The sequence below is a fragment of the Numenius arquata genome, chromosome 17 (genome assembly GCF_964106895.1).
Source record: "Numenius arquata chromosome 17, bNumArq3.hap1.1, whole genome shotgun sequence".
NCBI classification, from domain to species: domain Eukaryota; kingdom Metazoa; phylum Chordata; class Aves; order Charadriiformes; family Scolopacidae; genus Numenius; species Numenius arquata.
Genome location: NC_133592.1, coordinates 5,309,955 through 5,434,219, shown reverse-complemented (window position 1 = coordinate 5,434,219; position 124,265 = coordinate 5,309,955). Strand labels below are relative to the sequence as shown.

The 124,265-nt window shown below is 43.8% G+C and overlaps 3 protein-coding genes across 5 annotated transcripts; 1 reads left to right on the top strand and 2 right to left on the bottom strand.

Annotated features, from left to right (window-relative positions):
* Positions 1-11,477: 11,477 nt before the first annotated feature.
* Positions 11,478-49,353, top strand: HLF (HLF transcription factor, PAR bZIP family member). Of its 3 annotated transcripts, none has more exons than XM_074160035.1 (4): positions 11,478-11,810; positions 13,207-13,542; positions 41,788-42,008; positions 45,057-49,353. In XM_074160035.1, exons 1-4 carry the CDS (start codon positions 11,705-11,707, stop codon positions 45,270-45,272), a joined length of 879 nt encoding a protein of 292 aa, XP_074016136.1. In that variant the 5' UTR covers positions 11,478-11,704; the 3' UTR covers positions 45,273-49,353. The 3 variants fall into 3 exon arrangements, with proteins under 3 accessions (XP_074016136.1, XP_074016135.1, XP_074016137.1); XM_074160034.1 differs by having other exon boundaries at positions 45,054-49,353; XM_074160036.1 differs by lacking the exon at positions 11,478-11,810 and adding an exon at positions 26,536-26,542 and having other exon boundaries at positions 13,227-13,532; positions 41,803-42,008.
* A 10,710-nt stretch (positions 49,354-60,063) lies between these two features.
* MMD (monocyte to macrophage differentiation associated) lies at positions 60,064-76,403 on the bottom strand. Its single transcript, XM_074160083.1, has 7 exons — positions 76,135-76,403; positions 70,485-70,566; positions 65,909-66,069; positions 65,014-65,088; positions 64,504-64,605; positions 63,582-63,651; positions 60,064-62,331 (listed from the first exon to the last, which is right to left on the bottom strand). The coding sequence occupies exons 1-7, from the start codon at positions 76,161-76,163 to the stop codon at positions 62,131-62,133; spliced, it is 720 nt and encodes a 239-aa protein (XP_074016184.1). The 5' UTR covers positions 76,164-76,403; the 3' UTR covers positions 60,064-62,130.
* Positions 76,404-102,264: 25,861 nt separating this feature from the next.
* SMIM36 (small integral membrane protein 36) lies at positions 102,265-102,594 on the bottom strand. Its single transcript, XM_074160376.1, has one exon. The coding sequence runs from the start codon at positions 102,592-102,594 to the stop codon at positions 102,265-102,267; it is 330 nt and encodes a 109-aa protein (XP_074016477.1).
* Between the last annotated feature and the right edge of the window lie 21,671 nt (positions 102,595-124,265).

The window sequence follows — 124,265 nt, the reverse complement described above, 5'->3', positions numbered from 1 at the left end:
CGTCCCGAGGAGCAAAACCATCACTCAGTTGTACAAGTGCAAGTGCAAAATATTGTGAAACGAACACTGATTGTACCTACTGGAGATGAAATGCTGTATCCATGGTATCTAAGAAGGTGACTCATGTCACTGCTATAAATACTAACTTGCTTGCAAAGAATATCTTCTAGTAAAATCTGCATTTAAGCTGCATTTGCACAACAAGCTCGTGCTGAGGTTCCACATCTTCCAGTGTTAATAATGCATCTCTCAGGATGAGATACTGGTGTAAAATAGCTGTGGCCAAAGGGAACCCGTGCTCTACACGCTCTGCCTCTGCTTTCCGCAGCCGAGGGCACCGTGGCCAGCCCACCACGAGTGCCGAGCCGGGCATCGTTCTGCTGGCAACTGACAAGCGCTCCCCGGGCTGAGCGAGTGATTGTGAAAGCATCAAATCGGTGAGGAAACATCTCTGTGCACATCTTCACACCTTAATGCAGTAACTGTACTTCAAAATGTTTGCTTCACACGGGAACAAGTCACTGGCTCCTCCCTGACAGTGTCAGGGCTTTCAGCCATTAGGAATATATTGATGCCACCTGGAACGAAAGGGAGCTGCAAATGGGATAGCCATTAAATAGCTGCATGCCAGCTCCTTTGGATCTTTCCTGGGAAGCAAGAGCACTGCCCTGGAGCGTCTGAAAGTTCCTAGAAGAAACAACAGATCTCATAAGGTAAAGACATCAGGCAGAGCTCCACTGGCAATCTGGAATTTGCATCAGCAAATGACTTTGGATGTTTGCGCTTGGAGAGGAGACTGTAACTTGCCTCCCTAGGAAAAAAGGTTTAAAAAAAAAAAAAAAAAAAAGGAAAAAAGACAGTCTCTCCAAATTGACAGAACTGCTGTTCACTTCTCAGCTCAGGACCTCAGTGTCCCTGAAGTGAATGCGAAGATGTCTATGGATTTCAGAACATGCTGCTCCCCCAGCTAATCTGATGAGCGTGGAGACGCACTCCTGCTCCTTCGCTGGCTAAAGTTGAGGGACGCGAGTAAAGCAGTGGGGAAGAGAGAACTGTATTCGTGGTTGCTCTGTAGTCAGAGGTCTTTGTAATACAAACACGACTTTTTAGAATAATATACTGAAGTCTTAATGATTTTTAGAAGACACAGATAACTTTCTCATTACAAGAGCCTTCTTCGTTCCCCTTATTTATATTTCCCTAGCTCAGTGAAGGTGGAAAAAAGCCAGAAAGCTGAATTGGTTCAACACTACACGGCTTTGAAAAAAATTAGTGATAGACAAAGACAAGACTCCTCCTCCACCCAGGGTCACAAACCAGATGAAATCTAGCCGCTTTCGTAGTTTTTTTGCATGCACTATTGTATGTCTTGAGATTCTGATAAACTGGAAAGATAAGCATATTGGAATCTCATTACTAGGTACTTTCGTAAGATCAGTAATTTCACAGTATATTAATTTTTTCCTAGATTAGTTTAAGTGTGTAACAGCATTTGATTTAACAGAGAAGCATGGGTAGACAGTATTCTAACATTGCTGTGAACATCTGTTCTGAGTTACCAAAATTCCAGCTGAAAAACAAATATTTCCACTATAAATCAACCAAACCATTATCCAGCGTGTTGTAACAGATGCAAAATGACTCTGGCTCCCTTTGCCTTGTGGTTTGGCTCTTTCCTTAAAATTGCTGTGAAAATATTTATTTACACACTTCAAGAAATACACATTTGAAATGGCTATTGGAGCTTACTTAGAATATGACTGATGTCAGTTCAAAGCTAATGGGCAGTTGATAGACTACCTAATTAAATACAGATGTTGCCAATTAGCATAAACTCTAGTTACAGCTCTCCAGATAAACCCGGTCTAGAGCAACGCCTAAAGTCCCGCTCAAGTGTTGTGATCGCTTCAGCCTGATGCAACTAGACATGATGAGCTGGGGTTTGTGCAAGGGGGAGTACTTGGTTTGGGGTTTATATTCAGGCTGTTCTGGTGTGCTTTGGTACGGTTTTTTACCCCCATTGTGCCTGCTGCTATTCATCTTTAGCTTTATGAGCTAAACGAATCAGAAGAGATATTGATTTAGCTGGGATAAAGAAATGAGATTTGCTTACTAAACATGAAATTTGGAAAAAGACTTCCTGGTTAATGGTCTCAGTGTGTGAATAAAATGGTTTGCTGAGGCAGAAGCTGCAATTCCATACTTTGAGGTGTTTAATTGCATTAAGCTGCACCTGAGCAACTCTGATTGAAGATGCTTTCCTTTTGTGAAATATTTCATATGTAACAGGTAACTGATCTGATAACTGATCAGATTACCATAAATAACAACAAAATCTTGCAATGGGGAAAGAGAAGAGTCCTTTTGGTTTATCCCTCTTTGCACAAAATATACTTTGGGGGAAGAAACAACGCTGTGTTCTGAGGATGACGTCTCGTAGTTGTTAATCATTCTCTGTCTTAAATGCTTGGAGAAAAACAGTGTGTGTAGCCTAAATATAACCGTGCCTTTTGTGCTGGTTGGGCAATGGGAGCTGCAGGCCACTTATCCAGCCCACAAACAATAGGAACACATGGTCCATCCGAAGACGTGATGATGGCAAACGGAGCACTTTGGGGAAGTAAAAGGGTCCGGCTTCCACTGTCACTGCCACGGCGGCGTGTCCCCGACTGGGGCTTTCAGGAGCCTGTGCCAAAGCGAATGGAAATGAGATGGGGTGTTCTGCCGTAAGCACCTGCGTTATTCCCCTTCAGAGATGTTAAAGTTGTTACAAAAGTCTAGGAGCACATTTTCTAAAGGCAATTTGTTAATTAACACACAACAGTAAAAAAAAAAAAAAACCAACTCTGTATATTTAAAACAGCATAAGAATGTGTGTTTTGTTCAATATTTCTATTTGTGAAGAAATTGAAACACATTCTATATGCAGTTGGCTGCATCATTTTTATGGCATTATACATTCGCTTTATATATTGTTAATTAGACCTAATTTAGGCCTCAAAAAGAAAAATCTCATTAAAATTCTGATTAGTGATGTTGGCAAGCAGCCATCTAAAAAGCCTCTATTTCTTCCTTTGATAAGTTTGAAACCGCTGTAACAAACAGTCAAAATAAGATCACAGCCGCCTTTCTCATGCCAGTCAACGTAATATATTCTCCAGGTCAAAGCCATTTAAGGGAAAATACAGGAGAAGGACATCTTTATTTCCTTGCATACATGCTGTCAGATGGCTATAGAAAACTGTAAGTATGTTTATGCCCTTTGGCGGTTTAAAAAAAAAAAAAAAAACAACAAAAAAAAACCAAAAAAACCAAACCAAAAAACCCCAAGCCCAAAAAACTGCCTATGAAAATGCTGGTTGTGAGCCTTCAAAAACAACTTACTCTGTAAGGCAATTAATTAGAGATTTTTTTTTTAAAAATGAACGGGAATAAAAATAATACAAAGCTGGTTTAATATTAAACTATTTATGTCTGATATTTTCAGTATAACTTTCTGCCTGATACTTTCAATACAGCTTATAGTCTAAATGCCGGGCCACAAAAACATACGGACAAGAGTATCTTTAGTCCAGATAGAGTCAGTTCTGCACCCACGTTACTGCAGATCAGAGCAGATCACTTTAAAAGAAAACATGACATTAAAAAAAAAAAGTCAAAGGCAGAATAAAACAACAAACAGCAGCAAGGCTTTTACACTTCCTTTTGTCCGCACGTCTATCCAAGGGTCATTAAGACACAGCTGCCAGCTGTCATTGTATTCGTCTCAATTAATTTAAAGCATTTCACTTTAATGCATAAAAACTTTAAAAAGCTGAACACTGTTTGAAATGGCAAATATTATGCATCGCTTTCAATGCACATCTTTTCTGCACACATCCGTTAGCGCTCAGTCTACTCTTTCAGAAAGCAAAACGGAGAGCAGGACCTCTGCAGAGCTGCTGACTCCAGCAGAAAGGAGAGGGAGGAGGACTCGTGGCTTGAAGACCCCGAATCCGTTCCTTTCCCTCGGAGCACAATCCCCACTGTGCAGCTGCTCCGTCCTGCGTCACAGCGTGCGGCAGCCCTGGACGCTGGTAAGACAAAGCCAACATATGATTATGGGAAAATACCTCCTTTTCATTTTTATAAACACAGAGCCATACGACTGAAATCCAGCTTTTGGATGCTCTGGATCAGTAAAGCTGATTCTATGTTTGAATATACATTAAAAAAATCCAAGTTAGTAATACTCTGTTTTTTGCGAGCCCTTTTAAACGGTAATCTTTAGAGATCTAATCAGGCTTTCCATATCAAGTAAAACAGGGGGATACACGCCCAGAATCCAGCGTGCATTTGCCTCTTAAGACAGCGCTCGTTGTTACTGTCTCTATGTTGCATTATGGTATTTGCATAAGTAGGTTTCCAAAAACCTGGGAAGCCTGGTATGCTGATATTTAACATATTCAGCGTGCATATTCTGATAGCAACTAGTTTCCAACTGATGTTTCTGATGAGAGATTTAAACAGAATAAAATGGGCTGTAAGAGACACAATAGTTCAGCAGAATCCCCTAGCTGGACTAAGGAAAGGTGCTGCAGGATGACATTAGTATCGGGAACCTCTTCTGCTGCCCCATATAACTGAAAGTGGGAGTACATTAAAAAAAAGAGGGGAAAAAAAACCCCAAACCAATCTCATCTGCAAGACAATGAATCTAAACCTACAGGTTTAGATAAACAGAACACGAATTAATAATGTGTGTTTCTGCACTACCTGCTGTCCTTTTAAAATATGTGCAGTTACAATGATTCTTTCATAAAGAGACATAGCACAACTTTAATGCCTTTATGTTTAGAAGCCTGATTTTTGTCTGCAGGAATTTCCCGTTTTCTGCTGAGGGTCAGGATTTCTTGCCAAAGATAAGAGAGGTTTACCATGTTTCTGGGTTCTTAATAATCTAAACCCATGAGATTAAAAACTAGTTTGGGTTTTCTGCATTTTTTTTTTTTTTTCTAAGAGGGAAATCTGGGAGCAAGGTGGATGTCACAGAACTGATCACAGAAGTACAGGACAGACAGAAATCCCAAGATGAGGGCAGCCTTGCTGCCTTGAAGCCCAGGGAACGAGTCACTGCAGTGACTTTCACAGACCTCATTGAAGAACATGGGTTTTCCGTATCAAGTTTTACAGATCCAGATCTGATAAACCTATGCAAGCAGAATACTTCAGGCTAAATTCTGCCTGACCTTCCCCAGCACCGTGCCTCCGGCAAGCTCTCTGAAAACAGCCATTTGAAGTCAGAGAAATCTGGGTCATTGACTTCAATAGAAACTCTGAATAAGGAGGAGATGCTCAGCTCCTGCACCTTTCACTCCTCCCTTCTGTTACAGCTCTGCCTGGGGATGGGCTGTTTTATTCTCTGCTCGTGGGTGCTCTTCTATCTCCAGTAAAACCAATGCCAACTTCCAAAATCAAACAGCCTGAGCATGTAAGAACAGCTATTTCTAACTGTCTTTCTGCAGCACACACACCAAAAGTGAGAAAGGAAGAGGAATGGAGCGCAGAGGAATAAATGGAAGGATCGAGTTGTTTCTCCCATTGGCACCAGCTGGGAGTTGTCCTTATTCGGGGGAAGGTCTGACTGCACAACCGGCCAGCTACTCCCTTGTCGCTTGTCTCAGCCCGGTTCTGTCATCTGGCTGGTTGCACCGACCGGGTCTAAATAATTTGCTGAGGCACCAAGGGCACAAGGTGTTTGAAATGGGCTCGAGAGGCCGGTTAATGCTTTACAAGGTTAAGGTTGCTTTGAAAAAGCAGAGCTGAGGATTTGTTCCAAAAATGCAGTCATCGTTGAGAGTAACACTTGCTGAGTTCAAACCAGGTCAGCTGCCCAGGCAAGTTCATGTATTTGATTTACTGTCATGGTAGAACCTGACTGTAAACTTTGGCAGAGAAAATTATTAATCTTTCAACCCATAGCATATAAGCAATGACTAGTAATATCTATTTTTCTGAGAACTGGAATGCCTTTTGGAACCACCCCAGATTACTTAAGAGAAGTTCCTCTGCCATCACCCGAAAGCAGTTCCAAACCTGTCTCTCCCACATTCAATTAAACCTTAAAGAAAAAAAAAAAAAAAAGAAAAAAAAAAAAGGCGGGGGCAGATCATGGTTCATTCAACAAACATTTTTCCTCTTGCAAGGAGCTACAGCAGCTCGCTCAGCTGCAAACCACGTGGACAATAAACATCAATTTTTAAGTAATTCAGCGCTGTTGGTAGCTGCCCTCACTTGGGAAGCCAAGCCAAGCTCCTTCCAGAACCTCTATGGTGGTGGAGGAGGTGGGGGACAGGCTTCGCTCCTTTGCTCCCCAGCGCTTCTCAACCTTGTCTTCAAAAGCTGCTGGATTTTAGCTCCAGGCAGGGTGTGGGTATCCGAACGTACACGTGGCTTTTTATGTCCCCCTGAGTTATGCGTCACACAGTATGGCTGGAAACGCACCACTTTCTACAACCAGTCTGGGAACATGTCACAAACTGGAACTAAAACAAAGGCTGAATCTTAAGTCTCTTCCAATTCTCTCCTCTGGTTTTTTTTTTGTGCATCTTGCTCGATTCTTTCTTCCATTATTTTGGCTCCTGAAGGGCCGAGGTGGGGATCACCATCAATGAACCAGCAGGTATTTAGTGTACTCAAAGCCATTTGCTTTTCCAACCTGTCCTGTGCCTTGACCCAAAAGCCTGCTCTCCTGCATTATTTATCCTCTCTCTCCACCTTGCAGCTTATTATCCTCCCCCCCCCCACTTTTGCAACTCTTTTCTCCAAAGAGAACATATTTAAAAGAAAGTGACCCAACAGAGGAATTAAGTGCCACTGGCAGCCCGGCTGTGGCCATACACATTCCCGGTCAGAGGGAGTTTTCCTCAAATTCAAGAGATTTCTGGAACTGCACATAAAGTACTGGCTCCTGTTGAACCCTGACAGAAGGAGCTGGTCAGAGGAAAGGACTGGATTCTTCAGTCCAATCTATATTTAAATATATTTGGAGCTCTGGATTACAAGTCGGCTGTGAAGGTTCCATGGTTCTAGCTCTCTTCCAGTACAGGAGTAACGTTATCCTCCCATTTATGCTGAGCCAGGATTATTGCACGGTCCCCCCGGCCCACACTTTATCGGTGTTTATGGAGAAAATGCAAGAAGAGAAAAATACAAGTAGGTCCCCATGGAAGATATCTAAAGAAAACTTTCACTCGAAGCTTCTATATGGGGGAAGAAAAGCTGCAATTTTTGTTTCCAGACGATGTTTCAGGACAGAATTCGCAATTACCGTTAGGAGTGCAATAGGTGAGGATATAACTGGTAGGACGAGGGGTAACGTTTTTAAGCTGAAAGAGGGGAGATTTAGATCAGATCTCAGGAGGATGTTCTCCACCGTGAGGGTGGTGAGACCCTGGCCCAGGTTGCCCAGAGAAGCTGTGGCTGCCCCATCCCTGGAGGGGTTCAAGGCCAGGTTGGACGGGGCTTTGGGCAACCCGGTCTAGTGGGAGGTGTCCCTGCCCGTGGAACTAGACGGTCTTCGAGGTTCTTTCCAACCCAAACCGTTCTACGATCTTCGGTTTGACTCTCCGAGGGGCGGCGGGTCCCCCCGCCCTCCCCGTGGGGGCAACCCGCCAGCGCCCCAGACGGTCCGTACGGACCGTCTGGGGCGCTGGCGGGTTGCCCCCACGGGGAGGGCGGCAACCGGAGACCCCCGGGCGGGGGGGGGGCAACCCCGTTTCGAGGCGGGTTCACGGGAGGTGAAACCCCGGAGTCGGAGGGAGGGGGCGGGGGGGGGGGGGGGGAGGGGGAGGCAGCGGCGGCTTTTGGTGGCGGAGCCGGGAGCGCGCGGGGGGCTGCACGGGGGAGCGCGCGGGCCGGCGACGCCCCGCCATTGGCCCAAAGTAGGTCAGCCCGCGCGCTCACGTGACGGCCCTCGCGCGATTTTGCTCCCCCCCCCCCCCCCCCCCCCCCCACGCCGGGGCCCCGAGCTCCGCGTGATGGCGGCGGAGGGGGCGGAGGGGGTCGCCGTGGCCGTGGCCGTGGCCGTGGTCGTGGTCGTGGTCACCCACTTAAAAAGCGTAAAGGCTTTTTGAGGTTGAAGTTGTCTTTTCAAGTTGTCTTTGCTAAAGAAAAGGAAGATGAAAAAAAGATGAACCTGGAAAATCACGGAACGGTCAGAGTTGGAAGGGACCTTAAAGATCATCGAGTTCCAACCCCCCTGCCATGGGCAGGGACACCTCCCACCAGACCAGGTTGCTCCAAGCCCCATCCAGCCTGGCCTTGAACCCCTCCAGGGATGGGGCAGCCACAGCTTCTCTGGGCAACCTGGCCCAGGGTCTCACCACCCTCACGGTGGAGAATATCCTCCTGAGATCTGATCTAAATCTCCCCTCTTTCAGTTTAAAACCGTTCCCCCTCATCCTATGGCTCCCCTCCCTGATCAAGAGTCCCTCCTCATCTCTCCTGCAGCCCCTTTAGGGACTGGAAGGGGCTCTGAGGTCTCTCCGGACCCTTCTCCAGGCTGAACCCTGCTAACTCTCTCAGCCTGTCCTCACAGCCCTCGGAGCATCTTCGTGGCATTCTCTGGACTCGCTCCAACAGGTCCACGTCCTTTTTATGTCGGGGGCCCCAGAGCTGGATACAGCACTGCAGGGAGGGTCCCACGAGAAATGGTGTATTATCTCATGTCTACTTGGTTTGAAAAAAATAGGATTGTTGGCCCATGTAACTGATCAAATTTCTCTGATGAAAACACCAGGGGCAGAAACACAAACATTGGCCGAGATATTTTTTTTTTAATGAGGGACCAATCAAGATGATTTCTACAAAAAAAAAAAAACCCTAAGTAGCTGGCATAGTCCTTTATGATCCATAAACTAAACATTTTCTGGGTGAATGCTAAGCTAAGAATGCATGTCAACAAATGGTTTTTGGCTGGAAAATGCAGAAATCCAGTTAGTGTATCATCAGCTCTGGTTGGGCTGTGCCAGCCTTACCTGGCGTGCGGGGTGTGGGGTGAGACAGTGGTTGACACAGCACGAAGGAACTGGGGACCGGCTTTGGGAAAGCAGAGCCAGTAAAAATCAGTAACTCATAGGTGCACACACCATTCCTGTCCAGAACCAACGCAGTGTCCTGACAGCCGGGCAATTTCGGCTACCAGGTATGAAACCTGCCTGTGTGGCAAGGCTGGAGTTAAATTATGGCTCCTCTTGTAGTGTGAGACCAAAACCAACAGCTCGAGCACCACACTCAGGTACTCTTCTCAGCTTTTCTGGCTGGTCCCTGTGTCAGGAAGAGTTGTTTTGGCTTTCTCAGCCAGGAAATTCCCAGCTCCTGCGTGTTGGGAATGCAGGGTCTGTAATTGTATGTAAGTCCTCAATGTCTGTTCCTTCATCCTGTTCCACACTTGCACAGATCTAAACACAACTATTTTATTAATGACAAGTAGCAGAACAGTGCCGTTTTCTGCCATTCTGTTGCACGGAAAATGCTGTTTCTTCCAGTCGAATATATTTTGTCTGCAATGGTCAATAACCATAAAAACTTAAGTAGTTCTGCTCAAGTTGAGTTTTCATTACATCCCTAAGGAATCTTGTTTGTTACTAGTGTTTCCCATTAGTTTTAGATCCTCTCTTCTGTTTACTCTTCTTTCTTGCTTGCCAAATCTCAGGTTTTTTCCCCCTTTCCTTTATACTGCATAGAAAAAAACATTCTGTACCACATCTGCATGAAGGCTGCCAATTATTGCCCTAATCTTTATGTCACCCACTCTGTACCTCTGTAATTGAAGGTTTCCAGTAACTAGCAATTTGGCCATCTGAGGCAACGTTGGTGTTGTACAATAATTTAATAATCTAGTGGTGGGATTTTTTTTGGTGGTTGTTTTTGGGGGTTTTTTTGGGGGTTTGGTTTTGTTTTGTTTTGTTTTGTTTTTTTCTGGTTAGGTGACTTGAAAACTACTGTGCTGCTACGATCCCCTTCCTGCTGGGAGCCCCTCCGGTTGGAAGGCTCCCCGGTAGCCCCTGCCCGGCGGGGGGACGGGGTGAACGTTCCGCTGTCTCTGGTTCTGAAGGGCCCGACCAACCCCCGGCACCCCTCGGGCGTGGGTCCTGCCAGGGCGATTTCATTGATTTTTTTAATGCACTTTGGACTTTGATTAGTTGCTTGGTTTAGTGGTATCGTTTGACCAGACGGCAGTCAGCGCGTAAAACCATAGACAGGTACATAAAGGGAGAACATGGCTGTTCAAAGCAGCCTTCTGTTCCCCAAGGGGCTTTTATTTCTAAATACGGGGCACTCCAACTAAAAGTTTATGCACATAATTTACCTTTATTTACTTACAGTGCGTATTTATGATTACATATAGTTGTTAATGAGAAAAGAACTGACTGTTGAAGAAAGAGTAACAACTAAATACAAATGGTAAAGCTTTCAAAAAAAAAGAAAAAAAAAGATGAGAAGCAGGGAGATACAAACGCCTACAGGCACCTGAAGGGTGGCAGTTACTACAGCAAGACCACAGCAGGGGTAAGGGCTCGGTTGCTGAGAGGGCGGCTGAAGGCCTAAGCAGGTAGAAAGTCATCCATGCTTGCAACGAGGATCTCTGCAAGTAGAGAGGAAAGCCCCTTCAGACAGAAAATTGGGACAAGACAGCGGGAACCCTGCTAGTGGTGACAGCGCTCTCACCCTGGTTTATCTTGGTAACTGGTGAGAGAAGCAATCTGCTTACAGAAATGAGATGTACGAAAGATCTGTGTGGCTCTGAAACTAAACGCTCGTAAGCCCAATAACCATTTACCTCAGAAATGGATAAAAATACCATCTGCCTCGCCTCCTTCGTGGCACCAGGGCAGTTCCCTGGTGGGCTCCCCCGCCGTGTCCCCCTCAGCCTGCAGTGCTCCCCACTGGGCTGGGTGCGACCCGCCACCCCTCACACAGCGGCAGGGCCCAGCTCCCTCAGGCCGCGGCACTGGGGGGTCCCCACTTCTCTCAGGGGTGCCCGCTCCCCCCGCTCCCCTCAGAGGTGCCTGCTCCCCTCAGGGGATCCCGCTGGCCTCGCTCCCCTCAGGGGTCCCCGCTCCCCCCGGGGGTGCCGGCCCCGCTCCCCGCTGCCCTCACGCTCGGATGCACCACCGAGCGAGGTCAAACATTCAAACTCATTAACATTCCTCCCGGTTACCGGGGAGACGGCTCCCGGCCGCGGCCTCGCCAGGCGCGGCTCCCCACGGGCGGGGGTTGCTGCGCGGCCGCGCTCCCCGCCGGGTCCCCGCGCACCGGCCAGCCCGACCCCCCCTCCCCGCCGCGGCCGGGTAACGGCTGCCGTGCGTGCCGGTGGGGAGGGGGGCGCGGGGCGGGGCGAGGGGTGGGCGGGGCCGCCTTCAGCGCCCCCAGCGCCAATGGCGGTGCCGCGCCGCGCCTGACGTCAGCGCCGGCAGCGCCTGCACATGGGCGCGCGGCCGGGGCGCGCGGCGCAGAGCGGGCGGCGGGAGCGGCGGTGGTGGAGCTGCGCGGCCGAGCGGCCTCTCCCGCGCCCCTGCTCCGGCGGCCTCCAGGCGCCCCTCGCCAGCGGGGCTCGGCTCCTGCGCCCGACTCACCGCGCTTCGTACCGGCGCCGCCGCCGCCGCGAGAGGAAGGGGGAAGGAACCGCTTGCCGCGCAGCTGCCCCGAGGCAAAGCCCACCATGTCGCGGCCGCTCCCGCTGAACCCCACCTTCCTACCTCCCACCTACGGGGTGCTGAAGTCCCTGCTGGAAAACCCGCTGAAGCTGCCGCTCGCTCACGAAGACGGTGAGGCTTCCCCTGGGCAAGCCCGCGCTTCCCCGGACCCCCGGGGCTAGCTCTGTCCCCCGCGGGTCCCCTCACAGCCCGGCCCGCTTGAGGGCAAGCGCCCCGAAATGGCGGCCCCCGTCCTGCTGTCACCTCAGGGACCGCTGCCTCGCTTTCCCTTTTTCTCCCTCCTTCCGACCCCCCCTCCTCCCCGAGGCGATTAAGTAACGGGGTGATTTCGGTGAGGGTATTAGGCGGGCGACGGGCGCAGTCGGCCTGACCTAACGGAAGGCGCTCGGTTTTTCCACCGCCGCCACGGGGACGGCTCCGGCCGCCTGGAAAAATTAAAATAAAGGGCGCCATGTGCCTGGGGCGAAGTGTTGGGGAAAGGGGGGCGGCGGGGACATCCCCCCCCCCCCCCCCCCCAGCTTGAGCCGGTGTCCCGCCGCAGCCGCCCCTTACGAACCGCCCCCCCCCCCCCCCCCCGAAACCTGCCCCGGTCACTGAACGGCGCTTTAACAGTAGAAAAGTTTCAGCTTCTCTGGGAAGCTGAGGCAGCGCGGGCATAATCGCACTGTGTATTTCTAATCAATCAAATACACGTTTGAAAAAACAAAACCCTGTAGAAGGTGTTGCAGAGCCGAGGCTTTTTTGGGTTCTCAGCTTTCCGAGTTTTATTGCGAAGTGACTCGCAGGATTTCACCGGGGCTGTTGCGTGTGGTTAAAAAGAAAATGTTAAGAAGGCATGGTAATTGCCAGGAGGCTTTATTGGTTCAGATTCTTGCAAATCTTATAGAGAAATCAGGTGTTTCCCTTGGAAATCACCAGATATGTTAGGAGTGAGGAGGAAGCATCACTTCAACTTTTTTTTTGCTTTACTTCTACCTTTGAATTTTTCATTTTTTGCTCTTCTGCAAATCAGAATACTTCTTCTGCCAGACTTACCTGTTTTTGTAAGTTACTAGCTTACAACAATGTTAAGAAGGACTGAAATTGAGAACTGCTTTCCTTGTGAAAGGACTAGCAAGACTGGGACTTTATGAGAGGATAATAAATTACAGGGAAGTTAGGGTAAGATTGCTCTCAACAGAATATATAACAACATCTTCTAGTTTGCTTCCATTTAAATACTCGCTTTTAAGTCTGCTGAGTACTTGTTGAAGCTGACATCCAAAGCCATGAATTCTGTGGAATTGTTAACTACAAATACAGGAAAATCTAAAAAACTTGGCTGGATGCAGGAAAGGTGCTCATTTGGCACGATCCTTCAGTTCTTTACCAAATGGACTGTATTGAAGGGTTATTTTTATGAAAGGAGTATTCGTTTCTTACAACTGAGAGTGCAGGAGAAATAAGTAGTAGTATCTCTTATTTTAATTGCTCAGCTCTTATATCTTTATTATGTGTTTTGTTTAAGCATTCGGTAAAGAAAAAGATAAAGAGAAGAAGTTAGACGATGACAGCACCAGTACCACAGTCCCTCAATCAGCTTTCTTGGGTCCAACATTATGGGACAAGACACTGCCATACGATGGAGACACTTTCCAGTTGGAATACATGGACCTGGAAGAATTCCTCTCAGAAAATGGCATTCCACCCAGCCCAAACCAGCACGAGCATAGCCCACACCAGTCAGGTCTCCAGCAAGCTACCTCAGCGTCACCTTCTGTCATGGACCTCAGCAGCAGGGCTTCTACTTCAGTCCATCCAGGCATGGTGTCGCAGAACTGCATGCAGAGCCCGGTCAGACCAGGTAAATGAGCCCTAAGAATTTCCTATGGATTTTGGCATGAGCCCTCCTCCCCAGTGTAAATCACTGCTTCCCCCGGTATGGTTGACAGGCAGCTTAGAGAGGGACGATAGGATTCAAGTCACTCACACTCCAAAAAATAAAAATAATAGCTCTAGGTGTTTCTGAGTTGCTCCACAGAGATTTGTGTTTAAATTATGTAAGGAAACTGTGGGGATTCTGAGGAAACTTACCCGTCATCTTTTCTTTGTTGACAGACTAGCTATTAGCAAGTAAAAAGACCTCAAATAGAATAGTAATGCATAGATGCCGCGGTGTTAAATGAACAGGGACTGTGAAAGAGAATATTCCTTTGGCCAGTATTTGATGTGAGAGCACAGGAGAGGACAATTATTTTGAAGTTAAAACTTAGATAGTTATTTCCTGTTTGAAATTTTGGCCATAATCCTATTCTTTATTAGGCAAAGTAAAATTTGCCACAGTACACAGGCAGGAACTAAATTTTGGAGCTGCACCGTAATCTTGCTTCAATTAGCATAGACTCAGTGTAACTGACCTGAGTTGATAAATTACATCTATAGTCACCTTAAGCTGTAGGCAAAGAGAACATCATGGAGTCCAAGTTCTGATTGTAATGCATGATTCCAACCCGTTTGATGTCAGTGGAAGTCTTCTATTAGTTTATTAGCACTTGAAACCGTCCCTTTAGAGACACTAGTATGAATCAAAAATAACTGCTCTGGCTTGACACCAGCATGGCTGAGATCATGGTCAGTGGAATAGTGTCAACATTGAAGTTTGGAAAACATGGAACTCTGCCTTTTTTTCTTAAAAATAATAAAAAGACCAAGGGTGACTTATTTATTGTGCTCTTCTGTGCATACAAGGTTTGCTAGAGCAAAGCGTGCTCTTGGGAGCAGGAAACCACTCCTCTCCCTTCTGCTTGATCGTTTGCCATGCTCAGCGTGCGAAGTCATTGTCAGAATCATCTGATAAGGAGGCAAAATAAATAAATAGAAAGACAAAAGTTGTGGAGCAGGATGAAATAGAAAAGTTTTACAAGTCTGCAACATTCCTTTCTCATTAAAAAGAAATAAAACACCCCCCAAAACACCCCAAACCTGTCGACAGACTCCTTGGCCCCAAGTCAGAAGCGTGTGTTTAGTCGTGGATTTGATTTACTTACTTTTACTTTATGTGCGTTTGACTTTGTTTTGTATTTCAGTTTCAAGGCATTTCATAGTGAACTAATAACTTATAAGGGCTTCCAAAATTAAAATATATTTGGAGTTGGCAAGAGCAGAATATAAAAAAACCCTTTCTTTTTCTGAGCCAGTTTTTAAAAATAGCGCGTATATGCTACACCATTTTCTGTCGCGTATGCACACATAAAATTAAAAGCAGATAATCTGTCCTCATTCTTTTTTTCAGAGGAGCCTGGTTATGAGCCAGGCTTTTAATGATCACCTGTCAGAACTCATCTGTAATCAGCTGTCCGCATGACTTTTCAACTCATTGATTTTTTTCTGAGTTTTTCCCGAGCTGCTTGCAGCACAGGATTACAAACTTTTCTCACTAGGAATTCTGTACGCTTTTTTTACGGTTTTAAAAGAAGTCACGTGTCTTGGGGTAGGATAAAATATCTAAATTTGCAGGTATTTTTTCCCCACGCCATCTTGCTTTAAGAATAATATGTTTACTTTTTTTTTGTTAAATGTGGTTTTTTTAAAAGGGAGCTCATTCCATTTCCTAAAATAATATTTCTTCCCCCCCATTACAATTAACTGTAATCTGGTTTATCATCAGGTTGTTGAAATGTTTATGTGCTGTCATGTAAAAATCTTAGTTTGGCAGTCTGTTTTGAAGAGATCATCTTGAGCTTTAGCATTTGAACAAGTTTTAAGATAAGACAGTATATATCTTAAACAATTTTTTCAGTAAAACTGAGCATTTATGGTTGTCATAAAAGTGCCAAGGCAAATGTGCTGCTTTGAAATATGAAAGTTAGTTAGGAGGTAAATGTTAAAATCATTATAATGGAGCCTTTTGGTTAATGTATCTTAAGACTTTTAAAATACATTTTTTAAACTGTCACATGAAGAAAGGTTGGTTTTTTTTTTTTTTTTTAATTGGTGTGATCTACCGTTCCAGTGTGTGTGGCTGTTGTGATTTGTATTGTTGTAATAAACCCAAGAACAAATAGTATAAAGTATACAATTTCAATAAAAATTAATTCCACGTGATCTTACTATCTTTAGGAAAACTGAATTTCTTTAGGTGATAGTAATTCTTCTAAAAATATTTTGGTGTTGCGTCCCCTGAATTTTGTCTTGCCGTGGAAGCCTGTTTGAGCGTGTGGCTGAAGGAAGGGTAAAATCCTGCGCTGCTTATGTCCCTACTTTAAACGGCTCCACAGCACTTAGCACCAGCGTTATCACGTGCGGTTGGGTGAAACTCCGCTACCTGTGGGTTCTGTGTATGGGGGAGGATGAGCCCACGCACGTGGAACACCAAATGTGACTCGTGTGCGTACATGGTGTATCTCGGCCATAGAGGCTCTGTAGAAGAGTGGCATGAGAAGATTTAATTTTTGTGCGTGTGTTGAGATACAAGCCTTATCTATCTTTAGAAGTTAATGGTATTGCCCAAATATGTATTTTATACCATCTCTGGAAGAGATCTGGAAATCTGCACTGGCATTCACTGAGAAGTGTCATCAGGCTCAGCAAAGCTGAACATGACATTACAAAATCCTCACTGACTTTTTTTTCCCTTAAAGGTAAAAGAAAACCAAAACAACCCACAACACCAAGAAAACAGCAAAAAAGGTTCCTTATAAATTTAACTTAATTCTGTATTTCCAGCTCAGGTGTTCTGGCTGATGGAAAAATGCTTAGGCTCACCAGTTTCCCTGGGCTGTAGCAAAGAATAAAGCGAGCACGTACTTCCCTATAAATTCCTGTTCAGGGAATGTACGTATAGCAAATACTGGTTCGAAGAGGAGGGACGCAGGGTAATGGCTGTTGCAAGATTGGAATCTGATGTATTTCTTTTTCACAGTACCAATTTTGTTAATAAAAAATAGTCTTTTCATTTATTTTAGCATTGCAGACCACCATTCATTGTAATGTGTAGATGCATTTGAAACTTTTTTCTCCTTGTGTGTATTGGATGCTGGTTAGTTGTTTGAAATCTGTAGTCTCCCTTAGAAAAATAGGTTTTATAAAGCTAGCTTTAGAAAGTAACCTGTTACTGCAAACACACTTTCTTGGTTCTTAATCTGTTGCAGACCTTGTGATGTCTTTTGCCATTTTTTTGGATGAAGGTAAATCTCTATTTAACTGCGGAGTACTTTAAGGAAATTGGGAGTATTTTTAGCTGTTTGTATGTAGAGGGAGGTTCATATTTTGCAGGTAACTAGTTAGTGGTTACTTTTAGCTGGCTTTTTTCCTTTTGTAGGCCTACTTTGGATGAATGGGGCAGACACTGTAAAAGCTTTGAACGGTATGAATTAGAGCTCAGAAGCATCAGCTGAATATGGTGGAAGACCCTAATTAGAAGGTTTTTGGGATTTTGTGGTTTAGACCCAAGTGTTCTGTTTGCCATTGAAGCCCTGGATGTCAGGCTGTGTCACGGGGATGCTGCTGACACCGTGATAACCCATGTGCTCTTACTGCCCTGCTCCTTATGGAAGGTAGAGCTGTCGGAGGCTTTGAAAAAACTCCCTCATTCTTTGCGTTCCTATGACAGTGGTTTTCAGTCTGTGTTGCCTGGATGGCTGGGTGCTTAGACTACTTGAAAAGATCTGCCAAAGATTATTTAAGGAAAGAAAAAAGAAAACCAAGCTTTGTAATCTGCTGCAGAAATGCACCTAGGAGCAGTATCTGCAAGTCTTCACTTTCAGCTTAAAAAAAATAAGATTTAGGGGTACGTTAATCAAAAAGCTGAAAACTGTTTTCCTTTGAAGTGCACTTATACCTCCCACCCCCCCCCAAGAACACAAAGTTTTTATCAAATGCCATGTTTTATTTATTCAGCTCAGATATTTCATCTGGAGTGCAGTATCCATTACCTTTTACTTCTTACATAGATACTGAACTGTAATGATTGACACCAGGCGTGATTGGGTGGTTTTTGGCATTTTCTTTTTAACTCTTGTTTGTGATAGGCACAGCAGCCAACTGGGAGAGGTTTGTTCTTGCTCCATCCAGCCTCTCAGCTGCATACTGGGGATGACTCGGTGAAGGGGGCAGCCCACAAAAGGGTGTGTGTGCAACACTCCCTTTATTGCAGTCTTCCTTCCCCTGTGTTTCTTAACGTGACCTCCTCTTCCAGCACAGCCTTTGTAGTGTGAAGAGCAGTGTTCCCAGCAGCCAGCCTGTACGTGGAATCCTCTCCTAAGCTTTAATCATTGTTTACAAGCAGTTACTAGGTGTTGCATGAGCTACAGCGTGAGCCCCCTCTCTTGGAGTCCACCTCCGGCCACCAAGAGGAGCTGGGAATTTCCTGACCTTTGTTCTCCCACGTGACGACATGGGAATGACCAGCTAAACCATCAGGCAGGCTGGTACCCAGAGCTGCTCTTCACATTGACTCTCACGTGAGGCTCTGGATGGCTGTTGCCTGCATGACCATGTGCTTTAGGCACGTGGCAGTCCCCTGTGCCGCCTGCTCAGCGTGGCTTTTGCTGGAGCAGCAGGCAGGCACGCACGGCTCTGTGCTCCTGCCGTTACCAGCCCATGCCAAAATTGCAGTGAAATGGAAAAAAGCTTCGCTCCGGACTGCCTCGGCAAGGGAAATGCAATAAGCAGACAAGCCTCAGAAAACTGCTTTCTGGATCAAAGGAAGATGCAAAATATATTCAGGCAAATATTAAAAATAGCCTGTCACATGATAACAGGGGAAAAAAGTGCTGAACGCGCAAGCCTTGTTAATGCTGGAAGCAAGAACACTGTGTCTCCTTCAAGAGATCTAATTTTAATATTCACTGTTAAATGTTGATTATTGGTTAAATAATTGCTTGACTGCATGAAAGAACTTGAAGTTAATTCAGAGTTCAAACAATCAACAGCATGAAACATCTTGGGGTTCATGCTATACTTTTAAAATGTACCTGGCCTGACTCTTCAGTTCTCATCAGGAACAGTGTTTTCCACGCTGACAGGGCTACTTAGGCCAGTAAGGGCTATCCAGTGTTAGGAAGAGGATACACAGAGGAAACAAGTAGGGGTTTTGTCCCCTTGGAAAGACATTTGGAGGATGTCTGAGTGTCAAACTTGTTGCAATTACCTAGAAAAAGTACAATGTTTTTCTCAGAGCCCTGCTTCCCCTCTCAAAGTGTATTGGAGAGTGTTTGATTGAATGATTCTCTAGGGCAGTGATTTGATTTTTAAGAAGCTAGTACACCCTGAAGTCTTTCATAAAACAATACGTTATAGTTAAGAGAGAAGACATCATCAGGAGATGTATATGAAGAAGACATAGATGTTATCTGATTAGATGAAGGTACTAGGAAACACATTAAGTTGTTCAATCTGTACATATTTATATGACAGCAGATTGGCAATTGTGGGAGCTAGCCGTGGCCAGATTCTGCCCAATTAATCTCAGCAACGAGTACTTTACTCCTCATGCGGTCTGGCTGATTTCAGTATTGCTCAGCAGGCAAGCGGCTTGTTGACTGCTCTCCATCAGCTCCTAGGTGGAGCAGCAAAATGTCACCATTTACTCTCTTGTCATTCATCTTTCTGGATTTTTTTATTATTTCTTTTTTTAAGGTGTGTGTGTGGGGGTGACAGCTCTGGTGCGCCAGTGGAGTTTTCTCAGGATGAAAGGACATAGTTATCATTGGTAAGGAGGGCTTTAGAACATTATGAAATCAGAAGGTTGGTTGGCTGGCAGTACACTATGGAGCTATTTAGTATTTATATCACACAAATATGATCAGAAGTTTGCTTTTTTTGAAGTCTTACTTTCATAACAAATGAAATGTATTTTCAGTATTTTGTCTGAATTCCACAGAAGACTGTGTTGATCAGAAAAGACTATTTCAATTAGGTTTTATTCAAGAAAAACTGTGGTTTGATCCTTCTACCTTAAGTAGCTAATGAAAGTTTCGAAAAAAAATCTACTTAAACCTCAAATCTACTCCATTTAATGAGTTAGTAACGAAAATAAATGTAAAATGCACAACTGTTTCAAAATTAATGCATGACATAGATTTTGTAGCTTGTATCGCCCTTTTTTTTTTTTTTTTTTAAATGAACAAATGCTATTAAAGAAGCTGACTATCTATCACAAAGCTGAATTTTTGGTCCTGAGAGCTTCAGGGCTGATGTGGGGAGAGCTGACACAGGTAGGTAAGGCAGCATGTGTTGCAACTTTGGTTTTTTCCCCTTCTCTTTTCTGCTAGGGCTCTTCATAGCACTTCAACTTGGCATAACTGAGGTACTATCCGTCAAATTTTAAATGAATACGAGTTATTGTTCAACCTCTCACACTTCGGAGACGCTTGAAGCTGTTGTATAGTTATGCTTCCCTGTCCCATTCTCTGAACTAAATCTTGCCAGGGCTAAATTTGGCCCAGATTTTCATTGTACACCATCCAACACCATTGCTTAGCTTCTCTGATGTGGCATGCTCTTGCTTCAGGGTTCTCTGCTCAACTTTGAGAGAAACAGCTTTAGCTCTTCATCTTACTGGTAGTATTCTCTTCTTCATATATTATTTGCCTTTTAGTGAAAACAGGCATTGAGGATCGTGAAGCTCTTTGCTCCTGTATGGCCATTTGTGGGAGGAAATAAAAAAAACCCAAATTGCATTAGAGTCCTAGAAAACTAGGATCCTTATTAACTGGAACACAAATTTAGATTATTACTGAAACAAAACTTGACAGGAACCCACAGGTGGATGTATTAGCATGCATTTACTCTACAAGCAGATGCTAGAGTGAACTACGGTGATAACTCACCTGTAACAAAATGTCATTCTTAGAGATGTAGGTGTATAAGCGGAGAGGCAAAAATACATAGTTTATAAATGACTTGTTGAGGATGGAGAATGGCTTAAAAAAAAAAAAAGAGTTCTTTTCCAATTAGCCTTAGGGAGCTCAGCTTGCTATAAATTCTTTGTTCTGGAACATGGCTGTGGACAATAGGTCAAAGATTAAGTAATTCATTACAGAACTGGTTGGTACTCCTGAATTTAATAAACAAATGAATGAACAGGGTTCTCCATCCATAGCAAGATCCATTACTTTGTGTGGCAATGATTGGGTCTTAAATTTTTTTTTTTTAAATGTTTGCAAGGCTCCCAACTTAATTCTTCTACATGGACATTGCTATACTTGAGGTCACCTAGTAACTTAACAATCACAATACAGGTGAAAGCACTCAAAACAGAAATTAGATGTGGTCCTGCTAGTAACCTTATAACTTGAGATTCTAAGGAGGCAAGAAAGGAAATTGTAGATTGCATTTTGAAAAACTGAAGGAACAATAATGTGAAACTTCTAAACGCAGAATACTCCTGCAGAATTCCATTTGACAGTGCAATCAATATTTTTAGCACAGCGAGATTACTGAAATAACAGCACTAAACCTTCCTGTAGATGAGTGCGTTACTCGAGGCTGCAGAACATAAAACACGGGCTCAAAGCAAGAGGGCTGCATTGAAACAGAGGAGGTGACTTAAAACAATTTAGTCATTTTTACAAACTCGCTATTTCAACATTTGGAAACGAGTCCTACTCCAGCAAGAATTCTGCTTAAAAACCCAGCTGGGTGCTTAGCTTCTAATGCTTAGTAAGTAGGAATTAAGCACTGAAAACCAAATCGTGTTCTTCAGCAAAACAGAGAGGGTTAAACTGACTTAGTTTGAAGAACCCTGCAGCAATCTGACATATCACTCTTCCTTCTCCCTTTGTGCTGCATAGTGGAAATACAGATGTTACTGACGTCTGTAATCCCTGCAGCTGCGGCCCCTTGGTGCAGCGTGGGGCATTTGGCTGCTTCGTGTATGTAACTCTTGCAGCTCTGTTGCTGGCTGTGATAGATGAGCGTTGGGGTATTTTTTTTGCCTGGTTTGCTATGAAAAGAAACCACGTGCAGTCATGCTATAGGTATGTGTGGCCTCTTGCGTGTTCCTGCTTCATGATTTTTGAGTATATTGGCTGATTTTAACCAAACGTGGCATGAAAGTTGTGATCAGAAAGAATAATTCCATTCCCAAAATTTCATGAAAATAGATGAGTTGATAGGGTGGGAATATGTTACTGAGCAGGAAGAGCTGTAATGTAAATGTGCATTTTCCACATCAGAGAATTTACATGAGACCTTTAAAATGCCTGATCTGTGTGAAATGCTTCTGGAAAAGCTGACACCTTTTTAGACACCATGAGATGTCAATTCACTTTAAGAAATGAATCTGCAATAAACCAGGTTTAATTGGTTTAGTGTGTGTTGAAGGGGAGTGTCACAAACTTTTTTCCACTATTGTTCTTCCTTTAAAATCCTCAGCTTCTGGAATCGTGTGATTATATGAGACTCTAAGGTTTCATTTGAAAAGAGAAGTTAGAAAACCAACTATAAGTTTTGTAGGCAAGATCTTGAAAGCACTGAACCCAGGCAGTGGAATAATCTTCATCCTTTCCAAAGTCGAGCAGAATTAGTTTACCTAAAAATCATCTGAACTTTTATGGAACCTTACTATATCCTGTTCCTCTTGTGCAGCAGAAGCGCTCCAGCTCCGCTGCCCTGTTTGAAACTACCTTGCAGTCAGCCAACTTCAAATTTGAGGCCTGTTATCTTATCACAATTATTGCAGTATCACATGCGGGCAGGTGTCCAAGTGACCTTGTGTATGGTTCTTGCCATTCATTCTTCTCCGCGCGCCTCGGCCGGGGCACCGCGCACAAAGCTGCCTTTTACGGCTTGCTCTCGTCGGCGTGAACTTTCCGCTCTGCCACCGGGGCCTGGGGCGGAGGGAGGTTAGAAGTGAATGAGAAACAGGGGAGAGTGAGAGTGGGCTAAAAATGTTGAGCGATCAAAGAGGAAAAGTAGGTCGTGGCAGGGTATGTGTGTTGGGAGGAGGACTAGGGGGAGCACAAGCCAGGGGAAGATTTGTTTTCCTATTGGCTTTTCAAAGTTGTGCAATTTAAGAATTGGATTAACCTGATATGACTTTGCTTTTCTGCCAGATTAGATATGTTGAGTTTCTTGGCGTTGTGAGTTGTACAGTACATTGTGTGCTGTAAATATGGGTGTGTCGGGATAAAGCTGTAATGACACAACGCGCTCGCAGCACAATGCAGCGCTGCTGGGTGGACTCCTCCGCTCCCTCAGTGTCCCATTCCCTCTACCCCTGAACGCACATGCTTTTTATGGCCTTTAGAGATTTGTTAGAACCTCTCTACGTTCCTACATTCTGTTTCCAGCACAGCAATGAGACGTTTCGATGCCCTTTGTGGTAAGGTAACACTTATCTGAGGCCTGAAAGTCCATTTGGTCTGGCAGTGGCTTATGCCATATGAAGTGTCTTAAAAAAAAAAAAGTTGTATGAAAAGACAGTCAAGAGTTTCTTCCTGCTTTCTCAGGACTCGGAGAAAGTTTACTGGGAAATGTTGAGATTTTTTTTTGCTTTGCCTTTTTTCTTGTTGTTTTTTAAACTGCATCTAAGACATCGCCTTGAGCTTAACTTTGGAAGACTGAAAAATCAGATAGAGGTCTGAAATAACTGCAAGTGCTGAGCTCGCTCCTGTTTGAAGTACACCATGGCGGCATATGGATGTTGAAGTAAAGTTTTCACAGCAATATGTATTTGCTCCATGAGGTCTTTTTGGTGTTACATACATCCTGACATAATTTAATTTGGTGTTTCCATTTTATATGCTGGGCTAACCCCATGGAGTAGCCCAATTCTCCTTATCAATAATGACTGACTTCCAGCTGAGGCAGTGCAACCGGGCAGCTAAAGAAAGGTGGCCGGAATCAGAGCCCCGTTGAGCTGGGTGGTCACTGCTCTGACGACTAGCAAAGAGTGAGCAGACTTCGGGGAGTGAAACTACAAATACCTTAGGACACCGTTGTTTAATTCTCACTCTCAATTTCCAGACTTCTGTGGGGACCGCAGCTACCCTAGCAGGTTAGTTACAAGGGACTGACGATAGTATGGCCTTTGTCACCAGCTGCCAAGGTGCCTGCCCTCTGTATCAGTACATGTACATTGAAAAATGAGGAATTAATTCCCCCGCCCATAGTGAAGATTATTTCTCTTGGAAGAGAAGAGCGTAACAGATAAGGTTAATAAGTAAGATATCAAGACTGTGTCATATTCCTTAGCCATATGTTGTTCCAGTGCCTTCCTCTAAGTCACATAGGCAAAAAAGAGGCAGTTTGCTCATTAGATGAGGTGGTAGTAATCTGGTGGTTGAGCCATTTTTTGAGAACAACACAAACTGAGTAAAATGGAGCAGGAGGTTGACCTTGTGAACACCTGCATCACTCAGCTGTATATGTAAATGAGAGGATTAGGAAAGAGTGCAGCATATTTAAAGTTAACCTGCATATCAACCTTTTGAGGATGTTAAACCACAAGCCTTCAGTTACAGATGTTGGACAGCTGTGGTTTGGGTGTCTACTTGAAACACCTTAGTCATTGCTGTCTCGGCACTTAAAAAATCAGGGCATGGATTGTCCAGACTCTGAGACCTGGTTCATGCATCCATGCATCCATAATCACGTGGCTGCTCTCAGGAAGGCTGAGCTTTCTGTTGGACTGGAGTCATCACTGGGTTTAAGAAACACTTTTCCAAACTCTCTTATCTGTTCAATTTTCTCGGTGCGACATGGTTGAAGTCATTGTTGAAAATTGTGGTAGTCTGTCTGGAAGCTGTTCTGAACACGTGAAAAGAAATCATTAGCCAAATAGAAGGAAAGAACTGGAGGTGTAATTGTCAACTCATGTGTCTCTGATTTCATCAGCTGCTGCACGTGTCTAGGTTATCAATTTCTTTCTGTTAGAAAGTAAACAAATCTCACTTTTCTTATGTACTCTTACGACTATTTCATCCTCTTATCTGTAGCAGGGATGTACTTCTGAGGTCTTGCATTTGGAGGCTTCTCTTTCTGCTTCCACATGTAACATGCTCTCACGAGTCACGTGCACCTCTGATGCTGGCCAGGGATGCTGTTTGTCTCTTCTGAAGTCAGTTATTTAAAAACATCATTATCACTACTATCAAAATGTAATAACTTATCATCAGGGCAGCTTTTATCCCATTAGACCCTACATGTTTTTCGGCTTGAATCCTTTGGCCAAATTCTGTCTCCCTTCATGAATGTTTCTCTGTGTTCAGCAGTGCTACTTGGTGGCTATTTAAGTAGCGTCAGCAAAATGTGAACCATAGGAGATGTCTACCACCAGTAGGTTCATAGTCTTCCTGTCCTGTGACACAACCTGAGAGGCCTGGGTACCTCTGATTCTCCCAAGTATGGAATTTGAAGTCACTCAGCGTTTTGTATTTTTGAGCCGCTTTTGGGAAGCTCTCATAATCCTCTACGATGAAGAATTTACACTGCCTTTTCCCAATCGGGTCCTTTCAGGGTCTGCATCCTTGAAGGAGCTTATGGTGTGTAACTCCTGTCAAAATCCAGGTGATTTCCCGGTGCTCAGCACCCTTTGCCGAATATGCTCAGTCCTACGAGCCCAGTTAACACCTCATTGAAATACAGAAATGGCAACACTAGCATTTAGGGAAACCCCTTAAGTAATTTTTTTGCTGCCCTTCAGTTTATAGCCTGTGGCTTGTTGTTTCCCACTTTCTCACGTTTTCCCAAAGCCGCTGGTGTGTACAGTCTGAAGATCACATTTAACCAACACAAGGAAATCAGCTTGGCCCGACGGGCTTCTTTATCACGTGGCTGAGAATGTGTTCACTCTGTTCTGCCAGACTATGGCTAGCTGAGCAAAATACAGTGAAGCTCTGGGCTTCTGGCCAAGCTTTTATTTCAGTTTGGAGCTTACAGCCACATATTTGCTATTTGGCAGGACATCCACTGGGGTATATTTGGATAGTAATCTAGCATTGTTTTGCTGCTTTTTTCTTCTTTTTTTTTTTTTTTTTTTTTTTTTTTAATGCATACAGATAGCATAATCCCAACACTTACTTTGGCTGGTCTATACAAGGTTTCTCAGCGTGCACCGTTATGTATGTGCACTCAGAACTTGTAGCCGTGACCTTTGATAACTATAAGTCAAAGCAATTAACTTTCTTTTATTGAAAAACTCTGGATGTCCTACTCTTTGCCCCCTATGTGCCGATAACAGAGCTATGTTGTTACTCTTTCCAAGATCAAAAGCTTCACTAGGGTTTGATTGAAGTCCAATTATGGAAGGAAGTAGCTGTGCTGGAGCTCTGAAAATAGCAATAATTGTTAAAATAATAAAGTGTGTCCTTGTGTGTCTTTATAATCTTTAAAAATTCTTTTTGGGGGAAGGGGGTGGCTTTCCTCTAGTTTTAAAATGAAAATATTAGCAAATGTCTTGGGAAAATAGGAGTATGCTGTTAGAAGAACAAGTATCCCTCTCTGGATTTCGTACTTAGTTCTGTTCTCCACCCCAAGCTTGCCTTCCTCTGAAGCTGTTTGCATGCAGCCTGACTCATACAGGAAAATAAAGCTGGGTTTGATTTTTAACTGTATGGGAGGCTTTGGGTTTGGGGGGATAAAGCCTTTATGATGCAAACTCATTTATTTCTCTGAAACAAAAATGGGCTTTTCAAAATGCAGCATGTTTTGGAAAGTTGGCTCTGGGTTTGAAACCCCAACATCTCTGAGGGCACCCTTGTATGAAAAAATAGTACAAAAAGACATAATGCTTGGGGAGGGGGTACAAAACATGATTACAGCAGTGGTGTTTGAGGAGCAGTTCCCCTTATTTTATGAAGGGACACCTCTCTTGAAATGGTGGGGTGGGTGGTTTTCTATGGACAGTGCTGAGCCCAGAAGTCTGTTTTTACAGTAACTTTAATCAGACACTTTGAGCTGCGTCTGAGCAGATGAATATTGGCAAAAGCTGCAATACTTTTCCCCAAATCCGTATGTTATTCTTTAGGATATAAATTTACAGTTGCCTTCACTTAGTCTCTCTTGCATCCTTAGAGAAGAGAACCTGGGAGAAAGAGCCCTGAGGTGAGACTCCCAGCTGGTGTCGACTGAGAGCTTCAGGAAGGGAGAGCTGGGTTCTTGATGTTAAAACTCAGCGTGTACAAATGTCCATTTATCAGTTGCAGCGTTTAATTGGTTGAAGGTGAATAATTAGAAATGATGATGATAATAGGGACAGTTCTAAGTAAATATTTTCCAGTATTTTGCAGTGATTTCTGTAGGTGCTGCCTTGGTGTTTATACAGTTGTGACTGGTTTGAATTTATAGCAAGATTTTACCAGGGTTTGTCTTTTTTTTTTTTTTTTTAAACTCACGTGCTTGCACACACATCTGATAAAGGACAAGGTAATCCCTGTGTGAAAATCAATCATCATGTACTTTTTAGCCAACTGGACTCAAAATCACTCATTACTAGAGTAAAATCTTAGCATTATAGATAAATGGTATCAAGTAATAAGCCCAGAGGATTGTACAGATCCAGTGAAGCCCTTTGACTTGTCACATGAACCTTCAGAACTAGAATTTTCTTAGCCCCTTAAATTACTAGGATAGAACCTGTTATTTATTCATTTGAATCTTACTGTTATGCTCTCTCCATTGCAGTGAGAATTATTTAGTCTTTCTTCATTCACTTAAACATATTTTAAATCATCTATTTATTCTGACCATAAGGCAGTTTTATGTATATAACATCTATAAAATATTCCATCTAAAATAGTTTAGTTCCCCGCTTTTACTGGGTTTGGGTGGATTTTTGGTATACAAACTGCTTCACTGCCTTCTGGAAATTTTAGTTAGCAAAAAACCAACCTTAGCGAGGGGTGCCCCGTTGGTCGGCATAAAGGTGTTTATACAGTCAGCAGCTTTAACTGCTCTCAGAAGCAGCCTTGCCTGATCTCTGGGGGCTGCTGAAACTCATCAAGCAGGTTCCTGCTAAACAATTATCCAGTTAAGCAGAAGGAGGAAAGGTGTTTCTCTTGCTTGTTTTTAATTTGTGAAGTTTAACCCATTTTTCCCCAGGCTGCAGCATTTGTGAAGGTTCGTAACACTGAAATAACAGCAGTGAGGAAGAAGAGGGTCAGAAGGGACCTCTGATCTGTGTCAGTGTGTATCCCTCAAGCAGGCAGAGACATGCAGTTTCCAGAGTAAGTCTAGAGCACTCTGATTCTTAGCTATGAGTCCTACTCAGCATCCCTCACCTAGCTTATTGTCTTTTAACAAAATCTTTACCAAAAAAAAAAATTTCCCTCCTTCAACCAAATCCCTGCCCACCCCAAACTCCATAATTAATTGCTGTCAGGGCAAATTTGTTGAATCCCAACTCTCCTGCTGTGTCTTGGTTGGAAGGCTTACATTACTTGCATAATAAGTGCTGCGGATAATATAAAAAAAGATTTTTCTAGTAGAGCTCTGGTTTTCACTGCATATTGAAAGAATAAATAAATGCTCAGATGATACCAGACAGCTGGGTTGTCCACATCTGCCTGTCTTTTACACTGATTTTTAAGACCGGACATGTGCATGACTGTTTTAATGGCTATTAGTACCAGATGTGTCTGTGTGGAGTTCAGAGAGATTGTCAAGTGACACTGCAGTTGTCAAACAAATAATTTTGCTCATGATTACTAGAAATAGTAAATGAGTGGATGGGATAAGGTGAAAAGACATTCTCAATTCCAGTAGAGAACAAGAGGATTAAGTGACTTCACTGACTGCCATAATAAATAATAACTTGGTGAATACTTTTCTTTTTCCTTTCCTGCTGCCTGCCTAAGGAGTCCGTTCCATGAGCAGCAACATCTCTGTGGGTTCTCTGGTGTGTAAAGAGGCTCCTGCAGCCTTCCTTCAGCTGGCAGTGAAGAGCTTCGTTCATTTACTTATTTTCACAAAGCTCGTTAGTAATAGATGTCTATACCTCTGCCAGATTTGTTTGAAATTGGCCAACAGTTTCAAAAGTTGTTGGGTGGAGGCTAGACAGACATGTGCACTGCACCATTGCCCAAAACTCATGTCTCTAGGAAATTAAGCTAAGGACTGTCAGGTACTGGGGCACTGAAATGAAGCTTGCAAAGTCATTGAAAGAACTGAAAGGCCGCTTGCTATCTTAATTGTGTGCACAGCCTTTAACCAGGTACGTGAGATACAGCTCTTGCCCATAGCTTAGGTCCGTGTAGGCAGATTTCCATCTGCCCAGGACCTGTCTTTATAGAAGTGAAGTGTAATTTGGTGACTGCATTGATTGTTTTGAAAGTGGCTGGAAATGCTTACGGAGAAGCAGATATAAATACTTCCTAGCTTAGGCTGTGGCAGAGCTTGATCTGGTGGTCTGAGCTGTGCCAGCAGCTGAGTGGTCTGTGCAATAACCTTTGACTATAGATAGAGGTTTCTCTAGTTTCCTGAGTAGCCTGAGGGTGTAACTGAATATTTACTACTGTTCCACTTTGGTTTTTTGTTTTTTTAAAGGAAGATCTGTGATTGCACAAGTTGGAATGCATGTTAATAACAAAAATTTAATACAGCCTTTCCGTCATCAGGATTTTATTGAGTTTTGCTTGTGCATTGAGTCCTCAAAGACCTTATCCAGACAGCAAAATGGAGGCAGAGGAGGTAGCACCAAGTTCTTGGGTCACTGAGCAAGGGAGCTGCAAAGCCCGGTGGCCACCTCATCCCTAGCAGCTAAGGCAAACCTTCTGAAACGGGTGAAGATGTGTCAAGACTTCTGCTTCAGCAGATGCTTCTTCCAGGCTCGGGTTGAGTGGGTGAGGTACGCAAGTTGCACAGCTTATTGTGTGCGGTGGATGGGCAGCAGCATCTAAGCTGGGTGTGAATTTTATGGAATGTAGGTGAATAAATGGCCTGGGCATGATGAAGCAAGATGTTTTCACCTGTGAATAGATGCGTTACTTCTGGTGAAGTGCACCAGAACACAGGGTTTGCTTCCATAGGAAGAACACATTAAAAGGTGGCATGAAGCATCTTTATGATGAGACCAGCTCTTAATTTATTTCTGAACCTCTGGAGCACCATAAATCTGGTCAGTGCCGCTTCTGCATTTGTAAAAGGAGAACAAATAAAAATGTTCTGTAAGCTTTGGTACGTTTTTAGAAAATATCATTTATATGGCACAGCTCCATTTTGTGTAATTTTTTATATCCAAAATATAGAGGGCTTTAGAATAGAAGAAGAAAAGCTGCATATCTGAGTTTAAGATAAAATAAGATGATCTCTGTGACAGAGACAGCTGAAATGATGTGATATGACAGTTGCTGTAGCAACACCACCTACTTCATGAAAATCAGAGTTAACAGGAGTGTAAAAGGTAAAGCCCACATAATTTTCCAAGCCTATGAATTGTTGCTGCCCTCAGCTTGCAGTGCTTTCCAACTCTCCAGTGCTTCTCCTTTCGTTTGGGCACAGATAGACCTTTTTCTGCATGGCCAACTCCAGCAGACCCCATCCTTTATTCAGAAGGGACTCACGGTGGGAGTTGTGCAGGGGCAGTGAAGCTTGCAGGGTCTTTGCCTACAGGTGACCTGGTGAATAAGAGAAAGATAACACAAAGGATTATGTTGTGTCCTGTCCTCCCCCAAAATCCTTGAAGAGTAAAATACTATATGGCATATAATGTCTGACAGGTATCCTATACAGAGAATGGGATGACCACCATTGCAAAAGGGAAGCCAGACCAGTCAATTTATTTCTGTGGGAATCTACTTTTAGTAAAGCACTGTTATATTTAATAGAAATTTCAAGTATTGTAAAGATTGAAGGTGTCAGAGATAAGTACTTTGCACTTTACCCCCTGCTGAATAAACCCAGAATAGTGGTGTTACACACTAGTGATACCTTGCCTATGAAAGTAAGAAAAGGCATTCTTTTAATCAGAAGGGTGTTGAGCTGGTTGTCTGGCTGCTGTGTACAGCGCAGCACACAGAGGGCTTTGCTCCCAGGCAGGCAGAGACTTCTACGAAATTTACTGTATTAGAAGAGGGTAGAAGGGTCTCTGTTAAAGAACTGGTTCAGTGCCAAGACATTGTTTGAAAGTTATTTGGTATGTCTGGATTGGCAACTAATTTTGAAATTTGCAGCTACGGTTACTGGAAGAAAAATACTGTATTAAAAATACAGTTACTGTAAATAAGGCTGCTATTGCTTACTCTTTCCTTAATGATAATTTTCAGTGGACAGGGTCCTCTATGTGTATTTGTAAAATGCAGACACGTATGTTGAAAAGCTCCCATACGCAGTGAATTGGTAAGTGATTCGCCAGTTCATGTTGGCCTCAAGGTTAGACTTAAATATATTTTTATTTTTAATATATTGACTTAATTTATTGATTATTATATTTTTATCATTGATGGCAATGGAGAGCCACACTGTGCGTGACGGCAAAAGTAAAATCTCTCTTACTTGTGAATTGAGGGAAAAGAGTTTGAAAGAAATGTCAGTCTCAAATGGCAGTCAAGTTAAGTTTCACTGATCCATTTTGTTGAGATGCCTCCGGAAGGCATCACCATAAAGGCACTACTCAGTAGATGGAAGAAGGTTTGACTTTTGTGTCTTGGGGCGTTTTCATTTCATTTTTGACATAGTTCAAGATCTTCACAGGTTCTGCATATCTGTTGTGTTCAGAACACACATATGTAATGTGTTCAGACTCTCGGTTCAGGGCTATGGAGAGTTTGCAGAGGAAATCACAAGAAGGAAAACGAGCATTAGGATTCCGGGATTTCTGAAAGAAATATTCCATTGCCAGCTGTTTTCACTGCTGCTATATTTAAAAGAAAAAAACACACAGATTTTGGTATGTGTTGCTTTTTCTTGTCACTTTTCCCTGAGATCTTTTGCTCACTTTACCTTCATCTTTCTATAAAAATGTGCCTAGTGTTTTGGTATAGAATGGTGCATAAATCTCTGCAGGCATTAGTTCAGTTTTTGAGATTCCTCGGCATAGTGGTTTTTTGCCGTTTTCTGGTGCTAGATGACTCTCTCACTTTTACAAGTGATTTATATGACAATGTCTTGCCCAGTGTTCAATGTCATCAATTCTTTTAATCAGACTTGCTTTTTGAAGTTCCCTGGTTTTGTCAGTGTCTGATGTGCCAAGAAAACCTGTATTATGCAGCAGCTGTAAAGAAGTAGTTACGGATACACGAGTAATGTCCGTATGCAACAGCCTGTTCTCCTGGAATTTTCCCTAAGCCGCAGTTACGTGTTCCCTTCGTCCTCTGACCCATTTTTCAGACTACCCAAGACTGATGCATTTGTATACTTTGTAAATGAAGATAAGTATATCGGTAGAGAAAAAGATAGAGCCACACAGTCTTCTGCTTTCTTTGTGTGTGCTCATTGAGAACAAAAGTAGCATGTAAAAGCAAATTAGACCTCTGCAGTTACTGGACTGTAACAAACCAAATACAAGTTTTGGGATTCTGCTGTTTTGGTTTTTTTTTCCAAAACATGTTAGAGGGTCCTAATTTGAGGCAGGGAGAAAAGAACATGTACTAGGTCTTACTTAGAAGGTTATGGGAACAGCGTGTCCTCATTCTGGCACCTCTGCTTCTTAAAATGTGATTATTTCCTACAAATCACCGTCTCTAAAGCATCGATTTAGTTTTGTCACATAAGGAGTGTACTTTGTTTTAGTGAACAAAAAATGTAAAAAAAAGTAAAAATAAAAAGCTACTGCAACAGAGAGTTCAGATTTGTGTGTACAGACCAGATCAAGAGAGAAGGTGAGATTTGCAAGTTCCTGTAACTCTGCCCAGTGACCCCTTTTTCTTAGGGGATGTATTCAGGGAGCTGCTGATAGCATTTGTTGTCTGTCTCCTGGCCTTGCCATTAGCTACTGATTGGGAGTCAGAGGAAATGTACCTGTTTCACGTGGCTTTTCCATGCCGGTTGAAATCTCACTCAGCTGTGTTTTGATAACACACCCAAGCGAGATGGGCTTGGGTACCAGAACTGGGTAATAGATACTTGAGTCATGGGTGGCATATGCTTTCAGGATTACATGATGGCTTTTTGCAAGACCTGTTTACTGACTGAGAGCGTGCTGTCCTTGGATGTTCATTAGCCAAATAAAGAGAACAACGTGAGAGGAACTTGCTTGGTCTGGAGTCTTGTAGAGCACATTGGCAGTGGCATGAACGTATCTGAGGGAAAGTGTTGTCTTTGTTTTGAGTGGTGTTCTACGTGAAGGCATATTTATAGATATCTATATCTTATCTATATGTTATCTAAAGCTGTGGCTCTATGTAAAATCTACGGTTTGAGATTGGTTTATTAAAGCTGGGTATGTAGTTGTCCAGGGAAAGAAAAATGGATCTTTTTGTCTCCTTGAGAACGGGTTAACAATTCTGATGCTTCTCTGGAACTTTCCCTTTAAGAAAAGAAAGAATTGTACTTTTTGAGGAACCTTACTATGTGTGACTTGCTAATTAACAAAAATATACACAGATATGCCAAAGGATGTCACGAAGCTTCAATGCACCAGAGAATATCAGCATCTTGAAGTGAGAAGTGCTTCTAAGCCAAGTGTAAATCAAAATGAAATATCTATCTGAACATTCTTCCCTGCAGCTTCTCTTCAAGCCCTGTCCCCACTGAATGCCATCTTGGCCTCTCTTTGGAAGGAAAGAAGCACCCTACAAAAAAAAAATCAGATAAGCATTTAAGGGGGCTGTGGATTTCATGCTTTTCAAGAATTTGAAAATCCCTGATCCCTGTGCAGTGTCCCAGGGGCAGGTTAAACCGATCGCTTTCTGCGTGTAGCATGTCTGCGAGGGAAATGTTCAGAACAGAAACAACTACCTTCTCACCTCTTCCAGTTTGGTTTTCAGGGGCTGGTTTAGGAGGGAATAAAAGTTTGATTTCCTGGTAGCTTTCAGAAACGGGGCCTCATTGAGCTAAGTGCTGCCTTCACCCAGGCTAAAGATGGATTAAGGTTTTCAGAGTATGTATCTTACAGAAGATTGGAGTTTTAAGTCCAGTAGACATAGTGGAAAATTTTACCTGGTGATGCCTCATATTTGTTTGTTTATTGCTTTTGAAGGGCAGAGTGTTACTGGCACAGCAGGAATAGCATATTACAAGCACGTTATGCTAACCACATGCAGGACTTGCAAAGTCAAGCCCTCTGAAGCCTGCACACACTCGACCAACGGCCACGTGTGCAGCTTCAGATAGCACACTCCCTCCCTTGTCTGCTTGGAGATGCAGGCTTTAATTACATTATATCCTCTTTTTTCCCTTTTCCCTTTTTGAATGCAGAGGTCAGGCCAGCTCTGGGTTGAATCAGGGCTGTATCAGGAAGGAAGCAGTTGTCTGTCGGATCTTGGATCTTGACCTCATTTACTGCAGATGTGAGAGGATGCAGGGAACGGCAGGAGCAGGAGGAGAAGGGAAAATCTGGCAGGAAGGACAGAAGGATTTTGTCTAGAGAGACTGGATTTTGCCACAACGTTTCAGCAGAATTCTGAGCAAGCCACTTGATTATGTGGGCTTGTCACACTGTGTGTTTGCATCCCTTTTTGTGAGGAGCCCAGTTTGATGCCTTGCGTGGCTCTCACTTGTTGGTGTGCAGCCCCCAACCTGCACCAGAAATGGGTGGGAGTTGATTTGAAATACAGACAGTGCCTATAACATTAGCTAACCTGAGAGGCTGACTGTGTACTTTTGATTTTAAATGTCGGTACTTGTGTCCTTCACTTGCACAGAGAAGTGCTGCCCCTTCTTTCCTGGGGGTCTTGTGGGGAAAAAGATGGTTTCTGTGAAGCATGCAGATGCAGAAGTTGTCAATGCTGGAGGGTACTCCTGAAAAATTTCTAATTGTGTCTCTATCAGAGGTTGGAATAATTTGTGGCAAATAACGTATGGATCCATTTGGATAAATCAAAATGGATGAGACAAGTGACTCCTGAATGAGGAAAGAATCTGGAAAAAATAGTATGTGATTGAAACTTTAAAGATTGTTGCAACCGTGACTGTTCTTCTTAAAACAACTCTTGCATTTAATGTTAAAAATAAATGGAAAAGACAACCTGAATTTTCTCATGTGCCACCCCTACAACAGGCACATTGGAAATGAGCAGGAATGGACCTGACAGCACCAACAGCATCCTGCCGCTTGGCCTGAGTAGAGGATGACAACTTACTCTCACTGTAAGGAGCTGAAGGGGGACAGGGCACTTTGCCAGTGCACTTCACCATTCACTGATAGCAGAGGATCCGTGGGACTCGGGAATCTGGAGCTGTGTTTGTTCCATCAGCACAGGCGCTCTCCTGTCCTGTTCCCTTTAATGATGCTCTTCTACTGAACGTTGTCATCCCAGCCTTTGCTGAAGCAGCCTTCCTCTTCCAGGTTCTCCGCCTCTTTGGCTACCAGTCTCCCTCATCCTCACCTTCTTCACCTCCTTGCTTTGAGTCCTAACTACCTATTGAAATTGCTCCTTTCTCACCCAGCCTTGCCATGCATGCAGTAGATTTTAAGAAGGCAAACAAAAGGAAATAACACTGATCCAGGAGCTGCTCTCTCTTCCAGCGCACAGGCCACTGGTACAGTTCAGTGAAAAGTTTGCCAGAAATTTTTAACAGGTTCAAAACAAAGTATTTTTGCTGAACCTTTTTCGGGAAACTGTAGAACCATTTTTGGCAGAAACATAATTGGCACACACAAATCCAAACAGAATGGTTGAAATCTGGCAAAGGTCTAAGGAACTGAAGACAGCATCCTCTAATGGGAAGTGTCAGACAATCTTAATAAGACTACCAGTCCTGCCTGTAATAATACTGGAGAGGCCCAGAGCGGGAGGCACACAATGCTGAGAGGGGAAATGACAATTCTTTTATAATTAAATGCACAAGGTTTGTAAACAATGCTGATATCTTCAAAAAGTACATGTTTTCAAAACACTTTTATGTGCCAGTCTTTTAGTGTGCATTAAAAGCAGTGAATATGTTGTGGTTGCATTGGATTAAGATCCTTCTTTCCACAGGAAGTGTTTGCAGTCACCCCATGTTCGGCAGAATCAAGTTTGTCTACGATAAGGAATAGAGGAATGTCTGTGCCAGGTTGGAGCACTGGTCCAAATACACTAATCTCCTGTTGCTTCGGAAGAAAATAAAGCTCTTCTAATAACTGCTTACATAAATACACCCAGGGGTGAAGTGTCTTCTTCACCCCCAGGCAGAGAGTGGTTGGTTTTGTCCTGCCCTGTGAGGGCTGGAAGATCATAGTGTGGCTTGTCATTCCCTTTAGGCTAGTATAGATTATGGTCTTACTGTCCATGTAAATGTTTCGGTTTCTGGAAGACACTAAAATCCTAATAGTAGGGAAATTATACGATGCTTATAATATTGTAAGTGGAGAATTACACCCTGACAAGATACTGAACTTAGATAAATCTTGGCCTCCAGAATAGTCCTGTTACTTTACTGCCTGTGGGGATTTTTGCCTGTCTGGATGCACAAGGCACGGTGCCTTGTGTTCTGCACTGAGATGACTTTTCCTAGAGGCTGAAGGAGTTAATGCAGAAATACATGACAGATTAGTCTGGGACAGGCTGTGATTTGGAGTAAGAGAACTATCCCAAATAGCTGGCCAGCCGCCAAGCGGATAGACCAGTTGGAAAACATATCGGCAGAGCAGTGGGGTTCTCTGGAGCAGCAGTGAGGATTATCTGTCAATTTAACTGCCGTACTGTATAGCCTGACTGGCATACCCAAAGAGCCTTTAGTTTATATAAGGAAAAAATTATTAGCAAACACATGTTTTATCCCTGGGCTGCTAATAAATTGAATGAGAAACTTCTCTTTTCTTTCCCTCCAACATATGTGTAAAAAATAGGCGAAAATATTTTGATTAGAACACTTCCACTCCCTTTTCTTTTCTTTTTCTCATCGCTGTTCTCCAGCCAGCTGTTGAGCTGATGAAAAGTGTGGAAGGGCTGCAAGAAGGGAGGTTTTTCTGAAAATCGGGCACATTTCTATGGGAGTTGAATGATTCAAAATTGAATTCCACATAATTCACTGGGGATCTCTTGCAATACAAATAAGAAGTCTGTCAAGCAGTGGTGCAGTTGAAGAGGTTATTTCCATCTTAACTCTCCTGGGCACGACAGGTAGGTGGGATGTTTAAGAAGGGGAAAATTAAGAGTCAGGATACGGTGACTGAGCTCCCCACGATACCAGATCAGCATTTTGGTTTTGTAGATATATAAAAATGCTACTGCACTTTTGAGTTGTGCATTTTAATTATTGCAAGCAATTAAAAGCTGATGTTTTTTTTTACCAGCCGTTTGGTGACCTAGATGACACAAGTGAATGGCTTCAGTCCATTTCTCTTTGAACAAGGAACCACGCTGAAAATATTGCCATTACGTTGGACTTCCTCACTGGCAGCCTCTGCTGGGAGGAGGAGGACTGAAAGGGATAGAACAGCCAACTTTCTTTCAAGTCCTTCTTGCTGGAAAATTTTCCGCTATTGCTAATATCTGCCAGAGCAACACCAAGAGCATTAGCAAAGGCAAGATGTTGGGGCAGCTGTAACTGCTGGGGTTGTCAAAACCTGCTGATCCCTTTGCCAGGAGGCACCTGGAGCTGTGTCTGCCCTGGCATACTCGGTTGCTTGAGTGGAGCTCTACGAGTGGGAACGTCTCCAGACAAAAGGCCAGTGTTGACATAGTTGTGGTCTCTCCAGGCCATGGTTGAGACACATCACCAGGGTGGTATGAGGGGAAGTTTCCATTAACCATTGTTCCCAGCTTGCATCCACCACCAGCACCGAGGAGTTCTGCAGCTGGATTTCCAAAAGAGCTTAATGCTGAAGAGCTCTCGTTTCAGCAACTTAAACAGAGGGGCTAAATTCTTTCCAAAACACTTGGCAGTGGTCAGCCCCCATTGAGAACAAAGCTAAGCACATTAAACAGTCCAGCCACTTCACTCTTGTGAAAATTTGGCCGCTGTTGCGAGTGCGGAGTGTTTAAATAACACAGAGACTGGCAACAAAGGCATCTGGCTCCCGAGCAGCGAGGTGCTTTACCTTCGCCCGTCCTTCGCGACTGGTGTTGTTGGCTTCCTCCTTGGCTGATTCCTTGTGCATCACAGCCTCTGACCAGCTCTTTCTCTGGGTGTTGTGACAGCTGTGAAGCTTGCTGATGTGAGGATTAGTCGGCTGCTGGGCACATGACGTTCCAATTGCTGTGCTTATTTGACCTACCTCTGATTGCGAGGAATTTAGTGCATAAAAATAACACCCTGAACAAATTTGGCAGAAGGATGCACAGCCACAGTGCCGTGCACACGCGGGGAGAGGAGCTGGGCGAGCGGTGTAACGTGAGGCCACGCACCGCACTCCTGCGGCAAGAGCAGAGCCAAGTCCAGCGCAGCCCACGCTGTCGTCTTGGATTACCAGGAGTTCCAGCACCACATAGAGTGGCCATTAGCCAGTAAACTAACCAAGACAGGTTCCTGGCTTGTATTATTGGCAAAACTTGTTAGAATAAATAAAAAGAGAGCAAGTGCCAAGAGTTGCCTAACGTAAAACGCTGGACAAGGAAATACTGGTTTTTCTGCCTGGGGTTTTAGACACCCTTATTAACTCTCAACAACTCTGTTGTTCTCGGTGGAGTTCCTCATCGTTCAGAGGAGCGTGAGAGAACGGGGAGTCAGCCGCCTTGACGGATAGAGGGGTGTGAGCAGTGTGCGTGTAGGAGTATCTTACAGGGCTTTGGGCTCCTGGGTGATAGCGTTTACCCGTGTGTATGATTTGTTCTGGCTTTGCATTAGGGAATAGCATTCACCTTGAACAAGCTTTGTGTTGGCACCTGGGACATCTTGTGTTTGCTGAAGGACCGGGTCTTTGCTAGTGAGAGCTTCTTAGACCGGGGGAAGTGAAATGTGTGCACGGAGGGAAGAAGGCAGGATCTGGATTGCCGTAGGTTCTTCTCCCAGATCACCTTGGAGATGCATCGCGCTCTCCTTTATTTTGCTGTTGCATTGGTAAGATGCAATGCCTCAATTTCCCGTGTTTAAAAGGAGTATTTTTGGCCTTTTTCAGAGAAATACTGCAAAATTTCTTGAGGCAAATGATTGCAAAGCTCATGTAATTGTGTAATACGGCACATTATAGATAAATGATAATATGTAAACTGATACCGTGTATCTAGAACTTCAGCAATATTTAAATATAGGCTCTTTTGTTTAGGGCAATTAGAAAGCTGGGGCAGATTTCACAATCCGCTTGACTTTTAGAAACACCCTGCATGCTCACCAGAAATATTATAAAAGTATTCAGAGCTCCTGTCTTCCTTCATTTTTATCTGTATTACAGAATTTGCAAGACTTGTACATGCGTATGCCTATATATTTGTCTGCATTAAATACCTGCCTGCTCTGGTACAAGCATAGTCACATCAAAGGAAGCTTTCCTGCATTTAATCCTTTAAATAAGCCTGTTTCTGCCAGCCCATATATCTGAAATGAGATTAGCCATCCATTTAAAGCCAGGTTACAGGAGTGCCTTGCTGCCCTGAGCCCTTTGGGCTGGCTTTAAAACCAGGGTTTACCACCATCACCACCACCTTTACAGCCATCGGGGGGTTTTAAACACTCCAGCGTTAATGGCAGCGCAGCTCCCCTTCCCTGTCCCTCCACTCCCTGCAGAGAGGGGGGGCGGGGGCTGTTCAACACGGCCCCCCCCCCGACCCACGGCCGGACGGGTGCGCCCCCGGGCGGGCAGAGGGCGCTGCTGCTGCCTGCTGCTGCCTGCCCCTGCCTGCTGCCCCTGCCTGCTGCTGCCATACCTCTGCCCTGCTGCTGCCCCTGCCTGCTGCTGCCTGCTGCTGCCATACCTCTGCCCTGCTGCTGCCCCTGCCTGCTGCTGCCTGCCCCTGCCTGCTGCCCCTGCCTGCTGCTGCCTGCTGCTGCCATACCTCTGCCCTGCTGCTGCCCCTGCCTGCTGCTGCCTGCTGCTGCCATACCTCTGCCCTGCTGCTGCCCCTGCCTGCTGCTGCCATACCTCTGCCCTGCTGCCCCTGCCTGCTGCTTCCTGCTGCTGCCATACCTCTGCCCTGCTGCTGCCTGCCCCTGCCTGCTGCCTCTGCCTGCTGCCGCCTGCTGCTGCCGTACCTCTGCCCTGCCCCTGCCTGCTCCTGCCTGCTGCTGCCACATCTCTGCTCTGCTGCTGCCTGCCTCTGCCCCGCTGCTGCCATACCTCTGCCCTGCTGCTGCCATACCTCTGCCCTGCTGCTGCAATACGTCTGCCCTGCTGCTGCCTGTTGCTGCCTGCTGCTGCCACATCTCTGCCCTGCTGCTGCAATACGTCTGCCCTGCTGCTGCCTGCCTCTGCCCTGCTGCTGCCATACCTCTGCCCTGCTGCTGCAATACGTCTGCCCTGCTGCTGCCTGTTGCTGCCTGCTGCTGCCACATCTCTGCCCTGCTGCTGCAATACGTCTGCCCTGCTGCTGCCTGCCTCTGCCCTGCTGCTGCCATGCCTCTGCCCTGCCTCTGCCCTGCGGTCCTCCCGCCGTGGCCGGCAGTCGGGCAGGCCCTGGTTTCTCATTCTGTTAATGAGGCCCAGCAGGAAACATCTAGTTTCCAGCACCGAGGTCTTGGCAGCGGCAGAGGGGGGAGCACTCCGCTGTGGGCACAATGCGGGTAGCGGGATCTTTTCCTCTGGCTCCCTCTCCTATAGCTGTATATATATTTTAATAACTTTGATCCTCCTTTTCTCCTCTCCCAGGCCCTTACTAGCCTTTCCTGGAAGCTGATTTTATCAGTGCTGTTTTAAAATAGGAGTTACAAAAGAGGAGCTCTCTGTTAGCAAGCCCTGGTTTGCGCAACACAATTCCCCGGTGCATTTTCTATGCAGTTCCAATATTGTTGCCACGATCTTCTAGATTAAAATAAAAACTACATTGTTAACACTGGCCTTGGTTTGGAATTAGAAATGACATTTAATGTTTACCATTTTACACCCTAAATATTGTAGATGCAGGCACAAGTAAGGAAATATTACGCAGTCACAGGATGTTTGTGTAGTTATTATGAAAGCTGTCGTATCTCTAAAGTCAAAGTGAATTAGCTAATAGCCAAAATTATAAAGGAATATCTGCTTCAATCAGGAGTCCTCCCTCTGAAGTCAGTGAGCCTTGTACTTCTGAGGCATGTGAAAACTTCTGAAAATTCTGCCCCCAGGGATAGCCCATGTTTAGGCAACTGACTTTAGGATCCTATTTTTGGAACCTGTGGTTGAGATTTTAAATTGGATTTTTAGTGAGAATGGTGCCTGAATTGGTGCTGTAGGTCTTAATGGCTATATCTAAGATTAAAAAAGAAAAATGGGGGAGATACAATTCTTGTCTGGGGATGGGCTTCTTTTTATTAGACGTTATATATCACAAAAGAGCAATGTGGCATAAATAAGTGTTCTTTCATTTTTTTCAGAGCATCTTTAAGTAGTCATTGTAGCCTTTCACGTTGCTAGTTTACTTCACTGCTTTTTGGAATATCACCAGTAGGATTTCATAGAAAATAGCAGTCTCTTTAGAGGCGTGCTTCAGCACAGCTTGAAAGTACATTTTCATGACATACTGTCCTATTGCGAGTACTGTACATTGTTTGATTGTAAACTAAATGTACCCTCAAAGGCAGGTATGAAGAAGTCTGTGTATGAGAAAACTGGAAAGGATGACAGTGTGGTGGATAAATCAGAGCTAAATAACAGTACTTATTATTTGTTCCTGAGGATGTGATCTTAATGAAGTGGCATGAGTTGAAGCAATATGTAGCCAGCAGTCTAGCGCGACTCAGTGTTGGATTCAGTGATCTTAAGTGTTCATCCAGGAATAGCAACCAGAATTAGGAACCAGTTCTGAAAATAATGACACAAGCGTGTCTGGATCTGAATGTGCACCCTAAAAAATGGACAATCAAATATTTAGCAAGAGTAGATACCAAATTTACAGTAAGAGCTGAAAGAATTATTGCTTGTAAAGTATGTAGAGATATTCTAAAAATCCATGTTCAGTGATGTTATTTACGTATTTTCTTCTAACATAGCTGAATTTATCCTTTATTTCTGTAGGTCAGATCTTGCCAGCAAACCGAAACACACCAAGTCCCATTGATCCTGAGACTATCCAAGTTCCTGTTGGCTACGAACCTGACCCTGCAGATCTTGCTCTTTCCAGTATTCCTGGCCAGGAGATGTTTGACCCTCGTAAGCGCAAATTCTCTGAAGAAGAGCTGAAACCACAGCCAATGATTAAGAAAGCTCGCAAAGTCTTCATTCCAGACGACCTGAAGGTAAATTGGAACTGGTGACGAGGTTGTTCATATAGACTCTATGACAGTTACTCTCTGAGGTACAGGTTTGGAGCATGAATCTGTTTTCTCCTGTATGGTAAATCTGCCAAACTAAATACGACTTTGTTGTAGAATAAAACTATAATGGTTCTGAATAAGACTGAGGGGAGGATGTCCCTTATTAGTTATGCAACAGTTGAAATTCATGAGATCAATATTCATTTCCTTTGTATGCCAGAAACTTCCTGCCTGACCTTGGACAAGCTTACTTTGTCCCATATTTCCCACTTATGAAACAGTCTGATCATGTTTCCTTTTCCTCCATCCTCTGTCTGTCTCATCAGCATAGATTGTGAATTCTTCAAGGAAGAAGCCATTTCTTACAGGGTCCATGGATGTCACTGATAATGCCAGAATTAAGTATACTGTGTCTCGTTTGGAAGTTGCTTTAGCTCTGTGTGTAATAATGAATGGGAACACTATACCAAACACTGCTAATCTAGGTGAAAGAATCTAAACTAGTTGTAGGAAAACAGAACAAATTGTTCTGCCTAGAACTGTATTTTAATACAATATTTAAAATATATTACAATAATAATACAAAATTTAAAAAGAGCACCCTTGTCTGTGCCTCTCACTGCTTCTGAGATGTGAAGAGCAAAGAGGATGAAGAGCAGAACGAATTGATCAACCGTTTCAGCTTATCAAACAACTGTGAAAATTGTCATTATTTGCAAAATTCTATCCCCAGTATGTGATTTCCAAGAGGACTCTGTTTTATCAGAGGTAGTCAATGCAGAATCTCATTCTGCTGTTGCTGTTCCCCCCAAGACACAGACTGATATCCTGCAGGAGTCGGTGGGAATCTCTGGCTGCGCATGCAAAGAGGCTGGGATGCCATGTGTTTACACCAGATTGATAGCATTAGGGAAAGAAGCTGATGCTATTCTCTATTTTTATCCCTGAGGATACCGTTGTGCATGTTAAAAGCACAGAAATCACAGTTCCAGTGGTGTTCAGGTGGTACGTGGCTGTCACTTTGTGTGTGGTACTCTCAGCTTTCGTTAGGCTTGTCTGTTCCATGCCATTACTTACCTGGGCAGATTTTACCCCCAGTGATGTCGGCATTGCAGTGTCCCCAGAGGTCTGCCCAGAGAGAGGTGTTCAATACAGAAATGGCCATGCAGGTGTAAGGAGACTGGAGTTTGCCCCTTAGTGCCATCTGTAGTTTTGTCATCTCTCCTAGGTGTCCTTATTTGTCAAAGAAAACTTTTGCCAAAGATGCCCTTGGACCCCTTCACGCCAGAGGGGGAAAATACCAGTCTTGCACGCAGCACTGGGGCACACAAGTTTTCAGCCTAAGACTGAACTGGAAGTTCAAGGTCTCTCATTTCCCTGAGATAATCACGTCAGTTGCCCTTGACTCGTTTCAGAGTGACCCGAGTGCTGCTCCTGCCCTGGCATGTGGAGTGGCTGTTGAGTTCTGGGGGAGGGTAAGCAGATTAGACCAGTCAATCGTCTCTGGGTTGCATGTGATTTTGAAATGCCAGCCTTACCTCTTTCGGGCCTGGATTAAGGGATTTGCCATAGCAATTTGTTAAAATAAAGATGGATGAAGCCTAGGTGGCACACTAATAAATTGCTTAAAGCTGATTTTTATAGAATGGAATGAGATGGGAAATTATAAACAAGATTTGGGTCATAGCTTTTTTGCTGCATGCTTGGTTTTAAGAGGATTTTTGGGGGTCCCATCTAAGTATAGGTGAAAAGCAATTTAGAGGTAACGCTGGCTCCGAATCGTCATTGCTGCACACCTCGTTAAGCTAAACTAATACAAAGCAGTTGTAGAGTACTTGTAGCAGTTGTTTTGCTCCTGCTGTTCCTTAAGCAAGCAGCAGCAGGGGAAGCCAGGCCTGCGATACTTCGTGCTGAAAGATGGAGGAGTGGTGAGGTACTGGTCTGTTCAGTGCAGTTTAGGAGCAGATGGCTCCTGGTCCTGGTGGTGGGTATGGAACTGTGCCACCAAGCTTGGTGACACGAGCAACACAAGCACGTAAAAATGGAGGGCTGACTCTGGGAGAGGAAGTTTGAGCTACATGACTTGTCCAGTTTGAGAGCTGAATTGTACATCACGCTTACTCTGCAGGGAACTGAATTTCACTTTTTGCGAGAGATTCTGCCCGCTTTGTATTTACTGACTTATTCCAAATTTCTAGAACTTAATTCAGTTTCAAAGCAACATCGAAGCTGCCATTTCACTGAAGGCTGCTTCATTTGAAAACTGGAAAAATCAAGTGAAATGAAGTTGTGACTTTAGAGCCATGGATGCAGCAATGCAATAAGGTGATCTCCTAGAGGCAAGTCTTTAGGGGGAACACTTCGGGAGTGTATGAGTTTATGAAACTTCAGAGGTTAATGGACCTATTTCTGGCAAATGCTTTTTTTTCCACAGTCAAAGCCTATTGTACTAATCTCTTTGCGGATGGTACCAAAGCAGCCATCCTTGTCGTGCCAAGGATTCCTCTTCCAGTGGCTCACTCTCCTGGGGTGCAGACAGGGGAACTGTAGAGAAAGGGCCTCGAACAGAAAAAAAGACCTGAACGGTAGATGAAATGGATGATACCAACAAACAGAGCGAACCAGGTGTTGGCGGGCAAAGATGAGCAGGGACACACAAGAGGTAATTAGTACTGCTCCAGCGACCAGTAGAGAATGAGTCATAGCATGCGAAGGTGGATGCGCTAACTAGGTCAGCGTAGATGTGGGATGGATTGTACCACTGGAATATCGCTTCTTTTTCCCTTGGAGGAATTCACAGTTGAGAGGATGAGGGGGCTGGGGTAAACATTTTGACAGAAACACAGGGAGGCATCTGTGCTCCCTGGCTGGATTGTGCCGTGTAAATCTGGAACTTTAGTCCCAGCAGCGCCTGGCACTCGCTGGGCCAGGCCAGCAAAACGCGCGGAGGCTGTAGCTGAGTGCTCATCCTGGTGGCCTGGTTACTGAAATCTAATATCTTGTTTGCTTCTTTCTGTGTCTAATGAGCAGGATGACAAATACTGGGCAAGGCGTAGAAAGAACAACATGGCTGCAAAGCGATCGAGGGATGCCCGCCGGCTGAAGGAGAACCAGATCGCCATCCGCGCCTCCTTTCTGGAGAAGGAGAACTCGGCTCTTCGCCAGGAAGTGGCCGACTTACGGAAAGAGCTGGGCAAGTGCAAGAATGTCCTTGCAAAGTATGAAGCTCGACACGGCCCCCTGTAAATTCAAGGGGGAAGAGCAGGGGTTTTTTTCTTTTTTCTTTTTCTTTTTCTTTTTTTTTTTTGTTGTGGGTTGGCATTTGAATAGATGGACAATGTGTTTCCTGTTTGATAGCACCACACCCAAACCAACCTTTCTGTCTTCAGCACTTTACCAGAAGCAGAAACAAAACTGACTTATGTTACTTTTTGTTTTGTTTTGTTTTGTTTGCGTATGCGTGTACCTGCGTATGTGTGCACATGTGTGTTCACACGTCTGTCTATGTGTGTGTGCGCTTGTGTGTGTGCATGTGCGCGTGTGTGTGTGTGCGTGCGCACGCATCTCAGCACTTCCCATTTTTATGAAGCCCTCTTCAAAGGGTGCCACATTTTTACCTGGACTGTTGAGAACCGCCATAGTAAGCTTTTTATTATATTTTTTTCAGTGCTGCTTCAGAGTAGGGTTTTTATGTTATTGTAACCAGTTCCATCCTCCTGATTTACTTGGAAAGATCCCAGTATAAATTATAAAAAAAGGAAAAAAAAAAAAAGAAAAAAGAAAAAAAAGTAGATCTCAGTTTTTTTGGGAGTAACAAGCTATTGTTTAAGTATGTCTAATCAGAAAAGTTAACATGCTAATAAAGTGCACAAATAATAATTTAGTACTACACTGCAGAACTATTAATTTATAGATTGCTTTTGTTGTATTTTAAGTTTTGGTGATAATTGTCTTCAGATTTAAAGTGCTGTTAGACTGAGTTAGCGATACTCATTATAGATCCCATAATGGCTTCTCTATAGCTATTAAGGTTCCTTTTCTTCCCCCGGACCCCAGGTAGTAGCAGAGCTCTCCATAGACCACAGAGTGTGTATTTTGCACTGTCTGTACCTGAAGCAATAATCCTATTGTACGCTAGCGCGCATGCTGCCCGGATGTTCCTAGTGGACGTAGGATGGTTTCCCTACCCAACAGGAGTTTTAATGTCTTTAACAAAAAGTTAAAAAGACACATTAACGTGAGCATGCTAATTGTATCCCTGTCTCTAGGGAGCGCATGTATAAGCAGCAGGATAATTAGTTGAAACGAGAACAAAATTAATAGTATCAAATCAGATCTGACGTCAAAATCAGAGGGGCTTTTCTGTTTTCAGTTAGTTATGCATTTCTTCAAGTTCCATTTTGTGATTAAAATTTAAATAAATACCTAAATTCAGTTGTTTTTTCCCACGTTCTGTAATATATTTTCTGTGGATTATATCTTGCTGTTTTAAAAATCACTTTTATTCAGTTAGAAGTCACTGGTTTGCAAAGCCCATTTTTCCTAGTGATTGTTGTTTTGAGTGTGACATGAACTGATGGTTCTGAACTTTATCGTTTTAAACTCTCTATTTGCTTTTGAACACGTATGTTCTAACATAAAGTGGACTTCTGAAAAATGAATGTAAGAGACACTGGTGTATTTCAGAAGGGGATGGTGTTGTCATATACTGTGGTTAATCCAATCAATCTAAGTGTTTACTATAGACCAAAAGAATAGATATTATAAAATGTATAAAGTTTATACAGAATAATTATAGTATGTTCGTTTTGTACAGTATTTTTCAAGTACAAATACTGACAATGTATTTTGAAAGACATATATATAGCAAAAAGGAAAAGCTATTCCATGTTTAAAATATATAGCAAAGATATATATTCTCCATTATTGTACAGAAAGGAAACGCTTAGGGGTTTGTTGGTTGTTGTTGGTTTTTTTTTTAAATCTTTAATATTTTAAGCCTACCACTGGCACACCGGCATGTTCTGTGCTTTAAATTAAATTTTTATGGCAGTAATATGGCTTTCCAGGATGTTCCATATTACTGAAAAAGAGAGACTTTATTATTTTCCATCAGAAACACATAAAGAAACTGTTTAATAGGGACAAAGCACAACATGGATTGTAGTCAACTATTGATTGGACAATTCAATATTTTGTAAAGGCAGAAAAATAATACGTAACACAAAAAAAATCTCATAGTAATTTCTAATCTGCTGCTGCTGCTAGAATCTGTTTCCAGCTGAAATTTTTTTTATAAATAGCTCTGTTCATGTATACAGTTGTACGTACTGCATACGGTTATTAACATGTGAGGAAAATATGGTGCTACATGTCTTGCTCACGGTTTTCTAAGTGTTTGGACATTATTTTCAAATAAAAAGGTTGTTCATTCCATTAAATCATTATTCATGCTTCAGGAGATTGTTACAAAGGACTCAACGTTTTGTTCAGCATTAAAAATACCCTCGCATCAATGGCATTTTTCCAGTATTTTTCCTCAAACATACCTGACTTTTCAGCGTCCCTTAACGTGCAGTACTTGCCTGTGGACCATTTATTCAGCAAATTGAATTTCTGTGTGCTGCGGCGAAGTTTCAAGAGTAGTAAGTTATTTTCTAAAGGTCAGTATAAGGCACTGGATGCGTGGGTGGAGGAATGAGACTGGCAGGGTTTGGCACAGTCACTGCAGCTGCTGGAGCCACTAGGAAATAAAACTTGATTTTTTTTCCTTTGGAAGAAGGTGAGGGTGGCAGGACTCAGCCAGCCCTGCTGTGGATACGCTTTTAGCAGCAACTAAGCAAATTGCAACAGTTTGTAATCGCCCTTACGATGATTGTTCTTGGGGTGAGGCTTGAGCAGCAGGAACGGTGTGCGTGAGAGCAGCTGGTACGAACCTGGCGAGGGCCATCGCAGGGTTGACCACAAAACTTGCTTTAAAATGTAAAAGGCAGCTTGGAATAAAATCACAGATAATTATTTTGTTTCTTTGGGGTAGGGATGGGGTGGGAGATGGTATTTTTTGTAGGCTGGATATTACAGTTTTATTGTCACGGCCACAGAGGAGCACAGAGATTTCCAGCAGCCCAAAGCTGCTCAGATGCCTCCTGGCCCCATCCTGCCGGGCAGGGGCACATCGGGGGGGCTGGAGCGAGCAGGGGGGGCTCAGCCCCGGCCAGCTCTTTTCTGGGGGTGAGGACTTTGAGAGGAGCCTGTGGGACTTGGGCACTCCCCGCTTACCCTGGGGGATGGGTACCCTGGCGCCTCTGAAAAGCTTGCCCTGAAAAAAATGGGAAAAAAAAAGGCAAAATTTGTGGGCTAAAGCTTGGAAAAATCTAACCAGGTTGTCTCCCCGAAATGTCAATAACAAATAATGAATGGAAGTTTAGCACATTTTCAGTTGCCAAGGACAGCTTAGCTGGGCTCATCACACCTCTGATGGCTTTGTTGCTCGTGAAGGAGCTTGTAGGTATATGAAATTTTATAAAAATAGAAATATATATATTTGCAGAATAATTAATAGCGTGTCTAAATAATTAACTGACCTCTATTAAACCATAAGCATTGGTAAAATGCTTTTCTGGTTTTTTTTGTTTTTGCTGAAACTTAGAAGTGATTTTTTTTTTCTTTTTAAAAAAGAATGTCCTCTAAAAATAAATTGAATTTGAGACGTATTTGTGAATACGAGCACCTCGGGGCTCTCTGTGGGAAAGCCCGTGGCAGAGGTGGGGGGGAGAGTATTTTTTTTCTTCGTTTTTTGAATGGTGCTAAAGCCACTAGCCCAAGCACCATGGAAATACAGCTCTGACTTGAATCCACAAAAGCAAGAAATTCGAAATGAAGGGGAGGCGTCTGAGCGAGGCTTCGTGCTTGGCTTCCGCAGCCCAGCCCAGCCGCGCTCTGTACCTGCGGGTGCAGTGGGATGAGGCCAGCAGCGCCCAAGGACCCCCATCATTTGAATATATTGCCTCTGTGGGTTTGTAATGACCCCAGTTACTGCTTTAAAACTATTTTTGCATGTAATTTACAATAGAGATGTGCAGTTTATTTTTATTTTGTTGACTTCTTTTTTATGTGAAGAAAGAAAAAAAGTGTATTAAAATTTACAAGTGATCAACCATTGTATTTCTGGCAACACCACAAGACAGCATCTGTTTAAATACAAGTTTAACAAATAAGATCAAATTAACTGTATGACATGAAATGGATTGCATCCTGTATGCTGTTCAGCCCAAATCTTTTTTTTTGTCTGTTATTCTTAATGTTTAATAAACTTTTAAATTTTTCTTCTCTCACCTGTGTGCTTGCTTTGCTGTCTCAGGGGTTGGGCAGAGGGCTTTTGGGAGGGTGTATTTTCATTTTTCTCCCCCGCAGGCTGTCTGTGAGTGCCCATCACGGGGACCCACCCCTGGTAACTGGGGTGCAAATGTGCCCCCAGCTGCTGCCAGGCCCCAGCCGGGCTGCGAGAGTCACCTCCTGGGTATAACCATACCCAACGGGTACTTAGATTAGATAATAGAGAATCGTAGAATCATAGAATCGTTCAGGTTGGGAAAGACCCTTGGGATCATCGAGTCCAACCATCAGCCCTACTCTACAAAGTTCTCCCCTACACCATATCCCCCAACACCACATCTAAATGACTCTAAGAATATATTTCTAAGTGTAGTATATTTAGAACTATTTTATATTTTAATAAAGTATTTTACTTACATATAATAATATCTAAGTATTAAAATTAGTCTACACTATATTACATTTACATACATATGTATTTATATACACTTTTTGTATACACTATTTATCGTGCGATGCAATCATTTACAGTGCACAGACAGTAATACATCCATAAATATTCTGTATATTGAGTATTTTTTATTCTAGTTTACAAAATCACTCGTTACTTTTAATTGCCATTAGACTTAAAATTTTGTATAGACGACACAGCAGATACTACATCTTTTACACATATTGTTTGTACGCAATACATAGAGAGCTAAACAGTATCACTTTATACAAGGTAGTCATTAAAATATGTGTAGATGTATAGCTATATATGTACAGAAAGGCCATTGGTACATATTTAATATATATGTTACATATTATGCACAAAGTGGTATTTGTTACAATACACACCTGCACACACTGTCGAACATACATGCGTTCTTTTTCACTCTGTAGCTAGAAATAATTGCATTTTCATACAGCATATTTAGCAGAATTTAATACAATACTTTTTATATATATATAGTAGATTTAATTTATATAAAGGACTGTTTTCAATATAAGTATGTTATATATTATGCAGAAAATATATTTGTTATGTCACACACAGACACGCGTGCACACTCCTTTCTCTCCCTACCCACTTAGCGCGCACACACACAAAGGGCTTGATTTTCAATACAGTGTGTATGTATATAAATATAAAATGCACAAAATACGTTTTAGGAACACAGATACATGCACTTGCTCCCTCCCCCTCCACTGTGTGTGTATATACATGCACATTCACAAACTCACTAGATTTATATATATAAAAAAAATATATAAAAAGATATATTTTTATAAGTTTAAACACATATACAAAAAATGTGTATACAGAAAAAAGCTTTAAAATTATATTTGATATACCATATTTAGCAGAATTAATTTTTAAAAGCTAGTTTTATGTTTTAATTTTTATTTGTAAATATATAATTTTTTTAAAATATAAAGGTCTGGTTTTTAATATATAGGAGACACAAAGTTTAACATACACATGCATGCTCCCTGTCTCCCTCCCTCTCCCTTTGTGTATCTTCTGCATATGTAGCTCCATATATCTGGATATCTATATAAACACTAATACTTTTAGATCACATATTTAGCAGCATTTACTTGAGTAATATGGCTTTAGCTCTTTTCTCACACGTATACACACCATTGATTGCTAGAAAGGTCTGCTTTTGCTTTATATGTTACGTTAGGCACAAAATATAGTTGCTGTAACGCATCCTGACACACCCACCCACAAACACACACTCACACACAAGCGCACACACACACCCCATCCCTCTCCCCACCCCCCTCCCCACTGTGGTGTCTCCACACACCCTACTGCTGCCCTCTTTCTATGTCTATATAGACTATATAGATATAAATTTAATACTTATATTTCATATAGTATATTTATCAGCATTTGCAGCTTATTACAGTTTTTAATACATATATAAAGTAGATTTTATTGTTATAAAGGTCTTTTACAATAACTACTCCATATTATGCACAAGATTTGTCATGATACACATATATGTGTGCTCTCACAGTCATACATGTGTTTACCTATAGCTCTGTGTATGTAGACACTGCTGTACACACAGACATCAATTCAATTCTATTGTCATACAGCTTTTTTAGCAGAATTTAATAATTTAGTTTTGTATTTACGTATCTGTAATTGTATATTTTATTGCTACAAAGGTCAGGTTTTAATATACAGTACATATTGTGCTCAAAGTATAGCAGTTATAATATACACACATGCGTGTGCACGCACTCCTCACACTCTCTCAGTATCAATCAATCCATATAGAAATTTAATACGGTATTTTCATATAGCATATATAATAGAATTTACAGGGTTTTTAAAATTTTTCTAGAAAGATGCATATAAAAATAGTCATCATTGATATATAAAAGTCTAGATTTAAATATATAGTATATATTACACAGAGAATATATGTTTTAATAACATAGAAACACTTTCTTTCAGTCTCGCCTATCCTGTGCATACATGTGTGAGCATGTTCATGAGCTATATTTAAAAAATTTATATGTTTACATACACATATATAAAAAAGAAGTTTTTAAAGTATATTTCCATACAGCATATTTAGCAGATTTTATTTTTAAAAGCTAGTTTTATATTTATTCATAAAAAGGCAAATGTTTTATTAATATAAAGGTCTGCTTTTTAATATATGTTATAAGACACAAAGTACATTCATTCTAATACACACTCTCTCCCCTGCCCGTGTGTGTCTGTGTACGTATTTCTGTATCTGTATCCCCACATAGCTAGACAGATTAATAATTATACTTTCACATAGCATATTTAGCAGCATTTACTTCATTAATATGGCTTTGTATATTTTTATAAGCACATAAATTTTATTGATAAAAAGGTCTGGGTTTAAGAGATATATAGATATAGATATAAAATATAGTATGCACAAAAATGTATTTTCTATAATGGACACACACACACGTGTGCACAGGCGTGCCTGCCTCCACACTCTCTGTGTGTGCACACACCATGCACTCCTGGGTCACTCAACCTCTCTCTCTGTATATAGATACAAAGGTAATAATTGTATATCAGATAGTATGGTTATCACTATTTACTCATTTAGCTTTGTAAGATATAAAACTAGATATTTTTTTTTACTATAACATATACGATATATTATGCACAAACCAGATTTGTCATAATACGCACACGCAGGCACTCTCATTCGTGTGTGTGCTTGTGTGTCTATAGCTCTGTCATTTATCTATCTGCAGTTGTATATATAGATATAAATTCAGTGTATTTTCATACAGCATACTTAGTAGAATTTAATAATCTAGGTTTCTATTTATGTATCTATAATTATATATTTTATTGCTATAAAGTTATGTGTTTAATATACATTATGCATAAAGTATAATTGTTATAATACACACGCACAGTGCCTCTGTGTGTGTCTGCACGGGTCGCCCTATCAATAAATAGCTATAAATGTAATAATAATGGTTTCAGAAAGCACATCTAGCAGCATATGTTTAATAAATTAATTTTATATTTCTATTTACAAATTACATTTTAGTGCTATATAGAGGCATGATTACAGGAAAATAATTTTACAGTTTTTCCTGGTGCCCTGCACCTTTGTCAGCGCTCCCTGCCCCGAGCCCCGGGAACCAAATGTTGTCGGATACCAACTGCGGCTGTAAGAAACACCACGCACGTGTACGTTGCGTTACGTGGTCTTAGCTGAAGTGTATATCGAGCAGCTTTTTATTATTATATATCAGGTACAGAACAGACATCTCTTTTGGAGATGTTTGTATTTTATTTTTTATATACAGTAATATATATGACAGAAGATTTTCACATACAATTAGATATTCATGCACATATAAATTTTAAGAATTATTAATATAGCATATTTATTAGCATTTTAATATAATACATAAATCTATAAAATAATCTATTTTAGGTATCTAATGTAGATTATGGTGATAGATAAAACGTGTCAATATATCTCTGTATGTATATGTAAAACTATGTACATGGACATTTATTTTAGAGCGAGATATATATATGTGTATAAAAAATAAAGAGTCTGTCTCCTCAAACCATTAGAACGAAGCTGACAGTAACTCCCACCAGGGACAGATACTGGCCTTGTGACCCGTGGGGCCACCACAGCCCTTTGCTCAGCAGCCCAGGGCCACGAACCCAAATCCCCGCAGAGCCACCTTGCCCAAAGACCCCGGGTTCCAGCCCAAACTGCATCGGAGCAGGGGGATGCCGGTGCCCAGCGAGGCACAGCCGCCTGCGCTGACCACAACCCAGAACCAGCTCAATCAAAGCAGCTTTTAATTGCGTTTTTAATCTGCCGGTGCCTGGTGCCCTCTGGAGGCCTGTGGGGCCGGGCTGGCTGCCCCGAGAGATGCTGATGGAGCCCCCCCAGCACGCTGCTCCCCCCACCCAGCCACCCCATGCCGCAGGGACTGAAAATCCCCCATCCCGCCCACGCCAGGCAGGATAAAGACATAAAATACAGCTTTTATATTTATAAAAATTGCCTCCAGAAATCGTCCATGTGACATCGCTCAGGCAAGGCACGGCAGGGCTATAAATCTCGATACAGGTAACGAGTCCTGCTCTTCCTAATGAAAAGCAGAGCGGGGAGAGGCCGGCTCCTGCCACAGACAGATTTTATCCCCAGTTCCAGTCTGAGCTGGGGCTGGAAGTCTACTTTTGGCTACTCAATTTAAGCTCCGTTTGGTGGAGCTCCTCGTCCAGCACTGAGCCGCTCGGGCGCTGCCTGACAACAGCCACACGGTCCTGGGCACGATGCCCAAGGCCAGCTCCTCCTGCTCACCCTCCTCCCCAACCCAGGAGATGTAAGTCAAACACGTCTTTACAAGGTGCAAAGAACACGTTCTGGATTCGTGGCATCAATACCAGGGTGTCATTGCTAGTGCTGCTGTCAGGAACACCACACCAGCTTTGGAGACCAAGGCATCTCCTGGATGTCTTCTGGTGCCTCCAGGAGACGTCCTGAAGGCAGGGACCCCCCCACAGGGGCAAGGGCTGCCCAACTCTGCTACACACCAGCATTTCATTTTCACATGTAATCATCCCTTAAGTGTAAAGTCCACAAACACAGTGGGAGGTACCCATGGGTGCACAGAGCTCCGTGTCCGCACCGGCACAGCGTGCCCCACGGTACCATCATCACCCCGCAGTACCGACGTGTCCCTCACCGTGTCCGGCTCCCCCAGCCAGCACCGACACAAGGGGTCACGCAAGAGCCGTGCATGGCTCCAAGCACTGGGCTTGGCTCAAAACCGCTGTTGGTTTTTTTCTCCTTACTATCTGTTATATCCTCCCTTGTGCAGTTGTCCCTCCATGAGGCTGCCAGCAGGGTAAGGGACACCCAGGGCTGCTCGGCTGGGGACTCACCCAGCCCCACGGCAAGCAACTATGGGGCTGAAGCCCAGTGAGGGACCCTGCGGGATGCTGGCGGTGCCTGGGAGCAGGGGCAGCATCTGTCTGAGATGCTTCAGCTGCTATCTGGGAGTGTAAAAAATACTTGGCCTTAAAAGGATGATGCTCAATCATTTTGCATATTAGTATCCCAAATTTTAACTGAAAACATGAGCACTACCCAGACTTTTAGACAGCAATCAAGAGCCAGGTTTCACCTGGGATTGGTGAAACGAGCCAGAGGTAATTTGTTTTAGCAAAGACTTTGACCCAGTGACCTTGTCCCTCTCACGTGTATTTCAGTCCCTGTTTTACCTCTCCACCTTTGCAGCCTTCAGCCAGAAACAACCATTGCCTCCAGGAAAAGACATGTTTGCCTGCTCAGCCCGACCCTGTGGCTCAGCCCCGGACCTGCAGATGAGCTGGTTGCCCAGTACAGAGGCTGTGAGGGCCCAGTGGCCCCAGAGGAAGTGAGGGGAGACGTCTCATGGTGGTGTGGGCGGGAGAGGCAGCGATGGCCATGCAGGGAAGGGGCCTGTTGCCCTGTCCCAGTTTCACAGCCCCTCCCCTGCCATTTGTCCCCCTGCCCTGTGGGATGTGGCTGGAAGAGTCCCCGTCCAGGGCTGCAAAATGGGATTGCGAATGCAAATCTCCCCCCCGAGGCTGTGCTGCTGAGACGGCCCAGAGGCTGCAGCCACCTCAGCTGCAAATAAACGGCTTTGCCAGGCGCAGAACCAGAGGATGATGCTGGGTATTGAAAGGTTTAGTGAGGAAAAACTGGACCCAGCACCCAGGGGAGGTCAGCCCAGGCTCCCAGCCAGGGCCCTTGCTCCTTTCCTGCTGCATGTTTCTGTGATGAAGGGTCAGATCTGCTCTGCCCTGGTGCAGAAATGACGGACAAAGCACTTGCTGCCCCCCACCCCGGGCTCTCATCTGCGCTGGCTGGTGTCGCCCTGTGCCAGCCGAGGTCAAGTGCCCCACGCTGTCACCAGGGCCAGATGCTCAGCCCCACTCACACCAACAGGGAGCGATCCCAGTTCCAGCAGGAAGTTACTTACTGCCTGGAGGGCAATTTCTGGTTGGCCAGAGGCATGTGTCTGGTGGGACCCCCAGCACAGCCCGGCTGGGATGCAGGGGATTGGCCTGGAGTCACTACTGGGAGCTGCGCTGGAGGCTCCTGGTGTCTGGTCCCAGCTGGCGTTTCCCCCGATGGGCACCACAGCCAGAACCCGTGCCGTCGCTCTGCGGTGCCTGACGCTTTCACATTCCCCTGGTTGCACAAAAACTGAGTGGGTGACATTTGCAACCTCCTTCCCAGGCAGCGTCGCTCCCTTTCCCTTTCCTGCCCGATCCCTCAGGGACTTTCCTCCTCCCAAGATGATGCCATGTCCCCAGGAGGAGCTGATTTTTCCCCTCTCGGGTCTACACTGGTTTCTGGGCAGTTGTATGCCCCGGGCTTGCTGACCCCTTTCCTGAAATACAGAATTACAGCTCCTGCTGCTCCCTGTCCCTCCTTTTGCACTGTCACTAATTTCTCATGTCCCTGTGTCACATTATCAGCTGGGGAAATTGTGTCTGAAGTCATTCTGGAACACGCCGCTGGCTCTGTTAAATGAGGTGGCCTTGAAGAAAGATTGAAGGGATTGAGCTTGTTTAAATCTAGGGGAGAGCAAAGCAAGGGAAGAAACGAGTCTCCAGCTACGGAAAAGCTGCCCATAAGGGCTCTTCTCCAAGGCAGGACAAGGACTAACGGGCTTAAATTACAGCAAAGCAAGCACTGCTTGGACAGCAGAAAAACATCTAAGGGCAGAGGGTGAAACGCTGAAATAAACTGCCTGGGAGGATTGTGAAATCCCCATTGTTAGAAGCTTTTTAGAACAGGTTGGACGAGCATGTCAGGAACGACAGGCAGAGTTCGTCCTGCCTGCAGGCAGAGGATGGGCTAAAAATATCCTCAGAGTCCCTTCAAGCTTTATTTTCAGTGATTTAGCAGAAGGCTGATTAAGCTGCTCAGCACCACCATCAGCTTCAAGACAAAAGCCATTTTCATTCAGTCAAACATGTTGATGTATGAAGACACATTTAAAAAAAAAAAACAAACAACAATGAATAAAAACCCTATTCCCTCCCTAACCCTTAGCTGCCCAAGTGCATGGCTTTTAATTCGAGAAGATGGTTGAGCTCCCACAGCAATCATCTTCAAGCCTTTAGCATTTACAATGCTACTAATCGTTGCTGTTTGAAGCCTTTCCCGGAGTTCAGTAGGTGTTGTGGGCTGGGTTTTGGTGTTTCAACATCCTGAATAACTACAGCTCTCCATCCAAACATCCTGTGGTCTGGTCTGAATGTCCTGTCAGAGACAAGGCTTGGTCACTGGCTGACCATGTCACAGAAGCCACATACTATGGCTGGTCGCTGCCTGCAAACCAAACCTCTGTGTCACTCCTGGAAGCAGATGCAACACACCGGAAAGGCAGGCGACGTCTGCTGGAGCTCAAACCACTAACTCGGTAGGTCTCTGCTAACGGCTTTTCACCCATGTGCAAATTTAAGGGGGATTTTCAAAGGCACCTAAAGGATTTGGGTGCACAAATCCATGGGCAGCAGGGCTCACGCTGCTAAGCAACAAAGACATCTGAATATATCCTTGGGAGAGCACAGTAGCCTCATTAGAGTCAATGATGTAACTTCTGTTATAAAACTGGTGCCGGCTTCACTGCTGGCCTTTTGCAAGAGGATTTTGGTTCCCCAGCTTATCCTTAGTAACAAGCGCCCTGGTTCTACAACAGGAACAAGCACCGCCACCCTCCCCGCTCCCAGTCAGGAGGAGGATGCCTGGTGGGGAAACAAGCAAGCAGACATCCAGGTCAGTAACAGAATGTCAGCCTGCTACAAAATACTACCCAAACCTGAATTTGAGAACTTTTTTAAAGAAAGCACTGCTTTCCCTGGGGGCTGGACCTGTAAGACCGAGCTTCTACATTAGCTCAGACTGTAGATGACACAGACACTCTGAAGGTGCTTCACCTCTAACTTCTTTTTGCTGAATCTTCACGACCAGCTGCAAAGCATCTCCCAACCCCGACACTGAGTGGCCTGGGGGGAGGGAGGGGTTAGCCCCAGGCACAGTCCTACGGCTACACTAATGCGTGTACCACAGCTGGGCAGCCCCAGTCCTCCCAGCACCACTGTAACTCCAAACTGAAAGCACCTGAACACTTCCAAATAGCCACTACCCAACACTTCAGGTGTCTCATGTACCGTCCCTTTCCAGACTATGACCCCGCTTACTGAACTTGTTCCGAAAAATGATAAATGAAACACTTTCAAATAGCAGGATGCCAGCGAGCAGCCACAAGGTGTTGAGGAACACTGGTCCATGCCACCAGACAAGCCACCTGCTCAGCGTGACAAGGGCCAAAAGCACCCGCACTGCGCAACGGGCAAGCATCTGCCTTGCCATCCTGGTCATCCTTTTGTTAACTATTTTTAGCTTTAATCTATGACACCTATTGATGGTGAATGCAATTAGTGAGCAGAGAGTAACATCCCGCATTCTTTCAAAAATAGCAAAGCACAGAGGAAAGACTTAGTCAAGCGCGATGTGAGCACGACAGCCATAGCCTCTGGAGAAATGGCCAGGCCTAAATAAAGAATTGTGTAGGTGACTCCAAGAAGTTTCCACACAAGTGGTGTGAGGGACATTTAAGCAAAAGGTTTAGTAGAAAAACCTCTATGAAAAACTTTAGCACCTTCACTTTACTTGCTCATTCCAGCCCCTGACACACACACAATTCACCAAGAGGCAGCACTAAAAATGCCACGACACCCGTGTGATTTACACAGCTCACGCAGCAGCACGTGCGAGTTCAGATACCGGCTGTGAAAGTCACGTAAGAAACCACACTGCAGGGTCTGACCCCCCGCAGGGTAAACCCCGAGCCCCGAGCTGCTGACTCCAGCCAAGGCGCTGCCACATGGAGAGCTGCTGCTCCACGGAACAACAGCCAGACACGGGCTCGGCGCTTCAAACCAGGCAAACACCAATGAATTAGAGCAAGACAGTGTAAAAACACATGAAGTGGAACCATCTTGTCTGTCTGCTACCACTGATTGGGAATTTAGGTAACCTTTGAAAATTCTGGAAAACCGCGATAACCAACTGTTCCAGAGTCTTTGGTCTATCCCATTTTTACACCATCATTCAACAGATACAGTGAAGGTTGCAAAAACCACGTTCAGACACTCAAGCCTCCTTTGAAAGGCCTTTGTCACTTACCTAGAACTGGAAGACAGTAATGCAATTTCTTACCATAATCACCAGTAATTAAGAGGGATGTGGGGAGATAGAACTGGAAAAGCAGCTGCTTTTATGACTGCTTTTGTTAACAGAAAGAAGAATTAATACTTACTTTTTGCATTCCTTGTTGCCATTGAATGAAAAAACAATCCAAAACAAAGAAGTGCACTCTAGAATAAATCCTTAAATGATTCCCTTCAGATAACTGGAAAATAGGACTTAAACGCAATGAGACTGGAAGTACCCAGTGTTTAAAGCTCCCGTTGCATCCCAGACATCCTCCGGAAAGGTCCGTCTGCAAAACTAAAATGCATGTTATCGCTGCTTCATTTAGACTCAGTGCACTTGTTGCACTTCTAAGACCTAGAGGCAGAGAAAATACAGAAGGAAGGGCTTTTAAAAACATTTTGCTCCAGGAAGACAAAGAAATCCCATCTCTGCTACTGGAGAAAGCACTGTTGTTACTGCTGGGAGGGATCAGCCTGGAGAGCTACAATTAGACAGAAGGACAAACAAAAAAAAAAAAGGCTAATTGACATACTTGTTTTCTAGACAGAAATGCATTTTTAGTTCAGCTTGTCAATATTTAATGCAATGATACTCCTATAAGGATAGGAGCAAAATTATATATTTTAGTGTTATATAATTGAAGAAAAAACCCAACACAGCATATAATGGTATAAGAAAATGGATTCAGAACAGCAAAGGGGAAAGTAGCAAGTTCCCAATATTGACCAAAATTTACACATAAACATACTGTTTTTCATACCACAAACTGAATCACTTGGATTGTAATCTTTCCTACTCTTTTCATCTGAACAGTTGACAGCACAAGCACGAGTGTCATCAGGCTTGGGTCTGGATCTCTCCTGTCAAGAGTGGCAACAGTGTCAGTCCCTCACTCTCCTAAGTGTTGGAGGGGAAAAAAACCCCAACCACCAAGAAAACAACAATTTCCAAATTGCACAAAATGTTTATTGTTAGTCTAGTACATTCAGTATCATATCAACTAAAATACAGTAATTCAAAATATTTTTGGCGAATTGAAATTTTTTAAAAACCATTTCAAACACTCCAAAAAGCAATGCCATGAAAAATTAACTTAAAATTAAAACAAACATACGCAAGCAATACCTTTCACTTCTGACTACAGAAAACCTTTACATGTATTTTAGTGGTTTTAACAGTACTGCGTTTAAACAAAATATATGAACTCACAAAAAGTGGAAAATATTAAAATAGACACAATGTTAAAAAACTGAGGCATCCAGATGTGTGAGACAGTTGTACTAGGAATTACCTGCCCAGTAGTTCCACTTTCTGGGGGCAGCGAACCAGTCTGCTGTAGCAGTGCCATTTCTCCAGTCACCTCCTAACACGCTACAGCAATTCTTCTTCAATGCCTTGAGTTTAAAGTTTGTCCCTCTTGTAAATTCCGTATACAAATGTATATAATTCCAAAATACGCAACCCACTGGCAAATCTAGGTGCAATACTAAACAGTACCTTGAAAAACTTCCCTATCCTGCTACTTATTGTTTGCAGACAGGCAATGTCCAGAACAAAATCTGAAAAAGGCAACACGTTTTGGTTTTGTTTTTAAATACTGACATGAAAAACTGAGTAAATTAGAAAAAGGATAAAGTCAATCTTAATATAAGACATTCATTATATAGTGGGACAGGATACAATTATTGGACAAACAGTATTACAATGACTTTTCTACATCTGGTCATTTAATGTTCTACAATCATGACTTGCTACCACATTTGGTTTTCCCGTACAGAAAGACAGCGACAGAATTAAAGACCAATTCTACTCTGTGTTAATTCCCAGAATGACAAGTGACACCATCTCAAGTTCTTCGAGCTCCCTTCCCCGAAAGGCTGTGCTTGTGAAGAACCAATGACCACGAATTCAAAGTGGTCAGCGATTGCTCTGTACCAGGCTCTGACCAGCATTTCCCAACAGAACAACCCCAATGGATGTTGGTGGGAACAGGTTCTGTTGGCCAATTTCAATTCCTTTGAAAATTCAAGCTTTAATATTACAGCACCGATATGTGGATATACATTTTGGACAAATGACTGACTCTGCTTTGGCCAGGGGGGATTAGCTGTCCACCTCCCTCATCACTGCCAGCCACTGGTAAATCAGCTTTCACCCAAACCACTGCCTGGCTGGGCACCACGGAGCAGAATGGGGAACCTCGAGGAGAAAAATCACTATTTCTTTTAAAGCACTTCATATCCACCATGGATAAAGCCAAATTACGGTGCTGTGTAAGTGGTAGTTTAGATAAGCAGAATACTATTATGTTAAAACTCAGCAGACTCACATTTATATTTTAGTTAGTAAAAGTGGTTATTACAATTACACTTGTAATAGAACCCTTGGAAGAGGTACAATGTTCGCTTGTCAGTACAGTATGTGGAATGTAACCATTTCTTGCAAGATTTTGCAACATGAGTAACTGCATAGATGACAGTTGTGTGTCTTCAGTTCAATAAATGTACTTTTAAAGTTTACAAAAAACACAAAAAGTTTCTATAAAAGTCACATTATACCAAGATAACGGGTGGTAAAAGTAGATTATTTGTCTGTGATTCATGTCTAATAAATGACTAGTGGAGAGGTGGTAGAAACCAATTTCAAATCAAGAGTTACGTTTTCACTATTGCACTGACTTCACCATTTGAATCACTAATTTAGAAAAATTCGCGTAGTTAAAAATTGTAAAATTAAACTAGAATACAAAATTTATTTGTAAACATCAGGTAGCCAGTTCTACTAACACGGAATGGACTCTTGGTACTGCAGTACAGTATCTCAGTTACTGACAGCACTTGCCGTGCGATGGGCAACTGCAGGGCACAGACAACATCAGTTCACAGTAATTGTGTTCAGAGAACTACCAAAGTCAGTGCAGCTTTTCTGTGCAATTTTCCAATTTCCCCGAATTCCTTAAGTCAAATAATACTGTTACAGAGGCCAAGTGCAGATTATTTTTTTGTATATACCTATCATAAGTGACGAATTATGTCTGCAGGACTTCTGTAAAGGTACTTCCAAATGGCATAGTAATGAACTGCAGCTGCTGTGGCCACAAACACGTGCCAGATGGCATGGGCAAAGGGGATGACTCCATCGCTCTTGAAGAACACCACACCCAGGCAATAGATCAAGCCTCCCCAGGCAACCTCCTGAAGTCCATCGGTGTTGCTCTGTTAATTAACGAGGAAAGATTAGGGGTAGGGTGTCAACGAGAGAAAGGGTATTTTACGTACAAAATACAAAGTGCTTTCTCCCCAAGAAAAGAAAGCTGGCTGTCAACTCGTCTGTCATGTCCAGGATGTTCCAAGTGACAAAAAACAGTATATTCATATTACACTCTGTGAAATACATATTATTTTATTTATATATCTCAATAGCACTACAGAAGTAATAGTGGGATAAGTCAAGAATTAAGACAAGTTTGATGTTTTACTTCATGGTCATTAGCAGAGCAAGCAAACAGAGAAAAAGAAACCCACATTACTCTGCAACTCTTACTAGTTGGCAAAAGCATCCAGCAAGGTTATGGTACAGCACTGCGTTCCCCGAGGAACAGTTAAGGACTGTAACTGGCATTACCTTGTAGAGGTGCCAGCTTCATCTTAGCAGCAGAGGTTATTCAAAGTTATTTAAAAATGTGTAACTACAAATAAGTAATAGTCAAAATTTTGAGGTGGACAAGATGGAGTAGGATGCTTTAGAGATGCACCAAGAAACCTTTTTTTAAAAAAGCATCCCAGATAGTGCATCAGTTTGACACAGTTCAACTACTACTCAACTTTTCAATTTTTCCCCTGCTTCGCTGATAAAAAGAAGCCTCTACTAAGGGGCAAAATCTTCAAGCTTTGTTGCCTGTAAGTAATTTTGAAAGGGACAAGAATCAATTTACTTCCACCATCTTGGTCAACCACAGAATCAATTGATTAGATTTTCCAGAGAGCTCTTATATACACCAAGAAAAAAGGCACGTTATCAGAAGTCCATTCCACTTCCTTAAATAAAAGCTTCTTTCCCAATTTGTAAGTGATAAGTGGGCATTAAGTAAGTTCATAAATAGTAAAATCTAGAAACTTTCCTTAACAGGCTGAGGTACTTCACATCTTTACTAAAATGGAAGCAATTGAATTGTTATGTCAAATATCCTCTCAGAAGTGAGGGTCTTCAGAAGTGAACTTTGGAACTTAAGCTCTTTTTATCCAGACCCCGTAGCTCAGATTCAACAAAAGAAGGTAGGATTTCACTGAATGCAAACTATAAACCCAAAATATAACTGACTATATGTGGTTCTTCTACAGAGAACAGTTACAATTATGGTAGAATAAAATTAACATCTTTTGAGAAGAAAGAGAACTGCACTGGAACTTAAGCTGGTTATAAAAGGAAAGTTTGTGTTTGTAATGTTAATAGTCACATTCCTTACCATGGATGTCACTACCAGAGCAGGAGAAAATCCCATCGCTAAATAGAAAAAGAGTTCAACGATCTTATACCTAAAAAGGAACAATTTTAGTCATTTAGGGAGGTGTACAAGATGATAAACAGTTCCTTCAACAGTTAAGAAAATATTTTAAGTTTTATGTTAGCATGCTATTGAAAAAGCTTTCCATACAGATAGATAAGCAACGTTTTATGACAACAATAAAGCTAGTACTTGCTATTGCCTGCATCAGTTGCAAGCAATACCTTCTTACCTAAATACTGCCTTGATACATTAATTTGCATTAAGTACTAGTGAGAATAAAACATTGAGACAACTTGTATTTTCTTATTTGACAAGAACCTCAGTAGCTCATCTCCAAAACAAATAAGTTGGGTCTTGCTCCCTGAGGATAAGTAATGAAAGCAGGCTCAAGAATTCAGATCTGAAACTCAAGGACTCACATCTCAAAACAAACCCAAGAAGCTAGCAGGAGTCACTACGCATCAGTATGTACAGACAATATAATGTTGCAGTACAATTTATACACATTGCTACAAAAACTAGGGGCATAAAAAAAAGCTATAATTTCAACTGGTTTCTTACCTTACCCACTCTCATGCCTGCTTTAAAGTTTTAAAAGTGGATACTTCCCTCCTACCCCTTCAAGAGAAGGCAATAATATAGCCTAAAGACACATTACAACAGCGTGAATACAATTATCTTCTAACAAGATGTAAGTTTGCACCATTATCATTACATATTTGCACTGTTTCAAAGCTCTTACTTCAATGGGCAAACAGCTGGATAGGAAAAGCCTATCCACCTTTTAATTTCACCATAAAGCCCCCCCCCTTTTAATTTCACCATAAGGCCCCCCCCCCTTTTAATTTCACCAAAGTGAAATGCATATAACAATTCTTACTTTTCATGGTAGAGAAATACATAAATGGTTCCTCCAGCAGCCATCAGCCAGATAAACCAACGCATGTGAGATGCTAGAGGTCCAAGCTCACGGAGATTTAACCTGGAGAGACAAAGATTTCAAGAGATAAAAGTGATGAATGAATGGACCATGCTGACACAAGAATAGCAGGGCTTGATAAAAGCAAATAAATATTCAGAGCTATAACTTAGGCATGATGGGGGAGAAGACACTTGGACATTCTATCAGAGAGAGGCAGAAGGTGTGCTTGCATTGATGCAAGGGAAATATAAACTGGGGCATGTGGAATATACATAAATTGCTTTCTGCTGTTTTCTAATATTGCTTTCTGTTCAGAAAATCCCAGGAGATTACATTATGTTGCATTTCCCAATGCAGAATGTGGTCAATTGCATTAAGAAGATACCTATAAATTCTGGAATGTTGCAATGATAAACTGTTTACATTGGAAAAAGCTTTAATACTGCAGCTGCGCTTCAGATTTCTTACCATGGTGCATATGATGCCGCAATAAAGACATAGATCATCATTCTGTCACACATGTGAAAACAATGCTCCATTGTCCTAGTAAGAGAGAGAACGAGTTATCAAGACAGATTTTGGAAAGATTTTTGTATCGTCCCAGTTTCCTGCCACACTTTGGAGAAAATACTATCAGCTCCATAACCTCTTAAAGCCATTTGGAAGCCTGTCCAGCTGACTTCACCTTCAGGAGGTCACAAGCAAGACACGTAGGAGATGAGCACTCCTCCATTCCTCTCCCCTTCTCCCCTCCATCACGCATTCTGCTCTCTGGCAAGGAGGCAGGAAGCCGTCACATCAACCGCCTAATCAGGAAACTGTTTCTGTTCAGTGACTACTGGTTAGATCCAATTAATGGCCCAGAGTTATAATAGGAGTCATAATGGGACCAAAAAAAAAACCACCTAAAAAATCACTTCTAAGTTTTCTATGGCTGCCTTGCTCCCAAGGAGGCTTTCTGTTACTGAGATATGTATTTTATTATAATTCTCTTGGCAAAATCTGCATTCTTCCAAGTATTTGAGCACGCCATAGTCCCAGACAGCATTCTCATTTCTGCAGTGGGATTATATCTGCCATGCACTCATGCACTTAGATTATGTTTTTCCCATGCAACTTGTGGATTAAGACCCACTTGGGCCTAGAAAAACATGTATTTTCTGCATAAAAAAGCATTAAAGTTTGTTTGTATATGAGCTTAGCTCACTATTTCTTCCAACAGAATCAAGGGTGATTTTTTTTTCATGATTCAGTACAAATCACCACTCCAGCCTTCTGTAAAATCATTATTTTGACTGAGAAACACAATGGGAAAACATTGCAAACATGAAAATAAAACAACTTGTACATCTTGCAGTGATACCTTAAGTGACTCTTTTTCCATGAAACAATATGAAATACTGTGGAGACAATGAAGAGCGCGCAGAGCCCCATGCCGTACATCCATGCTGTTATCTTTTCCCATCGGTCATCAGAAAGCCGGTGGAGAAGGGCACTACCCACAATCGCAGGAACAATGAGGAACTAAGAAAACAAAAGGCCATTGTTGAGTCTTTACTCACAGCCAACTGCGGCTACCACCCACAGTACAGCAACAGCCATGCAGATAACACTGCAACACACCACATGAGACCGCATGTACAACATTTGATGGCACGTTCCTAACAGGAGAGTTTTTCATTAAGTTGTATGTTGACACACAAGAGACATTCCACAAAGTCTCAGAAATCTAGGTTATACCTGTTTGTGATAAATTTCTCCTCCCAGGATGGACCAAAATAAACTCAAACCCCAAATGAAAAAAATAAAGTATTGAGAAGTACGCAGTTAAGTAGAAGAGAATTAAGGAAAGGCTTTGCAGAACTTGGGGTTTAGAAATCATAAATAAATTAGCTGCAAACTTCTTTTATGAATACATTCTTAATGCAAAGATGATGTTCTTTTAATGCAGTGTATCCAAGTCTGTTTTCCTTACCACCCCCCTATCAAGCAGCTTTAACACAGATCTTCCAAAACAACCACTGTAAGATCATCATGATGGAATTAGCATGCTCATATGATGTATCTAAGAAGTGGGCCACAGGCTTCATATACATTTAAAGCTCCACTCCTTTCCAGAATAAATTACATTTGTCTCATTCAGAAAAAAAACAAGCTACGGGGAAAAAAAAGGGAAAAAAAAAAAAAAGCATGCCCAACAAGTATTTAAAGAAAAAAACCTGCTGGCTCAGACACTTCTACCCATCTCCTTCCACTACGATGGTGTATCTTTGTCAGCTTTCTAAGTTAAAAACTCCACATAGGTTCCCTTTCAGCCCCTAAAGTATGTCTTAAGATGTTAATTAGTTCACTTGAATTATAAATAAGGTTAAATTCCCATGCTAAACAATAAAGCTAACTACAAGTAATGTTTAAAAAAATCTGGGAACTCTGCTTTGCATTACAGGTTTGATAGCTTAGAGTGCAAAGTTCTGGTCTAGCCTGCACTGGCTCTGTCCTTTATCTCCTTACAGACTAGAAGAAATTGAGGCTCTGATCACAGCTACGGCTGAGAAGACGCAGAACATACCGGATGAATCTGAAAAGCAGTTGGTTAATCCAGAGAGTTAAAAAAAAAGCCTTTTTCTTCTGGCTTTTGAAGTGCATCACTGTAGCTTCATTACTATTGTATCTTCTACATTCAAGCCGAAAGCTATAAAGCCATGGAAATGAAAAGTATGGCATTTCTGTATCCACAGCATTTGGACCAGAGGTGAAACGCTTTCCGAGTTTTGTAATGAGAGCATGGAAGCTGACCTCATGCACTTTAAGCCCCAAAATAGTCTGTCAGTCTGGCTTCTCATTTATCACAAACCATAAATTTCCATATACATATCCTGGACAGCCCCCAGATTCAAGAAAGGTTAAAGTGTTTCACTCCCCAGGAGATCAGTCACTCCTGGCTTCCACATATGGCATTCTTTTTAAAGCGTGGCTGAAGCCCTGGAGACAGCAGGGAACTGATGGGATGTGGCAGTTGTTCCATTTAGATTTTGCAGGAGACAGGAAGATGCTGAGCTCCAGAAATAGTTTTTTAGCTGCGTTTCTTTAAGCTGTGCAGTCATGCTGTATCCACGTTCACCAGTTTCCTTCCCAATTTCTGGTGCAAATTTCAGTTTTGACTGTACTTGACAGAGAACTAAAAGGTTTCAAAGAGATTATGTACTCACAAGTGTCATGAACACAAGTAACTAGGTAAAATAGCAAATCCCTACTAATTCCCTACTAAAAGCCTGGGTGTGAGCTGCTCCTGCCTGAAACTCCGACTGATATCATTTATTTTATAGGACGGAAGACCTCTTTGGAAACCAGATTTAGATATTATACACAAGAACTTGCCTTTCTTACACTGATATCCCAGCTTTTTACTAGTTTACTAAAATAAAGATTTCATAAGTTAAGCTATGATGCATATTGCTCAAATGGGCCAACACAGATTTTGCTGCCAATCATTTTTTCCGGTAATTATTGTCTATAAAGTTACAGGGTTAAAACACATAAGAAATTCTCTTATCACCTCTTCCTTTGCACCTTCAGAATGAAGAGTACAGCTACAAATGAATAGACAAATGAAGAGTTGAATTAATCTCTTTTCTGCGTGTCCTGGCTCTAAAGAATGATTCTAGACACTAGAAAGTTTCATGGCAAAAGAGCCACCCCCCTTAGATCTAGCTTACCTTACAACTCAGATTCTTTTAAACCCCGCTTCTCTCATACACTGTTTCCTTCCTGTTCTCCTAAACACAGAGAGCAGTATTTTCTGTCTCTGTATTCAACTGCTTAACTGCCTTTTCTGTCTCCTACTGTCTAGAGACAAGTCAGTGCTTCACTTAAAGCTAAAAAAAAAAAAAAATCAACCTATTTTAAATAGCCTTACTGGTTGGAAATTTGAAGATACCTTACTATGCAACACAAAGTTACCTTTTAAGAACTGTAACAAGAAGTTATGCATGGGATTCTGTATCCCCATTTATTGTTGGGTTTTTTGGTGTGGTGTTTTTTTTTTTTTTCCCAAGCAGCTGCCTAAACTGACTACCATGTATTTTTAAGTCAAAAACCAGATGGGATACCTACTGAGGAGTACAGCCATGCTTATAAAATACAAGCTGACTGCATTCTGTACTATGAATAAAGCTTTGAAAAAAAATATATATGGAGAAGCATTGCTAAACTCTGTTTTGTACAAATTAGATAAATGCCTAATTGAAAACTCATACTATAATCTAGCAAAAAAAAAAAAAAAGACTCAACCCCTTGACCGTCTAACATTTACTGAAAGAGTCTGTATAACAGAGGAGAAGCAAGCATCCCTCCCAGCTTTTTCTGTATAATCCACTGTGCTTTCCCAGATCAGATTCCTATTTCAAGGTTTTAAATTTTGACTAAAAGTTATTTATTGCATACAATTTTATTCAAGGAGTAACAATCCCTCTTTTACACTACGCTTTATTTTCTTTCAAAGGGTACATTAGCAGTGCACATCCCCAAGCTGTTAACAGTTCATGGTAGGTTTTAGCATTCAGCTTCACTGTCCAGAAAGAAGTTACACAGAATTCTTCACCGGGAATGGCAGCATACCAGAAAATACTGATATGACATCTTGTGTAACCTCTGGTAACAGGCAGGAATAAGACATGCCTGTTTTTCAACTAGATGAAGGCTAGAATTGCTAAGGAGTACAGCAACTTCTGTCAGATATTTTGAAATCTAACTTTTTGGCCAGAGTAAACATGATTTGTACAAGGATTATGAGATAAACTACATATTTGCGCTAACTAACAGAATGTTGCTTCATTCTCTAGGCAAATAAGCATATATTTACATAATGCTGTACATGAGACCCTTGGCTTACAAACACATAAACTTCAGTTAGCTTTTCTATATGTAAAACAAGGTGATTTTGTTTCTACCAGCAACACAGAGCTGTATGTTGGTTATTTATAAAATATACACAAAGGATCCTTAAGAACAGAGCTCTTTCTAGAGCTGAAGAGTCCCACGCACTACCTTGTGCACTCATATCTGTAGCTCACTCAGACACACTGGAGATAAGGGACTGAGGACAAAGTCAAACATACTTCAGATGTTTGGAGTTAAACAAGGGACTAAGAAGCAGCACAAGCTGCTTTTATAAAAGGGCAAATGCTATCTTAAAAAACAAACACACACATTTTTAAGTCCTTTTCAAAGTGCCAGACAGCAAATCAAACTTCCCAATTACAAAAAAAAAAAAAAAAAAAAAGAAAGAAAAAAAGAGATTGCTTTCCTTATTTTGTATGTATCGTCCATTCAAATCTAGTCTGGGTCCTGATGTTATGAAAACAAGGACAGAGTAGGATTTTTATTAGGGCTGTCAGCATTATTGGTACCTCTCTCAAAATAGCAGATTTTTTGAAGAATCAATTCATAGATATTAAGTATCAGAACCAAGCTGTTCCAGCTCTTCTAGCTAATACCCACATGATAGTCTTATGAAGCCTTCTGCTTCTAACATGAATAAATCTCTTATACTCACAGTATACAATTTGCCCAACATTATGTCAGCACAACACTGGGAAATCTGCCTTGCAAGACTAACCAGCATAGGCTTAAATTCACTTTACCATAGTCATCCTTTGTCTGAGACAGGGGAAAAACATCTAGTTAAAGACACCTAGCTTACTTTGGTGAAACAGAATCTTATGAAGCATCTGGAGCTCCTAGAGATTCAGAACAGGGACTAGTGATTACCAGCCATCTAATTAACATCACATTTTCTGGACTGTTACAGCTGAAGCTTATATAACAAAACCAGAGAAGTTGTAAATATAAATATACACGGGCAAAGGTAAGCATTTAGCCAACCAAAGCCACAAAAATTTGCCAAAACGTTTAAAAAAAAAAAAAAAAAGAGTACTTACTGCATGTGTGTAACAGTTAGCAGCATGTTCATAGCAAGTGGGTTTGTAGCGGCTGTTTGCTGGAGCTGGGTGGTTCATGAACCTGTTGAAAAATTAAGAGGTATTTTTAGGAAAGTTAACAAACCATCTCTTTGGAGTGTCATGAAGGAATACCTACAACCCAGTAATGTTAAAATTTTTAAGTACAGGCAAGTTAAAAGTAACTTATTTAAACTGTAAGTTCTCTTAACAGAAGCATCTATTAAATAATGAAATTTCTGTGACCACATGTCACAGTGAATGGTATCTTTAATCACAACTTCACATACAGAAGTCAGACCCCCTCTTTTCCAACAGCTCAGTCAGATGAGGAATGACCTATTTCCTACTTAAATTACATAATATGGACTCAAATTACTCCTGAAATACGGACTTCATTGTAGCTGCCAAGGGTTACTCTGCTTTAAGAAATCCTTGAAGCTACAGCAATATCCCAGTTCTGTAACACCTCAGAATAAAACAACTCAAACGTTGACTTTTCAATTCCTACAGCAAGCAGTATTTGTGTTTGGAGCATTAGAGGCTCGATTTTTCTTTGAGGCTAATCCTATCTTCTGTCTGTAACTAAGATCCAAGCTACACAGAGATGAAAGGAGACTCTAATGGTTAACTCCGAAGAGGAAAAATTTCAAGAGGCTTACCACTGACAGTGCACCTTTTTCTCTAAGAATTTTCAAACGTTACCTAACAATCAATCACACCAAACACAGTCCCTGCCAGCCAAATGACATATGATGAAACTTGAGAAAGTTTTGGAAGAACTTGCCAATACAAACATTGCATTTAAATGTTTTAAAAAACAAATACTCGACTTGTTTCTGTGAAACTACACAATTTAAATCTGTGTATAAAAACCTGTAAAAGACAGGATGCATTTATACACCACCAGTCAAATAAAAGTTATGAACTCCTCCAGCTACAGTCCCGCATATGTTATCCCAGCGCAGCCTACTATCATACAAGAGTAATTCTCTTTCACTAATACATTCCAGTTACTCCAGACTATTATAAAACTATGCATTGACAACTAGGTATCCAACAAACCAGGAACAGCTTCACAACAAATACAAAACATGTCTGTATTTTCAGAAGTGGGGGCAGCTTCGTTAACTGGATTTATAAAAAGAGCTTGTTAGACAAACTTCGGTCCTCCCCCATGTCCCTTCTGGTTTAAGTCAAAACCAGTCCTATTTTTATGACGTCCATAAAATGCTGACCCATCTCAAACCACGGAAAAACAACCAACCAACCAAAAAACCCCAACCAGAATATTAAAGTTTGAGTAAGCAGTTCCAGATTTCTGGGATAAAAGACACCTGGTTTTCTTGACTGATTTATTAAGTGATTTGTAAACCATTATTTTCTAAACTGATACACGAAAATTTGACAGCATTGATAAAACAACACAGTGTCATGATCTCTCTCCAAATTGTGGCAATTTCAAAAAACAGCTTAAACTGTTACTAATACAAAGGGCAAGAAAAATGCAAATTTCATTCACAGGCACCCAGTGAAAATGGTTGTTAGCAAATGAATAATTCCACTGGAGTTATTATATTATTAAAAAATGGCAATTCTTTCGTCAGTGACAAATGATACCTTGTTCTCATCTCCAAGAGGATAATGACATTGCAGTCATATACACAGGTGCACAGAACATTTGGAAAATTATTTTGTTGCCCAGTGTGTACAGGTCTTCGACAGCTGCTGAAGACCATCTCAGCATCCTCTAAAGATGGAACATTCAGTTTACTCAATTCTGCTTCCAAGTTAGGAAAATATTTAGAAATAAAAGCATCTGTTGGCTCAGCTGAGTGACCAGGATTAGACTGCCCTTGCCCAACTTGATAAATTCAGAGTCATGGGAAACCTTTCACATTATTACATTTCTCCAAAGGCCATGGTGGGACCTTGAAATTCTCACAAGAACTAAAAAAAAACAAACCAAAAACAAACAAAAAAACCCACCCAACCCAAAACTAAGGAACCAAAAGGAATAAGCTTATCCTCAGTATTAGCTTTATAATTTCTGTTGTTCCAAATTTCTATGTAAGATATTATTATAATCTAAAAAACCTACAAATAATTGAAGGTAGCCTGCTAAAGGGATGTTCTATTATCCACTAGAGGATTACTTTTGAATTTTTTTCCTTTTCATTTATATTTATTTAGTAGAAAAGATACTGGATCTTCCTAAAGCAGTCACAACAGAGCCTGAGGTAATGTTAGAATTCAGACAGAATTATGAACACTGCAGAAAAGTCCATTTATTATTAGGACCTCTTATTCTTATTTAGAGACAGTTTTATTAGCAGTAAAACAGAACATGAAGACATTAACAAAGCTATCCTTTCTCTGTTATTTACACAAAGGCTTGGGTTATTTCCCCTTTGTTTGTGCCAGCACAGGAATGATGCAAATATTCATTCATCTGTGGTAACTTCAGGCTGGCAAAACACACAAGCATCAGGTTTCAGAAAACTTCACACTTTTAAAAAAAAAGTTTGAAACGTTTTGTAATCATATACTTCAATCATGATTATTTAACTTAACAACAAAAATGGTTAGTAAAATGGCTGTTGACCAGAAAGCTGTTGAAGCCCACACCACCACCAAGGGATGCTTTTTGTTTTCTGCCACATGAATACTGCAACACAGGGACATTGTTATTCCTCCTGTCTACTGGTCAAGTTTGCCTCTTCTGAAAAAGATAATTGTGCAGAATATAATCTCACCTTCCTAAAAGTGGAAACTTGATACGCAGCGTTCAGATACTGTTTTCTCCTAAATAAAGGCTCTCTAACACAAGCATTAAGGTTATTATCAAAGGCAGGACAGTCTGATAAGGTCCCACTGAACTGGACTACAATTTACAGGAAACATCTTTAAGTGAAGCCTTTTGATTCTCTAACAAATCTCTAATGTATTCTTTAACAGGAGCTCTACTGAAACCCGAGTCATTTAATCAGGGGATATGCAGCATTATCTCACAAGAACGCATAAATATTTCTTCATTTAGGATACAGACAATCCAAGAACTCCAATATAAAATATTCAATATCAGAACATGAAATTTCCGAAATGAACAGACTAATAAGTACTTGCAGCCAGCCATGAGAGCAGAATGCTTTCAGACTGAACTGACTTACGAATTCATTTTCACAATTTAAACGCATTCTTAAAGCTCAAGATCTACTTGAGGTCAAAGAAGTCCAAGCTTCATAATTTCACTGCATGCAAACATTCTTGGGAGCACACTCCCAGTATACGTGGAAAAGGGGTACTGAGAAAGACCTATGACAATTTAAAACAAGAGAGAAGAAACTCATACTCCTCCCTTTACACCACTTGAACTGTGATTTTGAAACACTTCAAATATTTAAAATGTTAAACGTATAGACTGATCCATTCTTTGTGAGAGATCCCTGATCTCAAGTTCCTATTCATTTCCAAGGAGTAATGCTGTACATTGTATAGTGATTCCAGAATTAAGAGATCGTAGTATCTGGGAGAGAAAGTAGGAGGAAAATCCGAGGGTTCTTAATGCTTGGTCTTTGCATGCAAACCCAGCTTAGAAAAATAAATGATAAATCCCAAATCTATAGCATGTATCTCTATGGCATTTGTCTGGTATCACAGCAAGCTTATATCCCAAACTGCAGAAGAGAAAAGCGCTTTTCAAATCTCACCTTATTCTTGATTCCCATCTGCTGAATGAATTATTGTTTAAAGCACAAAGTAAAATGTCAGTAAAAACAGCAAGCACTAATATGAGCCTCAAAGATCTGGGTTTTTTAGTCTTTTCAGGAAGTGCATTTCCTTTATTCAGCTCAAAAGGCCTCACACTTCCTTTAACCAGCTTAAGAGCACATTTCCCCTTTTTGTGTCTCTTTTTTCTTGTGCTTTCCAGCAGCAGGAGAGGCCGTTTAGACCTAGTAAGCTACAAATACCAGCATATGAGAAAGGGCAACAAGGTGCGGATAACTCCACAGAAACAGCAGTAGCATACATTAAACGGGGCTACATATTTAGATACTGAAACAATTTTATGTTATCTAGGCTCTTCATTTCACTGAATTTCACTGAATTTTTTTAGAGTTGGAAGGGACCGTATAGATCATCTCGTCCAACTCCCAAACTCATTTTTGAGAGGAAAAACAAAACAAAGTCATAAGCAGGTCAAAATAGATCAGCACTACATTTTCATTATGACCATTTAGGTAAGATTTTGAAGAGAAACAATTAAGTTTATAAAAAGCTTGCTTTCTTTGACCAAATTGGCAGGTATTTCCTCATCATGAATTCAATCCATTCAGTTAAAAATAGAGCCATATTCCTCTGAACTAGGCATCTTCCTTCCTGGATTAGAAAATATCTAGCTGTGGTTTGTAACTGTTCACATAATCTTTACTATCGCTGAACAACCGAGTCACAGAAATGATTCAGATCAGTAGAGAAGCAGAGCTCTTATTTGGAAATATCAGTGAAATCACACACTGTGTAAAGGTTCATGTACTTATAGCACGATACTATAAAACGAAGTCTGCAACACTGAGAATCCATTAACAATTGTGGTATCATACATAGATTAGTCACGGAAAACAGTGTCTGTGCATCCCACCGACCTCCCAAAAGACTCCTCAACCTTCTGTCAAATACGAAAGGCAAAATTCAAAATTTTAGGTGCAGAGTGGGGAACAAAAAGAAGTCCCATCAGGTGCTGCAGCACATCTGAGCTCAGGGGCAGGGTACCAGCCGGCCTGACAGCTGAGGTGCGGGCTGCTACAGAAACCAGGTCGGACCACATTCGTATTTTTCTCTCTTTCAGCTCTCTTTCAATTTTATTTCCCTTCTAATACTTAGGTTTTGGTTTCTTGAGGAAGTTGGTGAAAGGAGAGCAGAGCAGCCCTACAGCGGTGTACCTGCTGAGGGAAGCCATGGCAGGCACTGCTCTTACCTGGGAGATGGACTATCACTCGTTACTGGCCTTGCACCTGGACTTGGAGCAATTAAGTACCTAAACCCCACATATATACGTATATACGCGTTTACCCAAGAACCTCAACCACGTTGTTACCAACCGACCCCCCGGGGATACGAGCAGCATCTTCAACCCGCCCTGAGAGACCCCAACAAGCCGCCCCAGGCTCTGCTGAGGGAGAGGAGCCGGCGGTGCCTCCCCCGGCCCGGCGCGGCCGCGGAGCCACAGGTCGGGGCTGTGACACACGGCCGGATGCGTGAACCTTCACCCATTTAACGGAGGGGAAGAAAGGAAAATAAATAGAAGACGTGCAGAGCCCCCCGCGCCCCCCATTCCTCACACACCGGCGGGACAGCTCTGCTCTCCCCGCCCGGCACCGGCGATGCCGCGGGCCCCGGGGGTGGCGACCGGCGCCTTAGCAGCGGCGACAGGAAAAATCGGGCGGGGGGACAAGGAAATCCCCGGTACCCTCGCCCCAGCCCTCACACGATCCCGGGCTCCGCCGCGCCCGCCCGGCCGTGAGGGGAGGGCGGCGGCGGCCGGGGGCTCCCATCCCTCAGGGCGGCCAGGGGGAACGGGGCCGCCGCCAAGAAAGGGGAGGATCCCCACCCGCGGAGGGGGCAACCTCACCTCCTGAACCTCTCCTGGAGCCGCCGCATGGGTCCGGGCCGCCTGCCCCGGCCGGGGGACGGGCGGGGGGTCGGGACGGGAGGCTGCGGGCGGCTCCTGAGGCGGCGAGGGCCGGAGTCCGGGCCCTCATTGGCGTGCGAGCCGCCGCGGCGCGCAGCGACGGCCGGCGCCGTCCGTCGGTGAGGCGCGGGAGCCGGGCGAGCGGCGGCGGGCGGCCGCTTTAACCGCCCTCTCGGCTCCTCTCAGCCCGCCCGGCCCGCGCTTCCCCCCGCCCCTGCCCGCCCACCGCGGCCGGGCCCGCCGCGGCCCGCCCCCGCCGCCGCAATGGCGGGAGGGCGCAGGGCGGGTGGCGGCCTGGCGCGGGCGAACCCCCACTGGCGAGGGGAGGCCGGTGGCGGAGGCTGCCTCGTCGCCGTGGCCACCTTTCCCCTGGGAGATGGAGACTCGGGGTGGAACCGGGAGCCGCGGCCTGGCGTTGGGGTCGCGCCGGGAGTGGCCCAGGCTGGGGCGGGTTTCCAGGCTCGGCCTGGAAAACAATAACAACAACAAGGACCGGGGCCGCAGCGGCGATGCCGGGGGCTCCCCGAGGGCCCGGGGCTGCAGCTCATCCCCCGCCGCCCTGCGAGGGGCGGCCGCGGTTCGGCAGCACCGAGCGACAGGAGATGGTGGTTGCATTGCCATCGTCTCAACACAGTCACCCAAATAAGCAGGTTAGATGAGGACTCGGCCATTTCAACATGCCTAATTTTTGAATTCTAGATGCTGAAAGAGCCCCTCCACAGGGGACGTGGCGTAGGCTGGCCAAGGCAAAGCGCTGCTCCGGCAAAGCCATGGCTCTGCTGTTGCATAGAGCATGGAGTAATTCACACTGCTCTAAATCAGGGTTATGGTGGCTGGACTGCTTGTGATAACCTGGCTAGCGGTCTTCCTAGTGCCCCCAGCTGTAAGCCGTAACCATCTTATCGACTCAAACCAAACTTTTCCAAGCAAGGGTTATTTTACCAAGTGAAGAGACCTCAGCAAGCATGTTCCTGTAAGATGAATGGTAAGATTTGTACTATACAAAGTATAGTACAAATCAGGGCACAAATTAGGCGAATATTAAGGTCTATTCAAGCTGCCTCCTAATCTGAGATCTTGTTTACAATGGGATTTTCAACGGTTCCAGCCCTCAACAAAAGTGATTAGTGTAGGCACACCGGAGCAAACCACCGGTTTAGACAAATAAACTATATCCGGCATCAACATCTTTTATGGTAGGACTGAGACAGATGGGATCTGCTGACAGCTGCTGCCGTGGTTTGTAAGTCACCTCCCCAGCGGAACGTGTCACGTCTGCCAGCTAACCACCTCCACCACAGGCAGCAGAAGGAAGTGTGAACATCGTGACTTGGCTGGCTATCAGGCTAAATCTGACTTTTCATGGCCCTCAGTCCCTTTTACTAACTCTTCATTCATGCCAGGAGTGAGCAAATGAGGTGGTAACAGCTTTGTAAACTGCTATGGCAAGACTTGCCCCTGGGTTTCTCTGGTTTCAGGATGGTATGAGCTCTTCTGGTACAACTTGTGGATGTTTGTCTTCCAACAGGGGCTTGCTGCAAGGCTGGCTGGTGCTGGGCCAGGAGACCACTGCAGACAGCCAGTTACTCAACTTGCTCAAAGGGGAGGGTAGAGCTTGTTGCTGGAAAAGAGAGCTCCTGAAATGCTGAGCTAAGCTAGTTCCCCGAGAAATGCTTCCATTAATCTCAGCAAGGTATCACTGTTAATAAGTCAGTACAATCTGTCATCTGATTTAATAGTGTCACTGCTTATAAAGTTTCATATTGCTTACATTATCTGTTAATCCAAAAGGAGCAAAGTTTGAGGACACCGCTGAAGAACGCAGCCACACACGCATGGCTGCATTTGAACATCTGAAGCTTCAGTAATATCCCAATAGCATGGCTTTATTTTGAGGTAGGACTTGTGGTGGCGCAGCTACCTTCCTGCTCAATACCACATCCTGGCATTCCTCTGTGACTGCCCCAATAATTCACTCTCTCAGGCTGTAAAAATGTTCAGGAATGTGTGACGTTATGGACACCATGATGGGAAGGCTGGCTGCTTTGTGGTTCTGGTGAAAAACTGGGCTGACTCCTGTAAAATTAATCTGCTGAGACCTTCAAAGGGTGCACGGAGGCATTTTGTCTCCATCTTCTCTCACTCCCTCTGCTCCTCTTTGACTCTTTCTTCTGTCTCTTGGCCTTCAACGTGTTGCAGAGAGTATTTCTCCTCACAGTTTTCAAAGCCTGTTTTCTCCTCTTTGTTCTGTGGTCACAGATCTCACAAATTGTGAGATCTTTAAAACAACAGTGGGCGTAGCTTCCTGTTGCTGGACCATCAAAGATTTACAGATTCAAGATAGAGTTTAAAATATCACTGTTTCAAACTGGTTTATTTTGAATGAAAACAAGAACATTCAAATCCTGAAGCTTGACCAAGTGGAACCAGGTTAAGAAGACCACCAACCATCATGACAGCAGTGATGAGATTGGAAGATTTTGAACTGAATGTCTGTGTCTCTTAAGGAGACCACTAAACTACTCAGCATAGATATTGTTGAAGCAGTCGCGTTTTTAGTCCCAGTGACTCTTGTTTAACTCATCTCCGTAATTGCTTTTTAGGATCTAATGAATCGGAATGCCTTAAAAAAATCACAACAAAAGAAACCCCTTATTATGGACCAAGTAACCATTAAATCTAAATCCTAAAAATTGGCATTAAGCATTGGCACTAAACATAGAAAATTAAGGAAAATAAGATAGAAAATCTTATTAGTTTGATTACTCTTATTTACAATGTATGAAAGAAAAAAACCTTCAAATACCCAATGCCCATTTGATTAAAAAAAAAAAAAAGTTCTTAAGATCAGAAGTATGTTATAGTGAGCTCAGCCAGAAATGTATTTTAATAGATGAGTCAGCGTTACAAGAAGATGGAAGAACATTCCTTTCCGAATGCATCCCTGCTGTGGGACACTATCACATAGTGCATTTGCGAAAAGGAGCAATATATTGAAAATGAACAGCTAAGGGCTCATTAATAAGAAATTTAACCTATTGCTTTTTCATTGGGCAAAGAGAATTTAGTTCTGATCAGGGCTGTGAGGTATTTGTGAAATGGACTGTCCAAAATGAACTAGGCAATCCCAGTTTGATGCTTAATAGACACCCATTTGACACCTAGTACAAGGTGTTTGCATAGCAAATCAGTTACTAATTGCAATTCTTGACAGTCACAGCAGTGAAGTCAATGACTACATGAGCTGTGTGGTTTGCCCTTATTTCTAGGTCAAATTTTACCCATGCAGAATCTCCTGCTGGTCCTTCACTGGCACTATCTGCTTGTCTAGGGACGGAGGAGTTTGTACTCATGGACTATTTACGAGCATTAAATTTACACACAGAGACATACGTAATTTCTGAACCAGCCATAAAATCGTTTCATAGGATTATGCAAATAGGGACACAAAAGCAGGGTCTGTAGTTTTCACTGCACTGCAAAATTGTCTTGGGTTGCGCAGATCTATCAAACAAATAGTCAGGACTTGCTGAAAGCTTCCTTTTCCCCACCCAAGATGAAAATTTAAGTGCCGCATGAGATATCAGCGGTGAATGAAATTCTATCAGGAGGAGAGGGTATGCTAATAAAACTAAACACCTCAAACAAAAGCTGAGTTTCTTCTAGCCACTTGGCACAGACAAGTTCTCATTATAAGCCCGCAGAGTAACTAGTCTCCTGATTTGTTAAATAGATAAGAGAGAAGCAAACATTCATAAGCAGCTCCACAGTTGCCAAAATGGATGTATTGGTGACAAGACATTGCTAATGTTCCCAGGTACTTACTTTTCGGAGTTGCCAGTGGTGACAGGCTGACTTTGGAGGCAGCCGGGCAGCGCTGCGGCTCAGGAAGCTCTTGGCCAAGTTATTGCAGCAGGGAGGCAAGCTGAGAGCACAGCCTTAATGAGGCACGGGAAACAAGTCTGACAGGTGAAACTCCTCTCCACTCCCAGTCTACACGGGAGGATAAATCAAGCATTTCTGGTAAATAAGCGTGGAGAAAAATACCCTCCTGTCTTCTTTTGACTTCATAACAAACAGCTTATGAGAGTCTAGCCTTCCTCTCTTAGGGGTGCACGTGATAACGGAGGGAGGTGATGGTTCATTAAGGTTTGATTTAGAAGCTTTAGAGGTAAATCGCTTTTCCTTCCTTATATTTAGAGAGCAAATTCTGAAGAAGGTATGGTTATAACTGAGTGACTGCTTCATGCGTGTGCAGCTGTGGTAGAAATACATGCTAAAAAAGATTTTTGTCTGGTAAAACATAACGTACTGGGGCAATTTTTGAAGGGAATTATCTTTCTTCTTCAAATTTCTAAGACGGAAATCAGTTCTGTAATAAGATGGACTGTAAGACCAGAATAACAATAGGTCTCAGGTGAGCCCAAGATGAAGATTAAGTGTGAGCTGTGGGATGCTCTGGAGCACTGGGGGAAAGCTTGAGGTTGTGCTCTCTCTTGGCATGTCCTCAAACACATCTCTGCTGTACAGATCTAATGGGCAGATCAACCCCAAGCCCTTCAGAGAAGGGCTTGGACTTTCCTAGTGTGTCCGAGGACACATGGCAGCAGAGGTAGCCTGTGAAAAGTTATGTTCTGAGTCCTGCAGGCAGCATGGCTGTAGCTCACTCTTTTTTTTTTCCCATACTGCAAACTGACCCAGATTTCTGCTTTATCTAACAGTCTCTTCTGAGCGTAGTGTGAGGAAGAAGTGTCTCTTACTGAAATGCATGTCAATGGTCTTGTGAAATAGGCGCCTCTCCCTCCCTCAGCCTTCCCCCAATCTAATTAATAAGGTCATCCCACTGAAGACAGGCTTATAAATAGCTTTCCAAACACTAATGGAATTAGTTCTGGCCTGGACAACTTTTCCAGGGTGACACAGGTATCTAAGAAGGGCTGGCTCCTTGGCATATACAGCTACCTGCAGTGGAAACGTTGAAACATAAACTTTTACTTGATGTTACACTGCTCTTGCTGCCAGCATTAAACCTGAAATGGGATTACAGCATTATCTACTCGTATAATAGAGAAGATTTACTGCAGGTAAAACAAGTGATTTTAGAGGGATGTGCCTTGTATTAGATTAGATTAGGCTAGATAATGAAATTACAAATTCTGCTGAAGGTTTCTCTTTTGTCAGTATTTCTGAGAAAAGTGTGTTTTTCATGGCTGCAAACCCACAAGAGCTTGTGGGGACAATAAACAGTTACCTTGGGGGATAATACAAAAGCACTTCAAGTTGATAGGAATCTTTAATATGACAACAATTAATAGGAAATGAGTAGTGTACCTATGAACTCCCAGAAGAGACTGATGTTTTAAAATTATTTGACTATTTAAGTAATCTGTGAACTGAGACATTGAAGCCATTTGAAAGCAATGGCTGAATTATTAACATTTTAAAATTTGGTGTGAGTCTGGAATTTTATCATAAAAATAAAAGCTAAACATGTCATCGAAAATGTAAGCTCCAATTGTTTAGAAAACTTAAACCAAAATGCAGAGAGAATGTATATTGGTTGTTCGCTGATTTAGGGTCTTCAAATCAATGAGAGTTGAGCTCCTAAACAAGAGACAAACATGAAATTATAATTTATCTATGTGACTGATGAAGTTTAATTGCATCTTCAGGAAAATAATGGAGAAACATTATTTTGCGGTCATTGGTCTGTGTATCAAATAATAGTCCTGCCATGTATTGCAAGTCTTGTAGTAAACAAAATTACATAGATTTCAAAATGCATATTGAGAAAACCAAAGAAGATCAAACTTGATATTAATCTATGTTTTCGAACAAAGGAAAATATGAAAAGGTCTTTTTTTTGAAAGTTGCTAAGATCCCAAGGCATACTTGATCCTAAAAGCACATCTTCTGATATACCAGTTGTTGAGACTGTTTCAAAAACATTGATATTTTTAACTTGTTTTGATTAGCAAACTCAGGTTCATCTGGATTCATGATGTACCTCAAATGCATTTCAATCAGTAACATTTTCTAGTAGGATCAAACTGATTTATTTGTTACACAGAGAACTTTCTGTTGAAGTGAAAAATCAAATTCCTCATTGTTGCATGTAACGCATTCAGCCTTCTCCTTGGATGAAGAAGTTGACACAAGGGCAGGAGGTCCTTTGTGTAACTGAGACAAGATCACATCTTTAGGGAAGAAGGAGAGAAGAGCAGCACTTCTCAGTCTCTGAACTGGCCTTGGACCAGCTGCACAAATTCTGAGTCATCAGATGAATCAAGTCTGCTAATGACTGCAGAGAACTTTTACTTCAAAAAATACAGAAATATCCTGCTTTCAGATATGGATTCTGTAGTGTTTCCTTTGGGAAGCTTTAGTCATAAAGGCTTGCTTAGAAATAACAATTGTCAGGGGGTTTGGCTTTTAGTAATTGTAATTTAGTACCATAAAAAAGATGATCAGGGATTTTAACCTGCTGGTTATGGCTAAGTGGCCCATAGCCCTTGGAATATCTCTCAGCTTCTCCAACAGAAATCAGTATGTAATTTAAACTAACAGGCAAATAGGAGTTTATTAAAAGGCAATATAAAGGTAAAATTCACTCATAAAGATAATTTTATACAAAAGACCAAATCAGGACAACCTGACTTGGGAGCTAAGTAGCTGCCATTGTCTTCAGGTTTAGTTTGGACTGTACTGTTAAGAACCCCTGAACAATCACAGTTCAGTTTCTTAAACCGATAACAGAGTTGTGAGATTCAGTGTGGGAGCCTGCCTTTAGGAAGTCTACAATAGAGAATAAAGAATTACTCTAACTGTATAATAACAAGATATACTTTCAATGTCAGTAGATCCTAGGATATGGTGTATCCCACTGGATCTTCCAGTTGCACTGATTGGGTCTCATTACTGTGGCCTGCAAAGAAGAGCAGCACCACCAGCTGCCCCCCACTCTTGGGGGAGAAAATGAGCATTAATTGCCCTCTTGCAAATGTTGGATTTTGGCATCCACACTCAGCCTCCAGAAGTGGAGGCTTTGGAGAGTTTTTTTAGCGGTGTTACCCATGCAGAACAAACTATTTCTCTTTGGCCCAAATATTTTGTATATCCACAAATTTTTGCCTTTTCAAAAGTAAAAGAAAAATGTTCATGCTTATACCAAAGCCAGAGTAAACCAGTTCCACGTTTAAATCCCTTTCCACAGGCAAAGCAGACCAGCTTCAATCGATGTTTATAATATTGACATGCAAAAACTTTTACCCTCCTTTTTTCTTCCCAGCACTGGGTTTTTGCTCTGTGAACGTGTGTCTGCCATCCATAATCACTCTTAATACCTCATTTTTGACATCACGATCAATGAAGTGAAATAAGCTGTTACTTAATGGGTCTGACATAAAATCCATTTAAGTTAACGGAAAGACTCTCATTGTTTCCTATCAGCTCTAGGTCAAGCCTAAAGTGAACAGAGGGGGTGGAGTGTAGCCCATCGTTTGCCATCTGAGAGGAAATGATTTCCACATCCCATTTGGACTGCTTAGAGATTTTAAACATATTTAGCAAAAGAAAACAAATTGATTTCTTGTCAGTGGTTAAATGGTTGAAATTTTACTCTGGTTGGATAGTCTCTCATTTTTGAGCTTTTTAAGGTAAGACTGCTTGAATTATATTATTTTTTATGATTGTCTTTTAGCTTAAAACGGTACCTAGTTTTCTCAATAGTTTAAAAAAAAGAACCCAAATAGACGAGATAGAGATCAGCTGAGTGGAAGTCAGTTGAACTGAAGAGGTGCCTGACTGCCCTGTGTGGGTCATGGAGCACCGGCTCGTGTGGGTGCTGCTGGAGCCCAGGAGCCAGGCAGCCTGTGAACTTGCTTTGCCCTTCCTGCCAGTGACGTGTGGAGCTTCCTCACAAAGCATCTTGCTGACAGCTTGTTAGGTTTGTTTTTTTAGGTACCTTAAATACATTTGGAGAGGGAGAAAACATCTATACTGCAATGCACAGCATTATCTCAGGTCTTCTAGGGTTTGTAAACAGATTTATAAAATATGAATCTGTTTTTCTGTATTGCTTGCAAATGTTTACAAATATAACTCGGAAGCAAAATGAGTATGTTCTTTTCTAGAGCCCAACAAACATCAGACAGACTGTCCTTACCATATCTCCCAATCTAAATAACTCTTGTTAGCCTTGGAAAGAGGGGGCGGAGGGGCTGGCAGGGACAAGAAGAGCCGGATGATCGTCTAACGTGCGATTCCCCTGGTATGTTGAGAGACTTCAGTGTTTCTGCAGAAATAACTTACGGTATTCAAGGACAAAAATCCAAACGCGCTTTCTCTTGGTTGTGGTACGTTACAAAGAGTAAAGGGAGTTCAGTTTCACAACGTCCCTTCTGGGTGACAGGAAACTCTTGGTATGCACTATTTAATTACTGGCGGACAGGCCAGGTTGCTGAGAGGTTAGAGGACTTGCAAGAGAGTTGCATCAAGAGGTTTGATTCCAGCGCAAATTTGTCTATTCGGCTGGCAAACAGTGATTGCAAAACGAGTGTTACTGCTATTGGCAACCTTTGTGAGGCCTTGCCTCCAGCATCCAGTTAATTTTCACCCTGCCCTTGAGATAAATTATGTTATCTTTGGTGGAAGGGATAAGTCTTCAGACAGACTCTGACCTGACTTCTCTTCCTGTTGTGGTGGATGAAAGTCTACAGTGTTCCAGTGATGTAACCGAGTGATTGGATTTACACTGATGAGACACTGACCCATCACGTAACTGCTGGAAGGCCTGGAGGGAAAGAAGCTTAATAATTGTGAGGTTTTTAGGAGCCTGTTGGACAATGAGTGGATAAACAACAATCCAGAGGGGCACAGGAGCCTCTCAAGCTGTTTATCAAGATTAGACCCTCAGAGAGCAGATTCCCATCCTCCAGATTCCTGGGTCTTGAGGCTCAGATAGCAATATTTACAAGGAGATGATAAATTTGTTTTACAAAATCAAGAAATAAACGATGTCCCTGATGACGAGAAGCTGAGAGAGAGATTTCTGTATGTATAGAGCATGGCTTTTCAGAAACTGCTCCTTCCCCGGGGTTGTTGCTTCTGAGCTGCTTCTGGTTACCCAAAGAGAAGAGTGGGAATCCTCACCGGGGCTTGCCTTGTGCTGCTGCACTCAAAGTTACAAGCTTCTGATCTGTAGCTCGTGGATGCAAAATTGCAAGGCCACATTTTTGGGAACGGAACCAGAGCCTTGGAGAAAGGCCACACTTTCAAAATCTGTTTCCTCAGTAGCTTCCCCAGCATCTGGGACGCGGCGCTGGCAGCAGATCAAAGTCCAGGAATTCCTGCGCTGTGCTTGGACCATTCCTCCTGGCTGAGGTCACACCACTCTCCTCCATTCTGTTTGGTTTTAACAGGATCAATTTTATAAATTACAGGGTGAGATACAGCCCCGGTGTGAGAGTGGGGATGGGGAAGGCACACAGCAGCTCGCCCACCGTGTGGCCAGGGGTGCATGTCACAGCGAACCACCACGGTGGCATCTGCCCGTGCCCTCGGCTGGCCCCTCGCTGGCCACTGTGCCCCGCAGTGCTGTTATCGACCGTACACGACTCATTTCAAACAGCCTCACATCTAATACAAGTAGGAATGTTGGTTTCTGAATTGCTACCAATTCTTTATAATTTTACTGGACTCTTGTAGTAGTATTTTGCTTAAATGCTAGCTTTTTAAATTGTAGAGAAGAACACCAAAGCTATTAGTTCCCTTGTCACTGAGAAAACCTCTGCGGAGGTTTCAGTGAAAATGACAAAAGTTTTTCTCAGGATTTTCTAGAGGCACATTTCAGCTTTTCAGTGGAAATCCAAATTCCCATGTTTTGGCAATAGAGCTGTATCGGGTACATTTGAACTAATGTAAACTACTTCAAAGATCTTTAGTGCCCTTCAAGACAAAAAGGAGGGAATCTTCAAGGCAAGATGCCCCTCAGCAGAGGAGGGGTCACACTCTGGAGGAGCTGGTCTCTCCCCTCTTGCTCTAGAGTTTTGGGGAGCAAAGGCCCAACCTGTGGATAGGTTAATGACACCCAAATGAGGGGTACACTGTGCCTTCTCTTGCATGTCTGCCACACAGAAACTTAAAATAAATGGCTGTTAAACTACAGGCTGTATAGTGCAACAGAGTTAGTGCTGCTTTTAGTCATCAATATATTACTATTTAAAGATGACTGATACTTTTAAATCTCCAGATTATTAATATTAAAACATTGTTTCTTTTTCGTTTGAGGTTCTATCGTATTGTGCAGACATTTCCATAATTAAATGTTCTTGATTCTTTCTGTCTCCAGTTAAGTAGACATTAACGGGGAACTTATTAAAAACAACTGCCAGAAATGTTTCTGTACTTAAACTTCAGAAATACTAATATCAAATTACAGTGATGATGCAAATCTGATATGAAATCACTAAAGGAAATTAAGGCTAAATATTTTGGATTTTGGAATCATCCAAGATAGTTTGTTCAAACTGTTATTTTTATTACGGTTTTCCTACAGACACAGCAGAGGCCAGTGCTCCACCACACAAAGGATGGTTTAAAAATGAACACTTTTAAGCACATCTCCCTACCTACAGCATAAAAGCATAGTACTAAAGTTGCAAAATCAAAGGCCTTAACATTAGGAAGCACCGGAATTAAAGTCAACTCTAGCTTAGTCTTTCTGTATATGTCTAATATGGCACAGTATTTAATGCCATAATCAAACAGTATTTTTCCTGTAGGAAAAATCACACACTGGATACCATGTACACACACTACATTCGCTTTGGGAGCAGCTATTCAGTATTTCATTTTCTCTTTACTTTTCAGTATCTGGCCTAAGGTTTAATCCAAACTAGGAGGGAAAGGTTTTATAAACTGCAGTCTTGAGAATCTGATCCCAAGTCATTTGCAGAGCAGTCCTGATCTAACTCGTGCACTGAATCTGCACACTAAAATTTTTCCTGTGAATTTTTTTGTCTTTAGAAATTTTTTTCCCCTATAGTAGGAACAGTATCTTCTGATGCAGTGACTGCAGGGGCAGCCAAGTCTCATTGGGTAAATAACCACCTGCGCTGGCTACGCCGTTGCTTGGATGCTCGTGGCTAGATCCTGGGGTGCAGATACAGGCTTGCGATAACTAGATATAGAAGTAATTGTACTAGTGGCTGAGGATCCCAAAGGTGCTCTTTTTACAGCCACTACCCAGACCAAAGCTCTTCCCTGTGCAGGAAGATTTCCATCATTGCAGCATCGCTCTGTCCAGACTCCTGCCTCTGTGCAGTGCTGTGGAGCGAGGGCTGAGCTACATAACCCACAAAATGAGCTGGAGGTCCGTAACAAAACCCAAATTGGATCAAGTCTTTTGTAACAAGTGAGTGGGACCTTAAATGGAGATGTTGTTTGTACTCATCCCTTCGCTGCTAAGGAGCAGAGAACAAATATTTGTACAACCGCCTTCACAAATCCAGTTCACATAAACCCTCTCCCCTCCCTGCAATAAAAAGCTGCCAAAAAGGTTGGCTCTCCATTAAACTTTGCTGCAGGTGATAAGCGTGCCTGCTGCCGAAAGCAGTCCTGCGCTCAGCACCAAACACAGCACGACAGGAACGAACCAGCCGTTCTGCTCAGCTCGAGGGGCAGATCCTCAGCCGGGCTCGAGAGCTGTGCCCCCAGTGCAGACAGTAAGGCAGGGCTGCTCCCTGGACATTTATTAGCAGCACAGATTTACAGCCCAAATGTAAAAACACAAACCAAGCAGTTCAGAGTCTGTTTTTAGGTTACAGTTTACCCACTGCCACTAGGGTTTGATGGAAGAGGGATGAAAAACAGCGGCATGAAGACACCAGCTCTGCTCATCTTCAGTGTTAGCACCCGTGAAGGACCGATCAGCCTGTGTGGGACTGCATCCCAGTCATCACACACTCTGACCCCCGCACAAACACTGTGCACCTGGCTGCCGAAAAAGGGCTGGTGGCAGCATGGGCTATGGTGTGTCTATGCCAACTGGCCATTTTTGCACGCTGGAGAGAGTTCCCAGCTTGGTGGGGAATGGGACGATGTCCATCCTTCCTCCAATGGTCACCCAGAAGAGGTGATGAAGCTGTTCATTTTTATTGTCAAAAATGGGCATGAGAGCAGGGGCCGTAGCCTGAGCTTGAGCTCAGCACGTGGGAATGTGGGCAGCCACTCTGCGTGCCTGTCCCAGGGAGCTCGGCCAGCTCACCTCCAGCCCTGACCTCACGTAGCCCCTGTTATTCCAGCTCCTGAGGCCAGCTCCAAGCAGCGGCTTTGTCCTCAGCGCAGGAGAATGGTTTGTTTTGACGGCAGGATAATTAATGTGCCTCAGCTCCATAGCTGTAAAATCCCTGGGGAGACGAGGCGTGTATAATTTTTACTGCGCCACAGCTAGGTGAGCGTAACACAGTATTCCTACTCAGGGATGACCATGCTACCTGACTGTAAAAACTGCAGCTGTTTTCCTCATTTTATGTGGTAAAGCTCGTATCTGTTAACCATCCCACTTGGAAAAATAACACCCAGATCCCCAGAAAGGCCACAGTCAGAAACTGTCACCTATGGCAAAGTTCTTTTGACATGATCAAGGAAATTGCAGTTTCTTTTCTTATGCTGGGACTTAAGGCAGCATTAAAGGAGTGAGTCCTGTCTTCTGCTGCCCTGCAGGTGAGGTAGCGAAGCTCTTTTCTTTTGTTATTAAAACGGGCTAAAACCAGCGTAGGCTAAAGCAATCCTTAATCAAAGTCCTTCATCAAAGAAGCCCTTGGCCAATGGCAGGTCCTGCTCTGCGCAGAGAAATCCCATCCTCGTGCAACATCACTGTGGACTCCTGTCGTGATTTAAGGCCTAAGGGAATTTTACATATGCACATTCATCCCTTCATATAGCAACGTCCAAGTTTACATAGAGCTTCTCCATCTAGATTTTACCCTGATTTCATAAACAATAATCACTGTCTTTTCCTTCTTGTCTCTCCTTGTAGCTGAACTGTTCAGTTCTGGTTTGGGAGTGCTCAGCACTAACATTGGATAAAAGCAGCAGCAAGAAAAGGTTTACTGACACTTCTCCCATATTTCAGTATGTTTTTTTATTCACTTCACCATCTATTTCTGCTAATAAACTCCAAATATAAATATGGAGCCATACTGGTTTGCATGTGTATTTGACATTGATAAAAACTTTGACAAGGTAGAATAAATTGAATTGATAGGCAGATTCTCAATTATATATTGCCTTCCGTTACGTGCTGCACAACATTGACGTGCGAAGGAAATGTTTGCCATCACAGCCCTTTGCAAACATGGTTCTCTTCCAAGCTTTCTGCCTTTGCTACCTAATACATAAGTATGCAAGATAGTGTGTGTGTGTATTACTACAAAAGATATATTTACACAACATGCAAACTTATACAAATTCTTATACAAACTTATTCAAATATACAGCAAATGTTTTCTAAGACACGGAACTACAGTGAACCTTCTGTACAGCTCTGCTCACACCACCTCCAGGACAAGAAACCCAAAATGTACAGTAGAGACCTAACCTGCATTCTTCCCACTGACCTTCAAGCATCTAAAAGAAGTGCCTTGTCACCTTCAGCTTTCTCTTGGAAGAGCCAAAATCCAACTATGGTGTGAATTTCCTCTGGAGGTACCCACCTGAGGGGTTCTCACACCACCCCTCTCCCCTGCTTGTGAAAGCAGACTGGATTTCTAATCAGGCACTCAGGTTGGTAAAAGAGAGAAGGAATATTTCCATAGCCATGAGCTTGGGCTTGAAATCTGCGATTGACCCCATAACGCTAGTTCTGAAAGAAATCATCTCACCCAACAAAACAGGTAAAATAGGGAAAGTTTTCAATACCCTGAAAGGCAACGATGCCTGGCCAGTTTAGAATCTTTTTGGTAAACCCATCCTGCTGAGTTTTTCAACCACTGACAAATATTTTGTTTCCCTTCACAAATTCCTGCAGCCAGTGGGTACTTAGTTACAAACCATCACTCCTAGAAGAGCAGCAGTTGCCTAGCCCTGAAGTAGGAGTTACGTCCCAGACAGTGTGAGACCGGCAGCACTTCCAGCGCTGGGCTCTGTCTCCACATCACCCATGGTTCATTCCTATGCCTCAGCATTGGTCCCATGTGGCCAAGGAATGGACCCAAAGAGAGGGAATGGAGCTGCTCCAGGGACCCTCCATCCACCCCTGGGAAAGAGGGAAGCCCTGAATCAGCATCTCCTGACCTCGTTCTGTTCTTACTGTCATTTCTATTTAGTGCGTCTTCTTCCATTTTGCGTGTACGATTGCGTTGTCAGTTTAGACACTGCTCCTTGCAAAGTTTTATATATATTGCAAACCTGCGTACGTGTGTTTATATATATGTATGTATATATACATACACACAGACCAGTCACCCATGGTTTGCCATCTAAATTTGACTGCAGAAGCAATAGAGAGGGGAGCAAAGACTGGGGTGATTTATACCGGCTGAATATCTGGTCTATATGTTGCAACGTAACTCATGCAAAGTAAACATGGCCTTGCATCATAAGCCATAGGCTGGAGCCAAGAAATAGCTCAGCCAGAGAAGTCACAGAATAAGGAGAGCACAAGCCTGTTCAGGTAAGAAAGCTCTGTATCTAAAAACATGTCCTGACATATTCGCAAGAGGAGGCTAGGTATTTTTGAAGCTGATTTTTTTTCTTGCAACTCCCCAATCCTCTGAGCTCATTAAAATGAAGACACTCTAATTTCCAGGAGTGGCCAAGAGGGAAAGGTCAAGGAAGGACTTCTTTGTAATGTTGGTTCTCAAATTGCAGTGAGAAGAACAGCAGGGTTTTCATTAAGCCACTCTTGAATGATAAATTACTGCATTGTCAAAAGAAAGTAGGACTGCTATTACCTTATATACAAAAGGTAGTGAAAGAAAAGACCTGATGATTTATAGCTTGTGTACAAGTCTGCCTTCTGTGACGCACAGGTCATTGTACAGGTCTGCCAGAAATAAGATCTCTGGTCAACAAAAACAAGGGTCTTGTTACCAGCAGCTGGCCCCGGCTGGGTAAGGAGCAGCCAGCGCTGCCCTGTCAGTAGCATCCCACGCCCCCTCTGCACTGGGAGGTTTGGGGGCGTTATATCTGTAGGACCCCAGTTCTGAAGGGGCAAAGCTACTCAGAGAATGAGGTGCTTTGCTGGATACTAAAGTCTTCAAAAGAAGCAAAGAAGCCATTTTTGTTACTGGACCAAATCTGAAAAAGTGCAAGAAAGCCCTGGGAACCCAGCGAAATCTCTGCTGAACAGGACACTCAGGCTGTTGGGGGGCACTGGAGCAGCAAGTCCAGCGCTGTTGCTCGCCACTTTGTATTTCATGGACCGACGTCAGAGGAAGACAGTCTGATTAGACAAATTATTTTAGTCCAAATTGAAACAAATATTTGATTTCATTCATCCCATCTCCACTTGAAAAAATGTCATCTGTCCACTGTGAAGCATCCTGACTGATGACTAAGAAAACACATTGCTGGAGGCCCTTAAAAGGAAAACAAAGTGAAATGCTGTGTTTCCCAAGTGCATGCTCTAATGACATGGTTTCAGGGTGTTCACAACATGTTCACAACTGTAACTGCCTTTACTTCTCAGGAAAGCTTTCCTCAAATCCATGGGTTGGTCTAAGGACTAGGACACTGTCTTTTAACTGTTAATTAGCTGGAGCAATTAGTGGTCACATTGTTTACAAAGAGCAACAAAGGGATTGTGAAAACCAACAGCCAGAGAGCTGCTCGACCTGAAACCAGAGACGGGTGGCAGAAACGCTCAGGCAGCACGTCCAGCAGCCAAATCATGTCTTGACACAGGCTTTGAAGCATGGCAGCCAAATATTTATCATGGTTGTACCCATGCAAATTTGGACCTTCTTTCCCACGTTGCACTTGCACTCACGTCACCCCTGGGTATTTCCACTGAAATCCCGTTGAATTACCTTGAGTAACCTCCCACCCGCAGTGGGGAAAAGGAGAGCAGAGCGCAGCCGGCCGGATTTGAGGCCGGTCCAGGTTCACGCCTGAGACCCAAGCAGCAGAATCTTGTCCTTGCAAATCCAAAAACTGGAGCACGGAAAGACTAATGATTTGTAGGGAGATGCAAAGTCCACAGGGTGGGCAGGACCTGTATCCCAGAATGTGCTTTTTGAAAAGATGATGCTTAGGACAGTGGTTGCTTTATGCAATGGACTGTTGAATCACCTGCCTTGTCCCATGAGCTTCTGGAGAAGAGAAAGAGGGAAATCCAAGGTGAGGTGAAGAATGAGAATCATGCTGGGGTGACTTCGGCATTGAATTCAAGATGCTGTAATACAGGGTTAAAATAGAAGCACCTGCAATCTTTATACAACAACCTGTAATTACATGCACAAAGACATTTGTCTCTGCATGTGTAGGTGTATACATGCATTATACATAATATGGGTATAACAACCAAAGAAGCTGGTATAGTTGCTTTTCTTTCTGTATTATCTTTTATTAGGAAATATGCATTATGATTGTTTCCATTTTTTAAATCCATGGCAAAACATTAAACCATTTTCTGACTTCGCTACATGCCCCTTGCAGGAGCCTGCGCCATGCCAGCAGCCAGGGCTGCACCTACAAACCTGTTTCTCTCTCTGAAGCCTGGCAGCCTTGCCCTGCTCCAGTCATCTTGGGCACTTGCTGTCCCCACCCCAGGTTAAAGTCACGACCAGGCACACTGCGAGTTTTAAGCCCAAAGTGCCCCTTTGAACTCAGAGCTTATCTGAGCCCTCATTGCCTTCTGGCGGGTTATTCTGCACGTTCAAGATGGACGTGATCTGGCCAGCAGAGGTTTATCCATTAAGACAGAAAAGCTGGTGTCCTGTAGGAGCAGAGCTAATCTGACGGGGCAGCACTTGAATCAAACGAGAGATGTAAAATGCTCCCGACCCAAGCGGATGCTTTCAAGCCCTGTGCTGAAGAGGATGCAGTGACAGGGAGCTGCCCCACGCCTGCAGCATCACTACACACTGCTCCGGCTCCAAGCGCCTCTGGCAGCACATGTCCAGCCCGGCCCTGCTCAGGACAGGCATTCCTGCAGCCCCAGTGAGGTCCAGGTGCTCATCCTGAGGGGTCTGGCCTCCAGGCACATGGAGGTGGCTGCTGAGACCCAGCTTTCACTCCACTCATCTGTGCAGGGTGGAAAGTACCTGGAGATCAAAGGGTGTCCTCTGCATGGCAGGCAGGCGAGAGTGCTGCTGTACACCTGCCCGGAAAGCAAGTCCTAGCAAAAAAACTGGACCTGGTCCAGCCCAGGTAAGAGCTAGACTTTGCTAAGTGTGGAAGCAGAGAGGTGCTTCACCCTTGTGTGATGAGGGCACGGCCTGGCCTAAAGCCATTTTCCTTCATCCTTTTCATCCAGTAAGTATGCCTTGATGTCTGCTCTAAAAAAATGGAAATGCTCTGGCTTCTCTAATGTCTGTTACTCCAGGTTACCCTGTGCACTTCCCAACAGAGAGGGCACAGAGGACCCGGGGTCACAACTGCCTCCTCCCAAGCAGCTGTTAAACAAAACAGGAAACGGCGGCCCTACATCATCACTGTGCTTTGAAGCTCTGCCCGGTAGGACAGGCTTCCGTAACCTGTGGGGGGAAGCTTTAACAGGCACCGTTCAGCCCCCCCGCCCCGGCACTGGAACCTTTCTTTGCCCTCTTGCTGCAAACGCTGCTGCCCGCTCCTCTCGGGGGCTGTACGCTGGGCTGGGGCATCCTTTCATCCGCTGCGTGCCAACAGAGCAAACAGGCAGCGGAATAAAACCACACATTCACCTTAAGCAGATGAAACAGGCAAAGCATTTTCTGTTTGCAAAAGGGGAAGAGTGGCGAGTCCATCTGCAAAGCTGTTTCCCATTAACCAGCCGGTGATAGTATCTTACAGCCTCCTAAGGGCAGTTTAACTGTCACCCCAAGAAGCAGCTGGAGTTTTGTAATACTGAGAACGCCAAATCACAAGAGGAGGGAATCCCCAGGATCTGCCACATTGCGATGCTGGTGAGACAAAGTTAGTTGGGGGGGAAAAAAAAGGGTCCTTTGTCCCTTCAACTCTATAGAGGTAATAAGAGGAGCGCAGCATGTGTCCTCCCAAGGCAAATAACCCTGCCAAGTTGCAAAAAGCACACACACAGACTTGACAATGATGAGCCATATCTTCTCCTCCAGTTATGGCTTAAAGCTCCCGCTCATCCAAGCACTTCTCTAGCCTCTACCGCAACGAATTGGTAAAACCCTCCATCCTCCCAAGGAACTCTAAAACACCAGCATGTTTTGTAAATATGTGTCCCAAGGATGTGGTGTTAACATTTCACAATTATTTTTTCCATGCCAGAACAAGTTAAGGTAGGAGTCTCTGTCCTGGCTTCGAATTTCCTGGCTTTCCCCTGTCTGCGTCACGACATAATCCTTTCCAGCCAGCCTTTTCCTCAGATGTTCAGAGTGAGCGTTGGGATCCCTGCCAGCTTTCCTTCCCAAAACAAACACGAAGCCTCCTGATGCCAAAGATTTGCCTTCTATTCAATACCCCAGGGACAAAACACTTGGCTTTACAAGCGCTGCCCCGATTTTCAATTCTGCAGATGTATATAAAAAAAAATGCAGCTTTATAGAGCCTTGTCTGCACTAGAGAAGACTTGCTGGCATGTCCCTACAAGCTGTCTCTCTCCATCAACTGTAAATAGAGGTTCAATTAATTTAAGGAGGTTATTTTCCAAGCTAGTTACACATAGTTTCAGCAAGCAAAATAAGGCTTATTGTCAAAGTACTTTTTCCTGGTGTAATCGTGTCTACATCAGGGTTTTTGCTAGAAATAAAAACACCCACCCATTGTTAAACCACTCTGTTTCCAGTGTAAACCTGGTCTAAAACTAATGCCCTGAAAAGTGATAAAATACTATTCCCATCTCAGTAAAATGCTTTTCTTTCCCTCTGTCCCTGGGTTCATGCCTTATCTGCTGTTGTAACCTGCGTGCTTTGCCTGGAGGGCTGGGGATTGCAGAGCTGTTGGTGGCTGATGAGAAATGATTCAGTGGAAATGTTGCCATGAGCTGTGTAGATAGCAAACCACATCCCTGCGCTGCCCCAAGCGTGTAACCAACTGGAATTGGGACAGGTCCTTCCTCTCTGCTAGGGTACATGTCCTTCAGGCTCAGGACAGGTGAAGTGTGTGTCCTCTAGCAAGCCAAGGCAGCTGCCATCTTCTCTTCTTTTGGAAGGAAAACAGGTAGTTTTTCTCTTTTTGAGGAAACAAGTATGTGACTTAACGTCAAGTCTGTACTTAATATGCTCCCGAGAGGGGAAGAACATGCAGAGGATAGGAAAGAAATCACCTGTAATAAGCACTATTAATATGCTTCCATCAAGCACTATCTTTTTTGTTGTTATTGGGGAGGACAAGTGGTACAGTGGCTGTACCGAATGAACATGGCATGTGCAGCCATTAAATCAAGTGCTGCTACTCACAGATCTTTTTTCAATCCATCTTTATGCTTATTAGATTTGATTTATGAATGCCCAGTTTTCAGCAATAAACTTGAGGCAACTCACATTAATCCCTCAGAACTTCGGGGGCTCTGCTGTGTTGTTTGAAGAAGGCATAGGTGGAAGGATGTGCCTGATTGTTGCCTCCCCTCACCTTTCTTGAAAGGTTTAGACCTAGAATTGGCGTGAATTTGTACACTTATTTTATTTAAAATAAGTGGTTGGGCTAAAAAAAAAAGCCCATGAAAAATATTACCTAATGAAGTTATACAAAAATATTGATGATTTAGGCAATATCATTAATACAAATATAGTGGATGCTAAGCCTATATTCTTTACTCATGCTGAAGTCAATGGCAGTTAAATTCAATGCATTTTTATGGAAATGAAGAGATATATTGTGGGCCCAAGAAGCTTCAATTCAAGAACACTTCAAGGAGTGTGAAATGTGGGTGCTTAAACAATATGTCCAAGTCTCCTGTGCACTCAGGAAGAGATAGAAATATATAATCATTCATAATTAACAATATCTCTATAGCACCGCCTCTGAAAGGATCTCATGTTCCTTCATAAATATTAATTAAATGAACCCAACACCCCAGTTGTGTTACAATTATTACTGCCATTAACAGATGGAGAAACTAGGGCACAGCTTCATTGCCCACACAGAGCATCTGCTGCAGATCTGGGAAGAGACTGACCCATCTACAGCTGGGGTTGGGCCATCAGATGTTGGATTTGGATGCCTTGTGACAAGTATCTGCCTCCAAAAACTGTACCCAGATTGTCACATGAGGGTGGAAATGCCTTTTTGAAAGGTTAATGTCGAACAGTGTCATTATTAGAGAGGGAAACTAAGCGGCAGCGTCTCCAAGGAAACCAACACACGTGAGGAGTTGGAACAGAAGCTAGAGATGGCAGCCATTCCGATTTTCCCATTTTTTATATTTCTGGTATGATTTTTCTCTTGTTAAGTTAGATAGCTTTCTGCTGTGAGTATCAGAGCAATCTATTTATAAACAATTAATTTAGCTTTCTCTCACTCAAGCATGAAGAACCAGATCTCTACTTCAGAGTCCTGACAGCTGCCCCAGGAGTCCACCACCTGCTTTCCTCCTGGGTAGCAGCAACTACCAGCAGACTCCAGTGTACGTTTCCCCATCCTTCACACCTTCCTCATGCCCGTATCCTCGCTACAGCCCTGGCTGTCATTTCATACACCGTGGAAATGAAGCTATTTAGGGCACTGGCTGCAGGAGTCCCTTAGGGACATCAGCAGTACACATGCATTTGCTTTCAACACCCAGGCCCTATGTGACGGGAAAAATTCAGCACAGGGAGTCCAGCACTTGGGAGAGTCAAAGTCACTTGGACTGGACTGGGACCAGGTCAATGCTTTACCTTATAAAAAGTGCAAAGGTAGCTTGAGAGACTTGGGCTTGCGGTTTTCAATCTGTCTAAAAAATGGCACGCTGGGCTGTAAGGCTCCCGTAAGCATGCGACAGTGTTGTCTCATGGTGGGAAGAACAGTATTTCCAATTAAACATCCAGTATCAATTCTTACCTCTTGGCATTCCCACCAAAGTGCCAGCATTACACAAGTGGAATAGCTGATAACGCAAGGGGATGTGGTTCTAGGCAGTAAAAACTGTTCTTAAGCTCTTCTTACAGCCAAGAGGTTTGACTTGGACGTGTTACTCTGCTTCTATACTTAGCACTATCAGAGGATGAGCATTTGCACATTAAGAACAACGTGCTAATAAAAAAAAAAAAAAAGATTTATCCCTTTTCAAATTCAAAAAAATTCACTGCATGGGCAGGAATTCTGCCTTGTGAATATGGGTTAGTCTGTCTGGACTAATCCTCTACTCATATGTGGTGACTTATTAGGGATTTTTAAAAAAAAATCTGAAGGCTTAGACAGTATATTTACAGTGGAACAAGCTCACATGAAAGATGTATTTTCAGTGAATTTAATGACACGTTTGACTTGAATTAATGTTGGAGAAATCTAGAAATCTGGGTGGTTTTTTTTCCTGTTGTTTCTATGAAACCCTTTAATAAAGGTTTTACAGAAGCAGTAACATGTAACTGTAAAAGGGCACTAAAGCCAATTGAAAGCGAGCCAGTGCAGACTGAATTCCTACTTCCTGCAGAACAGCAATAAATCCTCCCACCACCACTCGGTTCCCTTCAAATCACAGAGCTACAGATCGTCAGACCGCCACAATGACCGAAGAAAGTACTCACCCAAAGCAAGTGTCTTAAGGCTCAATGTCCATGGTTTCCCCAGATTTACCATGGCTTGTTCATAGACTTCTCTGATCCACCCGCTCCAGCCTTTTTTTGTTGGAGTACATTTTATTTTGTTTTCTTTGAACCTACTGGGGTTAGTTCATAGAGTGAAACATAAGAGCTTTGTAGTAACCCCCTCATGAACCACACAAACATCTAAGAAGAGAGAGAAATCTCGGTGCAGAAGGCAGGAGAGCAGAGAAAATTCACGTGGAGAAGAGACATGCAGAGCGAAGTGCAGCGGGAACATGAGCTGCCCAAGGATGCCCCACAACCCAAGGGCAAAATTGGGAATTTTACCAACACCTTATTCATTTGCAAATGGCCTACTTCAAAACAGTATTTCTATGCTAGATATCCAGGCCTTAAAATACTGCCTAATCCTTTAGGCAAAACAGACGTCTACGTAGGCACAGTTAAGATTAAGCAAGGCACAAAACCACGATCAACTGAACAGTGATGGCAGAGCCCGTTACAGGGTTGTGCAAAGAGCTGGTTTACTGCAGCTGTACATCTCCCAGCGCCTTCCCCGTCCTGCCAGCTGTAGACCAGAGCTTGCAAGATGCTGCAGACATCTCCAAGGGATATCTCAGTCTCTGCAGGACTCCCCTGCACGGCTCGGCTTGGTACAGCTATTAGCAAAGCCTGGTTTCACGACGCTTTTTATGCTGTCTGGATTCCAGTGAGGGATATGCATTTTACACCGCACAATTTAGGGAAAATGGCCGCACTGCTCTGAGAATATTCATGCCTGTTTTCTCGCAATGATGCAAAGGAAGTGGCAGAAGACCACAAGCACTTGAGGGAATGCAGCTTCGGGGGGGGATTTCCTGCAAACTTGGCCTGATAAAAGTCCATTTGCATGCATTAATCCTGCCACGGTCATTAAGTGAAGCGTGGTAGCAGAGGCCTCCACAAAGCAGTAATTTCACTCACAGTGACTTGATCACTTGCAATTCTCTGTACATACCCAAGGGCTCTCTTGCCACTTTAATACACCAGTATTGTTCTAGTTTAGACAAAGCTAAAAAAGCTGCTTTATTCCTATTGGGAAGGCAAAGTCTTGATGCACTTCAGTCTCTCATTTTCTGGCACTGGTTAGAAATACTGTCAGGAGGAAAGCCTCATTTGCTGCTTTTACCTCCACATTTCAGGGCAGAGTCCATCACCTTTATCACAACTGAAAAGTTTTCTTACACAGGAGAGCCCTGTGCCCCTGGGAACGGCTCCCCAGCCTGCAGCCCCGCCAGGCACCTCCCGCAGTGCTACGGCCCCACTTCCTAAAGCTTAAGCAAGAAAACTTGACCACGCCAAAATCAACAACTTTGCCATTGAGCCAAAAGTCTGCGGTTGGCGTACACAAAAGGCTTGCTGTTAGAGAAAACTATTTACCTGAGAATATCAGCTATCTAAAGGTATTTATTAACATAGCCTTGCAAGTCTCTATCTCTGCATGTGTTACTGGCATAAACAAACACGGTGACAAAGATACAGCAGACATGTCATGGTATCATGACATTATTTGCATGACCCTTGTCAAAGAACCGTGGAGCTTTTCTGCTGGCATCGTGGCATTTTCTGTGACATCTCACCATCAACAAAGTAAACAGCTGTGCCACACTCTTTGTGAGATTTTTGAGCTCTTTTTAGTTCCCCCAAGGTCTTCTTAGCAAAGATTATTATTTCTGTTCCCTAACACCAAGGGGATCCTGTATCACCAAGAAGGCTTCTAACATGTTAGATGACACATGAACACACAAAAAGCTTTAAAGAGCTTACAAGCTGAAGATAGGGCAGATAAGAAAGCCCAAGGAAAGGTAACACCGCCCTGCGTGGGTGACAGGGGCCGTAACATACCAGCAGCTTAGGCACTACCAAGTTTTGCCAAAGCAGCTACAACTTGCAGTTAGCTAATTGCACTTTTTGAGTGCTAAATAACCAAAACAAGACATTCAACATAATTATTTCAGTTTGATATATGGCAGAGGATCATGCTACCAACTTCTGATTTATTATCAGTTTCATAACATCATGGGTTTTCACTCAAGCCCCCAGCTCTCAGGAGCCTTCCTTCCAGTTCTGGCTTCCTTCCAAAACCAGGCATATCTGTAACTCACAGGGGTGCAAAGGACAACTTGCAAACAAAACCTGGGTTCACCCTTAAGGATTCAGAAACCAAAAGAAAAACCACTAACCATTCTGGCTGCTTTTTTTAAAAAATACAGATAAATAAAAAAGATACTCCGTATCTCAAGATTTCTTTGCCAATGCCAGGATGCTCTGCTGACTGATGCATAAATTGGCGTGTCTGGGGCTGTAGCACAGGCAGCCGGTTACAACCCAGCTGGAGTACACACCATGCAATCCAGCTGACAGCTTTGTTCAACTGTGCTTTGAATTCGCTGCAGTTTATTTCTGGAAGTATTTAAAATGCACATCCTGAAGGCATTAGGACCACTACATCCAGTGAGTCATCCATGACACCTGACGCAGACAGGTAATAAATCTCACCATGTTTACTAAAGCTTTCTGTTGGACTGTGGGTACTTTGCATCAAGATGATGTAAAATAGCATATGGGACAGATACCTGCAACAGTGTGAGTCCAGTGCTATTTTTCCCTTAATAACCAGTTAAAATACACCAGTTAAAGAGTACCATACTCAGTAATTCAACCACTATGTAGAGGGACACAATAACCTGGCATTAAGCATCCCATCTTAGAATTTCAGAAAAGAGATTTTGGTTTTTTTGCTGAATCATGGACGTGTTTGGGTAGAACAAACCAACTCAAGCCACAAATTCCCGTCAGCCAAATTAGTTTTAAAAGCTGGTTTGGTCACAAGTGACAAAGTGCCTCTGCCAACATAGACCACAGCGGGTACCAACCCGGGCAGTGTCTCCCCAGGTTCTCAGGTGGGTTTTGCAGCCCAGGCTGATGGGACAAGGCAGGACCCGAGCTGGCTGTGCTTGGGAACAGCTACCCAGCACTGCAGCCACTTCTGTGGCTATGAGATCAACATCTCTCTTGTCTCTGTCCCTTTGGGCTTCACCTGGAGGTCAAAGAAAACATTTCCCTTCCTTTCAAGAGACGTGAACTTAAGTCTATCAAGCACCAACGGGGGGAAAAACAGCAAGATGCAGAAGAAATTTGTTAGCCAAAAAGGCATTTATCTTATAGCTCCCCAATTATGGGAAGAATAACAGGAGCTGATGCAGATAACGTTAGATTTACTGAAGGTACAATAACAGCCTTCATGTGGCCCAGCTGGAACATGATAGAGCTGAAGGAAGGCTCGGGGCCTGAGGCAGGGTCAGAGTCGTGGAGACACACAGTGAAAGCCAGGACACAGGTCACACTTGCTGCAGAAATTGCTGTTTCAGTGGGGCAGACGGCAGCAATGACTCACACATATTACATTACTGGTAAATTTGCCCCGGTTCACACTTTGCCTTGGGCAGGAGGCACTGTACCCAGCTTTTCCAGGAAGCATATTGTATCCCGTCAAGGGATTTGTGTGGGCCAAGGGGTACTCTGCCCCGTAAGAGCAAAGCTCATGTTCTACCTATGGAAAATAAGTGCCAAGCCTGTCTTGGCACTGCCCTCTGGGGAGCTTACAGACAACATGGAAAGTATTAAATTCTGATGGGAGCAGCAGCTGGCTTCTGTCAGAAAGGCACTATCTCTATCCTTTTAAAATCCTTAGCATTTCTTTTCTCACTGGAGAGATAAACAGCCTACCAAGGTCGTTTGTGCTCTATCGGCTGAGGAAGATGTGCCGAGGCTGCAGGGCAGCACGGCTCGGCCCGTCAGAGGTGGGATGCTTTGAACAACACTATGTTCCTGCAAAAATAACGGTACCAAGTACAACTTGAGATTAAACCAAGGCCCTTCTTCGGTGCCTGGGTGGATCACAGCGTCACTGCTTCTGACTGCCAGTGGGCTGCAAGGCAGCAGCAGCATAAATGGAAATTAGTCTCGTTATGGATGGCAGGCAGGACTGCAAGCCTATATGAAAGCAGAACACGGCTGAACATAAAACGACCCCCTTAGCAAGGGCACTCTATCAAATAAATTGGCATCTCAACTTACCTTGTGAATGCGTTATCCTTTTGCAAACGGAGGGTAAACATAGCAGATGAGGCAAGCTGATCGGCAGAAACCGGAGCTCTGAGGGAGGGTCCCCTTACACAACAGTAGTCCTTTTCCCTGGCAGGTCGGAGGAGTTTTCGTAGGCAGAGACGAGCCCCTTTGCCCAGCGGGTGCCGGGGGAGCCTTGCTGCATCACCACCAGCCGGATTGGAGGCTGGGTGTCTGCAGGGACCTCGGGAGCATATTCCTTGCTGGGATCCTTCCCCCTGCAGTCATAGAGCACGCAGGAGATCAGGAAAACCAGAAGCAAAATAACATAACTAGCTACCAGAATGATGAGATTCAAGGTAACAGGGTCAATCTCCAAATAAAACTCCATTTGGTCCCATACTATTGAGTGCAAACCCAGAGAATGAAGTTTCATATGCACGAGTGAGGGACAGCTAACTGATCAGAATAGATGTATTGGCTTTGCGGTAAAAATACATTAATCCTCAGGTCTCCTGTAGCAATGGATTTCCCCGAACTGGATGATTAAAGCAGCTCAGTTTAATAACTTAAGCTCCTTCTTTTAATGCCACGTTGCCTACAGTGGCAGAAGCTAAATTTGAATGCTATATTGACAGGAAAACATCCCCTTTGCTCAGGGACTCTCTCTTTCCTTGACAAGCAGGTACCAAACTGGGTTTCCTCTGAGGGCATTTTGCAGAGCCTCCCTTCTACAAGTGGGTTTGGGTTTGTGGACTGAAGAAAACTGAGCTGTGTAATTAGTAAGTGAATACAGAAATAAATGAGGGAAAAAGCCATTTGAAGGTAACTTTTCTCAAAATCTAATGAGCCTGATTCTGATTTCGACTAAGAACTTTTTTGCCCTGGCCCTGTGCTATAGAAGGGCTTTTAAAGCAAATTGAAGACTTTTATTACCCACTTCCATATCAGGATTACTGGTACACGTCACAGCACCGTACCACACGCTGCCCAGCCAGTCCTTACACAAACTGAGCTGCAGTAGCCTGCTTCCCACAGGCTGCTCTGTCCCCTTCAAGTGTCCTCTTATGTGGACCCTCTGCTTGCTAAAAGAAAAGATGAAGTTGGCTGTCCCCTGCCTGTCAGCAGTGCCAGGCTGCCCAGCCATAACACCTGCAAGTACTTTTTGTGTTTTGCAGGTTTACATCTCTGAAGCTGATGAGTGAGAAGGGACACACGTATAGCTGCCACACACTGCCCACACGGCACTTGCTTGTTTCCCTAGGAAACTGTGTTAGAGGGACCACCCCTCTCCAAAAAGAGATCTACCAGTGTATAAGATACCAGGAAGGCAGATGGGAAGGGCAGGAGGTCATGCTGCTGAGCACCACAGACCCCATGTCAGTGTGCTCACCGTTTCCACACAAAACTCCAAGGTTTTGGTCAGTATTACAGCACAGGAGGGTTTTAGGAAGAGATTAGACTGTCCCAGCTCTTAGTGCTGCCAGAGCTGTGGAAAAGGGCTTTACGTGTCAGCGGGAATCCGATCCGGCGCGTCTAAGCTGTAAGAAATATGTCATGGGGCCATCCTGCTGCGGCAGACCTCGACACATGCCGCTCGTTTTAAGGCCAACATCATCTACATCCTTCACTGTCTGCCCTCCCAGCTCTCTTTAGCCGAGAAGTTTGTATTGAGAGGTAATTCCAAGCCTGGCATCGCAGGAGTCACGCTCAGCGGGGAGGGTAGAACCCTGCAGAATATTTGTGTGACCCTCATGCTGTGTGCCTGTTACATATCACATGCCACGTCTGAAGCCGACCAGGCATTTGACTGTTCAATGCAGTTTGGATAAGATTTTTCAAGACAGGCTAAGGCTTTTGGTTATGCACTTCCCCTCCAAAGCAATGACGATCGGAGCTGGGATCTTGCTCACTGGGAAACTGGAAGTCTTTTGAAAGTCCCTCCAAAATATCTCAGAAGCACAAGCACCTTTGAAAGGCAATATGGTTTATGGTCTTAAATTTCAATCACGTTCCACTACAAAAAACTAGTACCAAAGTAGTAAACACTATATGGTTCACATGTTGAGAGAGATATGAGATTTTACATTAGTTTAAGTCTTTTAAACTAGTCCTCAGATGGCAGCCTGGATTCTGAAAACTCAACTATGCTTGCAAAAGAAAGTTTAGGGGATTTTTTTTTTCCTCCCTTGTGTTTATTTAGTGCCAGCAAGTTTGCCAAACCTGAATTGTCTCCTCTAAAGTCCTCCAGGCTAATAGCTCGGTTTCAGATTTCTGTCTAATATTGCAGCTGGGAGATACATGACATTAAGTGTTTAATTTAGATAGGCATCATGCCAGCTTTCAGGGGGACTTTTTTTAAAGTTAGAAACAGGGACTAGATTAGTGCACCACCTTCCGTGTTGCTGCAGACTTGCTCTTTTGGAGGAAGAAAAGCCTTAATGTTTCTACATTTCCACAGCTTCTCAAAACACTGCCTTAGAGTGAAAATATATTAAAATATATTATACTTTCAAAGCCCCTCTTGAAGGCTGTACCCAGGGCCTGGTTTGCAGCAAGGAATCTCACATTTATGCTTTTGATTTATTCCCAGGAGCCCCATCCTTGAGCTGCTCACAGCAGCCTCTGTCTGGAGTTAGTGTGCTGAAAACTGAAGTGTTCGAGGAGATTTGGCTTCAATACCATTCCTTATTCCCTCCTCCCAGCCCACATCCAGGCCAGACCGTAGACATTCACTGTTCAATATTCCTGTGTCCAAGGATCACCAGGGTCTAACAACACTTGCCACAGCCCTGTTCCACAAGCAGGACCATCACGCCCCCTTGGGAACCTCTTCTGCACACACACTGGGGCTTTTTATAGTGGAACCTTCCTCCAGCAAGCTGGCAATTCTCCTGGGGTCAGTGTCCCAGAGTCCCTTCCTGCTCGACATCACTCCCTCCTGCTCATCCTGTGGCCACAGCTCTGAGGCTGACCGCCCCTCTCCAACCTTTGGCATCTCATCCTCCTCATGCTCTTATAACTGTCACCTTCTCTTAAAAATAGTTGTTCAAATCCTTGTTTGCATCCGCACTTATGGAGGGCTGAGCGCTCCCCCAGCTCTGCAGTGAGCAGGAACACATTTCCCCTGTGCAAGTGAGAGTCTCAGGAGCTTTGGAGGATTGGGAAAAACTTAAGCAAGTTGTGCATGTGTTTCCCCAGGCAGTGCCAGGAGCTGGGCTGATAGTCGGGGCAAAGCATTGCCTTGCGCTTGTGCAGGCTGGCTCCAGCAGTGACAGGCGAGACACTGTCTGTGGGACCCACTTTCCTCATGTGTCCAAAATTTATCTCTGCTATAATTGCTTCAAAGGCCAGATCAGCTCTGCCATCAGCTGTACCAGGGCACAGACACGGTGGGTTGCACAAAACCTTTGATATATATCCTCTAAAAGTGGATTAGCTGGAGTCTGTTATTTATTTATTCCACTATTGATTATTTAATGTTTGACAAAAAACCCATCCCAAGGGCCATAGCTGCTGAATGGAGACCCAAGGCCACCATCTGCCACCGATGCAACTCCACACTCAATTCTTCTCTCAGTTTTTCCCTCTTATTTTGTCCACCTCAATTTATAGACACTTCTGGACAGAAAGCACCTCTTCTGTAAGCACCCAGTTCAACTGGGATGAGCGATGAGGGAATAAAATGTACAAAACAAAATTACATATTTTTTATAATTTTTGCTTGAAGCCATTGTATAGTAAATTTCACAGTACAAAAGTTCAGAGGTTATTAAAACAGAAAAGAACTTCTCTGTGATCAGAGAAAAAACAGATTTTAAAAGGAAAGTCTTGAGAAGAGGTTCTAGTGGGAGAGAGCTACAAGTGCTCTCCTTTGAGAGCAACTACAGCGCAAGCAGCAAAGGGATTACAGACAATGGCTGAAGAAAAGAAATCAGTCTGTGACAAACTACAGCACCTTCTTATCTAACTCAGGAGTTAAATAATAGGTCCCTGCTGTGCTGGCTCTTCTTGACTATAGCAGGTAAGGGCTGATCACGCAAGCATTTTGGCTGGCAGATCCAAGACACAGCAGCTCATAAGGGTGACTCATTAGACAATGCATCGAAATGGATGTACACAGGAGAATATCCAAAAGGAGCCAGGCTCTGCTGGACTCGGCCATGAGAAAGCAAAAAGCAGTTTCCAGTCCTGGTGCTTCCCAGATGAATCCTGAGTAGCCAGAGCCTCATGTGCTGCATGAGATGCTGCTCAACACGCCTGATTCCAGCCTGCTGCACCTCAGAGCTGCGACCCTGACATCACTGCCAGCCTCAATTGCCTTAACTGCAGTGTCATTGCTAAAAATAGCCCCTAGGAAATAAATCTCTTGAATCCTGGTACAGCATGAAAGAGGGGAATACAGATGGCAGCAATCCCAGCACATTTCAAACAGAGTAATGAATGGACTGAGACAGGGTATCAGAAGAGACAGACCTACCTCCTGGATGATGTCCTGCCTTGCCTCTGCAGCTCAGGACAGTGAAGGTGGATGCTTACCAGCTGCAGGCAGCTGCCCAAGTCCATTGCCTTCCTCATACAAGAAATCATAAGTTAAGGCAAACTGCAGAGATTTAAGGGCACTGCGGAGAAACCTGGTAAGATCAGGAACCACACTCTGGTTACTCCAATACCTACAGCCCAAATTTTAAATGCTCAGAGCAAATCCAATGAAAGCAGATTTGCTATGCAGAAACACAGCCACTGAGCTCCTCCCTGGGAGCATCTCTGGGGTGCTACAAACACCTGCTTGAACAGCTTTCGGTGTTCATAAAGGGGACACACACAAGTGTTTATCCTATGGCTTTCGGGGTCTTGCCTTCCTCTAGCGCGAGCTCTGCTGGAGTGGAAGAGGCCTTGGACACCCTCTCTTACTCTGGGCATAGCAGCAGCCTGTTCTGCAAGGAACTGCTCACCCAGACTGCCTACTTTACATAGTGCAGAAAGTAATTTAATGTATTTGAGAACTTTGGTGAAAGAGGACTGGAATTGACCAGTGCCACTAAAAATAACAAGAGACAGGAGCCCAGCAGCACACGGGAGAACAACGTGGCAGCGCCGTACACCTAAATCACAGCAACCCAAGCAAGCTGTACAAGGCAATACCATGACTTTATGCCGCTGTTTCTTCCTACAGGCCCCTTTCAGCTCACGGTTTATTAGCTTATCACCACCGCGTTCCACATGCCTAATTCGGGCTTGACCACAGGAAGGTGCTGTTGCTTTCCTTATGAAAGCATCCACACTCCCAGGGAGCGGCGAGGAGCTGCTGGGCTGCGCCCGGCAGGTGGCATTGGAGGATCACGGGCAGGGCCAGGAACCCACAGGACAAGCAAATCCCTCTGAGAATTTCTCTAGCACCGTTTATTAGGAAGGATATCTCTGCTTTTGGTCAATGGTGTCACTCCTTTGCCAGGATCTGAAGAGGGAAAGGAGCTTCCACTCTTATTGTTCAGGGTTTATCCATGGCTCTTTCTCAGGAAGCATTTGAGCACAGTGGTTAAACCATTTCCTGCTTTAAAGGTGCATTTATTATCTATTTAATCTCTACAGCATTAGAAAACGGCTATTAAAAAGGCTGCTTTTGAGAAAGGAATAGAAATTCACAAAGGAAATGAAAAGGAAAAATACAAAATAGTCATTATGATACAGAACTAGTCTATTTAGTTATTTGTGTTGCAGTTCCCTCCTGGGACCCTAAACCCACAAATACACTAAGCAGTGAAATGTCTGACTTCAAGACTATGAATAGTTCTACAGAGGTGAGAGAGGCAGCTGGTGCTTGAGGTTAAGCATATCCTGAACCACACTGAAAAAAAAAAGTCAGAAGCACAAAACAAAGACTGAAGCCTTACCATACTAAGCATTGCTCATGAATATTGCCTGCACATCTCCAGTTCCTCTCCTCCAAAAAAAAGCTCAGACAGCATTACCACAACAACACTCCTCACCTACAACCCCTTACACCCAACAGGCCAACATACTGACTTAAATCCCATTTCCTCTATCTGCAAATCAACTTACTAGAAAAGCCTCAGCTGAAGAGGATCCACTCCTCAGTAAAATAAAAACAGTTGCCATGAGGTGGCAGATGCTGATCAGCTATTTTTCTGCTTGCTTTTTCTTTGTCTCAGGGCTCCAGGTGAGATGTATCCCTCAAACTCATGGCCCAGCTGAGATGTATCAAGCAGAAATGGGGTGCTGGTGTTTACCTGAGCTCCCTGCTAGAGGGTACTGCTGGCATCAGGATTGGCTCCATTTGGTGCTGCAAAAAACAAAACCCAAAAGGGTCTGATTTTGTGCTGTGCCATTTGCTTTGCATATGGATTTTGCAAGCAAAAAATTAATTTTCCTATAGAGGAGTGTGCACAAGTCCAGGATGATGCGTGACAAAGGGACTGAGGGGTAGGAGAGCTCAACCCTGGCCAGTGGGTTCATGAGATGTGACAATAGGGCAGCAGTCCTTTAGGGTGTAATTCAGTAGTGTGTAGGGTGTAATTCACCAGTAGGGTGTAATTCAAATGATGCTGAACATTCACATAGAATAGTTTAAAATTTAATTGCCTATTTTGTTAACTACGGAGACAGATTTGATGTAAAAGGTAAAACTCATGACTTGATTTTAGAAGCGGTCCAAATCTTCACGTGAGATAAATCTCTATAACTTTATCAACATAACTGGGCTGATATCAACAGACCGTGGGTGCATTTTAGTCAGTGCTACTCTGTAGGGTGAGCACCTATAGAGGATTCATACCTGAAGAAAGGGAACATGCTTATTTTTCATCTCTAGGTAACTTTCCAGTGAGAGCTCAACTATCTCAACGGTGGCAAATCTAGTTTGACGTGCTGTTTAGTCAGTCTGCTTGTCCTCGTCTGCTTGAGAAGCACATGCAAATGTAAATATCTTCTCATTATTCATGGTAAAATGACTTAAAAACAGGAGGAAGAAAATTAAAATGTTTGATATGGAATGCAAGTCTCCTGGAATGGGTCACACATGGGTAAATCAGACTCAAATTGGTTTTCGATTCTGCTTGAGCTGGGCTGCTCGCTTGGTTTGTCTTCTGTCCTATAACATATCTTCTGCAAGAGCTAATCAAGATAATGCAGATATAAAATGAGAGTGATATAGACGTGGTTGCATTAAATTCAGTGAATCTCCTTTTGCTTATGCCATCTGAGTTTACTATCAAACTCAACATTACACCATATAAACTATTCACCCTTTGCACTGTTCTGACTTGGTGATGCACAAATAACTTCAGTCAAGTCTTCAAGGACACACTTCCCTTATTTCCCTGGTACTGAAGTAAATGCTGGTATGCTTTGCTGAACTGGGATGGATTTAGGTGCACACAGGTGTGCCAGGGACAGTAACTTCTTCACTGGCACAACTGCAGCCTGGAAGAGGAAAATAGGCACTAGCACCCTTTGGTGACCTCCCAGAAAAACAGGTACTAAAGACCTACAGGAGAAAGTCCAGTACCCAGGTTGAGAGAGGGATGGTGAGGAACTGAAGGCTCCAGCTTTTGGCAGCGCTGCACACCATTTTTTGCCATTACAGACAGAGCTGCTGAACAGGGAACTGGTTCTGTTTGCCACAAAACCTGTATGTCTTTCCTCGAGGTGGCATACATATGTTTGCCTCTCTTTCTATTTGCCTTGAATAAGCCCCCGTGGGGTGGGATGGAAGGAAAACATCACTATTCCTGGGGTGTGTTTGAGCCCTGGTGGGATCACATTACAACTCCACAGGCAATAAATCAGTTTTTCTCCTGAATTTAATCTGCTTTTTCTTGATTTGCTTTCAAGACTTTGCTACCTTGGGACAACTGGCAATATGTAGCTACTTTTCAAGCAACCAGAGGACTTTTATGAGCTGGGAGCAGAGGCTCTTTGCCCAAGTGTGCAGGTTCACAGGCAGAATACAATGTAAGAATCACCACGGTCATGGTGGCCGTGCAAAACCACTGGAGCTCTAACTCCTGACCACTGCTTTGCTGAGTACAATGGCGGGTGAAGAAAGGCAGAGAGGATTTGGATAATGAAAAGAGGAAGGATTCTCTAAAAATAATGTGGCAAAATCTGCCTAAGAAGGTTTTGCAGAGCTCTCAGCTCGATTCAGCTGGGGTGCAACCAGAGAGAAAAAAATCTGAGGTTTCCTGAAGCAGCTTTTCTTGTTTGTTTTGATTTTTCAGGCTCCTCACTAGGATGTCTGCAAATCTGTGTCACATCATGTGTGAAGGCAGCAAATAAAGTGAACTCTGAATTTAGCTTTTTTAGGTTTTTTCAGGGAATCCAGGCCTCCCTCAGAAGAGGATACTTGAATACCAGTCAGACACCTGGTGAACAAACCAGCTGTTCACAGCTGTTCTTTCCATCTCTCTTTTTCATTGTTTGCAGAAACAATGAAGCGATCGAGGACTAAGAGGGTTGAACTGATGAAAAAAAAGAGACCCAAGTGCCAAGCTCTTAGTGCTCTTTGTAAAACCCAAATAAATGGAAAAATAAATCAAGCTTAGACATCAACAGGAAATTGAAAAGTTACATCAATGGGAGGACAGAAATGTATACGTCAATCATTTGGCTGGAGATGTTGTGGTATAAACAGATTTTTATCACATATAGCTCTCTATTCAAATAATTATGTCCTAGATTTCTTTTGTAAAAGTACACAGCGTACACTTTTGCCAACAAGCCTCTGGGAACAAATACGAAAAATAGAGCAAGAGTGGCTTTGCTGTCCCTGATTTCAAGTTTGCAAAGTTTTTAAATCATCAGTTTAATTCAGAAAAACAGAAAAGGCTTATACCTAATCCTCAGTCAAGGCTGCAGGACTTGTTCAATGCCTGCAGCTAAGCACATGCCTACATGTTTTGCTGAGTAGAGATGGCATCCTTGAACTGTGCCATTCCCACTACGTTCAAACCTAATCAGTGCTGTCACCTCTCTTTTCCCTCCTTCACAGCAACCCACAATTCCTTCAGTTAGTTCATTTGCCCATGGGGAAAGGTTAAATGTGACAGCAGCCCATCACCAACCCAGCGCCTCAAGCTCCCGTTCCCATCACCACACCTCATGGCCAATGCAGTTTCCGTCACCACACCTCTCGGCCGACACACAAGGTCAGCCTGGCGCCACCTCCATCGCAGGGACGTGGTCCCTCGTCACGGGAACCACTCCGCTGCCAGCCGCCCTCGGGCGCAGATAACCGGCCCTCGAGGACAAAGCCTTTGCCTTCCTTTTGAGATGTAAGATATCGGGATACAAACAGTAATAAATAACTGATATGTCAGTCTGAACTGAATCCTGTTCCCCTGCCTCACCCACTTCCACTCCGTTTACCACCAGGATTTTTTTTTTCTCTTTCTCCTTCTTCCACACCCACCTTTTAGTTACTCCCTCGGACAAATGTGGGACTCCAGTCTGCAGCAAGGGACATTTCCTGGGAGTTTTTTGTCTCTGATGAGGAGGGAACCACGTCCCCATGCTGTCAGGAGGTTTGGGCCTCTGATCTCCTTCCAGCCTTGCTCCTGACACTTGGGCTCTCCCTCTTGTCTAGACCCATCAGTTATACTGTAGTCAATCCTGCCATGTTCCTCGGGTTTCTTTCTTGGCACCAGGCACTGTTTTCTGCTGCAAATTTAGTCCCAATCATTTTTGCATTGTTCTCTCCCAGTCACTATCTTATCATTGCTGTATTGTTCCTTTTTGGCTTCCTCTGTCGTTCCTATCTGTCTTCTTTGTGTATCACTGTAGGCTTAGCTTCAGTCAAGTTTTGATGTCATTCTTCAGACATCTTGTTACTGCTAATTAATAACATTCTGGTTTCATTCTGTTCCTGCCAATGTGCTTCAATCTCTCTTAGCAAAAACTCAGCTAAGCTCAAGTCAAACATATCCTTCAACTGACCAAAAAGCCTTGAGCTGAAGTGGAAGTCAGGGTGGTGGGAAGGTGACCATGAAAATGTTCACAAGCATAACATGAAACGAGGACTTACTTGACACAAGCTTTCCCCAGAGCTGCAGAGCCGAGCCCAGCTAACCAAAACCTCTGTGATGCTCTACAGACCCCCTTTGTGTGAACTCCTGCCAAAATACTGCTCTGTTCTGAAATCTAGTTGAGCTCTTCACTGATACTTCAGGATGCTTTTCCCTAAAAATGGCAATATTAACATTTTCATATATTGGTATGACACAAATTCCACAACTGAGATCCGCTCCAGTCTGGAACTGAAGATGAAATGTAAAGATAAAAAAAAAAATTATGACCCCACAAAATCATCACCAGATGACTACATCCACCCACAAGTCAATATACTGCTTCCAAAATGGGGGAGCACGTAAGGATAGAGCCATGCAGGTGTGTACATCCTCCTCTCTGAGGTCCCTCAGTTGCTCTGGTTGCAGCCAGAGGCTCATGCCTGTTTTTGCTGGCATTCGCTTTTACTTCCCTGCTGAAGAAGATCTTGTATGGAAATGCTATTGTGTTTCCTGTCTCCAAGTGACTACTGAGGTCTTGGTTTGCCAGATCAAGCAGATGGCCAACTTGATGCACGTGTGAATAAAATGACTTCTCTTCATGCTTTCAAGTAATTAACTAATTACCCGGTAGCACTTAACTGTGCATTGGGTCATTGAGTGGAGACAAATCAGAAGCAAAATTGACACAAATTCACAACATTCTAAGTATGATTTCAACATTTTTGCCAATTGCTCAGCAACTTCTTTTGGTTAGCAGCACACTTAATCTTCACATAGCAAAGGTGGCCAAAGAGGAAATTTTGAGAGCTTAAGCTTTAAATCCTCCAGGCATTAAACCCACCATTTGTGTCAGAGGTAGGTCATCCTGTGAAAAGGGAGGATGATACAGCAATTTGTGCTCTTGGCCTGAGTGCCACACTGTATAAGGATGTCCAGTTTCAATTTAATATAACAAACCTGTCTTTTGTCTAATATTTAGTGGCTCTTGGTCACAGTTATCCTCAGATAATCAATAATCCCTTGGAACAGAGATGCTCTAGTCAAATTGTTAGCTATCTGCCATCTTTGACAGGGAGTCGATTCCAGCAGCCCAGCAGCTGCAGCCCACACAAGCCAAATCAGTGCAGAGACATAACCAAACCAAAGGAAAACTTTGTGTGATGTGAGACTGGTACATGCCAACCTCCTCTCTGGTGACACTTCACTGATCACACCTCAGTTAACATGAGGGCTACATCTGGGCAGTGATGGCTGAGCCTCCTTGATAGTGAAAAGTCTGAACTCCACCATCAGTATTGTCCTGGTTTGAGCAGAACCTCAATAAACTAAGCGCAGCCAAGTGTTTTCATTCTTATTCTGACAGATAGCTAATTAGAGTGCAAAATAATATTCTCAAGCTTGGCAAATCCTTTTGACTTTGAAAGATTTTGTTATTTATTTATGTTTTTGCTGAGACAACATGGAGACTCAGTGGAGACTCAGACTACACAAAAAAAATTAAATATCCAATTTCAAACAGTTGGCTTTGGTCTGGAAGCACTTCAGTTGACTGCCGGGATTCAAAGGAGAAAAATTATTTCATTTTGAATACTGTAATGCTTTTTAAACAGCACATTGGCTGACCCATCCTGGATCACGACCTCAAGAGCTTCACATAGATGTTTTTGAAAATAAGGTTTGTGTCTTGCCTCATCAAATGGATGCTCAGGCTTCCCAGCTGTGGTAAGGGGAGAGGAGTTGCCCATCTGCCCAGACACTGTTTCAAGGGAGACACACAGAGGTCTAGAATGATCCATGCTGGTGTGTTATCCCAACCCCAACCACAACTGCATGGCCCGGAACCATAAAGCAGTGTACAAGAAACCCAAATAGTAGACATGGACAGTTCTTCAATGACAAAGGGAATGGCTCACTTGTACGAGTGTGTGTGTCTGTAAGTGTAAGGATTTAAAGATCAGATTCATGTGGAAAAAACGTAGAGGATGTATCTTTTTCACAGATACGGCAATTTTGCTTTAGGGCTTTCCATACATCCCACCACTTTCTAGAGATGCCTAAGATCCCCTCTCCTTTCTGATAAGTAGGTGTTTGAGATGGTTGTTTCCAAAGGCAGGGGTCAGCCTCCCCCCGACAATCCTGCTTTACTCCCACTGTTGGAAGAGCAGGGAAAGAGAAGGGCTGAGCCACCACATGCTAGGACTGATCTGTGCCAGGAGTGCTTGGAGACAAGGTGACCACAGGACAGCAAGGAAGGGGTATGCTGCTCCACGGGTGGTGGGTTTATCTAGGTGACCCGACCCAGGCTGCAAGGGCAGAGAGCCAGATCAGCTGTGCTGAAGGCCATCGCAAACTCAGGCCACCAGAAGAGGCTGTGCTCAGTGACACCGGGGTGTGTTACATCCCCGGTTCTTCTGTGGCAATATCTGCAATTGCTGCCATCAGAGGTTGACTGAACAAAGCCATCCTTTTGGACTGGATTCACACCAAAGTGTGTTTTTGAGATCCAAGGCTGAAACCTCCTAAGAAGCCACAAATCCTCACGGCTCAGGCAGAAATCAGTAGCCATCCCCCAGTACTTGTCCTTCAGCTTCACAAAGGGCAGAGTTTTAAAGCAGCAGCACATGGCTTTAAGAAAAGTCTTGTGATGTAACGGGACGTAAACGAGATGCCTGATCTGCAGAGAAGATATTTGTGCTCAGAGGTGTGTTAAGTTTCACAAGACTCAGCACAACACTCAGGCTCCATGTGGACCACCCAGCTGCATGGCAAGAAACCTGTTTTCCTCATGGTTTCAGCCATGTCTGTGCTGAACTGCTGCTTTTACAGCTCTCTTGTTTTCCCAGCTGGTTTGTGTGCCTGAGATCAGGTCACTGAAAACAAAGGGCTTGCTCAGAAGTTAAACAAAAGCTCTTTCAAGTTTAAAAAGGAGAAAAAAGAAAAAAAGCCCACCTGCAGGGAGCTCCCATCTCCAAGGATGAAGAGTTTGCTTTAGAGGCCTTTCTGCAAGAAATCCAAGGCCAAACTGGTCCATGACTAACATTGACAAGGTGTGTGCAGCAGGTGAGATTTGATTAAGGTATGAGAATTTCAGAAGAAGACTTCAGCAACAGAAAAATAAACCCAGGATTTAAGACAAGGGATCAAACTCCCTTCCTGATAGACAGACATCAGAAAAACTAAGGAGGACATAAGGGACTGTCTAAAAGGAGGTTGAAACTGAAATGGATGGATCCAGAACATAGAAGCTCAGTTCCTACCACAGCCCCGAACTTCACATGTGATTGTAACTCTTAGTCACTGCGAGCATGAAATCCATACCTGGCTGCAGGATACCAGGAGCTGTTAAGTCACCCAAATAACAGAGGGAGAAGGGAGGAGGGAGAAGTCCACCTGCTCCCAGTCCCAGATCCTGTTCTCCCCCATCCTTGTCTTTGTTCACCAAATACCCTGGGAAGCAAAAGGGAAGGAGATTCGTCTTTCCTAATTTTGTTTTTCTTGAAATATGGGTCAGGCCCCTTCTCTGTGGGAATATAGAGAGAGGCCTATCTTGCAATGTTCTACATGGGTGGAACATGCCACCCCAGGCAGCTGCAGAGCTCTCACAGATATTTTGGGACTCACCCAAAGACTTTAGTCTTTGGGATCAAGGTGCATATCCTGTAGCTGTGAGCAAATCACAGCCAGCCAACAAAATACACCCAGCCAGCGATGTATAACCCTTTCTGCCCTGCTTGGAGGTGGTCAGAAGGCAGATGTCTGCCCCAACCTTTCCCAGCCCTGTTGTCTTGAACTCGCTGAGCGTGCTGGTCCTCTCCTGGGAAAGGACCTGCAGGATGTGGTCCAAGAGAGGAAGATCCATAGCACACAATCCCCAAAGGCAGATTCCTGGGTCTAGGGAGGTGACAGCATGAAGTGCCATCTGTCCTTCAGGAGGTACCACCTACCCTGGTGCTATCACAGTAACTTAAAAAGCTCAACCATGAGCATCCACAAGTGAAATAGAGCCACATGTCCTGGTGGGACAGCCATCTCCATAGCGTGGCTGGACTGCAGCGCAATGAGGAGGAGCTGGGGGGGGGGGGAGGTTTCCCTGGACACATAACGAATGCTTCCAGTTTTACTGCTGCTCAGATTTCCAAGAACCGGACACTGCCATCAAGTCATTCAATGGCAGCTTTTTTTTTTTCCCTGGAACAGAGAAATCAAGACTCCTACTTGCATGGCAGGAACCAAATAGGCTTTGAATGAATCAGAATTACTGGAGAAAAGCAAAAAACCTTTAATGTTTTATGCAGAAGACCAACAACGGTAAGTGCTCTGTGAGCACATCGGGGTGTCACAGAGCAACCCCTGATATTTTATGTCCATGTAGACATACTGTCTTGATTTTTAACCAACTGCAAGAGCAGAAATTTTGTTCCCATGGAAGCTATTTTTTATTACAATCCTAAACCTAATCTTAATTCTTCCAAGTGTACTTTGGACTATGGCCAATCTGTGCACGTGTGGTAGGAAGCTGCCTCGCACAACTCCCTGCAAAATGGGACAACTGAGAGCGGCTCCACAGGCTCCCGTGACATCCAAGTCCATGAGAAGCAGAAGGCAGCAACAGCAGCTCAGCTGGCGAGGAGATTGGCAAGTAGCACCCTGCCGGGGCCAGGAAAGAGGCTGGTGTTATGGTAACAGGGTGGAAAAGCAACATGTAGAGATTATTAAAAAAAAAAGAGGAGAGCGAGCTCCTTTGATAGCCTTAATATCACAATCAGGAGAAACTTCCTGGCCTCATATTTTCCATATAAACACTCTCCACTGGATAAAGTTAATGGTTCCCTAACTGCAACCCAGAAGGGCTTGATCAGTTCAATTGACGTCACAGATTGAGTATTTTAATGAAATGTGCTGTGCTTCCCCCATTTATATGTTTGACCCTAACCTTTACCAGATGTTCAATTCATGCTCACTCGCAGACACTGCAAGCACTGTGTTTTGGAGGCTCTTGGAAATCTGAAATGCTGAAGTGGAAATAAAATCCTCTGACACGAACTCTTTTGTTTGAGCGGCTCCCTGGCATGGGCAACGGACTGCACAGAGGGCTCTGCTCTGTACCGAGGAGAGATGGGGAAAAAAGGGGCCAAAAGGGTTATATTGCGCTCTGCCTGCCTATGTGGGAGTGTAAAGGATCCCCCTGCCACTGAATAGGGCAGAAATCACAGCTCTCCCCTGTGCCCTCCCCCCCAAGCAGTGGCTCTGAGACCAGCAGGAAAGGTAAGCCTGTGTCAGGGGGTGCAGAAAAAGAGCTAGAAACCCTGAATTCAGCATTTGTGTCTACCATGTTCCTTGGGCAAACTGTTTCTGCCTCTCAGCCTTGTTTCCCAGCCAGATAACAGGACAATGTCCCTTTGCCCAGTTACATCCTGAGTTTGTCAGGGGCAGGGCTGGGCTGGGGAGAGGCTGCGTGGCTGGGACTGCGAGGGCTCACTCGTGTCCCCTGGGACAGCCTGGGCTCTTCCTTGGGCGTGAGCAAACTAATATTGGCACCGTGGTCCCACCGCCCCCACGTTCCTGCAGATGCAAATGTGCTCCACTCTGAGACTCCCCCCCAAGCAGTTACACCTCCAAAGCAGTGCGTTGCTGAGCCTTGCAAAAAGTGAAACCAGCTGGAAATAAGTCACAATCAGGAAAAAAGCATGTCATCAAAAAGGTGCCATCGAAAGTTTTCCAGTATTTGATGCTCATTTAGAAAGTCTCCTGCTCATTCATTCTGCAAAGACAAGACAAAATGATGGAGCAAGACAGGGTTAAAAGGAGATCCACGTTTCCAAACCTCAGCTTTGGTTTTTGATCACTCCATTTTAGATAAATTTGAAGCGGGACTCAAGCCACCCTTTAGTTCTGGGTTTGGATTAGCAAATTGAAAGTCACTGATGAGGTTTTGCAAAACCAAACCCATATCCTTGGCCTGCTCCTAGCTGAAACTGAGCTAGCCCTGAGCAAAAATAAGTGAATCACTCCTTAAAACACACACACCAAAAATGCTGAACTCAACAACCACAAACTGAAAGCAGGAGCATATGAGAGCCTGTGCAAGGCACTCATTCTGTTTAACCCAGGAAAGACAAAACTTGCAGCACCAGCACTTTGCAACAGATTAGACGGTAAAAGAGGTTTGGAAATGCTAAAAAAATAAAAATTGATGTGTTTTTTTTTTTTTGTAATTCCATGCACACATATAGAAACTATGTATTCTGAGGCCAAACAGTTTGCATTTGTCCCTGAGCAGATGACAGGGGCTGTTAGCGCAGCAGCCTCAGACCTGCTCGTGTTTCACTTCAACAACAGTCCTGCAAACACAGTTTTCAGTGGGTTGAATCAAAGTGGGGCCGAGGTTCTCCTGACCCTAGGATAAAAGCAGCCACGTTTGGAGCCAGCCCAGCACAGCTGCCCTGCCTCACACGCACACCTTGCTGTAACCCAAAACAATATCCATGTTTGGGTAAGCCTAAAGTGTTATGTTCTTGAAAGTCACAGCTGCCTCTCAGTCCCATCAAATTGCAAAGGAAATCTCCCTCCTTCCTGGTGTGGCCAGAGGATGAAGAGATGCTCATGAAGGACAAGCCCTTCCTTGCTGGTGTGCCACAGGACAAAACACAGGGACGGGATCACTTGGCTGGGTGCAGGCTGGGTGCATCGATGCAAACACCCAAGCTCTGGCCATGGACAGGTTTCCACGTGCCAGAGGAGGAGCAGCAGCCCCCCAGGAGCTGTGGGTGAGGGTTTGGGCGAGGGCTATGTGCCACCACAGCGATGCCACGGCAGCACTGCCCACGTCAGCAGTGGCTGCCCCACGGCACCACCAGCCTGGGGTTTTCTTCCCAGAAGTTGCAAAAAGAAGTGGGAATCATACAGTAATTCAAACCAGGCTGCAAAAAGCAGATGCTCTGCCTGCAGGTTCGCAGCTGAGGCACTTAGGGCTTGCTACGGGGTGTGCACAGTGTCCCAGAGCTGCACAGCCACTGTGGGAATGCCCCCTTAATCCCGTCTCCTGGTCACCAGCCCATTAACACCACCACATTTTTATTAGCAGGAAATCCTAAATTCAACCATCAAGACGCTAATGTAATTGCAGTCGATAAAAACAGCAGGTAGGGCCCCTCTCGGCCCTGAGGTGGGCAGAGGGGCTCCTCTGAGTTCCCAGATTCACAGTAAATACAACCTGAGCATCAACAGTTAAGAGCATTTTACCAGTGGCAACAAGAGGGATTCAAGCAGAGTAGGAAATAATAACATCTTCATTTGGATCAGGGCTGCGAACTCAACCGGGATGTCTTTCCTGCCATAATTTACACATCCCCACAGACATACATATTGGAAGTGATTTTTACAGCCAGCCAGGAGACAGCCACACAACCCACACCAGCTCTGGCAGGAATCACATGCCTCAGTCCCCTACAGTGTGTCTGCCTTTCTGGTATGAAGAATGCAGAGGGCTGTTTTTCTGGTATCCCTTAAGCCCATTTGATTTTATTTTCCTTTACTTACTGGCAATAAATTGTTCCGTTTCTCTTGCTTACCAAACACTTTTCTTTATATTCTGGTTTGGTTTTTTTGTTTGCTCATTTGTAGTGACAGGAGTGATGAAAGGCTGTGTCTGGGTTTGCCAGATTACACACCAAAGCTAACATGGAGCACTCAGCTTCTTTAGTCGCTTCTTAAAACTCCACCTTCAGCTCCCGATCGCAGCCCGCCCATGAGGGACAGAACCACACTGGAAGACGTCCAGACCCCATACTGGCCAGGCTTTCCCACCTCCTGCCTTCCTACACACAGTCCTTCGCCCCAATGAGGGTTAAAGGACTGATGCATCTCGTAGGTGTTTGCTGTGTAAGGATTTGTACCCCAAGGACAAAAAGCTAAAAGGGAATTCTGGAATTCTGGCTTCTCTTTCTGAGCAAAATCACTTATTGAGGGAAAGGCTCTGTCCACGAGATGCTCCTCTTTAAAACGTCAGCTGTGGCTGACACATGGTCTGACACAGCGGGATGGAGAAAATAATTTGAGTATCACCTGGTGTGCATTGTTTGGAGATCAGTTAGCATTTCCTAGTTTGTGTACATTTTTCCACTGATTAAAAAAGCAGTAAAAGCAATAACCTGTAATATCAAAAGTGTCAAGATCAGAGATGTGCTGAGCCCTGTTAATGCACAGCTCCTCTTGCAGCAACCACCTCCCTGGATGGCTTAACTCAACTGCAAAAGGAAATTGCCTCAAGTGAAGGAAAGTGGAGCCAACAAAGCAGACAGCATAATCATTTTTTTTCCATTTTCACAACTGGGCACAGAGAACTGACAGTCTGGATTTATGTCTGGGTCTACAGCCTTTGCTTCCTCCTAGCAGCTGTTGTGCAAAATAAACCACCACCCAAAACAAAAATCACCCAGTCAAGAACACCGCGCCTGAGAGGAAAAAGTGCAGGCGCTTATTAATTAAATTAATTATTGATAATAAAATATCCAGGAGGGAAAAGTATTTATCATCTTATCCTTGAGATGAGATGTGCAAGTCCCTCTTTCGTCTATTCAAGAATACCTGCACACTCAGAAGAAACACTTGGCAGCGCCGGTGCTTGTCCAGGGCACAGGCTTTTACTAAAGGCTTTACCCAGCTCTCCCACTCCAGCTGGAGCTGAACCAGAGGAATGAACTAAGAAAAATGTGGAGGAAAAAAAGTGAAAAGGGTTATCACAACTCAGAGTGGGAGCCACAAAGAGTAATCTGGCCTTTCTTGCCGGGTTGCAGTATCAGATGCACCGAGTAGCACCGAGGTCTGAGTGGGCTCCCACACAAGATGTGCAGACCCTGGTCCAACCCAAGTGGTGATGCTGACCACGGCATTCCAACCCCTGCTCATCTGAAAAACCTGCCAAAAACCTGCAGCCTCAAGCAATCAGAAAGACTTGGGGAAAAAAAGAAAGAGTGGGTCAATAGTCAATAGCATGGATAAAAGTAGGGTTGCTATTAGGGTTAAAGCATGTTTTTTGGGACCATGAGTAATGACAGGGCCACTTTGGGGCCAGGCTGGCAGGAAGGTGCTGCTGGCTCCAGCCTGGAGGTGACAACTGCAGTGAATTTGGTGGCTCCAAACTGAACTCACTGGCTCACACAGGAGGGGAAGAAAGAAATGGGATTTGAAGATGACTGTTTTACTGGATGTGCCGAAGTCGCTGTTGATTTTGGGCCAGGGAGGAATGATCTGCTGTGTTCTCTGGTTGTCTTGGCTCCCACTCATAAAGGCACTTAAAAAGCTGTCTAGCTTCAAGTATGTGCTGAAGTGCTTTGCTGAATTAGTCAATTAGCATATCTACTTGCCTGCAATCTTTGCAAAAGTCAGTTGAAAGCACTGGGATATTGATGAATGCTTTTGATGGCCTCTGAAGCAGACCACAGGTAGCAAGTTACCCTCCCTGATCACACTTCCATAGCCTGGGTCAGCTCTGCCCTGTGGAGCTGCTGCCTGAGGAAAAGCTGAGCTGGGCTGCTTGTCCCTGGTCATCTCTAAGCTCCATTGAGGCAAGTTTTGTGATCAGCTTCGTCAAGTCATTTGCAACACTCAGTGCCATTTGGAAACTCCTGGCTGCATGAAGCAGAGCTCAGTGTGTCCTGCCAGAAATGGGCTTAAATGCTTATGTTTGGAGTTTGCTTTTCCTGCAAATTGAGTCTCTAAACTCCAGTGATGCTTTTCCTTTGATTTAATTACGGGAAGCTGTTTCCAAGGAATCATACATATAGCTCACATCAAAGACTTCAAGAACAGCAATGCACCCTGAGATGCAGCGGATATGATTCACGGTGATTCACAGGCTGAGTCCAGCTGCCAAATGAGTCAGCACTTGCAGCAACCTCCTCGTAATCCACCCGCCAAAATTAAGGACTTGTGGTACCGTGTCCGTGCCAGGTGGCAGATGCACCCCAGCCATCCCATTGCTTCTCGGACCACAGCACAGAGTAGCATCCCTTCCCCATCCCCAGGATGGTGTCCTGTGGGACCTGCATCTCTGCACCACCACAGAATTTCAAATCTTGCCTTATTTGCATCTCTAGTTTGCTCATGGGAAGTATATAGCAAAAAAAGCCGAATTTCTGGTGAATATCAAGCCTGGGTGCAGAAGACCTCAAATCTTCTCAGCTCATTAAAAGCCAGACTCGAGCCAATTCCAAAGGAACCTGTAGCCAAATGAAGTGCTGAAACAAGTTATTTCTTTTAAAACTTCTGTGGAAGCAATATTCTCGCTGGTGCAGCCCAAGGGGAGGATCACAGCTCTGGCCTGCGTGCCCCTTCCCCTCTCATATTTGCCAAACAGCAGCAAATAACAGATTTTTCTTCCCCTTCTGTGGAAAGTGCAATCTGAATTCTTGCCGATACTTGTAAAATCTGAAAGCTGAGCAAGCCTGAATTTTGTACACACACACCCAAACACAGACCCTGGGTAATTTGTGATGCATTTCTGCAGATGCAGGGGAGGACGGCGACCATCTGTTTTTCTGGATGGGAGAGCAAAAGCAGCCACGAAGAAAGTTCTGGTGAGGCGGTTCAGCTCCGGGCTGTGATTTATAGCTGTTAATACAACAAATCCTCTCCAATTGCCCTCGCGCTGCTCAGGAACCAGCATCCAGCTGACAGAGCAAGCTAAGGTCAGGCAAGTTTGACGACCAACTTGACTGGAAAAGTGAGGGAAAGGCCAGAGAAATTGCCACCCTTGGGGCCAAGCTAAATCGCTGCAGGCTGGGGCTCCGCAGCCATCAGCCAGGATGGAGAAATGGGCGCTGCCACGTCCTAGTGGCCTCGATCGCAAAATGGGGTTTAAACTGCAAACGGAAGGACTCATCCCTTGCCTCCACCCTTGCGGAAGCGTTGCCAGAGACCGACTGCAGCCATCAGCTCTAACCCGGCACGTGTCAGTGCAGGCTGCTTGCGAAGAGGGTGGAAAGATTGAAATTTTATTTTGGATGGACTGAAAAAGTTCCTAACAAATGAAACTTTTTATTTCAAATTTTTGGGGTTTAATTTTTTTTTTTCTTTTTATTACTCAGCTGGAGGAAATGCTGAACTGTTTCCACCACCCTGTCCTGAAATGGGGCACCACCTTAGTTTTGAGAATGTTACAAGAGGACGTTGAAGTTATTTTTAGAGAAAAACCTAAAAATCTAAACATAAGCTGCAGCAAACACAACATAGGCTCAGAAAACATCCTGATGTCACCAAATCTGTACTTGTCACTGGAAAAAAGATGCATGAGAACCATTCGCCTGTGTTTACAGAGAGCTGATGGGAACAGACTGGCTGCTGCCACCCCCCCAGGGCCTGTTCCCATTCCCTCCCAACCTCCCAACCATCTCCTCCAAACTGGGAACACCTCGCATCCCCGCATGTACAGCTCTGCCGGTGCAAATGGCAGCACCAGCATTGAAGGGGTGAGAGGATGGGCAAACTGTGTCCGCAGCCCCACCAGTCGCTCTCTCCAAAGGCAGCGCTTCATGGGTCTGTCCCTCTGAGGACCACGCTGGCTCACAGCAGAGCACCGCCCTTAAACCGCTGCTGGAAGAAGCCAGCAGGAGCAAAACTGTCCTGCCTTTAGTGAATTCCCCGTACAAAGTAATTTAGTGTCTTATTTAGTTTAAATGATAGTTTTTCTTTTTTGTATCTAGCAGGGCAGTCTAAGTAAGTCAGAGCTGGGATGTTATACAAGTCCTTGAGCAGAGCAGTTTCACTGGGTTTTTCCCCCAGCATTTGCCAAATGGCACCGCAGCGCATGGACACCCCTGGCCAAGGCTCGCTCACGCTGCTGCAGTTGGGTGCTTCCCTTTGTGGCTGTGTTCCCCACAGCAGAGCGTGCAAATAAACAGAAAACCAAGCATCCTTGCACACCTATGCAGGCACCGTGAGTGCCCAGCACCCCGTAGGGATGTCCCGAGGAGCGGGACTGCAGGCACACCACTGAAAATCCAGTGAGAGGGGCAAAACCTCAGGCTTTCCTCACCCGTTGCACCCTTGCAGATAAATCACTGCTTTTACAAGGCATTATTTA

Bases quoted from the DNA above. Each gene is read 5' to 3' on its own strand.
- HLF (XM_074160034.1), top strand. From the start codon at position 11,705: ATGTCGCGGCCGCTCCCGCTGAACCCCACCTTCCTACCTCCCACCTAC. The intron at 11,811-13,206 runs GTGAGGCTTCCC...GTTTTGTTTAAG, and splicing joins GCCGCTCGCTCACGAAGACG to CATTCGGTAAAGAAAAAGAT. The intron at 42,009-45,053 runs GTAAATTGGAAC...GTGTCTAATGAG, and splicing joins TCATTCCAGACGACCTGAAG to CAGGATGACAAATACTGGGC.
- SMIM36 (XM_074160376.1), bottom strand. From the start codon at position 102,594: ATGAAACTTCATTCTCTGGGTTTGCACTCAATAGTATGGGACCAAATG.
- MMD (XM_074160083.1), bottom strand. From the start codon at position 76,163: ATGCGGCGGCTCCAGGAGAGGTTCAGGAG. The intron at 70,567-76,134 runs GTGAGGTTGCCC...ATTTTTCAACAG, and splicing joins CTCCAGGAGAGGTTCAGGAG to GTTCATGAACCACCCAGCTC. The intron at 66,070-70,484 runs GTAAGTACTCTT...TTGTTTTCTTAG, and splicing joins CTAACTGTTACACACATGCA to TTCCTCATTGTTCCTGCGAT.